General features: G+C 43.4%; 5 protein-coding genes and 1 pseudogene across 6 annotated transcripts; 2 read left to right on the top strand and 4 right to left on the bottom strand.

The window, feature by feature from the left end:
• Nucleotides 1–18,450: 18,450 nt before the first annotated feature.
• LOC107373272 (gastrula zinc finger protein XlCGF57.1-like) lies at nucleotides 18,451–31,517 on the bottom strand. Its single transcript, XM_070548584.1, has 2 exons — nucleotides 29,536–31,517; nucleotides 18,451–20,575 (listed from the first exon to the last, which is right to left on the bottom strand). The coding sequence occupies exon 2, from the start codon at nucleotides 20,352–20,354 to the stop codon at nucleotides 18,873–18,875; it is 1,482 nt and encodes a 493-aa protein (XP_070404685.1). The 5' UTR covers nucleotides 20,355–20,575; nucleotides 29,536–31,517; the 3' UTR covers nucleotides 18,451–18,872.
• Nucleotides 31,518–33,813: 2,296 nt separating this feature from the next.
• Nucleotides 33,814–38,971, bottom strand: LOC129160653 (ESX-1 secretion-associated protein EspI-like). Of its 2 annotated transcripts, none has more exons than XM_054737637.2 (2): nucleotides 37,251–38,971; nucleotides 33,814–34,232 (listed from the first exon to the last, which is right to left on the bottom strand). In XM_054737637.2, the coding sequence occupies exon 1, from the start codon at nucleotides 38,568–38,570 to the stop codon at nucleotides 37,719–37,721; it is 852 nt and encodes a 283-aa protein (XP_054593612.2). In that variant the 5' UTR covers nucleotides 38,571–38,971; the 3' UTR covers nucleotides 33,814–34,232; nucleotides 37,251–37,718. The 2 variants fall into 2 exon arrangements, with proteins under 2 accessions (XP_054593612.2, XP_070404772.1); XM_070548671.1 differs by lacking the exon at nucleotides 33,814–34,232 and adding an exon at nucleotides 34,377–37,170.
• A 7,672-nt stretch (nucleotides 38,972–46,643) lies between these two features.
• Nucleotides 46,644–71,227, bottom strand: LOC129160640 (zinc finger protein 585A-like; annotated as a pseudogene).
• Nucleotides 71,228–101,153: 29,926 nt separating this feature from the next.
• Nucleotides 101,154–113,919, top strand: LOC139062096 (uncharacterized). Its single transcript, XM_070542467.1, has 5 exons — nucleotides 101,154–102,359; nucleotides 102,473–106,910; nucleotides 107,972–108,034; nucleotides 113,540–113,688; nucleotides 113,784–113,919. The coding sequence occupies exons 1-4, from the start codon at nucleotides 101,154–101,156 to the stop codon at nucleotides 113,686–113,688; spliced, it is 5,856 nt and encodes a 1,951-aa protein (XP_070398568.1). The 3' UTR covers nucleotides 113,784–113,919.
• LOC129152266 (gastrula zinc finger protein XlCGF57.1-like) lies at nucleotides 113,765–124,800 on the top strand. The gene is made up of 4 exons (XM_070548656.1): nucleotides 113,765–113,858; nucleotides 115,334–115,434; nucleotides 122,838–122,922; nucleotides 122,991–124,800. Exon 4 carries the CDS (start codon nucleotides 123,059–123,061, stop codon nucleotides 124,511–124,513), a length of 1,455 nt encoding a protein of 484 aa, XP_070404757.1. The 5' UTR covers nucleotides 113,765–113,858; nucleotides 115,334–115,434; nucleotides 122,838–122,922; nucleotides 122,991–123,058; the 3' UTR covers nucleotides 124,514–124,800.
• Nucleotides 124,801–126,424: 1,624 nt separating this feature from the next.
• LOC139062095 (uncharacterized) lies at nucleotides 126,425–129,278 on the bottom strand. The gene is made up of 2 exons (XM_070542454.1): nucleotides 129,183–129,278; nucleotides 126,425–128,808 (listed from the first exon to the last, which is right to left on the bottom strand). Exon 2 carries the CDS (start codon nucleotides 127,382–127,384, stop codon nucleotides 126,425–126,427), a length of 960 nt encoding a protein of 319 aa, XP_070398555.1. The 5' UTR covers nucleotides 127,385–128,808; nucleotides 129,183–129,278.
• Between the last annotated feature and the right edge of the window lie 2,258 nt (nucleotides 129,279–131,536).

The following is a 131,536-nucleotide window of genomic DNA, read 5'->3' as shown; positions in this document are numbered from 1 at the left end:
ACCGTCGCCATCCTTTTCCAGGTGTTCCCTCATCTGGTGGATTAAAAACAAAGTTTGTGCTGGACTGAATCCCTGGTTTGCTGCCAGGCTTGAAGTGGACGTTGAGGCCACGTTCTCTTTGGCTTTAAGGACGGGTAAAAACAATAGTTATGATGCTGCAAGAACATTTCACATTTATTATGTTAATAGTAACGTTTACTTCAGGAGCTTTACCCGACTCGTCACAAACATCCTCCTCAGCCTCTATAAGGCTGGCCTCTATTGTGAGATCCTCATCCATGGAGCACGTGGGACTGCCCTGCCTCTGGAACGAGGGGCCAGGAAAGGGGAAACTCCTCTGTTCGTCTAGGAACATTGCCATGTTTTTGTCCAAATAGACTGCAAAATCAACAAATGAAGATTAAAATGAAATACATTTGATACAATTAAAAATATTTAACGCAAAAATGTGGCCACAGGTAGAAAATAATGTAAACCATGATTAGGACTCTAAAAACAGACAGCCTAAAAATACAAATGTAATCCCTGAAAACTGAAATCTCAGTAGGCAGTTTGGAATCAAAGAGAGAAAAATAAAAAGCTATCTTTACGAGCTGTGTATCTTTTGCTTAGTGGGGGAGTGGGATAGCACACCTCCCAAGTAGCCATTGTTTGTATAACGTAGTTATAAGCTGTATGTTCGACATGCAAACAACCCTGTTAGATTGTTCAGCTTGGAGTTGCAGGCGCTACATATAACACTGATTTTAGACACACTCTCATAAGTGTGTCTTGTAAAATAAACACATTTCAATCAAAACTTACAGTTGTTGATACAGAGAGCTGCCATTTTGGATCTCGAAGTCGGGGTTGTGAAAATTTTCAGAGTTTCCGACTGGGAGGTCTGATGTGGGGGGGCATTTCATTTGAATTTTCCTACTCGGAGGTGGGGATTTCTGAGTTCTGAGGACAAATCGAAAGCACAGTCAGCAGCAACAACCTGACTCCAGGTAGCAGCTGCAGCAGGTCAGCTCCACACTGATGCAGCTGCAGCGGTTCTTCTCCACACTGATGCAGCTGCAGTGGGTCAGCTCCACACTGATGCAGCTGCAGTGGGTCAGCTCCACACTGATGCAGCTGCAGCGGTTCGGCTCCACACTGATGCAGCTGCAGCGGTTCTTCTCTACACTGATGCAGCTGCAGCGGTTCTTCTCCACACTGATGCAGCTGCAGTGGGTGAGCTCCACACTGATGCAGCTGCAGCGGTTCTTCTCCACACTGATGCAGCTGCAGCGGTTCTTGTCCACACTGATGCAGTTGCAGCGATTCTTCTCCACACTGATGCAGCTACGGCGGTTCGGCTCCACACCGATGCAGCTGCAGCGGTTAGGCTCCACACTGATGCAGCTGCAGCAGTTCGGCTCCACACCGATGCAGCTGCAGCGGTTCAGATCCACACTGATGCAGCTGCAGCAGTTCTTCTCCACACTGATGCAGCTGTGGCGGTTCAGCTCCACACTGATGCAGCTGCAGCAGTTCTTCTCCACACTGATGCAGCTGCAGCAGTTCTTCTCCACACTGATGCAGCTGCAGCAGTTCTTCTCCACACTGATGCAGCTACGGCGGTTCGGCTCCACACTGATGCAGCTGCAGCAGTTCTTCTCCACACTGATGCAGCTACGGCGGTTTGGCTCCACACTGATGCAGCTGCAGCGGTTCTTCTCCACACTGATGCAGCTGCAGCGGTTCGGCTCCACACTGATGCAGCTGCAGCGGTTCTTCTCTACACTGATGCAGCTGCAGTGGTTCTTCTCCACACTGATGCAGCTGCAGTGGGTCAGCTCCACACTGATGCAGCTGCAGCGGTTCTTCTCCACACTGATGCAGCTGCAGCGGTTCTTCTCCACACTGATGCAGCTACGGCGGTTCGGCTCCACACTGATGCAGCTGCAGCGGTTCGGCTCCACACCGATGCAGCTGCAGCGGTTCAGATCCACACTGATGCAGCTGCAGCAGTTCTTCTCCACACTGATGCAGCTGTGGCGGTTCAGCTCCACACTGATGCAGCTGCAGCAGTTCTTCTCCACACTGATGCAGCTGCAGCAGTTCTTCTCCACACTGATGCAGCTGCAGCAGTTCTTCTCCACACTGATGCAGCTACGGCGGTTCGGCTCCACACTGATGCAGCTGCAGCAGTTCTTCTCCACACTGATGCAGCTACGGCGGTTTGGCTCCACACTGATGCAGCTGCAGCGGTTCTTCTCCACACTGATGCAGCTGTAGCGGTTCTTCTCCACACTGATGCAGCTGCAGCAGTTCTTCTCCACACTGATGCAACTGCAGCGGTTCTTCTCCACACTGATGCAGCTGCAGTGGTTCTTCTCCACACTGATGCAGCTGCAGCAGTTCTTCTCCACACGGTTGCAGCTGCAGCGGTTCTTCTCCATACTGATGCAACTGCAGCGGTTCTTCTCCACACTGATGCAGCTGCAGCGGTTCTTCTCCATACTGATGCAACTGCAGCGGTTCTTCTCCACACTGATGCAACTGCAGCGGTTCTTCTCCACACTGATGCAGCTGCAGCGGTTCTTCTCCACACTGATGCAGCTGTAGCGGTTCTTCTCCACACTGATGCAGCTGCAGCAGTTCTTCTCCACACTGATGCAGCTGCAGCGGTTCTTCTCCACACTGATGCAGCTGCAGTGGTTCTTCTCCACACTGATGCAGCTGCAGCAGTTCTTCTCCACACGGTTGCAGCTGCAGCGGTTCTTCTCCATACTGATGCAACTGCAGCGGTTCTTCTCCACACTGATGCAGCTGCAGCGGTTCTTCTCCACACTGATGCAACTGCAGCGGTTCTTCTCCACACTGATGCAACTGCAGCGGTTCTTCTCCACACTGATGCAGCTGCAGCGGTTCTTCTCCACACTGATGCAGCTGTAGCGGTTCGGCTCCACACTGATGCAGCTGCAGCGGTTCGGCTCCACACTGATGCAGCTGTAGCGGTTCGGCTCTACACTGATGCAGCTGCAGCGGTTCTTCTCCACACTGATTCCAGGAGAGAGAGCAGCAGCTGTGATCAATCAGCTGATCAGCGGGTGGCCTTCATAAGGAGGACGGAGGACACTGCTAAGCTGCCGGATGATTACGCCTTACTGGTAGAGTTCCAGCCACAGTGTTACCTCGATTTTTGAAACTTTGACTTTGAACTTTAGAAACGTGTTTTTTCGCTAGCGACCTTCGGCTCAGATTATTTGTTCTCGTTTTGTCTCAGGCTCAGTCATCTTTCCATACACCACCTCCTCGCTGTGGGCTTTTGGATTTACAACCCGACCATACGACTTCTGGACTTCACTCCCGGTTCCCGTCCTCCTCACGGTAGGGATGCACCGATGGATCGGCATTTGATCGTAATCGGCCGATAGCGCCCCTATCGGTTTTGATCGGAATTTTCAAAATAGATCAGAGCAAACCGATCAGGTAGGGTTGTCACGGTAACCAGTGTAGCGCTAAACCCCGGTAAAAAAAAAAAAAAAGAAAAAAAGTTGACAATAATAACCGTCTTGTTTTTAAAAAAACTATATTATCTTGGTGGGTTTACCGTGGCTGCGGTGTAGGCGCGGTGACCCTTACCAGCCACCGTATCATCTGCTGAAGTTGCCGGCGGCTCATGCGCGCTTTGTTTACAACAAAACTTTGTTGAAGCTAAAGCTGAAATAATGGTCAAAGGAGGAGACGGCAGCGCTCAGGAGGACATTTATTATCCCTCAAAGAAGACAAAGTCGGAAGTACGGGCATCTTTTAGATATTTGAAGAATGCTGAGGGAGTTTATGGAAGACGGACGGCTATCCTGTTTGCAGCACGAGCAGAAAAAGTGTCTGTGAAAGGCAGCAATGCTTCAAATCTCATGACACATCTGCGTGACCATCACCCACAACTCTACAGTCAACGCAAGGCAAGCTAACGTTAGCGTTTTAGCTAAAATGCGTGATCCGAGGATTTGGGTGGAGGGAGAATGCAACGAGTCGCTATATAAAGCAGCCGCAGCGCCGCTACCTGCATATAAACCGTGTCGCGGACACCGCCATGTTGAAATGACGCTATGCATTACGGGGCTCCCAGGGGCAGATAAGAGTTGGTCTCTCTCCGAGAATAATTATGAATTTAACAGCGATTACTGCCTGATGACATTTTCCCACATCTGCAAAGCTCACTGGAAGGACACAAACAGAGGACAATATTTTCCTGATATAGGGTTTATTACTCAAGTAAGGGTAAAAATCTGATCTAATATTTTTAAAATGATGACATCAAACAGACAAAAAATAAGAAGTTATGGGCAAATATTGGTATTTTAAAGACTGAAGGGGAAAATGTAAACAAATAAACAACTTAATTACAAAATAACACATTTTAGGCAAAATTTAGATACAAACTGAGGACAATATTTTCCTGATATACAGGGTTTATTTAATTGTGTGAAAATGTAGCACGTTTAAAAAAATACCGCGATAATACCGAAAACCGTGGTAATTTTGGTCACAATAACCGTGAGGTTAAATTTTCACACCGTGACAACCCTAACCCCCAAATTCCACTACCTCCGCTCCGCTCCGACACGAACGGCGGAGCAAAATCTGTCCCGTTGTAGTCAATCAGAGCAATTCCACTACTGCGGCCGTGCTCCGGCAGTGCGGCGCCGTGCGCCGCCCTCTGTTCCGGCGTCCGGCAAAAATAGAATCAATCCTATTTTCGCTGGACGCCGGAGCACCTCCGCAGTAAATGGACAGAAATCACAACGGCCCAACAGGAAAAGGAGCGAGCACAATTTCCGTTTTTCACAATAAATCGATAAACAAAAGGCATTTTTTGTTTCATATGTACAGGTTTAACAACTTTTAACAACTATCAATGGCGGCTGAAGTTTAAATGCACAAAAGTAAGCCATAAATACAGTTTCCACTATCAAAGTAGTCACACTTTGTTGATCCAAACACTGCTGATCTCTCAACACAAATGATGGACAGATTAAACAGTTCATGCCGATGCTTCTCCCACACAACGGGTGTTTGGATCTAACTTCCGCGTTTACTAATTGGACGGTATCGCAAGATCTCGAAAATCCCGCGCATGCTTGTTTGTCCCCCTCAGGTCTCCGCACCGGAGCGGAGCCGTTGTAGAGCGGGTACCAGTAAAAATTGAATTCGGAAGCGAGCGGCTGCGGAAGGCGGGGGCGGACCGGAGCGGAGCGGAGGTAGTGGAATTTGGGGGTCATACAGACCATTTTTGATTAGGTTACATTTCCTTTATTCCCAGATTATGTAGTTTGTAGCACTCATTATAATGTTGTAGAAAATTTCTGGCCAATGAACGTGATCGGTATCGGTGATCGGTATCGGTGATCAGCATTCTTTGATATCGGTATCGGTGATCGGCAGCAAAAAACCTGATCGGTGCATCCCTACCTCACGGTACTAACTGCCCCCAGCACTACTGGCTCTCTCTCTCCTCCCCTCCGGTTGGAAAACCCCGCCGCTCATCATCATCCCGGAACACTCCTTCACTCTCCCAGCTCACCCCTTCCTGGAGATCCTCCACCACGCTACGTCTGTAAGTCCTCCTACCAAGCTCATCCTCTACCGTACTATATTATCAATCAAGGACTCACCTCTGCTTCCCTTCCCTCAGACGCTGCTCCCGTTTGTCCATTCACTGGGTTTCCAGTTCACCCTGAGTTCTAATTAACCAATAAATCTTTATTTTACACATCCTGCTCCAGTGTATTGATTCTGCATGTCTTAGGTTAAATCATTACCTCAGAACATGACAGTCGTGGTTGTCTATCTGTCATCGCCTCTCTCTAAGATCCACTCGGATTCATCGCTCCTTTCAGCCTAAGTGGAAAACATATCCTTCAAGAGCTTTGTCACAGAGGCATCGGATGGGATGCCCCACTCCCAGAAGATGTGAAGCCACGGTGGGAGGAATGGATGAACGGTCATCTCAAGTTAAAAGAGGTCTCAGTTCCGAGATGTTACCACCCACATGACATTGTCAGAGTAGAGTTACACCATTTCTCAGATGCCAGCTGCATGGGATATGGTGCATGTTCTTACCTCAGGTACAAAAATGACAAGGATGAAGTCCATTGCAGTCTTGTGATGGTGAAAGCAATGGTCGCACCCTCAAAGGTCACAAGTATCCCGAGGCTAGAACTCGCAGCAGCTCTGATTTTGGCAAAGGTCTGTGTCGTGTTAAAATGTAAACTTGACATGAAAATTGATCAAGAATTCTTCTGGACTGATTCGCAAGTCGTGCTTGGGTACATCAACAATGATGCTCGCAGGTTCCACATATTTGTTGCAAACCGTGTTCAACTGATTAGAGATAACAGTGATCTAATCAATGGCATTATGTGGACACCTCAGAAAACCAGGCCGACCATGCATCTTGAGGTCTTCGTGCTTCAGACATTCACTCAACGAACTGGCTGCGAGGACCAAAGTTTCTCTGGGAGCGTGAATTACATCTAATGCCCAGCACTTCAACAGACTTACTCGTCGGTGATCCTGAAGTCAAAACAATTCAAGTGCTTGCAGCTGAAACCAATAACTGCAATGACATCCTCAGGCATCCAAGTCAGTTTTCATCATGGACAACACTTGTAGAGGTAGTTGCAAGAATCAAGAGACTGAGGTCTAAACAAACACAACATAGTGAACATGTGACTGTAGAGGAGCTTGAGAGAGCTGCTGAGTCAGTATTAAAATCGTACAGCAGTAAGCCTTCTCCCATGAGATAAAAATGCTTCAAGGTGGAAAAGACCTTTCAAACTCAAGCTCTCTCTTCAGTCTTGATCCCTTCTGGTCTGAAGGACTTCTCCGCGTTGGTGGGAGATTAAAACAGTCATCTTTCTGTCACGAAGTCAAGCACCCAGTCATCCTACCAAACAACAGTCATGTTACTAAGCTGATTGTGTCCCACTACCACGCTAAGACACACCATCAGGGTCAAAGTCAGACACAAATGGAGCTTAGGACCAATGGATTTTGGATCATTCGTGGGAACAAGCTGGTTGCTAATCTTAGGTGTGTTCTTGCTGTGTCTTTCTAAATCCATTCTTTCGTTCTTTTTTAAACACAGAAACAGTTTTTGTTTACCTGTTTGTAGCTACAGTTTCGCCGACAGCTGCCGGCTGATACGCACCTGTGTGCTTTGCAGGAAACTTCGACGGCCGACAGAGAACCAGCGGATGGCTGAACTACCTAAAGAACGTCTTGAAGCCTCAGCACCTTTTACGTATAGCGGCATGGACTGTTTTGGCCCATTCATTGTAAAGAAAGCCCACAAAGAATACAAAAGATATGGCCTAATTTTCACATGTCTGCACTCTAGAGCTGTCCATATCGAGATGCTCGAAGATTTGACGACAGACTCATTCATCAATGCATTGAGATGCTTTATCAGCCTCAGAGGAGCTGTTCGACAACTACATTGTGACCAAGGTTCTAACTTCATTGGTGCCAGAAATGAGTTTAAGGAAGCACTTAAACAATGTGACTCCAAACTACTTGAAATCTTCCTGACTGAGAGGCAGTGCGAATTTGTCTTTAACACCCCTTCTGCCAGCCATGCAGGCGGTGTCTGGGAACGGCAGATCAGAACCATTAGAAATGTGCTAAATGCCACCTTTGCACAGTGCCCAGGTCGACTTGATGATGCCTCTCTCAGAACACTGTTATATGAAGCCATGGCCATCGTTAACAGCGGCCCATTAACAGTCGATGGAATCAATGATCCACAAGCGCTGGAACCTTTAACACATAATCACCTCATCATGATGAAATCTAAAGTTGCTCTTCCTCCCCCTGGAGTATTTGTCAAGGAAGATTTGTACGCTACAAAGAGATGGAGGAGAGTTCAGTATATCATTGAACAATTCTGGGGTCGCTGGAAAAGGGATTATCTACTCAACATATCCACAAGACAAAAATGGCACTTACCTCAGCGCAACCTCAGAGTCAAAGATATTGTCATCATTAAAGACGACAACTTCCCAAGAAATCAATGGCCACTAGGACGAGTGGTGGAGACTGTTCAAGACAGCGATGGCTTAGTCCGTTGAGTCAAAGTGCAAGTAGGAGGGCGAAAGCCTCAAAGAAAACAAGATCCCCCCTCCAAACCTTCAGTTATTGAGAGACCAATCCAAAAATTAGTGCTTCTCCTTGAGAACTGAGTAGAACAGACAGTGACAACTGTTTGTGTGCACACGGCTTCATTGTGTATGTTGTACAGTTCAGCTACATACTTCTGATGGTTCAACTTAAGGTTTTCATTTATTAGAGTCAAGAAATCCTACACAATTCACTTGCTCTTTGTGTACTTGTTCATTCATTGTAGTAGGATTTGGTGGGAGTGTAAATGGCAGCAAATTATGTTTGTGGTAAACAAAGCAGTTCTGTCACTTTACGTTTTGTGCTTTTATTTTGAAGAGCACCCCTCTTCTTCTACTACTTCCTGTTGTATACGCTAAACTTCCTGCTCCCGGCTCATCATAACGACATGCACAAGTTGCTCCAGAGTTGGTAAAACATGCAAATATATTATTTATTTGTCATATTCTACATGGAAACTTGTGAAAGGGTATTTTACAGTGGTTCGCTTCATGTTTGTGCCGTTTGTAGGTCATGTTTAAGGGACATCACTGTGAGGTGTGGAAGATAGGCCGCTAGCAGGCTGAGCTCAAACTTAGCGCCCTTGGAAGCAGAAGGAGGTAGGGGGAGACTGATGGTGTATTCAGTGTGAAACGAGTTGTTCATTCAGTGAGTTTGTGGCCGCTGTGCAGGGGGAGGGGGGAGAGGGCTGAAGCAGAAACTACCGTTGTTAAAAGAGATGTGTTAACTTAGAAAATGTGGGCGCAATTTTAATTGTCAAAAACTCCAGCGAACCTACCGACCCCCCCCCCCCCCCCCCCGTGTCGCTTCAGGTGTATGACGTCATCAACGACTAGTCGAAGTCGACTCGATTTTCATTACTTGACTGTCGACTTTAAAAAAAATTAAGTCATGCAGCCCCTGCTACTGCTCCCCAGTGTTCTGCAGCATAATCAGCACATTCTCTTTTCGCCTCGTCTTCGTCTCCGCACGGTTTAAGTTACCCTCACGGTCTGTCACTGGCAAATCAAAAGTCCTAGTAAGTGCAGATGTCCTAGCACTTTTGTTTCCCAAAGCTCGTATTTGGTCTCGTCTCCGTCGAACATAAATCGAGGCAGCCTGCTTGCTCCTCCCTGATCCATGTTGCTGCTTTAGCCGTTAGCCCTTCGTCTCAACGAGGCTTTCTGGATCCTTCAGATAAGAAAAAAAACGGCTCCTAGGCCCATAACCTGTTGAGCGTTGCAGCATCAATCGCGTATGAACTCGAGGAAAGAGAGATGGGATCAAAAGTGCTTTCTTCTTGTGTCTTTTATTTAGAACTGCAACACACACATCTGAACGTCCACACCGGAGACTCCATTCTTCTCAAGTAAGCGTTACGTAATGACGCAGTGTGCGTGCCCCCCTAGTGGTGAACAACTAAAAGCACAACCTTCTCAATAACACTTCAGTTTACACAGCTTAGAACATGAGTGAACAAGTTTGAACATCTCAACACCTGTTTTTATACAATGTTCACAGATTTCAGTTTTTTGCTATTTAGGATGATTTTTCTCCATTCTTCACTTACTTTTTGCTTCAACATCTTTCATGGTGAGGAGACACCGTTAGTTCTAGTAACACCTGGGCTCCCAAGGCCTATACTGATAGGATGGATGTTACGGGACCCTTAAGGATTCCAGTTGGACGATTGGAGGATTATTTAGGAGGATTGGAATGAACAAACTGGTTTCAGTGGTGAAGGGTTAAATGAGTGAGTGAACCCACTACCAAGGATGAACTCTGCTAACTTTAAAACTCAGCTGCTCTAAATAAGCATGAAGGTCAGAGAGGAGCTCTAGGATGGACACGGATAAAGGAACTGTAATGTAGAGGTAAAGCAGGGCAGGGCCAACGTTAGCAGCTGTCATACGGTCCATCTGACATGTCTGACTTTCATTTAGCTTGTTATGTGACAGGTTAGAGCACAGTCTCATGTTAGAGTTTTGTCATGAGAACATTGAGATACCTCACATGCTGATGGTGTCTAAAAATACATTTTTTCTTTCTCAAAATAAAGAATAATTTTAATCACAATCCTAGAAGAACCTCGTCCAATCAATGTGCACGTCCAGTTCTCACTGATTGGATAAAAAGCGTGTTGTGAACTGGCGTTGTGATTTTTCACTACTTAGATGTAGCCATCCTTACACTGACAAAAATGTAACCAAGTATCTTTTACTTTGAGTATATTTTATTTAAGATACTTTTTACTTTTACTTGAGTAAAACTTTAGGCAAGTACTTTTACTTTTACTTGAGTAAAACATTATCAAAGTATTGGTACTCTTATTTAACGGTATAGCAATCAATGTTTTTCTTCCGGGTGGATCACGTCAACCATTGGTCCGCAATAATGTAAATTTCTGGTGAAGCCAACCCTGGGTTAGTTTTCACTTCCTGCGCATGCGTACTCTGTGCACCCCCGCACTCTCATGGAAATCAGGAAGAGGATAACGCGGTCCAGTCTGCTCTCCACAGACGCCGCTGTTGCCGGTTTTCTGCTCGAGAGGTAAGCTAACGTTCTGCATGCTGTTTTTAGAGCCTCCTATTACACATTACGGCCGACAGCTACTTGTAAACAGGTGCTGGGAGAGTGTTGCGCAACGTGGAGAGGGCAGTCCTTTCTTGATATTCAGAAACATCGATTGCTATACCTTTAAGTAGGAAGTTGTAGTACTCTTTCCACCTCAGGTTGCACCTCAGACATTACAAAAACAGAAAGAATGGAAAAAAGAAGCTGGATTAGTTGGTACCATTGCTGGTGGATGAACCTTCCTTGGTTTGGGAGTGAAGCAGCTAGACCGATGGAAGTGGCGGGTTTTGTCCAGTTTGCTGAGCGCCACATGAAGCTAACCTGCTTTTGCTACCTTTCCATCTGATGCTTGCCCTGCTAGCGTTAAACAGCAAAGTAAAACCTTCTAACTTGTACATGAACTTTTTCTATATGTCACAGTGAAACTTGGATTTGTAATTACAGAAAGTAAAACGTTATGTGTAGATGTGCGAGGGAGAGCCGCTACACCGTGCAGTGGAGCTAGATCAGGGGTGGGCAATTATTTTTTCCATGGGGCCACATGAGAAACAGAAAATATTGTGGAGGGCCAGGCCAAAAGGCTGAAGTCAATTATGCATAATATTAATGGTATTTCTTTATAAAAAGCAGTAAATACCATCGTTTTTTCAAGCTGGTAAGAGTAGACTATATGTTATAAATGAGCAAAAAGGAAAAAGTGAAGTTGGCTTACAAAAATGTGATTTATTCAAATTTCCCAAGGCAATGGTAAACAAAGTGTACACATTTGGTTTTTGTTAAACATTTGTGACTTATATTAGTTAACAGTTTCAGTCACATTCACTCCAAAACACATTCTGAGTTTCAAATATTGTTGGAAAGAGGTTCTTAGCATTCTACAGACACGCAGTATTGTCTGTAAAATAAAATCACTGAACTGTGATCTTGAGAAAGAGGTTTTAAAAAAAAGTGTCCCAGTTCACTGCTAGTTGCCTACATTTGTGGTCCAAACACCTTATTTTGTGTTTTTAAGCGATTTTTTTTCTTATTCAGTGAGAGAAATCTAGTCTCTGCTGGGCTTTAACGAGTGCATCAAAGTCAGGATGAATGTCTGAGGTGGAGATGTGAAGCACAGCTGACAAATGATCATCAGTGAGAGAGGATCTATACCTGGATTTTGTAAACTTCATCATTGAAAGTGTTTGTTCACAAATGTAGGTAGAGCTGAAGAGAACCAACATCTTCTGAGCATGTCTCCTCAGGTTTGGGAAGTTTTTTTTTTTTTTTTTTTTATCTTTTATTTCATTCACAATGTATAAAATAAACACAAACAAATACAGGATACATTAACATATTGGAAAAAAAACATTTGAATGAAAAGGAGCAGACAGAAGAAAAAATCTTATGATTTCTGCCCCTTTTTACGAAATAAAATTATCCGCCAAACAAACACAATATAACCTCGGTCACTTTATAATATTTTCACGTCTAATCTTTGACATTATAATTATTCTTTTCATAATTACTAAATACATTAGATTTTATACATTTTTTAAATATTGCAAGTGTAGTTGATTCTTTAAATTCCTTGTTAATGGCGTTCCACAATCTTACACCATTTACAGAAATGTTACATTCCCTAACTTTGGTTCTGAATCTGGTTTCTCAAAGACATCAGTTCCTCTTAACATGTACCCACTTACTCTCTTATGAAACATTTTCTGAATATTAGTTGGTAGATTACTTGTATTCGCTCTGTACATTATTTGCAATATTTTCCACTCTACCAAGTCAGGAAATTTCAGTATTTTGTATCTAATGAATAATTGATTAGTGTGATCTCTATAGTTACTGTTATTAATGATTCTCAATGCTCTTTTTTGCAAAATGAACAATGGTTGTGTAAAAGTTTTGCAAGTGGCTCCCCAAATTTCTAAACAATAAAATAAATATGGTTCAATCAGTGAGTGATAGAATGTTAATAACCCCGATAAATTTAGTAGAAACTTGACTCTATATAATACCCCTATGGCTTTGGCAATTTTCCCCTTTATATAACCTACATGTGATTTCCACGTGAGACTCTCATCGAACATGACTCCAAGAAATTTGGTTTCTTTTACCCTTTGAATTTCCATTCCATCTATCATTAAAGATACATCACAGCTTCTTTTGTTATTAAACAGTATATAGTTTGTTTTGTTCAGGTTCAGTGACAGTCTATTTATATCAAACCATTTTTTAACTTTAATCAATTCACTGTTTATCACTTGAGTTACTTCATGTATATTTAATCCTGAATAAAACAATGTAGTATCATCCGCAAATAAAACTGTGCCAAGTAATTTCGACACATTTACCAGGTCATTAATAAACAATATGAACAGTTTAGGTCCGAGGACTGACCCTTGTGGTACACCATAATAAATATCTTTTAATTCAGATTTAGCATTATTTATTTGAACAAACTGTTTTCTATTGCGTAAATAACTATTAACCCATTGATGCGCCACCCCTCTTATTCCATACCGGTGTAATTTAAGAAGTAACCTTGAATGATCAATGACATCAAATGCCTTTTTTAAGTCAATAAAAACACTAATGAAATGGTTTTTATTGTCAATTGCTGATGAAATTTTATCTACTAAATCCATAACTGCCATTGCTGTTGAATGTTTGGTCCTAAAGCCATACTGTTCATGATTTAAAATTGAATTTTCGTCAATGAATTTGTCCAACCTTAATGCAAACACTTTTTATAATATTTTGGAAAACTGTGGAAGCAGTGACACTGGCCTGTAATTAGTGAAACTCTGTTCATCACCGCTCTTAAATAATGGAACCACCTTGGCAATTTTCATTAAATCAGGGAAGACTCCTGTAGATAGTGACCGATTACAGATGTAAGTGAATGGCTCAATAACAGATTCAATTATAGCTTTTACAGTCACCATGTCCAGATCATCACAATCAGTGGATCTTTTGCTTCCCCAGTTTTTTACAATGTTTCTTATTTCTTGTTGATCTACTTTGTCAAGGAGAATACTATTGACATTTCTAGGTATTGTATTCATTGTATCGTGAATTATTGGTTTGCTTTCCACCAGACTCCTTCCTACATTTATAAAAAAATCATTGAATTCATTAGAAATTTCTTTAACTTCATAAATGTCTTTATTGTCCTTTACAAAGTAGTTTGGGAGTCTCGCATTTGTATTATCTCTGTTAATCACATTATTTATTATTCCCCATATAGTCTTGATGTTGTCTTTGTTCTTATTTAATAGCTCACCATAGTACTCTTTCTTCTGTTTCCTAATTATTGTTACTAATTTATTTTTATATTTTTTATATCTGTCTTCAGCTTCCTTTGTTTGTAACTTTAAGAATCTCATATACAGACTTTTTTTTTGGCACATGCATTTTTAATTCCATTAGTCATCCATGGTTGGTTGTCCCTTTTACCTGTTATTTTAATTAATTTACAACTACTGTTAAACGATTTCAGCAGTATTTTCATGAAGGATGTATATGCATTGTTCACATCACTGACATAGACTTCCGTCCAGTTCTGCATTTTAAGATCTTTATTTAGGTCCTCCAGGGCTTTAACTGATTTATTTCTTTTATAATTAATACAATTATGTTTTATGATATTTTTATTGTTATTGTGATATTTAGACACTACGAAAATAGGTAAATGATCACTAATATCTGTCATCAATATCCCAGTTTTAACAACGTCCTCCTTTCTATTAGTGAATATATGATCAATTATTGTTGCACTTTGGGTTGTGATCCTGGTAGGTTTGTTTATCAAAGGAACCAAACCTAAACTATATATCATATCAAAAAAATCACTTGATGTTCTAAGAGCCACAGGATGTTCTAAGTTAATGTTAAAGTCCCCACACATAAACAATGTTTTGTTTTTAATATGATCCACAAACTCATTTATTTTATCTGTAAATGACCTGATGCAAGAACCGGGTGCTCTATATACACAACTGATTATTATATTTTTTGATGTGTCATTGATAATTTCCACTGTTACCATTTCCATAACATTATCTTCCATCATAGTCATTTTCTTATCTAATTTACATTTTAAATCATTGTTAATGTACAGGGCAACACCACCACCCCTTTTATTTATTCTATTTACAAAATGAAGTTCATACCCTTCTATTTGTACTTCAGTCATCCTTTCATCATAAAGCCAAGTCTCAGTAATGGCAATGACTTTGAATTTACTTTTAAATTTACCTAAATAGTCCTTTATTGTTGACATCTTGGAAACTAAACTTCTACTGTTTATGTGTATGATTGATAATGAATCATTGTTAGTTAACCCACTATTTAGCTGATCTTCTGCATAATAATTACTATTTATATTTAACTCAAATAAACTTTCGTCTATTTTACTGTCAAGTTCATATATTTTCTCATGGGAATCCATTTATTCTTTATGAATTCATTTGTACTTCCATATCCATAGTTAAACTGTTTCCACTATCCACTAAGTTCTCCTCCTTAAGAGAAGAGTAGAAATCCAGCAGAGATCCTGAATCTCTGCTTTCAAGTGCCAAACCCTCTTCAGCACTTTCCCCAGGCTGAGCCATCTGACAGCTGTGTGGAGTCCTCCAAAAGAGCCATAAACTGTCTGTGATTCATTGCCCGTGCCCTGATGAAGTTTATTATTTTAGTAACAACATCAGTAACATGGTTGATTTTTAGCACTGACTTGCACAACACATGTTGGTGTATAATTCAATGCAAAAACACCAATTTTTGATCTGCATCGATTTCTATCACTTTGTCTTGCATGCGTTTCAAAAGTCCGACATTTTTCCCTGTAAGATTTGGACAACCGTCTGTTGTGACACCTGACAGTCTCTCCTATTTCAATCCCAGAGTGTCCATGCACGCATTTACCTCTGTAGAAACATCACTCCCTGTCGTTGTCCCATTCATCGACCGCATTGCTGCCAGCTCCTCTGTGAGGTTGAAGTCCGTTATCCCCCGGACCTTGGGCTTCCTGACAGGGTTGCGGAAGGCGCTTTAGAAATAAAGCTTTGATTGATTGTTATCCCTGGACAAATACGAGCAGCTGGGCTGTGTCCCGGACATCACAGCTCTCGTCTAATGAGAAAAAGTCAAAACTTGCCACTTCACGTTGCAGCTGAAGCTCCAGGTTCCCCACAATGTCCTCGGTCCTCCTGGTCACGGTTCGCCTGGACAGCGGGATTTGCTCAAATGCGCCTTTTTTTCAGGGCATATTAGTGCGGCAGAGTCCACCATGCACTCTTTGACAAACTCTCCCTCCGAAAACGGTTCGCTGTTTTTAGCTGTTTTGTGGGACATCACAAAGCTGGTCCTGGTTGCTGCATCCCTGGATGTGTGAAGCTTAGTAAAACAGCCTTGCTGCTTTTGCAACTTTGCTAGCAAAGCTTCGGATGTCCGTGCCCTCTCAGCATCAGACAAGTTCTTGTATTTTTCAGAGTGTTTCTTGTCGTAATGCCGACTCAAATTGTAGTCCTTAAACACGGCAATCTCCTCCCCGCAAACCAAACACACGGCTTTGCCTCCGACTTCAGTAAAAAAAATACTTAAAAGTCCAATTTTTGTTGAAAATCCTGCATTCGGCATCTTTTTTTTTTTTTTGCATGAGCGGACATTTCTGGGGCTATGTCAACCGCTGGCACTTGTTGCTATACGTATTGCGTCATTGTGCACGTAAAAAACAACTTCAAAATAAAAGCAATGCAGCCTTAGCCCATGCATGAGGTAAAATGAGAAAATACATTTATTTTGTAATTTCCAATTAACCTTACGCGGGCCGGTCAAAGTCAACCAAAGGGCCTTATGTGGCCCGCGGGCCGTAAAATGCCCAGGTCTGAGCTAGATGAACTCTGGAATCGGTGAGCAAATCTTATGCTGTTATTTCAAATAAGTTTGCACTATTTTACCTGAAAAACATTAAAAACAGTTCATTGTACATATTCTGGTTAATAACTGTTGCACAAAAGTCTGATTTTTGAGAAAACCAGATTTATACTTTTGCTAACTGTGAATCAGTTTCCAATTGTATTTGGATGTCAAACAATATGGATAATATAGGTATTAATTTTTGATCAGGTTTATTTGCATGACAGATAATTACATGAGTGGATTAATCTGGTGACTTTGCTGGCGAGCCTTCTCACTTTGCAAAACATCAGCATTTACGTTTAAACTCCAGAAACAGCGAACAACAAACTGAATAGTGAACAAAGACATTTAATAAAACACTTTAGTGGCAAACATTTCATTTTCAACCTTTTCTTCTCCAAAAACAAAACATTTAATAAAACTGCTGCCTTTCATTTTCAAGTGGTGCTCGCCGCAGAACCACAAAGGCGGAGCTGCACCATAAGGTGGAGCTGCACCAGAGTCAGCCCCGCCCATTCCAGAATCAGCCCCGCCCATTTCATCAGAGTCAGTCCAATTCCTTCCAGTTGTCAGACTTGATAGCATTCTGGAACCAAAGAGGGTGTTATAGCTAATATCATCTAAAATGCAAGATTGAGGACAGAGTTGAGAAGTTAATTGAACAGTTTTTGTAAAGGTTCCATATAATTAAAAATCTAACTTTTGGAACTTTTAATCAAGTTATATTGTCATTTCCTCATAAGAAACACACCAAAGCCATTTTTGGCCTCATTCATGCATTTTCCTCCCATCTCAGCTTCAATTTGGTCTCCTCCCCTGAAGTGGGTCTGGTCTTGGTTCTCAAATCTGGATATTCTGTGAATTTTCTGGCAAATTATTTCTGAAATGACTTCTACTGAGACACCGCCAATAAACCATACATCCTATCTGCAAAGACACACTGGATAGGAATTACGTGTAACGCCACTTACTTTTTATCAGATGTGGTGGGGTAGTGGCTATGGATGTAGATTGACATGTAGTTTTGCGCAGGTTCGCCTCCCAGTAGCAGAAATATTAGGTAGTTTACAACCCCTTTTCTTCATTTCTAGCCACACTTGCCAGTACTATGTTTACAACAATTTACTGGTATACCGTTTACAATATAATGACTAATGTGTTTTTTATTTATTTATTCGTTTATTTAGCCAGTGTGAGTCCATTTGTGAGCAGAGTTTCAACTAAAATGCTGTTTAGGAATGACCAAATTCAAAGAACTTGTAGAGACATAAATATTTTGCTGAAAATAAACAATACAACTAAAATATAAACAAATTAAATCTTTCAGCTGGCTAAATAGATAGACGCCGACCCCACCGAGAATCGAACCAGCATCAGCTGAGGGCAAAGCAAAATTTAACTGAGACAATCTTGCCACTGGACTACCACAGCACATTTGATAATCCACATGCTGTTGTATGACAGTTTTGTTAGAGCAGCTGTGGGCAGATAATCGCTAAAAAAAACCTTTTCATTTCGAGATATATTCAGGCTTTGTCATGTAGCAAGTTATATTTATCTTGTTTAATTGGAGCATAGAACATAGCATTAACATTTGTAAAGCAGTAACAGCCGTAATTCATGTGGGTCAGGTTAGTTTGCGATAAAGTTGAAAAACAAAAACGGAAGTCAGTGGGCTAGGCTGAGTTTGCGTGAATGGGCGGGGCTGACCCTGGTGCAGCTCCACCTTATGGTGCAGCTCCGCCTTTGTGGTTCTGCAGCGAGCACCCTCTCTTCATTTTAGTTAAAAGAGCTTCCAGATCAGTAGCACATTTCATTCAACACCCTCAGAAGTCCCAAAATATATATTTTATTTACGTTCATTAATTCTGTCCTGTGTGGACTCTCGTGTGAAAGTTTAAACTTCTCTTTTGAGCAAATCTTTGTCCACAGAGCTCACAAGAAAAAGGCTTCTGTCCTGTATGGACTCTAAAATGAGTGTTTAAATATGTCTTTCGACTAAACCTTTGTCCACAGAGATCACAAGCAAAAGGCTTCTGTCCTGTATGGACTCTCATGTGTGAGTCTAAATTTCCCTTTTGGGTAAATCTTTGTCCACAGAGCTCACAAGCAAAAGGCTTCTGTCCTGTGTGGACTCTCATGTGTGTGTCTAAATTTCCCTTTTGGGTAAATCTTTGTCCACAGAGCTCACAAGTAAAAGGCTTCTCCTCTGTGTGAACTCTCATGTGTCTGTCTAAACTTGACTTTACACTAAATCATTGTCCACAGAGATCACAAGCAAAAGGCTTCTGTCCTGTGTGGACTCTCATGTGACTGTTTAAACTAGACTTTACCCTACACCTTTGTCCACAGAGCTCACAAGCAAAAGGCTTCTGTCCAGTGTGAATTCTCATGTGTCTGTCTAACCTTGACTTTACACTAAATCTTTTTCCACAGAGATCACAAGCAAAAGGCTTCTGTCCTGTGTGGACTCTCATGTGTCTGTCTAATCTAGACTTTACCCTATACCTTTGTCCACAGAGCTCACAAGCAAAAGGCTTCTCCCCTGTGTGACCTCTCATGTGTCTGTCTAAACTTGACTTTACACTAAATCTTTGTCCACAGAGATCACAAGCAAAAGGCTTCTGTCCTGTGTGGACTCTCATGTGTGAGTCTAAATGTCCCTTTAGGGTAAATCTTTGTCCACAGAGCTCACAAGCAAAAGACTTCTGTCCTGTATGGACTCTCATGTGTTTGTCTAAATTTCCCTTTTGGGTAAACCTTTGTCCACAGAGCTCACAAGCAAAAGGCTTCTGTCCTGTATGGACTCTCATGTGTGTGTCTAAATTTCCCTTTTGGGTAAACCTTTGTCCACAGAGCTCACAAGCAAAAGGCTTCTGTCCTGTATGGACTCTCATGTGTCTGTTTAAATGTGACTTATGACTAAATCTTTGTCCACAGAGCTCACAAGTAAAAGGCTTCTCCCCTGTGTGAACTCTCATGTGACTGTTTAAACTAGACTTTACCCTACACCTTTGTCCACAGAGCTCACAAGCAAAAGGCTTCTGTCCAGTGTGAATTCTCATGTGACTGTTTAAATTTGATATGGAGCTGAAACTTTTTCCACAGTTGTCACAACTAAATGATTTTAGTTTTGTCTGAACTTTCCTGCTAGAGTCTACATTTTGCTTCACTCTAACACGTTTCTTATCAACACAACAGCTTGAAGACTTCAGTCCTGAATGACTTGTCACTCTCATGTGTTTCTGGAGAGACCGCTCATGGAGAAACTGTTCACCACACTCTGGGCAGCTGAAAGATTTGACAGCCTTAACATGTGAATTAGAAGACCTGCTCTCCTTCCAGTCTTTGTTATGATCTTTGGTGTTTGGCTCAGAATCTGACAAGAGTTTCAGCTGACAGTCAGAATTGTTGCCATCCTGGTCATCATCTTCATCATTGCTGACTTCAGTCTCTGAAGAGTTAGAATCATATTCATAAAGATTTAGATCTGGATTCCTGGTAGTTTCTGCTCCTCCACAGTCCTCTCTACCACTTTCTGCTTTCATCTGGTCAGTGGTGCTGCTGGTTGGAAGATCTCTGTCTTTAGGTTGGTTCTGATCAAACTGTGACAACAGAACTTCTCTTCCTTCTTCCTTAACCTGATGAGAAACTGCAGAGAATGAAATGTTGGTGGCATCAGCTTTAATCTCATCAAGCTGCTCCTCCTCTTCCTGCTTCATGTTGAGGGGCTCCATGTCCTTCTGGTTCAAAGGAGGCCTCAGTTCTTCAGGAGCTCTTCCTTCTTCCTTAAACTGACACAAAACTACAGAGAATGAATTATCACAGTTTAAAATGAATTTGAATATAACAAAACTTTAAAATGTATTTTACTTTGAAAAACCAGTGCTGCTGTTTTTCCCCGTGTGCGAAGGAGCCGGCTTCTGTGCGGTGCGCTGCTCTCACGAGTTAAAGAAAACTACAGGGAGAGAAAAGGTGGAAGAAAGGAACCTTACGTTAGAAGAAGGCATTTTTAGTTCAGACCTGTGAAAACCAGCTTCATGCTAACGCACGCTGCTACATGTGAACAGTAACGTAGTCAATGTGGTCTGTCGTTAATGCGTAATTCCAGATCGGTAACAGCGTACAGCTTCATGTCGGGTCATGTTCCCACCGAGACTCATTTCTGCTCGCATTTTCAGAAGAAGAGGAAGGAAGCCGAGGAAGATGTTGAGGTAACGTTAGATGAAGATGCTCATTGTTCTTTATCGTGACCCAGTTCCCTCTGAGTGATCTGTACCGTGATACGTGTGATATTCCCAACGTTCCTATTGGTGACTGAAGGGAATCTAACATGTGGCTAATATATTAGACAAGTAGGCTGAAGTGGAGGAGGTGAGTGAAGGAGAGACAAGTGGAGAGGCAGAGCAAGGAGCAGCATGATGATGGAGAGAGCAGCAGGGAAGCAGAGAATCTGGCTGGGACCCAAAATGTTCCTCCCATGGCTGTAGCACAACAGTCAAGCATTACAATTTATGTCAAGTTAAATAAATATTTTATTTAATTTTAATTAAACATGAGCTGTTTTACACACTCCTGCATTAATGTTCACCAAAAACACACAGTCTCATGTCTCAGAACGACCGTCTCCATACGTCTCTACCACCCTGCATTTAGGGGCGTGGTCCTGGTCAACACCATCTCCTGAACTCCAAACTGAAGGTCAGAATGGGAAAGAAAGGTGATTTAAGCTAATCTGAGCGTGGCATGGTTGTTGGTGCCAGACGGGCCGGTCTGAGTAATTCACAATCTGCTCAGTTACTGGGATTTTCACCCACAACCACTTCTAGGGTTTACAAAGAATGGTGTGAAAAGGGAAAAACATCCAGTATGCGGCAGTCCTGTGGGCCAAATGCCTTGTTGATGCTAGCGGTCAGAGGAGAATGGGCCGACTGATTCAAGCTGATAGAAGAGCAACTGATAGAGACTACTCCCTGGTTTAATGACAGCCTTCGCAGCCTGAAGCGCCAATGCAGAAACATTTGAGCGTTTGTGGAAGAAAACCCATCTCCACGTCCATCTGCTGCACCTAAAGGATCTTCTGACATCCTTTAAAGCCGGGCGTACACTGTGCGACTTTTTCACTCGTAGCGTTCAGCTTCAGCTCAAACTGTACGACTTCCTCGCAGAACAGATCTCACGAGTCCTGTGCTCACACTGTACGTCTGGTAGCAACACGTCGGCCCTAAAATATGCTAAAAATAGCAGTTTTTACTCAACACGTCAGACTTTTTTGTCTTGTCTTGCCTGTTGTCCTTCGGGAGTGCTGCAGGAGGACACACAGCGATTTATGGGGGTTGGATGAGTAAAACGAAATAAAGAAAGTAAATCTGTGTTTTGTGATCAGTTTAATTTGACACGAACACGACAAACACGCTTTCTTGACAATCTCTGTGAGTAAAAAAACGTGTAGAAATAAAAACGAACAGCGTGTGTTATTAGGGAAATAGCGAGCGACCGGCGTTGATGCAGGATTGCGCGCGCATGCGCCGTGAGCGGTTCTGATACTTTTTTGGGTCGCAGCTGCTCGCAGCGCCGCTTCAACAGTGCGATACCCTCACGAGGGACGAGCGAAATATTAAACACACCAGAAGTCCCTGCGACCTCACGACTGCTGATCGGCGGCTGGTCACGTGGTGTTAATCACCTCTCGTAACCCCCGGTACACGACACGACGCTCGGCACAAAACTCGCCTCGATGTCGTGGATTCTCGCACGACTGGAAAATCGGCTCAAAAAAGTGAAAAAGTCGCACAGTGTACGCCCGGCTTTACTCTGCAGTCAGAGACGCTAGGGTTTCCTATTTCTCCAACCTGGTGTCCCAGAGCAAAGGGAACCCCAAGGTGCTGTTTAACACCATCAGCAGCACCGTCTCTCCTGCCTCTCCTACAGCCTCCATCCACTCTGTTGCAGACTGTGAGAACTTTCTGTCTTTCTTTGTGGACAAAGTCAATAAGGTTAGATCTAGCATCTCTCCTTCAGCCTCCACCACCTCCCTTACCCATGGTGTCCAGTGTTTCCCCTAGGAATTTTTCCAGCTGTGGCGGTGGGGCCGGTGGGGGGGTGGGGGGGGCCTTGGGGAGAAATTATGACACGTCTCTAAATAAAGTAAAAGTTTCCAGTGCAGAGTGGAGACAACCCATAGAAGCACTGATTTGATCTCATTTCAGAGAAAAATAGAACAGGTCAGATGCACCTAATGAATAAAATTACTAACAAACTCAGGAATCTTTCTTTGCTTCACTGTTCTGGTGCTGAGAATATCACTCATGCGGATCAAAGGAGATACACAGATGAATGCACCTCTTATTTATTATATGGAAACTACATTTACTGCAGCTGGCAGAGGCAGAGATTGTTTCTATTGATACACGGATTTACAGAATCATTTTAAATGTTAATAGGGGAAGACTGCTAGCCTGGAAAGCCAGACTAAATAAATGTATTATTTAGTCTGGCCACGCTCCATTGACGGCTCTCGGTTGTGGGGCGGGTTCTACCGTTGTCTTTCAAATGATCTCCGCATTCCACTGGACAATGAATGTGACATACTCTTGTTTCACTCTGTTGCATCATCCCACCCACCAGGCATATAGAGTGCCCTGATTGGCCCACAAAGCGGATAAAGCTCTGATTTGTTCACTAAGCAGATAGAGCACTATGATTGGCCCACCATTATGGACCAATCACAGCTCTTTATGTGTTTGAAACCCCTCTAGAGAGCTGTGATTGGCTAGCCAGAGTCCTGGTAGGAGCTGCGGAGGCTCTAATGGAGCGTGCCTAGACCAAACTTTGCAAAGCAAGAATTTGGTCTAGTTCACTAAGCTAGAAGACTGCAGGAGGGAGCGGTAAAATACAGGGGGTCCCCAGCAAAAACAAGAAACTTTACGAGTCTGATGAAACCCGCTGGTTTTCCATCAGGCAGTCACGGGGCAGCTCCATCGACCCAGTGGCTGTGCTGGGTCAATGTTATCGAGCTCAGTCCGGCTCGGCAGAGGGTGAACGAGCCGAGGCGGCGTCGTGCTCTGCTTAAGAAGCGGTGTTATTTTCCCGCTTCAGAAGAGCGTCCAACGTGTTTTTACGCTTTCTCCGGGACATGTCACGTCGCTAAGTTGTTAGCGCCGCGCGCTAACACGTCAATAGTGCAGCGTAGCCTGCTGGAGGTTTTAAGGGTTCCGATGAAAACACCCGACCTCTCAGGCTGCTCACACATCGATCTTAAGTTGTCGCTGTTGCGCTCACGCCGTAATACAGTATTAGATGCGGTTAAAGTCAGACATGAAAAAATAAATAAATTTTACATGAATTTTTTTTTTAATTATATTTTTATTGAAAAAAGAAAACAACACTACTTGCAATTACCAAAATACAATTAACCTTTCTTCATTTTTTCTAGGTGAATAACAACAATCAGACAGAACAACAACAACAACAAAAAAAAAGGGGGGACAAGACAATTAGACAAAAAAAAAAACATACCAAACCCCCCCACCCCCCCGTCCCCGTCCCACACAGATCAACACAACCGTCAAACATATTACCGGAATATAACAATAACAGAAGTACAATTAAACAGGTAATACCTCTAAACTAGTAAAATAAGAGATAAAGGGTTGCCACTTATGAAAAAAACTCAGCGTATATTTAATTTTTTCAAGTTTTAAAAAAAACATGACATCTTTAAGCCACTGGGAAACAGTAGGACACTTAGCAGACTTCCAATGTAACAATATCAAACGTCTCGCTAATAGGGATGTGAAGGCAATGATATCCTTTTGTGTGGAGTCCAGTATAAGTGAGCGGTCAGGAATCCCGAATACCGCAATCAGAGGACAAGGATGAAGAGTTACCCCAAGAACAGTTGACATAATAGCAAAATACCCTGTCCAGAAACGTTGTAGCTCAGGACACAAAAAAAACATGTGGCTAAGGTGACAAGGAGAACCCTGGCATTTATCACATTTATTTTCCACTTCCGGATACAGTTCAGAAAGTCTAGACTTAGAGAAATGCACCCTATGAATGACCTTAAATTGGATAAGTCCAAGACGAGCGCAGGAGGTGGAAGATCGTACCCTTGCTATAGCCTGTTCCCAAGACTCCTCATGTATTCCAATTCCTAGTTCTCCTTCCCATATACCCCTAAGCTTAACCTTAGAGTGGTTAGTAAGAGACAGAATAGCATCATAAAGTTTCGAAATGGTTCCTCTGTGATGAGGAATAAAATTTAACATAGTTTCCCACCGCTGTTCTGGAGGTAAAAAGGGGAAATTCGGGAAACACTTGGCAACAAAATTTCGAATTTGAAAATAGCGAAACAAATGGGTAATAGGGAGATTATAACGAGAAGACAAATTGGGAAAACTATCGAACACACCATCCACATATAAATGTTTAAACTGTCCTATACCCTTGTCACACCACACTGAGAATGTCGTGTCCAAAAGTGAAGGGGGAAACAAATGATTGCTGGTTAGAGGACCCGAAGAGGATGGCATTACAAAATTATTGTGTCGTCTAAACTGAAACCAGATTTTGAGTGTGTTAAGAACCACCGGATTATCAGTATACAAAGAGGGTTTTACGGGTAAAGAGGAATAGAGCAAAGCTGGTAAAGAGGAGCCCTTACATGATAATAGCTCCAATTTACACCACGAGGAACCAGAAGATTTTAGCCAGTAGCAGAGTTTTTGAATGTGAGCGGCCCAGTAATAAGCTAGAAAATTAGGTAATGCAAGTCCTCCACTAAATCTGCATTGCTGCAGCAACGTTTTAGAAACCCTAGGCGGCTTCCCTCCCCAAATAAAAGAACCAATAATCTTGTCCAGTGAAGCAAAGAAATGTTTAGGCAAAAATAAGGGAATTGAGTGAAATAAAAATAAAAATTTTGGTAGGATATTCATTTTAACGACATTAATCTTACCGATTAAAGAAAGCGGGAGATTACCCCATCTTTGAATATCAGATGTGATCCTAGATAAAAGAGGAGACAAATTTGCTGATTTAAGGCCAGATAGAGAGCGAGTCACGTTAACCCCTAAGTACTTAAACCCAGAGGGACTAAGACGAAAGGGTAGATCGGACTGTTGGAGTTGACGTGCTGCCGTATTAACAGGAAAACACTCACTTTTCCCTAAATTTAATTTATAACCTGAAAACAAGCTGAAGTTCTCCAGAATACTTAAAACAGCAGGAATGGAGCGAGCAGGGTCAGTCATATATAATAACAAGTCATCCGCATACAATGATACTTTATGTGTAATTCCATTACGGGGGATTCCCTTGAATACAGAAGAAGATCTTAATGTAATGGACAGCGGCTCGATGGCAATGGCAAAGAGTAAAGGTGACAAAGGGCAACCTTGACGGCAACCACGACCCAGCGCAAAATAATCAGAATAAACATCATTAGTGTGAACACTGGCTTTAGGGGATGAATAAAGAAGCTGAATCCAAGAAGTGAATTTATCACCAAAACCAAATTTCTTCAAAACTGCAAAATAAATTTTACATGAATAAGTGATGCTTAGCCTGGTGGGGGGAGGAGAACCTGTCAAGATCGTCAACACTCGTTTATCTCAATGCTGCTGAAACATGTAAACCACAAAGCATTATATCCACTGCTACCTTTCTAATTTTAAACTCAGTAACTTATGCTGTAACTGCACCTTGCCCTGCCTGCTCCTCCTTGCTGCCTGCCGGCTGAGATCACAAGCGACAACATGGTAGTTCCCGCTACTTCTTCGGGAAACAGCACAAAAAATAAAAACTTGGGATCTTGTAGGCGTGGCAGTGGGAATCCAGCCATGGCGGGCCGCCACGGCTACGCCTATGTAAGGGAAACCCTGGTGTCCCACAAGGTTCTGTGCTGGGGCCTCTGCTCTTCCTCCTCTATCTGCTTCCTCTTCAGCACATCCTGAGCTCCTTCAAAGGAATCTCTTACCATCTTTATGCAGATGACATCCAACTGTACATCTCCTTTAAGCCCCATGAGATGTCTAAGCTGCAGCTGTTACACACCTGCTTAGACTCTATCAAAACCTGGATGGTGGAAGCTTTCTTCAGCTGAATGAAGATAAGACTAAGATCCTCATCTGTGCCCCAGACAAGCTGGTTCCCAAAGTCAGAGACTCTATTGGTCAGCTTGCTTCTCACACCAAACCTTCTGTCAGGAATCTTGGCGTGACCTTTGACCCAGCTCTCACCCTGGATTCTCATGCCAGTTCTCTTGTTCGCTCTTCCTTCTTCCATCTCAGGAACGTTGCTAAGCTGAGTCCCATTCTGTCCCGCTCTGAACTTGAGACAGTTCTCCACACCTTCATCTCCTCACGCTTAGACTACTGTAACTCTCTTTTCACGTGTCTGAGCAGAACCTCCCTGAACCGTCTACAGGTGGTTCAGAACGCCTGTGCTCGGCTTCTGACCAAGTCCTCCAAACACACCCACATCACCCCGCTTCTCCTCCAGCTTCACTGGCTGCCAGTCAACTTCAGGGTTCATTTCAAGATCCTGGTTCTGGTCTATAGGGCCTTACATGGACAAGCACCATCTTACATTGGTGATCTTCTTAGTCCCTACACCCCCAGCAGGTGTCTGAGGTCCAGTGATCAAAGCCTACTGGTTGTGCAGCACCAGGCTAAAGGTCAAAGGTGACAGATTGTCTGCTGCTGTGGCCCCGAGACTCTGAAACTCTCTCCCCCTGAGCCTGACATCAGTGGTCTCCTTTAAAAAGCAGCTGAAGACTCACTTGTTCAGGCTGGCTTTTGTATGACCTTCGTGATTTTTATCTTGAGAGGCGCTATAGAAATGATATTTTCTTCTTCTTCTTCCCCGTCCAACAGGGAGGACAATGACCTTCCTCAGACCACGCTGGTCTGCGTTATCAGTTATACTCCCATGGGAAACAGCATGTTGACTGAATGCACCTGGTTTTGTTTGAGGGAGTTGTGGTATTGTTTTTACTCCCTACGTTAAACAGCTTTCCACCTGAATCTCTACGGAGCAGTTTAGGAGTGTGATGTGATGTGTTGTGTGTGCTTGCTAATAAAAACCCTCAGAGAACGGATGTTCCCTGAGAGATCCTGTGAACGATGCTTGGGTGTGTATTCATTTCGTCTCTCTTTTTCTTCCCCGTGTCCTGTCTGGCTGTGAAGCAAACAGAACTGATGTCTGAATGCTGGTAACAAGCCTTACAGATTTACTCTCAGGTGGAGCATCAAAGCGTCTGCTTTTAATGTCACGCCTGATACTTAAAACTTTATTGTTACTGTTGTTGAATGCTTTGTAATTCCGACCAGACACGGAGTCAGAGGTGAAAGAGAAAGGAAAAGACAAGAGGCGGGGAGATGGGGGGAAGGGGGTGGGAGGTTCCACAAAAATAAACAATAATGAACTAGAGTCTGCTTCTAGACCTGCAGAAAGAGAAAAGATTTAAAAAAAAAAAGGGACACCCTGAACAATACATCAGGAGCAAGCTATCACTGCGTCAACCTGATGATGAAATATAAAATCAACATTGTTTAACTGAACAATCACACGATAATAAATCACAGTGCATTTAGTGGCAACGACAGCCTTAAGACCTGTGTTGAACGTGCCCAAGCCCATACTTTTGAGAGCACCTGTGTGTGTACACGCACTTGTTTATGTAAGGTTTCTCTATAGGAGCGTCCAATAGAGAGTGTGAGGGACCACAGATGTGTAGGAGACGGGGGGGGTCGCTGTCCTGAGCCCATAACCCGCTCCGGCTGCTTCTGTCACGTTCAGCCAACCATCGGACACGCCACTCGTCACGGATGAAGCTGAACGTTCAGCTCTCCCGTCAGTAAAACAAGCAGTAAGTGTAGCAACTCAGTGTTGTCCACATATATAATATCTGCAACAATGATTCAAGTGGTTTCACTGTGTTAAGCATCAGTCTAATGTGCTCTGTTATGCTCTGTTATGTTATGCATCTGTGTAAATATGTAGATAAGAATGTGTGTGTATATACATGTATGCTTTTATACTGAAAAGTACCTGTAGAGGAAGTTAAACTTTGACCCCATAAAGTGACCAATAAAAGGGAGCATTGGTGTTTAGTGGCTGCAATCAGTGTGTGCTACCACCAGTGAAGGCCCGTGAAACAGACGCTCTATATATGGATTTATTTCCTCCTTTTTAATCCTGGAGATTCATTTTGGAGTCTTGGACCAACCGCTGGGTAAACGAAACTCTGCTAACACACTGAACATCCTAATCATCTATGAAGCACACGACAGCTCTGGATGCTAAAATTCTCCTAAATCATTCATCACTGAATAAATCTGATCACACGATAGCTTACAGATAACTTCTGCTGACACAAATGTGAGCTCTCTCCCTCTCGGTTACCATGGAGACGCATTTGCTGCACACGCACCACCGGTTCTGTCCTGCTCTCGCTTCATCCCGCCCTTCGTGCTCTTCATGTTGATGCTCATGTTGTGACACATGGTCAGTGATGTCATCATTAATGTTTCGCTCTGGTTCAAAGTGAAAAGGCTGAACAGATGACGTGTTGATGTCGCTCAACAGTCACTACAGGGTCCCAAAGCCGCCGGTGCAACCGAGGTACAACCATATGACGTCACTACCCAGAGTGCAGTGCGACGCTAACAACAATGGCGACCTACGAGTTAAACCATTTTTACTAATTTTATAAAGATTAAGACATCAAGAAGGTTTTTACACCATTTTAATATAACTGATACTAACATTTATCTTTTAAGAAGCACAGAGTTTTGTAACCTGGGTTCCTTTTAAAATGACAACTTTTGTCGCCAATGGCAGTGAATGAGTTAATGATGATGAGGGTGGCTCCTAGAGGCTGAGGTGTAGGGCTAAAGTGTCATCACTCACTTTGGTCTGGTCCAGACGCCGTCTCTTTACTGGTGCTCCTCAGTAGGTGACGTGAAGCTCCAACATCTGAGCGTTCTGTGTTCCTCAGAGGAGAAGAAAAGTAACATTAGCACTGCCTACATTATTTTTACTAGCATCTCAAGGCCTTGGAGAAGCAGATCTTCACTTACCTAAACATCAGACCAGTTTGTCCCAGCTGAGCTCATCAGGGCGTTAGCCTGACAGCCTGTCAGTGAAACACGGCTCCAGCCTTCTGGATGTGGACTCTAAAAAGCAAAGGAGCCTTTTTACTGTTGTTTTCATTATTTTACAGCTGATTTGATCAGATTTCTGACGCTCATGCAGACGAGTGTTGGTGAGAGTTAAAGCTTTAATGTATTTTCCTGTCTTAAATGTTCTTTTTAAGTAATCATGTGTTAAAGTAAGTCTCAGGGCGTTGTCCTTTCAGCCCTGCTCTGGTATGCTGATAAGACATGTAATTTGTCTCTGTGGGGGTTGGTGGAATAATCTGCCCGGCAACAGGAACCCATAGTTTCTGAGTGACTCAGCAGTTTTTGGCTGACCAGCAAGCAACTCCATAAAATGGATCCTTCCCCTTAGGGAAGACCCAGCCTGAGAACAGCTCTGTTATCAAACACACTTCATGCTGATGTTACTGGACTCTTTGCTGCTTTCAAACGTGAACGTGACTCCGCTCGGTGTCGTTAATCATTTTTACCGGGCTGACTCCGACACGTGCCGGTGAACCAACCCACCTTCATGTCGCTAGTGTTAGCCCCAGGCTCCGGTTAGCTTCCAGCTAAAAGGCTACAGCACTCTCCTCCCAGTCCCACCCTGCTAAAGAGGGCCTGGAAAAGTTCCCCCACACATCAAAGTGATTTTTCATTTATGAGCTTTATAACCTTGTTAATCAGGATAGTTGATTTGCTGCTGCACATAAACTGTCAGTCAGAAGCTCTGCTAGCCGCTTATCTTAGAGGAGCTAGTTCACGTTGTTAGCTTGTTATCAGAATCATAGTTGCAGTTTCATCATCTGAGCTGCTTTTTAAATTCAAATTCAATTTTTATGTGTCACATACACATTCATACACAGTACAAAATGCAGTGAAATGCCTTACACAACTGCTCGTGACCTAAGAGTTGAAAATAAAAATAAACTGTACACCACGCATTAAAATGAAGGGTCAGTTTAACTGGGAAAGAGTAAAGTAAATTATATCTGAATTAAAGTTGAATAATAGAATAGCTTTACAACAAAATACACAATACAATACAAATTAGAATAAAAGCTAAATTTAGCTGGGAAGGAATAAGATAAAATATATATAAGTTGTAGTTGAGAATAAAGTAACTGTACAACAAAATACACAGTATGTAAATGTATAAGAATGTATGAAGAAATAAAAATATCTGTACAAAACAGCAGCTGAACAAGTATTAAATGGAAATGAAAAAAATATATAAATAATGATGAATAAGATCTAGGTAAACTTGTTCAATTTGGGGTTAAAAACAAACGTTTTCACATATTTTCCATGTGGTTTTTTGCCAGTTCCTCTTCTGAAAGGTAGACAATTGTTTTTCTCTTTCCCTCAGAAAATCTTAATATTCTCCTAGTTTGGCCCAGCACAGTTCACTTCCCAGTTACAGCAACAGCCTCATATCATAACCACATAAGTGGAGAACATGTTCAGTAGCAATGAGAGAATTTGCTGTTGCATTTAAGTGATGTTAACTATTATTTATCATTTAAACTTATTTTATGATGTTTTTATTTATTCTAAAAACCCTGGTAAGGGATGTTTTTCTGTATTTGGAGCATCAGAGAAAGTTTTATGGTGGAGGTGATGTTTTAAAGTCACTGAGAAACTGCATGCTAGCAGTTTGTTGTTTTGCTGCTAATACAGTAGCAGGTGCAGCTGCTAATACGGTAGCAGGTGTAGCTGCTAATACAGTAGCAGGTGCAGCTGCTAATACGGTAGCAGGTGCAACTGCTAATACGGTAGCAGGTGCAGCTGCTAATACAGTAGCGGGTGCAGCTGCTAATACAGTAGCGGGTGCAGCTGCTAATACAGTAGCGGGTGCAGCTGCTAATACAGTAGCGGGTGCAGCTGCTAATACAGTAGCGGGTGCAGCTGCTAGTACAGTATTAGGTGCAGCTGCTAATACATTAGCAGGCGCAGCTGCTAATACGGTAGCGGGTGCAGCTGCTAATACAGTAGCAGGTGCAGCTGCTAATACAGTAGCAGGTACAGCTGCTAATACAGTAGCAGGTGCAGCTGCTAGTACAGTATTAGGTGCAGCTGCTAATACATTAGCAGGCGCAGCTGCTAATACGGTAGCGGGTGCAGCTGCTAATACAGTAGCAGGTGCAGCTGCTAATACAGTAGCAGGTGCAGCTGCTAATACAGTAGCAGGTGCAGCTGCTAATACGGTAGCAGGTGCAGCTGCTAATACAGTAGCGGGTGCAGCTGCTAATACAGTAGCAGGTACAGCTGCTAATACAGTAGCGGGTGCAGCTGCTAATACAGTAGCGGGTGCAGCTGATAATACAGTAGCAGGTACAGCTGCTAATACAGTAGCAGGTGCAGCTGCTAATACAGTAGCAGGTGCAGCTGCTAATACAGTAGCGGGTGCAGCTGCTAATACAGTAGCAGGTGCAGCTGCTAATACAGTAGCGGGTGCAGCTGCTAATACGGTAGCAGGTGCAGCTGCTAATACAGTAGCGGGTGCAGCTGCTAATACAGTAGCAGGTACAGCTGCTAATACAGTAGCGGGTGCAGCTGCTAATACAGTAGCGGGTGCAGCTGATAATACAGTAGCAGGTACAGCTGCTAATACAGTAGCGGGTGCAGCTGCTAATACAGTAGCAGATGCAGCTGCTAATACAGTAGCAGATGCAGCTGCTAATACAGTAGCAGGTGCAGATGCATGTTTTTGCAATAAAAATGTTATGTTGTAATGGAATTCATGCATTAGTTTTTGTTTGCTTTGAACCCAGAGCAGACGTCACACGCCAGACGACATCAACACTGCATACTTTAGTATTTGTTCATTTATCGTGAGTAATATCGATATCGCAATATTAAGCACTGTTATCGAATATCGCAGGTTTTCCTAATATCGTGCAGCCCTAGTTTCACAAATCCAAAACAGGGTTGTATGCAATCTGCTATTGTAGAATAATCTAGAACAGGTTTAACAGAGTGTCTGTTGTAGTTTTTGAGCTACAGCTGTTCCATCGTTGGCCAGATGCTGAAAACCCCCATAAATCAGGCTTTGTTGAAGTTTCACAAATCAGGGAAAGGACCACAAATCCTATACTGTTTAATTTGATCTGCTTTTATGGTAGAATATTCTAGAACAGGTCTGAATAGTGTGGGTGTTGTAGTTTTTGAGGTAGAGGAGATTAAATAAGGTCAGAGTAGAGAAAATTGTGTGTAATGGCCCTTTAGCCGTTTCCCGAATCGGAGGTTAACTTCAGCCTCGTTTAGTCGCGCTGCTCTTTAGCTGATGTGGGATTTCTTTACTGGATGCTAACATCACATCACACTCACGGAGTAACACACACAGGCGCTCTGCTGCTACAGTCAGTGGAAGGTTATCATCTGGTGTAAAAAGGCGTTCATCACAATTCCCAGATCACGTTTTATTCCACGAAAATCGTCCGAATCCACATTAATCTGGGTGCTAACTTTACTAGCATGTTATGCTAGCGTTAGCAGGTGGGATGCTAATGCTAGCACGCTGCTAATGCCCGTAAATGAACGTGTACAGTAAAGTTAGCCGACATTTTAGAGTGATATGAAGCTTACCGCTCTGCTGCTGTGTCGAGCTGGGTCCAGCCAGCCGCGGGGCCTTTCTGCTGGGCTAAACTAGTTCGTGTCGCACCGCCACGGCTCAACAAAAGCCACCACACCTATAAAACACACTTTTGTTGCCTTTTCTAAGAGATGCTAATGACTCCAACTTGTTGTTTCCGTTTCGGATCTTTATTCCGGGTTACTGTTGGCCGCAGCCCACGTCTTAACTCCAGCAGAAACACCGTTAACGATCTCCGATCACACTAGCTCGTTTTCTTCTAAACAACCGAACCGGAACTCTGCACACAGCCGGCCAAGAACAGCTCTTCAACATAAAAGTCCAACCACAACAAATCGCAACCCGCAGGGCCGGCTCTAGGTAATTTGGCGCCCAAGGCGAGAGTGCCCATGTGCCCCCACCCCCCCCCCCCCACGTGCCTGCACGCCTCTCACCCAAACCCAAGTCCACCCGACCACCACACATTGGAAAAAGCAACTCCACAGTGATTCCTTAGTTACGAATTTTTAATTTTAAATATTCACACAGCAACTCTTTAAAGTCAACAGCCTGAAGAATAAATGTCAGCTTGAAAGATAAGTAACCTGAGAATATTACAATAACCAACAACTCAAAATGTTGAGCAAACATCATTGGAGTGAGGATGAAAAATCAAAAGCAGCATTAAACTGTGCAATCAAAAGCAAAACTCAAATATCAAAGTGTCATCATAAAGAAAGTTCTACTTTCCATTTTGTTCTACTGCTGTGGCCAGTCAGCAGGATCCATGGGGCCAGCAGCTCCTACATGTTCACACACATCTGTTGAAGCTGATGATGGTGTCTCTTCAGGCTGTTGGAGTGGAGCACTGAGTCTGCTGGTGTTGGGTTCTTCTTCTATGAGAAAATACACACACACACACACACACACACACACACACACACACACACACACACACACAGTTTGAAATAATTAAAATATCATGAAATGTTAAATTTTTTTTTACCTTATTTTGAAAAACAACAGGCTTCTTCCTCTCTAGCTGCGGTGCTTCGCGTGCGCTTCTGATGAGAGACAGTAGCAGGGCCGTATCCAGAGTTTCTAAACTAGCGAGGGCCACCATCCGTTATGCCATGCACATTGAGAACAAACTGAAAACTAAAGCTGATTTCAGATTTAATAGTTTGTTTAACCCTCTGGAGGCAGGCGTTGCAGATTAGCAACGTAAAAACCTACCTACCTGGTTACTCCACATACGTACTTCATGAGTATTTTTAACTCAGAAGTTCCCCTGAAGGACTTAGTTGTTCGTCCTTTTATCAAGACTTATTTTGAGCCTGAGAGGGTTAACACTAAAGTGACTTGTTTTAGTATGACGTTGCATTTTTGGTTCTTTTTAAAACACAGAAAAGGTTTTTTTTTAACATTGCTGACAGTTTTGTTCGTGGCTGTAAACTTCCTCAGAGCTGACTCTGATGGTGGCGTCACTTCCTACTCCGTTTATCCGCGGGCAGCAGAGGACGTCGCCCTCTGCTGCCCGCTCTCCCCTCACTGATGACACAGTCCCATGCACGATCCAATGTGTAGACCCCATCGTCTCTGTTCATGGTCCCGCATCCACGTCTCCTTATCTCTATGGCTTCCTTCATCACTCATGACGTTTAGTGAAGGTTTACCATCACTCATCCTAGTCTAAACATATCTAAAGTCACATATAATCAGTACAATTTATGTATTTCAGTCACGTGTTCAGCAGCAAGCTTCTGGAAATTATAACATGTAATAACTACCAGTAACAATGTAATGGTGGCTTATCTATTGTATTATGTACAGGTTGGCAACATAATCCAGACTAAGCTGTATTGAAATATGGAAACATTTGTGAATTACATGCTACAGCTGCTTGCTACAGCCCTGCTGCGGTGTCTGGAGCAGACTCCAGTTGCCGACTCTCAGCAGCAACAACCTGACTCCAGGTAGCAGCTGCACACATCCACACAACAAGCTGGTGGGGATTTTTCTTCCGCTTGTAGAGATATTCACAACCATCACTTTTTTTGGAACTCCACGTAATCGTGAGCGTGCAACACGCTAGCTTAGCATTAGCCAATCTGCCCGTAGTTCAACTCTTGATCCCAAACTTAGGACCATTTTTTCCTTTTTTCCCATCAGCCAAGGCCAACATTAGAAACCTAGGAGTTATTTTTGATCCAGCTTTAAGTTTAGACTCACACGTCAAAACCATCTCCCGCTCTTGTTCTTCCAACTGAGAAACATTTCAAAAGTCCGTAAACTGGTTTCTACTGCAGATCTGGAAAAACTCATCCATGCCTTTGTGTCATCACGCTTAGACTACTGTAACGCTCTTTTTACTGGTCTCAGCAAAACCTCCCTCTCACGCCTTCAAGCCATCCAAAATGCAGCAGCCAGACTCCTAACCAAATCCAGCAGACGAGCTCACATCACTCCAGGTTTACAGTCCCTCCACTGGCTCCCGGTAGAATATAGAATACAGTTTAAAGTTTTAGTCCTGACCTATAGAGCTCTTAACAACCAGGCTCCAAGCTACCTATCTGAGCTTTTATCCCCACACACCACCTCTCAGAACCTTAGATCCACATCTGAAAACCTCCTGGCTGTTCCTCGAACCAGACTGAAAACCAAAGGGGACAGGGCCTTTCAGACTATTGCACCCAGACTTTGGAACAGTCTGCCTTCAAATCTCTCTCTCTAACACTGTAGACGTCTTTAAAAATCATCTAAAAACTCACCTTTTCATCCAGGCGTTCCCTCCCTAAATGTTTCAGAATGATGGCTTTGTTCGGGTTCACACCTTCACTTTGTTTATACTCATGATTTTAGTTTATACTTTATCACTGCTATTGTTTTTCTGATGTTTTTATTGGTTAGAGGAATTTGCCCTGATCTTTATCATGTTGTACAGCGCTTTGTGATTTATATCTGTGAAAGGCGCTCTATAAATAAACCATTTCTTCCATTTCCAGTCGTTTCTGTCTTTGCTGGTTTCTCTTTTTTCCTCCACAGCACCTAGACCATCTCATGGTGCACCAGTAAATGTGTTCAGACTGTGGTGCGCACAATTAACCAACCTTTGAATCAGTGAGAAATGACTCGATGAACTTAATGAATCAAACCATTTGAATCGTTCAATGAATCGTTTCATTCCTAAACTCAACACATGAAAATAGAACATAGTAAAGTGAAATAAAGATCATAAAGATCAAAGAAACACAAGAGCAGCGAAACAAGAAGCAGAAAGTACACAAAAGAAATCAGCTGGAACAGACCACTGCACAAGGGAAAACCATGTACTGGACTACAACCGAACACGGATCGTAAGCACAGAAACACAAATGCTAAAGATGGACCATCCCCATACCCCCTTTAAACAGCCATCACACAATGTTTTGTAAAAAGGACACGACTGTGGTACATTACCACCATGATCTAACCTTATAAACAACCTAAGCCTCCCTGATGCCGGCGTGCTGTTTAAGCTAATTATCAGCATTTATTTCTAAGCAACATTTACATCTTGATGGCCGCAATTTGTGGTTTCCAGGACAGGAAGTGTTGGCTCATGGGCTGGAAGCGACCCCGATCTAGGGTAAAGGACAACAACGTGGGATGCAGCACTTGTATCGAGGATGTACAATCTACAAGGATCATTCCTGCTGTTTTACTTCTGCCCTTTCTTTAATGTTTTTCTTTACGTCAATAAAGAGTTCTGTCACTGATGGCATGAACTCGACTAACTGGTAGTAAATCTTGTGGTTACAGCATCAAGTTCTTCAGTCTTGTGCCACGGTGGAACTAAAACAACACATAAATGCAGTGAGACAGAATACGGTAAGAAGCAACAAAAAATGACACTTATGATACATAAAACATACCTCGTTGGCTGACCCGTGCTTAAAGGCAGAAATAAGTATCTTAAAAGAAAAATCTCTGAACTTCTGTTTAACAGTCCATGCTTGAACCTCTCATGAGCGTGCATCTCTTTTTTGCACCACCGGAACCAACACATTGAAAATGTGTTCCTACATGAGAACCCTTCACAATAAAAGACCAATGTAACAAACAGTGTGCATATTGCAAAATAAAATACACAAACTGAAATTCTGGCAGTAAAGTTCCCACCAAATCACAACCCTACTGTGACTTCACCTCAAAACACATTGCATAATAGGAATATATGTACATTTACTCTGCTTCCTGTTATGTTTTAACTTGCTATGCTTCGCTACTCCCTTTAAGAAGCTAAGAGAAAAAGATAAGAACAGACGAGAAAGAAACCTGGGTATAAAAATGTTTTCCTTATTCAATTAAAACACTCACATTGTTTGTTTGTTACACAGGGTTCACTTGATCTTGGGGCTGGAGGTTCTAACAAATACCACTAGACACACCAGAACCTCGTGGACGGGCGGGACCGGAACCTTGTGGACGGGCAGGACCGGAGGCTCTTGGACAGGCTGAGGTGCGGCCTCTGGGACTGGATACGGTGAAGGCAGGTGGAGCTCAGACTTGGACTGCAGAGCAGGGGCCTCTTGGACAGGCGGCACAGCTCTGGCTTCAGGAGACTGCTGGTGTTGGTGGTGACGTCGACGACGAGTGGATGATCTGCTGGTTAATGGAAGGGGCTCGGGCTGAGGTTGCAGGGGCCTCTTGGATAGGTGGCACAACTCTGGGGACTGCTGGTGATGGTGGTGACGTCTGCGACGAGCACGGCTCCTAGGAGGTGCGGGGATAACGCCGGCAATGCCAACTGGACCTGGTGGAGGTGTGGTGGCTCGGCCCATCGAAGGTTCCGCGATGGTGCCGGCTGAAACAGATGGAGATGAGGATTGACAGCCCACCGGAGATGGAGAGGTGGTGCTGTCCGGACCGGGTGAGGGTAGGGAGGTTTGGTAAATCCGGGTCGTGGAGATACTGACGGAAGGTGGTGGTGGAGTGGAGCCGAAGGTTAATAATAGGTCCTTCGCAAAGCGCCAAAAGGAGACATCTGTTATGGGGTGATGGTCGAAGTAGCTGGTGGCCCACCGCAGAGCTTTGCCTCCCAGGCAAAGCACCATGAAAGACACCTTGTTGAATTCAGAAGAATTTAAGTCCAGGCAGCCAGCACAGTCCTGAATAAAAGTCCAGCAGGTCTCAGGATCACCATCGTATCTGTACATCTGGAGTCTCTGCTGGGTCCTGGATGGTTGGTCCATTCTGTCACGAGTTGGTGTAGGAGGATGTTTTAGGACCCAAGATGCAGATACCAGAGGAACGAGGCAGAGGTGGAGGATAAAGTAAAAATCCTTTATTAAGGTAGTAATCCAAAGGCAGTGAGCCAAAAATCAAAAATCTAAACGGAGTCATCAAAAACACTAGAGAACTAGAAACACTGGAAGCTAGGAACAGGAACGAGACGAGACTGACAAGAACAATGGGCCGACAACACATAGAGACACAGACAGGGTTATATACACTGGGGAGGATGAGAGGGAGATGAATTGCAGGTGTGTGGGGAGAGAGAGACCAGGTGAACTCAATTACTAATCAGGGAGGAAACTGACATGACCTAAGAATAAAACCTGAAGACAATAAGAGCAGGGAACATAACTTAATAATCGGGGGGGGGGGGGGGGGGGGGCTCAAACACTGATGGGAAAAACACACTAGAGAGACTAATAATATGAACAGCTGCAGCTAAAGAAAATGACCTAGGAGAAAAACCTAAAGACCAGAAGGGCAGACAAACATAACTAATATTCAAGGGGGGAATCTGAAACTAAAGGAAAACACTACGGAAAGAAAAACTACAGGGGCGTGACTGCAGGGGGCCACGGGAGCACAGGAGGGGAATATCTGAGGAGGGAAACCTAGAAGGCAGAAGATCTGGGGGCAAATGGGGAACACCAGGAGACACATGAGGGCGCTAGGAGACACAAAAGGAGAACCTAGAGAGGGATGGAGAACACAAGGAGACACATGAGGGGAGATGCAGACCATGACAGTAACCAAAGGAAATGCATCTTTAAATCATTTGGTTTTGGTAGCTAACAAAGTCTTAGAAAAAATGGATCTAATGTTCAACAACCCACATTTAATTTTTCTAGTCTTCTGCTCAGTTGAATTTGTTCTAATATTTATGAGATTTCCATGATTTGCTTTAATAAGCCTGATATTTAATCTGTGTGATTTTGGCCGTGGGCAGGACACTGTCTCTATGGGGTAGTGGGTGGGTAACAGTACAGAAGCTGCAGAGGGGTGTGTTAAACTACGACTCTGCTTCCTGGTCTGGACCCTGGGTAGTCATGGAGGACTAATAAAACTGGCCATGTTCCTAGAAAGAAGAGCTGTACCATCCAAAGAGGGATGGATGCCGTCTCTCCGCATCAGACCAGGTTTTCCCCAAAAAGTTTTCCAATTATCAATGTAGCCCACGTTGTTTTCAGGACACCACCTAGACAGCCAGCGGTTGAAGGACAGCATGCGGCTAAACATGTCGTCACTGGTCCGATCAGGCAGGGGGCCAGAGAAAATTACGGAGTCCTACATTGTTTTGGCAAACTTACACACCGAAGCAACATTAATGTTAGTGACCTCCGATTGGGGTAACCGGGTGTCGTTACCGCCAGCGTGAATAACAATCTTACTGTATTTACGCTTATCCTTAGCCAGCAGTTTCAGATAAGATTTAATGTCGCCCGCTCTGGCCCCAGGTAAACATTTAACTATGGTTGCTGGAGCCTCTAATGCCACGTTTCTGACTATGGAGCTGCCAATGATCAGAGTCGGCTTGTCAGTGGGTCAAGGCCGGATTAACCATACGGGCAACTGGGCAATTGTCCAGGGCCCACGAACTCTAAAGGGCCCAGGGGAGCAAGGGCACGAGCAAAGTACTGTATCTGTAATCTCCCGCTTTATATTAAACTAGGGTGACCATACGTCCTGTTTTCCCCAGACATGTCTACTTTTCACTCTCTATTCGGGCGTCCGGGGGGGGGTTCTTGTATTGATGAAAATGTCCGGTTTTTCATCCAGGAGCAGAGATCGAATTATGGGGGAACTGTATATCCTACACATCCAGGGGAGCCGTTTTCTACCTATATTACATTATTTATGGACTCTTTTGAGCAGAGAGCACAGAGAGCGGCACAGCGTGCTGATCGTTGTTGCGCAGCGATCCAGGCTGCTGCTTCCAGCGCACGGTCCATTCTCAAAGTGGCACAACCAAAAAACTAGAATTAGCACACGATCGTTCATGTCCGCACATGTTCTCTATTTTCTGTCTTATTTGTGCCTGAAGCGCTCTGCTACTGCGGAGCTCATCACCTGTGCTGTGGTGATTTCACCTCACTGATGCAGCATCGAAATGCGCTCTCCGCTTTACGGTCAGGAGATCCCTTTGATCTGCTCAGAAGTAACTGATGAGGTGAAAAAGTAAGAATACAGGCAGCAGATTTTCTGGAGAGTTTAGAGGAGACGCAGGAAGATGAGAGACAGACAGGACAGGAAATAGTTCAATAAAAACAAGAAAACAAAGTGTTGAAAAGTCAAAAGTAGGTAGATTTATCTCCACGACACGTTTTTACCTGTATAAAACAATAAGTTATACACATTTAATATTTATACATCTGATACAGTTCAGATCACCCTCAAAACTCAGTCACACACCCAGGGCCGTTTCAAGACATTTTGGGGGCCAAGGTAAAATGCCCCCCCCCCCCCCCCCCCCATAACTGGACTCCCCAGAAGCCTCTGTGTAATTCATACCCTCTCCAGTAGTGTTAGTTATACAGTGTTTATAAAAGCCCCTCAGACATTACTGACATGTTCTAATATTATCAGATGAAAAACTAAATTATCAGACATGTTGTCTCATCTGCTGCTTTTCTAAACTTGGTAAAAGTAACAAAACCATTTGAAAGCCACTATTTGTGGATTCTCTGAAAGTTTCCATGGAGTGTGTGACAACTTATTTTTTCATTGATCCTATCGTCTAATCTCACAGCTGAAACAAGCATCCTTAATAATCTGTGCACAGGAAGCGTACCGATGCTGTAGTAAAACAAAAGGTATAATAATTTATTATTAATAAAACCTTGTTGCAGCACTAAAGCAGAAAAATGAGATTTTGCATTAAATATGCTAAATATTTACATATGAATAGTTTTAGAGCCATTTTATTGGCAGAATCTGATATTAATTTAGTTCTTACAAAAAAATGGGTCCCAACATGGTTTGTGTGGCGTTGCCATAGTGTGACGTCATAGGCACAGATCCCCTGTCCTCTTGTTTGGAAATGGAAATATGATCACCCTACATTAAACAAACTGTCCACCCGGGCTTTTGCGCTGCACAGAGACGCTTCGCTGCCAATGACTGAACGTCAGTTGAGAATCAGTCTCATGCAGACTGACCAATGAAGAGAGGGCCTCAAGTTAAGACCCTCTCCTCATTGGTCAGTCCACACGAGGTGGGTCAAAGGTTACCCTGAGCGGGTTACGTGATGTCAGGCATTCAAGTATTGAGTATATTTACTGCATATTACAGTAAAATATTCTGTATGTGACCACATTATGGTGATCCTTGGGTCGTGATGATGGGGCCCTTGAATATTGTTGCCCAGGGTACAACAAAGTCTTAATCTGGCCCTGCTAATATACATGCAGCTCTATGCTAAAAGTGTATTTTCAAAGAGGTAATGATGGATTTCTTTGTAAAAGTTGTCCATCTTTCCAACAGAAAGATTTGCCTGGACCAACGTAACGTGATAACAACGTAACGTGATTACGTAATTCCGTAATGTTCAGCCAATCAACTACTTAGACGTCATCGGCAGTCGACGGACCCCGAGCCAATTTTGCACCCGAGCAGATCCTGTACCGACACCGGCTTTGCTGACAGGCGGCCCTCTGGGGCTCCATCTGATGAACAGGGTGCAAAATAAAAAGTTTATTAAGTTTATGTTTGTTATATGAAATGCACTCTGTACACACTAAAAATTCCACTCTGAAATGACATGAAATTAAAACATCGATATTTAAATTCTAATGATCTGGCTGCATGACGAGCTCCCGCTTGGGCCACCGCTCTGAAGCATTTGACCGTTAACGGTGCCATAGATCACGTGTGTGGGTAGCACAGAAGGACATCCTGTTGTCGTCGCGTTTAAACGTTTGATATTTTACGATGAAAAGAACGCCTAAGCCATCGGGATCAGCATGCCGAAAGCGAAGGAAGGAAAAAAAAAAAAAAAAAACGGGCCCAAAGCAGAGGTATGTAGATTTTATAAGTTTTGCAAAGGAACTTTTTGCGTTAGCATTGTAGCTAACTGCCTCTCCTGCCACGCACGGTCCACGGACGGACCCTCGCTAGCTGTTTACACACACAATACAGTATCTGTAACTTTAACCCATTCATTTTACTTTTGAATCGTCGTGTCCAGATGCAGTGAGACAATATCTGCAGCCACACAGGCACCTGTTGACACCACGGGGGCGGGACTGTCTTCTACACCTGTCCAGCCTCACTGTGATGATGAAGAATGTAAGATTTTTTACTGGTTTTTGGAGCTTGATTGCAGCCTTTTATGAACGTTGTTTCAAGTTTTAAGTACGCATACAATATGAATTTAATATTTTCATATCAGAAGAACGTTAGGTGTGGGTGTAGCAAAATTTCAACTTTGTCCTTCACATCGGGCGGGCGGCACCGCCGCGGCCGTGGCGGGGACTCCCCCGCTGCCGCCGGGCCCGGCGGGGAGTGAGAACTGCCTAAACACAGCATGACATCTTATGGCGTCTCTTTCTTGTTTACGCTGCAGCGTCTTCATCCAGGCATCACGCAGCAGCAGCACATTTACTGAGCTACAGTCTCAGCATCTAGAACCAGGTGAGTAAGTTACTTGTTAGGCTATTTGTAATCAGCAGTAGAAACGGGCTTTTTCAAATTAAACGGCTTATCACATATATCGATATGCAAAATTAATTTATTTAAATCCACACCAGACACTTGTTTTTGGCACAATCAGTGCAGCATTGATTTAGCATTGAGAATATTAAATAATCTGAACACACACATCTGAAATTGTCTCCTTAAGATGTTATTGTCAATTAGGCTGTAAATTTGTAAGAAAGGATGGACGTTAGTTTTTGTGACATAGTGAGTCATCTTCAGGGTATAAAGGTTTATGTCCTGAAGAAGGTCGTACCGAAACGCGTCGGTGTTTCCTTGTTTAATAAATGAAATCCTCAGAGTGCCTCAGATCACCGGTTCTTCTTCCTCATGTTCTACATTTATCTGATGCTGAAGAGCACCTGAGAGTGAGACATAAGTTTTTTCAAATATTCCCCACTTCCACCTGTTTTTGATCATTTTATTCATGTTTTCATAGAACAGATGAAAAAAAGATCAATAAAATAAAAAGTCCAGTAACATTAAAAATAATGAAAAGCATCACTGCACATGACCGAGGAATACTGAACATGAAAGTGGCGCTGTTCTTAATTCATGCATCAGAGGGTTAAGTTGCTTTGTGTGTGTGTGTGTGTGTGTGTATTTTCCCACAGAAGTAGAACCCAACACCAGCAGACTCAGTGCTCCACTCCAACAGCCTGAAGAGACACCATCATCAGCTTCAACAGGTGTGTGAACATGTGTGAGCTGCTGGCCCCATGGATCCTGCTGACTGGCCACAGCAGTAGAACAAAATGGAAAGTAGAACTTTCTTTATGATGACACTTTGATGTTTGAGTTTTGCTTTTGATTGCACAGTTTAATGCTGCTTTTGATTTTGCACCCCCCCCCCCCCCCCCATGACATTTGCTCAACATTTTGAGTTGTTGGTTATTGTAATATTCTCAGGTTACTTATCTTTCAAGCTTACATTTATTCTTCAGGCTGTTGACTTTAAAGAGTTGCTGTGTGAATATTTAAAATAAAAAATTAGTAACTAAGGAATCACTGTGGAGTTGCTTTTTCCAATGTGTGGTGCGTGGGTGGACTTGGGTTTGGGTGGGCACGGGGGGGGGGGGGGGTGGCGCACATGGGCACTCTCGCCTTGGGCACCAAATTACCTAGAGCCGGCCCTGTCCATCCAGACACAGGTTTGTTTAATAACAAGTTTTAATATCAAGCTGTTTCAAATTGTCATTTTTAAAAGTGTCAGTAATAAATTCTTAACTTTTAAAAACCTGACTCTTCTTTGAAATCAAACACAGAATGGTGTATATATTTTGGTTATTGAATAAGCAAAGATTCCTAATTTCTGATTCAGTAAATAAACTTTTGCTATTAAATTTAATTATCTTAAATTAAACATTAATCTTTGGATTAAAATATAGACCAAGACAGTTGGTGTATGAACGATTGCATTAATATCCTAGATATTTGTGCATAATGTAAGTTCATATGCTAATGTCCGATCTTTTCTCAGGATCTAACCAAACTGAAGCAAACAGTGTTAAATCCTAGTATGTAGTTAACCACGCTACAGAGGATTATTTAGGAGGATTGGGATGAACAAACTGATTTCAGTGGTGAAGGGTTAAATGAGTGAGTGAACCCACTACCAAGGATGAACTCTGCTAACTTTAAACATCAGCTGCTCTAAATAAGCATGAAGGTCAGAGAGGAGCTCTAGGATGGACACGGATAAAGGAACTGTAATGTAGAGGTAAAGTAGGGCAGGGCCGACGTTAGCAGCTGTCATACGCTCCATCTGACATGTCTGACTTTCATTTAGCTTGTTATGTGACGGGTTAGAGCACAGTCTCATGTTAGAGTTTAGTCATGAGAACATTGAGATACCTCACACACTGATGGTGTCTAAAAATACATTTTTTCTTTCTCAAAATAAAGAATAATTTTAATCACAATCCTAGAAGAACCTCGTCCAATCAATGTGCACGTCCAGTTCTCACTGATTGGATAAAAATCCCTCCATCAAACTGTGTGTGTGTGTGTGTGTGTGTGCATGCACACAAGCGTGTTGTGAACTGGCGTTGTGATTTTTCACTACTTAGATGTAGCCATCCTTACACTGACAAAAATGTAACCAAGTATCTTTTACTTTGAGTATATTTTATTTAAGATACTTTTTACTTTTACTTGAGTAAAACTTTAGGCAAGTACTTATACTTTTACTTGAGTAAAACATTATCAAAGTATTGGTACTCTTATTTAACGGTATAGCAATCAATGTTTTTCTTCCGGGTGGATCACGTCAACCATTGGTCCGCAATAATGTAAATTTCTGGTGAAGCCAACCCTGGGTTAGTTTTCACTTCCTGCGCATGCGTACTCTCTGCACCCCCCGCACTCTCATGGAAATCAGGAAGAGGATAACGCGGTCCAGTCTGCTCTCCACAGACACCCCTGTTGCCGGTTTTCTGCTCGAGAGGTACGCTAACGTTCTGCATGCTGTTTTTAGAGCCTCTTATTACACATTACGGCCGACAGCTACTTGTAAACAGGCGCTGGGAGAGTGTTGCGCAACGTGGAGAGGGCAGTCCTTTCTTGATATTCAGAAACATCGATTGCTATACCTTTAAGTAGGAAGTTGTAGTACTCTTTCCACCTCAGGTTGCACCTCAGACATTACAAAAACAGAAAGAATGGAAAAAAGAAGCTGGATTAGTTGGTACCATTGCCGGTGGATGAACCTTCCTTGGTTTGGGAGTGAAGTGAAGCAGCTAGACCGATGGAAGTGGCGGGTTTTGTCCAGTTTGCTGAGCGCCACATGAAGCTAACCTGCTTTTGCTACCTTTCCATCCAGTGCTTACCCTGTTAGCGTTAAACAGCAAAGTAAAACCTTCTAACTTGTACATGAACTTTTTCTATATGTCAGTGAAACTTGGATTTGTAATTACAGAAAGTAAAATGTTATGTGTAGATGTGCGAGGGAGAGCCGCTACACCGTGCAGTGGAGCTAGATGAACTCTGGAATAGGTGAACAAATCTTATGCTGTTATTTCAAATAAGTTTGCACTATTTTACCTGAAAAACGTTAAAAACTGTTCATTGTACATATTCTGGTTAATAACTGTTGCACAAAAGTCTGATTTTTGAGAAAACCAGATTTATACTTTTGCTAACTGTGAATCAGAGTTTCCAATTGTATTTGGATGCCAAACAATATGGATAATATAGGTATTAATTTTTGATCAGGTTTATTTGCATAACAGATAATTACATGAGTGGATTAATCTGGTGACTTTGATGGCGAGCCTTCTCACTTTGCAAAACATCAGCATTTACGTTTAAACTCCAGAAACAGCGAATAACAAACTGAATAGTGAACAAAGAAATTTAATAAAACACTTTAGTGGCAAACAAACATTTCATTTTCAACCTTTTCTTCTCCAAAAACAAAACATTTAATAAAACTGCTGCCTTTCATTTTAGTTAAAAGAGCTTCCAGATCAGTAGCACATTTTATTCAACACCCTTAGAAGTCCCAAAATGTATATTTTAATAATGTAAATTAATTCTGTCCTGTGTGAACTCTCATGTGTCTGTTTAAACTTGACTTTACACTAAATCGTTGTCCACAGAGCTCACAAGTAAAAGGCTTCTGTCCTGTATGGACTCTCATGTGTGTGTCTAAATGTCCCTTTAGGGTAAACCTTTGTCCACAGAGATCACAAGCAAAAGGCTTCTGTCCTGTGTGAACTCTCATGTGTCTGTTTAAATGTGACTTTACTCTAAATCTTTGTCCACAGAGCTCACAAGCAAAAGGCTTCTGTCCTGTATGGACGCTCATGTGTGGGTCTAATTGTCCCTTTTGGGTAAATCTTTGTCCACAGAGCTCACAAGCAAAAGGCTTCTCCCCTGTGTGAACTCTCATGTGACTGTTTAAATGTGACTTTCGATTAAATCTTTGTCCACAGAGCTCACAAGCAAAAGGCTTCTCCCCTGTGTGAACTCTCATGTGACTGTTTAATTGTGACTTTTGATTAAATCTTTGTCCACAGAGCTCAGAAGATAAAGGCTTCTGTCCTGTGTGGACTCACATGTGACTGTTTACTTGTGACTTTTGATTAAATCTTTGTCCACAGAGCTCACAAACAAAAGGCTTCTGTCCAGTGTGGACTCTCATGTGAGTGTCTACACTTGACTTTACACTAAATCTTTGTCCACAGAGCTTACAAGCAAAAGGCTTCTGTCCTGTATGGACTCTCACGTGTTTGTTTAAACTAGACTTTACACTAAACCTTTGTTCACAGAGCTCACAAACAAAAGGCTTCTGTCCAGTGTGGACTCTCATGTGAGTGTTTAAACTTGTCTTACGACTAAATCTTTGTCCACAGAGCTAACAAGCAAAAGGCTTCTGTCCTGTGTGGATTCTCGTGTGACGGACTAAATGTGCCTTTCGACTAAATCTTTGTCCACAGAGCTCACAAGCAAAAGGCTTCTGTCCTGTATGGACTATAATGTGTTTCTTTAAACTTGACTTATCACTAAATCTTTGTCCACAGAGCTCACAAGCAAAAGGCTTCTGTCCTGTGTGAACTCTCATGTGACTGTTTAAAAGTGACTTTCGATTAAATCTTTGTCCACAGAGCTCACAAGCAAAAGGCTTCTCCCCTGTGTGAACTCTCATGTGACTGTTTAATTGTGACTTTTGATTAAATCTTTGTCCACAGAGCTCACAAACAAAAGGCTTCTGTCCAGTGTGGACTCTCATGTGAGTGTCTACACTTGACTTTACACTAAATCTTTGTCCACAGAGCTTACAAGCAAAAGGCTTCTGTCCTGTATGGACTCTCACGTGTTTGTTTAAACTAGACTTTACACTAAACCTTTGTCCACAGAGCTCACAAACAAAAGGCTTCTGTCCAGTGTGGACTCTCATGTGAGTGTTTAAACTTGTCTTACGACTAAATCTTTGTCCACAGAGCTCACAAGCAAAAGGCTTCTGTCCTGTGTGGATTCTCGTGTGACGGACTAAATGTGCCTTTCGACTAAATCTTTGTCCACAGAGCTCACAAGCAAAAGGCTTCTGTCCTGTATGGACTATAATGTGTTTCTTTAAACTTGACTTATCACTAAATCTTTGTCCACAGAGCTCACAAGCAAAAGGCTTCTGTCCTGTGTGAACTCTCATGTGTATGTTTAAACTTGACTTATCACTAAATCTTTGTCCACATAGCTCACAAGCAAAAGGCTTCTCTCCTGTGTGAACTCTCATGTGTCTGTTTAAACTTTTCTTTTGGGTAAATCTTTGACCACAGAGCTCACAAGTAAAAGGCTTCTGTCCTGTGTGGATTCTCGTGTGACAGATTAAATGTGCCTTTCGACCAAATCTTTGTCCACAGAGCTCACAGGAAAAAGGCTTCTGTCCTGTGTGAATTCTCATGTGAATGTTTAAAGATGATATGCAGCTGAAACTTTTTCCACAGTCGTCACAACTAAATGATTTTAGTTTTGTCTGAACTTTCCTGCTAGAGTCTACATTTTGCTTCACTCTAACACGTTTCTTATCAACACAACAGCTTGAAGACTTCAGTCCTGAAGGACTTGTCACTCTCATGTGTTTCTGGAGAGACCGCTCATGGAGAAACTGTTCACCACACTCTGGGCAGCTGAAAGATTTGACAGCCTTAACATGTGTTTTAGAAGACCTGCTCTCCTTCCAGTCTTTGTTATCATCTTTGGTGTTTGGCTCAGAATCTGACAAGAGTTTCAGTTGACAGTCAGAATTGTTGCCATCCTGGTCATCATCTTCATCATTGCTGACTTCAGTCTCTGAAGAGTTAGAATCATATTCATAAAGATTTAGATCTGGATTCCTGGTAGTTTCTGCTCCTCCACAGTCCTCTCTACCACTTTCTGCTGTCATCTGGTCAGTGGTGCTGCTGGTTGGAAGATCTCTGTCTTTAGGTTGGTTCTGATCAAACTGTGACAACAGAACTTCTCTTCCTTCTTCCTTAACCTGATGAGAAACTGCAGAGAATGAAATGTTGGTGGCATCAGTTTTAATCTCATCAAGCTGCTCCTCCTCTTCCTGCTTCATGTTGAGGGGCTCCATGTCCTTCTGGTTCAAAGGAGGCCTCAGTTCTTCAGGAGCTCTTCCTTCTTCCTTAAACTGACACAAAACTACAGAGAATGAATTATCACCGTTTAAAATGAATTTAAATATAACAAAACTTTTAAATGTATTTTACTTTGAAAAACCAGTGCTGCCGTTTTTCCCCGTGTGCGAAGGAGCCGGCTTCTGTGCGGTGCGCTGCTCTCACGAGTTAAAGAAAACTACAGGGAGAGAAAAGGTGGAAGAAAGGAACCTTACGTTAGAAGAAGGCATTTTTAGGTCAGACCTGTGAAAACCAGCTTCATGCTAACGCACGCTGCTACATGTGAACAGTAACGTAGTCAATGTGGTCTGTCGTTAATGCGTAATTCCAGATCGGTAACAGCGTACAGCTTCATGTCGGGTCATGTTCCCACCGAGACTCATTTCTGCTCGCATTTTCAGAAGAAGAGGAAGGAAGCCGAGGAAGATGTTGAGGTAACGTTAGATGAAGATGCTCATTGTTCTTTATCGTGACCCAGTTCCCTCTGAGTGATCTGTACCGTGATACGTGTGATATTCCCAACGTTCCTATTGGTGATTGAAGGGAATCTAACATGTGGCTAATATATTAGACAAGTAGGCTGAAGTGGAGGAGGTGAGTGAAGGAGAGACAAGTGGAGAGGCAGAGCAAGGAGCAGCATGATGATGGAGAGAGCAGCAGGGAAGCAGAGAATCTGGCTGGGACCCAAAATGTTCCTCCCATGGCTGTAGCACAACAGTCAAGCATTACAATTCATGTCAAGTTAAATAAATATTTTATTTAATTTTAATTAAACATGAGCTGTTTTACACACTCCTGCATTAATGTTCACCAAAAACACACAGTCTCATGTCTCAGAACGACCGTCTCCATACGTCTCTACCACCCTGCATTTAGGGGCGTGGTCCTGGTCAACACCATCTCCTGAACTCCAAACTGAAGGTCAGAATGGGAAAGAAAGGTGATTTAAGCTAATCTGAGCGTGGCATGGTTGTTGGTGCCAGACGGGCCGGTCTGAGTATTTCACAATCTGCTCAGTTACTGGGATTTTCACCCACAACCACTTCTAGGGTTGACAAAGAATGGTGTGAAAAGGGAAAACCATCCAGTATGCGGCAGTCCTGTGGGCCAAATGCCTTGTTGATGCTAGAGGTCAGAGCAGAATGGGCCGACTGATTCAAGCTGATAGAAGAGCAAATGATAGAGACTACTTCCTGGTTTAATGACAGCCTTCGCAGCCTGAAGCGCCAATGCAGAAAAATTGAGCGTTTATGGAAGAAAACCCATCTCCACGTCCATCTGCTGCACCTAAAGGATCTTCTGTCATCCTTTAACTCTGCAGTCAGAGACGCTAGGGTTTCCTATTTCTCCAACCTGGTGTCCCAGAGCAAAGGGAACCCCAAGCTGCTGTTTAACACCATCAGCAGCATCGTCTCTCCTGCCTCTCCTACAGCCTCCATCCACTCTGTTGCAGACTGTGAGAACTTTCTGTCTTTCTGTGTGGACAAAGTCAATAAGGTTAGATCTAGCATCTCTCCTTCAGCCTCCACCACCTCCCTTACCCATGGTGTCCAGTGTTTCCCCTAGGATTTTTCCAGCTGTGGCGGGGGGGCCGGTGGGGGTGGGGGGGTATGACACATCTCTAAATAAAGTAAAATTTTCCAGTGCAGAGTGGAGACAACCCATAGAAGCACTGATTTGATCTCATTTCAGAGAAAAATAGAACAGGTTAGATGCACCTAATAAAATAAAATTACTAACAAACTCAGGAATGTTTCTTTGCTTCACTGTTCTGGTGCTGAGAATATCACTAATGCGGATCAAAGGAGATACACAGATGAATGCACCTCTTATTTATTATTTGGAGACTACATTTACTGCAGCTGGCAGAGGCAGAGATTGTTTCTATTGATACACGGATTTACAGAATCATTTTAAATGTTAATAGGGGAAGACTGCAGGAGGGAGCGGTAAAATACAGGGGGTCCCCAGCAAAAACAAGACACTTTACCAGTCTGATGAAACCCGCTGGTTTTCCATCAGGCAGTCACGGGGCAGCTCCAACGACCCAGTGGCTGTGCTGGGTCAATGTTATCGAGCCCAGTCCGGCCGTGAACGAGCCGAGGCGGCGTCGTGCTCTGCTTAAGAAGAACCGTTATTTTCCCGCTTCAGAAGAAGCGTCCAACGTGTTTTTAAGCTTTCTCCGGGACATGTCACGTTGCTAAGTTGTTAGCGCCGCGCGCTAACACGTCACTAGTGCAGCGTAGCCTGCTGGAGGTTTTAAGGGTTCAGATGAAAACACCCGACCTCTCAGGCTGCTCACACATCGATCTTAAGTTGTCGCTGTTGCGCTCACGCCGTAATACAGTACTAGATGCGGTTAAAGTCAGACATGAAAAAATAAATAAATTTTACATGAATAAGTGATGATTAGCCTGGTGGAGGGAGGAGAACCTGGCCTAATAAGCACTGGAGGAAACCCTGTCAAGATAGTCAACACTCATTTATCTTAATGCTATTGAAACATGTAAACCACAAAGCATTATATCCACTGCTGCCTTTCTAATTTTACACTCAGTAACTTATGCTGTAACTGCACTAGGGCTGCAACAACGAATCGATAAATTCGATGAAAATCGATTACTAAAAGCGTTGGCAACGAATTGCGTCATCGATTCATTGTGTTGCGCAACTCTTCCAAAAGCCCCCTCCCCTCCCGCCCGCCGTTGCGCGCAGACCGGTGGAGAGCCGGCAGGTGTTTGTAGAGGAACATGGCAGAAGCAGCGAGACCCCAAAAAAGTAAAAACTTCTAAAGTTTGGGAGCATTTTCAGTTAAATCAGGCGAAGACATGCAACGTTTGTAGGTCAGACTTAGCATGGCATGGGAGTACTACAGTGATGATTTAGCATCTTAAACGTAAGCATGTCAGAATCATCAGCAATGAGGGAGAGAGCTCGGTGTCCGGGTAAGTTAAAAACTTTTCAAAAGTGATTCACCCGAGCCCCGGATTATTACACAGGCTAGACATGCCCTAAGCTCGTAAAAAAAAAAGTCTATAAAATCGTAAGCGAGACGCCATTAGATAGGTGGGGGGGGGGACTCGCGCCGCTGCGAACCGGTTCCGCCGTCACATTCCTGCAGAAAGTGGTTGTTCACACCGGGGCCAGACTACTAACATGTGGCTTTACAACCACAATGTCCTCGGAAGCAAAAACGCTTTTAAAAGGGAGGGGGGAGTCCTAACTGTTGCTGCAGGCGTGTTGTGTGAGAGTGCAGTTATATACTGGTTAATATATTTTTGGGTTCAGTTGCTTTCATGTGGCCTAATGTGAGTCTATTTGGGATCATTGGAATGATCAGCAGCATCTCTTGATGTGACTTTATGGCAGTTGCCCAGGGCATCATCACAAGGAGGATGGCATTCATTTACTTTTGCTTTATTTGGTATTTTTTCAGTCATTTTTGGAAACAGTGATTAATTTTGATTAATTCACAGCCTATGTTTAATTACATTTAAAAATTAGTTGTTTGACATCCCCAATTATAATAAATGTCAACAGATGAGATCAAACAAAACAGATGAGAATTGCCCTTAAAGAGCAAGTCATTCCCCAAATAAACTTTTTTTTGCTGATAAACTAAATAAACGAGTGTCTAATCGTGCTGCAGACACGTGTCGTCAATAATTTGGCACTTCAGTGCATCTTAGTTCAAATTTAAATATTCTGCCTAAAACTGGCAGTGCTGTGCCGTTGTCAGGTAAAAACTCTGCACTGTATTTTAATTTAAATCTGCCACCGCTATTGGCTAAGAAGTATGCTATGATGTAAACTGGTACATTATGATGTCACAATGCTGTCGTGAGCCTGAGTGTGTGTGTATTTGTTAGCGGCTCCGCCCTCTCGGTCTGCCAGGCAACAGCATGTGTTGCATTTTTCAAACATGAAGTGGGAGTGGAGTTAGACTCTGGTAGGGGTTGACTTGCTCTTTAAGCTGTTTAACTTGGACCAAGCATTTTAGGTCACAGATAGGTGTAGCTTAGTGTCTCTGTCTATACATCTTATAAGACAATTTAGGTGATGGCATGTTGTTTTTCTGCTATTGAACTGTTTTCTAATAATGTTGTGTTTAATAAAGTGAAGGAAGGAGAAAAATAACGTTTCCCTAGCAGTTTTTAAAAATGTCCCCATGTAATCCGATTAATCAATTAATCGTGTCGAGACCCCATCCGATTCATCGATTATCCAAATAATCGTTTGTTGCAGCCCTAAACTGCACCTTGCTCTGCCTGCTCCTTGCTGCCTGCCGGCTGTGATCAAAAGCGACAACATAGTAGTTCCCGCTGCTTCTTCGGGAAACAGCGCAAAAAAATTAATAAATAAAAATTTAAAAAAAAACTTGGGATCTTGTAGGCGTGGCGGTGGGAATCCAGCCGTGGCGGGCCGCCACGGCTACGCCTATGTAAGGGAAACCCTGGTGTCCCACAAGGTTCTCTGCTGGGGACTCTGCTCTTCCTCCTCTATCTGCTTCCTCTTCAGCACATCCTGAGCTCCTTCAAAGGGATCTCCTACCATCTTTATGCAGATGACAACTGTACATCTCCTTTAAGCCCCATGAGATGTCTAAGCTGCAGCTGTTACACACCTGCTAAGACTCTATCAAAACCTGGATGGTGGGAGCTTTCTTCAGCTGAATGAAGATAAGACTGAGATCCTCATCTGTGCCCCAGACAAGCTGGTTCCCAAAGTCAGACTCTCTTGGTCAGCTTGCTTCTCACACCAAACCTTCCGTCAGGAATCTTGGTGTGACCTTTGACCCAGCTCTCACCCTGGATTCTCATGTCAGTTCTCTTGATTGCTCTTCCTTCTTCCATCTCAGGAACGTTGCTAAGCTGAGTCCCATTCTGTCCCGCTATGAACTTGAGACAGTTCTCCACACCTTCATCTCCTCACGCTTAGACTACTGTAACTCTCTTTTCACGTGTCTGAGCAGAACCTCAGACAGAAACATGAAGTCTCCGGAGGATGAAACAGGTGATGAGCGCTCGCTCCGCAGCAGCAGCGAAACGCATCAGACACAAATAAAAGACAGAAAGCATGAAGGATATGAGCCGACATGAACGATAGCGTGTTAAATTTGTTTTTGAGGTGGCGAGACTTTGATAATGTTACTGCGGCCGTGCTCAGGACGCATCTGTCTGGAGCGCGTCAACGATCAGAGCTCTGTGCCTCACAGCCAGGGTCCGAAATTAAATTTTTTACTCACCGGCCAAGTTGGCCGGTAGATGATGAAAATCTACCGGCCAAGCATATTTTTTACCGGCCAAAATTCTAAATGATGTAGATCCACCTAAAGCATGTTATTCTATATTATGTTGATTCCAAACAGAGTGACAAAATAATTAAAACATCAATTAATAAGGAAAACAACTCTTTTGTCATTTTTACTATTTATTTATTTTTAGAGATGTTTTTATGAACTCTTTCATTGAAATCTAGTCAGACTCCTTGTTTTCTCTGTCCATGAAGTCTGGCCTCCTGCTTCTGACACCGTCTTTGTGCCAAAGCATTACAGCCTCATTTGGGTCCTAGTCCTTGATCTCTGGAGAACACAGCTGCACCATGAGAATATCTGAAAGTGTGTCAGGGCTAGGGTTGTCACGGTAACCGGTGTAGCAGTAAACCCCGGTAAAAAAAGTAGACAATAATAATAACCGTCTTGTTTTAAAAATATATATCTATATTATCTCGGTGGATTACCGTGGCTGCGGTGTAGGCGCGGTGACCCTTACCAGCCACCGTATCATCTGCTGAAGTTGCCGGCGGCACATGCGCACTTTGTTGTTTACGACCAAAACTTTCTTTAAGCTAAAGCTGAAATAATGTCAGGAGGAGACGGCACTCGGGACATTTATTATCCCTCAAAGAAGACAAAGTCGGAAGTATGGGCATTTTTTGGATGTTTGAAGAATGCCGAGGGACAGTTGTCTGTGAAAGGCAGCAACGCTACGTGGCCATCATAATGTAGCCTGTCTCAAGACTCCGCCACCTCCAGTTCGCCACTTTTCACAAAATCTTCTGGTTGCCACTGGTCCTGGTGGTTTTTTTTCCAGTTCGACGAGTTTTCATTTGGAAGGCTGGCTGACTCCAGTTAAAAACCGCCACATTTCACCGCTAGTTTTAACACAAAGCTAACTGCTAACTTGATAACCTGAATGAATGGGATAGGTGGAAATGACGTTGGGTGCGGCGTTCACGTTTCGCGTACGTTTGTGTACGTTGCGTGCAGGCGGGAGGAGTATCAGAAATCCATGGAAGATGACTGATAAACATAACTAATTTGGTGCAAATATTTACTCGCCAGGTGGCAGGTAGAGCTCAAAAATTTACTCTCCAAATGGAGCAATTTACTCGCATTTGGCGAGTGGCGAGTGTTAATTTCGGACCCTGCTCACAGCTCTAAATAATTCCCAGAGTCCACATAGATAATTTAATATAAGCAGCAGGGCTGTAGCGAAGCCTCGACGACGACGACGGCTCGATTCTAAAAATTTGTCGACGTCAGATCCGGTAGTCGACGCACTCGCCTCACACACATAAGTGACCAAAACAAAGCAGCATGGAGACACTCCGTCTCCAACCACCTCTCAGGCAGCAGCCTGCACTCCCACGTTCTACACGTCACCAGAACATAACCAACCGCAACGCAATAAAAGCAGTGTTATACAAAATGGAAGGCCTGTAGTGTTTATTCTCTTACAGTAACAATTTATCACTTTTTTGAGGAATATATTAGAGATTTTTTGGTTTTTATTAACTGTGCATTAGAAAAATAATCATTACATTAATTGTCTAAATAGTCATTAGAATAGTCGACTATTCGATAAAATAATCATCAGAATAATCGTTTTAAAAATAAACGTTTACCCATAGCCCTAACAAGCCCTAATAAGGAGTACCAGGATCGTTTTCGGGCTAAAAAATAGTCTACAGTCCATCTTCCCTAATGTGTTTGTGGCCCTGTGGATTTTTTATTTTTTGTACCGTGTCCTGTCTGGCTGTGAAGCAAACAGAATTGATGTCTGAATGCTGGTAACAAGCCTTACAGATTTACTCTCAGGTGGAGCATCAAAGCGTCTGCTTTTAATGTCACGCCTGATACTTAAAACTTTATTGTTATTGTTGTTGAATGCTTTGTAATTCCGACCAGACACGGAGACAGAGGTGAAAGAGAAAGGAAAAGACAAAAGGTGTGTGTGTGTGTGTGTGTGGGGGGGGGGGTTCCACAAAAATAAACAATGAACAAGAGTCTGCTTCTAGACCTGCAGAAAAAGACAAAAAGAAGCAAAAGAACAAAAAAATGGGACACAACAACAATACAACAAGATCAAGCTATCACTGCGTCAACTTGATGAAGAAATATATAATCAACATTGTTTAACTGAAGAATCACGATAATAAATCACAGTGCATTAACTCATTCATTGCCATTGACGACTAAAGTTGTCATTTGCATTTTTTTTACTGTTTGAGCATCGGAACGAGCCCCCGCGCTGAGAGAACAAACATCTCAGCACTGAAGCCGATCTTCTTCCGTTTACGTCACAGATCACATGATCAGGAAGCAACACATCCATGTGTTTGGAGATCGTTTTGGGCCGTTCCTGTAAAAAAAGTGAGGCGCGAACCGGAAAAGCGTCTGCCGATCACAATTCCACAACGGATTATGAAAGAACGGATAACGCTCGAAACGCGCGGCTTCTTACTGATGTAAGAGGTGAGTCTCCTCTTTGTTTTGGTTGTTTTGGCATCGACATCATGCTAACGCGCAACGTTCTGTGACTCTTAAAAAAACAGTAAAAACGGTGAGAAACGCTGGCAGCGAAGGCCGTTAGTGATCAGGAAACGGCTGGCAGTGAATGAGTTAAGTGTCTTAAGTAGAGCCCTGCACGGGCCTAAAATCTGAGCCCGTGTCCGGCCCGGCCCGAGGGGGTGGAGCACCAGCCCGACCCTGTCCGAAAAGGTTTTCAGGATTCTCTGGCCCGACCCGAGCCCGACTTTTTTTTTAACCAACTAAATGAAAACAAAGTGCGTCAATCCTGACCAATGTGTTAAAAGACGTGCAGGATCTGATCAATTTGTTTTTCCCTCATTTACCGTCACGGAGATAATGGCGCACTGGCTCTGGTGGTAGTCAAGTTAAATTTGATCTCTTTCCAACAATTTTCACAAGAAAACAGAACAGTTAAAAGCAGGGCTTGTGTTGACCGGATAGTTCCCGTATTTAACCGTTTATTTTGACGGAGAAAGAATAGAAAGAATTACCCCGACGCATGCAGACGAACTGACATTTTATTTGTTACGCACATCGCAGATGTAGCTAAATCACCCAAGAAAAGATTCCCATCTGAACATCTGAGCTGCTCAGCGCATCTCGCTGTCAGCGCATATGTGCACAGCGAGCTGAAGTTGTGGAGAGGGGCTTGGAGCGCGTCGCAGAACCAGAGCTTACTCCCACTGAAGCGAGCGTTTTCCAAACCCTGTCGGTCAGAGAGACTTGTCACTTAGAAAATGTTCCCTGATTATGAAACTTTGGCTGAATAGCGCTTGTTCCCGTCTCCAATGTGGCGACACATCCAGGAGCCGTCTGAGGAGAAGCCCAGAATCTCACATCCTCTTCAGCTCAGAAAGCGCCTATGATTACGCACAAGCGTGACCCGTCAACCCGGTCTGTTCAGGTTTACGCAGACAATCTTTACATAGAATGGACTTACAGATATAAAATTAATTCAGTAAAATATAAAGCATTTTATTTAGATATCCATTCATTATTTTACAAGCACAGAGAGCCGCATCAGATGGATGGAAGAGCCGCGGGTTGTGACATGTTTTCTCCAGGACCAGAGAGGACAGAAACTCAATACATCTTTTATTGTGAGGTAATAATTTCTCCGAGTTTTGCGGTTGTGGGCGGGAGTAGACATGCACGCTACGGGTGCGGGCGGGAGTGTAACACACACACGTTGCAGTTGCAGGCGGTAATGGTCAAAAATTCAGCGGGAGCGGGATGAAGAAAACAGTCCCGCGCAGGGCTCTATGCTGCGTTTGTTTATCAATTTTTTTAATGAATTAGATTAAAAATAAAGGCACCCGGACCGTGTCCGAGGTAATTACACAGTCGTTGGCCCGAAGCCCGGCCCGACCCGACCCGAGGGCCTAGGGCTTCAGTGCAGGGCTCTCGTCTTAAGACCTGTGTTTAACGTGCCCAAGCCCATACTTTTGAGAGCACCATGTGAGCACCTGTGTGTGTACACGCCCAGGGTCCGAAATAAAATGTTTTACTCACCGGCCAAGTTGGCCGGTAGATGATGAAAATCTACCGGCCAAGCATATTTTTTACCGGCCAAAATTCTAAATGATGTAGATCCACCTAAAGCATGTTATTCTATATTATGTTGATTCCAAACAGAGTGACAAAATAATTAAAACATCAATTAATAAGGAAAACAACTCTTTTGTCATTTTTACTATTTATTTATCTATTTATTTATTTATTTTTAGAGATGTTTTTATGAACTCTTTCATTGAAATCTAGTCAGACTCCTTGTTTTCTCTGTCCATGAAGTCTGGCCTCTTGCTTCTGACACCGTCTTTGTGCCAAAGCATTACAGCCTCATTTGGGTCCTAGTCCTTGATCTCTGGAGAACACAGCTGCACCATGAGAATATCTGAAAGTGTGTCAGGGCTAGGGTTGTCACGGTAACCGGTGTAGCGGTAAACCCCGGTAAAAAAGTTGACAATAAATAATAACAGTCTTGTTTAAAAAAAAATATATATATATATATTATCTCGGTGGATTACCATGGCTGCGGTGTAGGTGCGGTGACCCTTACCAGCCACCGTATCATCTGGAAGTTGCCGGCGGCACATGCGCACTTTGTTGTTTACGACCAAAACTTTCTTTAAGCTAAAGCTGAAATAATGGCAGGAGGAGACGGCAGCACTCGGGACATTTATTATCCCTCAAAGAAGACAAAGTGGGAAGTATGGGCATTTTTTGGATATTTGAAGAATGCCGAGGGCCAGTTGTCTGTGAAAGGCAGCAACGCTACGCGGCCATCATAATGTAGCCATTGTCTCACGACTCCGCCGTCTCCAGTTCGCCACTTTTCACAAAATCTTCTGGTTGCCACTGGTCCTGGTGGTTTTTCTTCCAGTTCGACGAGTTTTCTTTTGGAAGGCTGGCTGACTCCAGTTAAAAACCGCCACATTTCACCGCTAGTTTTAACACGAAGCTAACTGCTAACTTGATAAACTGATTGAATGGGATAGGTGGAAATGACGTTGGATGCGGCGTTCACGTTTCGCGTACGTTTGTGTACGTAGCATGCAGGCGGGAGGAGTATCAGACATCCATGGAAGATGACTGATAAACATAACTAATTTGGTGCAAACATTTACTCGCCAGGTGGCAGGTAGAGCTCAAAAATTTACTCTCCAAATGGAGCAATTTACTCACATTTGGCGAGTGGCGAGTGTTAATTTCGGACCCTGTACACGCGCTTGTTTATGTAAGGTTTATCTATAGGAGCGTCCAACAGAGAGTGTGAGGGACCACAGATCTGCCCCCCAAAGATGCGCAGGAGACGGGGGGAGCTCCAAGTCCCAGAGATCCAGGCGCTGCCCCAGAACACAGGAACCCCAAGGAGACTGCAACCAGAAAGGCCTCCGCAACCCTCAAGAGCCACAGAGGACCGCCGTGGGGGGCCACAACCAGCAGCCGGCAGAGTCCCCGGAGATATCAGCGGCAAGCCCACAGGCCCGCCCGCAGCCTCCCACCCCCTAGCCGGCCGAGCCCGGGACCCAGCGACCCAGGGGTGACCACCCCAGCTGGGGACCTAGCAAAGCCCAGGGACCCAGACCCCACCAGGCAGCCACCGGGATCTATCCGGCAGATGCCAAAAATCTTAAACCCCCAGACCCGGTTGCCACGAACACTCAGGCAGACCAAGGCACAACCCCTCACACCAGGTGTGGCAGGGGGAGGGGGGACAAAGATCTATATCATCAAAAGAAGTTCCAGGAGAGGGGAGGAGTCAAAGGCCCCACCTGACATATACAGTCATACACAAACACAGTCACACACTCCCTCCCTCACGCTCACACATGCACATACAACCCAAGACTTACAAAAATGCACGCCGGACACCCACTCATGCTACCCATACACACCCTATTCACTCTGGTCCTGGTACTGCTGCACATTGGGTACAACCATCACCGGTAACCAGATTTTGACCCTTTCTGCTGGGGTACTGATGAGCAGGCTCCCCTGCCCAACGCTGAGCACAGCAATCAACCACCCCAGACCCCAACCAGACGGCCAGATCTCCCTCCTAGCCTCCAGCCCCAAGAAGCCAAGCAACAACAAAGGTGTGCTAAGACCCCTAGTCTCCCTCTGCCTGCTCCAATATAGTGTTGTGTGTTCATGGGGTGTATTCCATGGCTGTGGTGAGCGGGCAGTGCGGGCATCATCCGGCCTATGCCAGCTGATGCCACATCACCACCCCACTGACACCTTCAGCCCTCGTTGTCTAAGTGTGGTTTAAAATTGGAAGTGGGCACCGGCACCCGGGAGGAGGTTGCGATATCCCCCTGCCAAATGCCGTTGAATGTGCTCACTCCCAAGGCCCTAAGTGTGTGTTTGTGTGGAATGTCGTCAGTGGAAGTGTATAAGGTGCAAATAAAATTGGGGGGCAGGTTGCCACAGGAATGCGGAAATGGGGTCCATACCCACACTCCCTGACTTGCCCACCCCGCAAGGTCCTATGTGTATGTTTGTGTGATGATGTGAGGGAGCAGGAGGAGAGAAATATGCGGGGATGGGGAGGAATGGCTGGTTGGGCTTAGCCCTCCAGGGAGCCAGCTCCCCTACTGGCCCCAATAGGCACCTCTGTTGTCAAACCGCCACCCAGCGCATGGAGACCCCAGCCCATCCTGCCAGGGCCCAAAGCAGCAGCATCGCAGAGCCCCACGGAGCCTGAGGGCACCAACCCAGCCCCACCCCAGCAGAATATCTATGCCTATTCCTGCATTTGCACAACTTCCAGAATATATAAGACACGGGACATCCAGGTAAGGTTGGGTCCTCCCCCTCCTGGACCTCCCCCTCCCCTGTGATGGAACAGCAGAGGAGCCAAGGTCTACCTGAGGCCCCCAAACTCAGGCCAGGCACTGCTGCATGTTCCTGCCTTCTTCCCGGCAGCATACATGTCAGGACCCGACCCCCAAGGCCCCGTACAGATCCCCACACGGGGCCGGCCACCCCCAAACACCGAGCCCCCAGGCCCCCACCCAGACCCACCATGGGGCATTGCAGCTGTCAGGCAGTGACCCATGGTGGCCACCAAGATCCCCAAGGGGCCCCACTCACAACCGCCAGTAGTTCACCCCCCGAGGCAACCCAAGCACCTCCAGAGGGGGGCAACGGCCCCCCAGTCCCAGGCCCTGTGGATTTTTCTAACTCTACTGGTTACAAATTGTGAAGGGGAACGATCATTTTCACAAATGGCAAGAATAAAAAATGATCTGAGAACAACACAAACTCAATAGTGCCTCAGTGCACTGTCACTGCTGGCTATTGAATCTCAGCCTGTCAGGAATCTGGACTTTGATGACATTGTAAATGAATTTACTAATAGAAAGGCCAGAAAGCAGTTTTACTGAAGGCAAGAGGAGATAAAAAGAGGAGTAAGGAGTCAAGAGGAGGAAGGAGACAGGAGTCAAACAAAAAACATGCAGATATTTCATCTTTGCAAACTTTTCAATAACTGTATAAACTTTTAAATAATTCTGCATTACTTTCTGTTGTAGTGTGACAATGGGATCTCTTTTACAGCAGACTCTTGCCCCCACTGTCCCACAGATTGACAACATTTTTGTTATTACAGACAGAAGAGAAGACAGGTGCGCTGTGAGGAAGAGAGAGAGAGAAAAAGAGGAGAAAAGAGACGACAGAGGAAGAATGACATATGAGTGAGGCACAATAGGAAAATCATCAGGTATGAGTGTTTGTGATTAGGTTATAAAACTATTTTGACCGGTTATAAAACTATTTTGACCTGGAGGTAAATGCTTTTGTATCAACATAAGTAAGTGATTTTTAATATTGACTGTGTTATGAAATGTCTAAAAAGTGCTACTGGGTGACAGCATCGACATATATATTGGACAATGGGTTTCCATAGACACCAATAACACGCTTTTGAGGAGAATGGGAGGTGGCCACCACCGCCATTTTGACCGTGTCACAGGTTCAGTCAAGCCCAGACAATTCCACAAAAGCGAAGAGAGGTGGTGCTGAGGGTGGGGCTTGTAAGGCTGGGATCAACTGACGACACCTGGTCAAACTAGCTACAAGCTAACCCAAAGCTAACGCGGAGGTGGGAGCTAAGCTAACCTAGCTACAACCGGAGTTAACTGTGCACAACACCAGAGCTTCTGAGTCAGAGACTATGTTTACATGCAGCCAATATCCGGGTTATGATCGGGTTAAGGTCGGTATTCGGGTTTCTGAGTTGATCAGAATAACCCGTTTGTAGCTGCCCCTGGCACCATGAAGAAAAGAACGGAGAGCCTCGACGGGTACATAAACTTTTATTCGTTGCTCTGGTCCAATGCCTTGGACTTCACTCCACGAGTTGCACCGTGAAAACTGTTTAGAGATATACAAAGCATAAATAAAAGGTGAACACAACTTCCATGTCATAACAGAAATGGATTATATTCTCACATTTACCTTGCTCCGCTGGCCAAGGGTGCTAAATAAAACAATAATTCCTTAAAGCTGCTTTACCTGTAGATTTGAGTGGGGATGGACAAGAAAAACAAACAATGACTATAGAGTGTCGAACTAATAACCCAAACAAAAGCGTCAATACAGCAAAACTTACGTGGGGATGCAGTCGGCACTGTGCAGCTGAGGTGAATTTAGGCTAAAGACATCATTTCAACACTTCAACAGTGTTATCTTCTCTACAAACAACTTAACCCAAGCCATTTTCTCTGGAAGGGTGTGGCTTATATAAATTCTGTGAGCCAATTAAGAGTCATTGCCATCAGCTGCTCAGCTGGCAGCTACACCGTTTACAAGCATAAATAGAAAGAGTTACCCCTAACTTGCATAACCTGATTTAAATGCGGATGTTGGGGTAGCATCAGGACGTATTAGGGCTGGGCGATATATCGATATTCTTTAAATATCGGTATAATTTTTAAACAAGATATAAGATGACTTTATATCTTTATATCGATATAACTGGCCAAACTGCTATGCTAGCGATTAGCCGCTATGCTAGCGACATGTTGCTCCGTCTCTAAGCGGCTATTACGTGTATTCTCACAAGTTTGCTCAGTCTGAGAGCCTCTGGGTAAATGTGCTGCTCTAAACTTTGCATTTGGCCTCCTGGTTTTTAATTATTTGGGGACGTTCAATGCCAACGGAGTTCTGTTTTCCATCCTGCTTGTGCGGAGAGACGAGCCAAACCCCTCCCTCCCCTGTGTAATGAGGAAACGGCTACGGAAAGCCGGAGTGGCCAAATGACCTGAAACATATTTAAAGATTTGAATAGTAAACTATAGGGTTACCGTTTTATTTTGAAGGCGAGCTCAACGGGTGAGAAATGTTGTTCCGGTTCGGTTTTTTTCCGCTCTGGTTTGCTATGCTAGTAAATACTCCGTTACGAGTGATTCTGATGAAAAAGTTGAGTTTGTAAGGTTATGGCGACAGTAGCCCGAAAATAACACTCATAAAAGAGCAACCAGAGACTCTGAATCATTACAGCATAATTGCTGATATGAGCCAACACTGCTAACTAATAACTAACAACTAGTTAATAACTAGTTTTTCTAATAACTAATAACTCCATGGTGCATGACCCTTGTGATCTTCAGTAGATGCAATTACATCATCGTACATTTAGCTTAACATGATGGATTTTTTTTCTCTGGACAAGACCTATACAATATGGGCCACCTCTAGATGAAATTTAAATAATTTTACATTAATTATAAATATATTATTAAAAAGTGCCTGTGGGACATTTGATACACCTCTGGCTCTCAACTGTGTGTGTGTGTGTGTGTGTGTGTGTGTGTGTGTGTGTGTGTGTGTGTGTGTGTGTGTGTGTGTGTGTGTGTGTGTGTGTGTGTGTGTGTGTGTGTGTGTGTGTGTGTGTTAGTTAGCAGACAGCTGTACCTGTGTTACTAAAGCTCAGACTGGTAGAGAATAGGCACTACGGTTTAAGTTTGACAAGAATCAATACATTTTTATGCATTTAACCTACTGATTTATGTATATAATTTCTCAAGAGCTTGAAGTGAGTTAAGTTGTCAACAGTTTACAGGAGGAAAAATATCGAGATATATATCGTATATCGGAATTCAGCTTAAAGATATCGAGATATAAGTTTTGGTCCATATCGCCCAGCCCTAGGACGGATGGACTACGTCAAGACGCAATATGCGTCATTTCGGGTTCTTCTCGTTCCGGTATCCGTAACTTTTCGGTTACCTTCTTGTATATTTCGCTGTCTCTGTACTTTCGGCCATCAACAAAAGACATTGTAACTGCCGTTGCTGTTTATTTCTTCATTTATTTTGTCGCATGCTCCCGAAGACCAGAGCCACAGACAGAAGTGGCAAAGGAAGAGGACACAACGGGAGGGGCCCAGGGTTTCCCTTACATAGGCTTAGCCGTGGCGGCCCGCCACTGTTGAAATCCCACCACCACGCCTACAAGATCCCAAGTTTTATTTATTTGTTTTTTTTTTTGGCGCTGTTTCCTGAAGAAGCAGCGGGAACTACTATGTTGTCGCTTGTGATCACAGCCGGCAGGCAGCAAGGAGGAGCAGGCAGGGCAAGGTGCAGTTACAGCATAAGTTACTGAGTTTAAAATTAGAAAGGTAGCAGTGGATATAATGCTTTTTGATTTACATGTCTCAATAGCATTAAGATAAACGAGTGTTGACGATCTTGACAGGTTCTCCTCCCCCCACCAGGCTAATCATCACTTATTCATGTAAAATGTATTTATTTTTTCATGTCTGACTTTAACCGCAGCTAGTACTGTATTACGGCGTGAGCGCAACAGCGACAACTTAAGATCGATGTGTGAGCAGCCTGAGAGGTCGGGTGTTTTCATCTGAACCCTGAAAACCTCCAGCAGGCTACGCTGCACTATCGACGTGTTAGCGCGCAGCGCTAACAACTTAGCAACGTGACATGTCTCGGAGAAAGCGTAAAAACACGTTGGACGCTTCTTCTGAAGCGGGAAAATAACACCTCTTCTTAAGCAGAGCACGAAGCCGCCTCGGCTCGTTCACGGCCGAGCCGGTACCGGACTGGGCTCGAGAACATTGACCCAGCACAGCCACTGGGTCGTTGGAGCTGCCCCGTGACTGCCTGATGGAAAACCAGCGGGTTTCATCAGACTCGTAGTTTCTTGTTTTTGCTGGGGACCCCCTGTATTTTACCGCTCCCTCCTGCAGTCTTCCCCTATTAACATTTAAAATGATTCTGTAAATCCGTGTATCAATAGAAACAATCTCTGCCTCTGCCAGCTGCAGTAAATGTAGTCTCCAAATAATAAATAAGAGGTGCATTCATCTGTGTATCTCCTTAGATCCGCATGAGTGATGTTCTCTGCACCAGAACAGTGAAGCAAAGAAACATTCCTGAGTTTGTTAATAATTTTATTTATTAGGTGCATCTGACCTGTTCTATTTTTCATTGAAATGAGATCAAATCAGTGCTTCTATGGGTTGTCTCCACTCTGCACTGGAAAATTTTACTTTATTTAGTGTCATAATTTCTCCCCAAGCCCCCCCCTGAGTAACCTCCCTGAGTAAGCAGCGTAACTCGAGGGTCTAACGGAACCTCTTAAAGGGCACGCTCGCATCAATTTTCCCATTTTGTAAGACACTGGGTCGGTTGTGTTTCCTGTAATTTTATTTTGAAAAGCTACATGAGCTGCTCTGCCAGCCACACCCTTAATGGATGAATACAAGCCAGGTGTGAGGAACACACAGAACCTGGATGAAGTGCTGACAAGCAGCTAGCTGAGAATGGACTGAGGTTCAATTCATTGCCAAAGGAATAAATAATGAAAGGACTTAAAGGAAGACAGATGGACTCCCTTTGTGTTTAAGCAAAACAGCCAACGAGGTATTTATTTGTCTTTATTTTGTTGCACATTATTGTACATGTTTTAATTGTAATATCCTGTATATTTAGTTTCTCGGTTTAAGGGAGGTCTAAGGAAAGGAGGACAGAAGAGGTCCACAAAGAAAGGACGTCCAATAAACCCGTAAAAGAAATCACTTGCGTCTGTGTTGCTTGGAGGGAATCACAGACATAATGTTCATACTCATCACCAGACCGATGAAGACAGAGGTTTCCTCGTCACTCCAAAAGTGTGGTGCTGTGCCGCGACTCGCCATGTTGCTCCCAACTTGTTGTTTACTTCCGGAGTTCTGGCGCATACAAGACGTCTCGCTACTCAAAAGACCAAGATTCCTTGCGAACAGAGCATGTGCAGAACACACGCTTTGATGGGGATATCCCGGTATGCGTTTACACGACCAAACATTCGGGTTAGAAAAGGGTTACCCCAGGTGTAGTAACCGGGGTTTAAAAACCCGGTTATGAGCATATCCGGGTTTTTGGCGGTGTTTACATGGCCGTGCAGAACCGGGTTATTGTGAATATTCCGGTTTTAAAAGGGTTACTGGCTGCATGTAAACACACTCAATGACACACCGGGCTGACCGCTGGGTAAAACCGGGTGGAACACAGAGGTCTCCGAGACCTCCACAGGCCGGCAGCCGCACAGCAGACAAGCGCCGCTGCGATCTGAGATGCGCAGAGCTGCCGCTGGGGAGAACCGGGTGGAAAGGTTTCCATCCTGGAGCTCCACAAGCCGTCAGCTGCGCAGCAGACAGGAGCCGCAATCAGACAGAGATGCTCCGAGCTGTGGGGAGGGGACAACGGGTGGAACACAGAGGTCTCCCGAGAGCTCCACAAGCCGATAGTGGGAACCCAGCTCCACCAACATGTTATATTTCAACCCATTTTCTAAAGTGCAGCATTATGTTAAATGCACTGGGTTTTACCCTATTACATTTAAATTTGATGGTTAAACAGTACATGTTAAAATCTAAGCTCAGCTCAGCAGTGAGCTAAAATACATAAATATAATTTTACTTACCGAAAAAATGAAGTGGAGACTCCTTGGACGCTCTATTAGTGCAATTAATGCCACAGCAAGTCATTTTGTCCAACATTTGCACAAATAATATCCAAACAAGAATACACACACACACAGAGACTCAAAATCCCGGAGCAGTTTCCAGGCCAGACCGAGGCTCTACTGAGGCCTTTCCACGGAGCTAGCTCTGTGGTCACGTGGGTCTGATGCTCATTAATTATACAGAATTTTAGGCTTTTAATACACTTAAACAGAAGAGTGAGAAAAACATTCACCCCCCTCAGAGTTGTCATGAGTGTAAACTAGATCATTTAAACCAAAAACATGTTTTGGTACCAGGCTGTAAACATGTTTATTTCTGCTGTGAAATTGGTATTTTTAACATGGGAGTCAATGAGGATTTGCTCGCTTCTGACACCAGCCCCTAGTGGATGAGGGTGGAACTGCAATTTTTGGTACTTCCGGGATTGCTTCAATTTTTGAGCCGCATTGTGGGGGCGTGGGTGACAGTAATGTTGGGGGAGGCCGGGTGGGGTGGGGGCGCCTAAACACATTGTGCCCAGGGGCCCCTGCACTGATAATCCGGTGTTCCGGGAATTTCTCCTACCCCGTAAACCGTCCTACCCGTCGTTCCTGCGCATGTGCGCGCACGCGCACAACACAAAAAGGGAAGCAAAGCGCATCCGGCTGTGATTTCATGCTACTCCGTTGTCAGATTTGCAGGAAAATGGGTAAGTAGTTAAGTATTAGTACTTTTTATTGATTTAATTAAGCCTTTGTGATTGTTTGTCAATGTTAAAGTAAAGTCGCTATCTGCTTTCTGCACAAAACTGTGGAATTTGCAGCTTTGGTTAAGTCTGCTGTGGTTACTGGACATGTGGTATTTGGACAACACTTCTGAATCCGCAGCTTCGGTGTTTTAAGGCTGTTTCGGTAATGTCGCTATTTAATAAGTTAAATTATTTGCATTGTTAACTGCACATATTGAAGCTCAGAAGAAAATGTCTACTTACATTCATAGATATGGAGAAGAAGTGGGAAGAGATGTACACATTCATTTCTGCGGGCTCCTACCCTTCAGGATATGAAGAGGCAAAACCTCAGAAGATATGCCTCAAAATTCAAACAAAAGGGTCAGTAATTTATTGTTCATCCTAACAACTCATATATGTGGTTACATTAAATTCTAAATATATATTGTTTTACTGCAGATGGAGAACTCTTTGTTGGAACCAGAAGAGTAGTAAAAACCATGGATGATGCCAGGAAGATTTTTCATGAGTTTCATTCATCTCCAGTCGGAGGACACACTGGCACACACAAAACGCTAAATGCAGTGTGTTCCAGATTTTACTGGTTTGGTATGACAGTTGACATTAAATTTCCTTTTCAGTTCTTTGTCCCTGTGTTCTGTTGGGTCTATAAATGTCAAATATATGTATCTGTAAATATATTCAGTAAATATATACTGTAACTATAATGGAGTGAGTTCATTGTCAAAGTTTATATAGTCAGGTGTTCCAATCACTTCAATGGTGACAGCTGTATAACTTAAGCACCTTGGCATGCAGACTGCTTCTACAAACAAGTGCCAAAACATGCTACCTTTGTTATTGTAAACTACAAGCATAAGAATTATGGACCAAAGCATGCTACCTTTGTTATTATAAACTACAAGCATAAAAATTATGTGCCAAAGCATGCTACCTTTGTTATTATAAACTACAAGCATAAAAATTATGTGCCAAAGCATGCTACCTTTGTTATTATAAACTACAAGCATAAAAATTACGTGCCAAACCATGCTACCTTCGTTATTATAAACTACAAGCATAAAAATAACGTGCCAAAGCATGCTACCTTCGTTATTATAAACTAGAAGCATAAAAAATACGTGCCAAAACATGCTACCTTCGTTATTATAAACTACAAGCATAAAAATTACGTGCCAAAACATGCTACCTTCGTTATTATAAACTACAAGCATAAAAATTACGCGCCAAACCATGCTACCTTTGTTATTATAAACTAGAAGCATAAAAAATACGTGCCAAAACATGCTACCTTCGTTATTATAAACTAGAAGCATAAAAATAACGTGCCAAAACATGCTACCTTTGTTATTATAAACTACAAGCATAAAAATTACGTGCCAAAGCATGCTACCTTTGTTATTATAAACTACAAGCATAAAAATTACGTGCCAAAGCATGCTACCTTCGTTATTATAAACTACAAGCATAAAAAATACGTGCCAAAACATGCTACCTTCGTTATTATAAACTACAAGCATAAAAATTACGTGCCAAAACATGCTACCTTCGTTATTATAAACTACAAGCATAAAAATTACGTGCCAAAACATGCTACCTTTGTTATTATAAACTAGAAGCATAAAAAATACGTGCCAAAGCATGCTACCTTCGTTATTATAAACTAGAAGCATAAAAATTACGTGCCAAAGCATGCTACCTTTGTTATTATAAACTACAAGCATAAAAATTACGTGCCAAAACATGCTACCTTTGTGAATATGACCTACAAGCACACTTTAAAAGGTAAAAAGAAGTGTCAAACCGTACTGGCTTCATGAATATCAACTACAAACATACTCTGATTGGCAAAGTTAAGTGGTAAACTGTCATATCTACTTAAATTTGTGCTGGAATTATTGTTTGGCAGCAGGAATGTGCATAAATTACGTACAGTAGGACATTTGGCCAAAGTAGGGCAGTTTGTCATGAGGCAGCGTAAAATTATCCTAGGGTAGGACGTTTTGTCAGAACACCGGCCATGCCCAACGGTGAGCTTAGCTGCGTGTGACTGATGCAGAGTTGGTTTTTATATCTGCAGAGAGACAAAAACTAGCCTCACTTCACTCAGAGATTGTTCTTTAAAACTCGTATTAAATCCGCTGTGCTGACGCACTTTAACCACTTAGTCGCGGTGCTCTTTAGCTGATGTGGGATTTATTTACTGGATGCTAACATCACATCACACTCACGGAGTAACACACACAGGCGCTCTGCTGCTACAGTCAGTGGAAGGTTATCATCTGGTGTAAAAAGGCGTTCATCACAATTCCCAGATCACGTTTTATTCCACGAAAATCGTCCGAATCCACATTAATCTGGGTGCTAACTTTACTAGCATGTTGTGCTAGCGTTAGCAGGTGGGATGCTAATGCTAGCACGCTGCTAATGCCCGTAAATGAACGTGTACAGTAAAGTTAGCCGACATTTTAGAGTGATATGAAGCTTACCGCTCTGCTGCTGTGTCGAGCTGGGTCCAGCCAGCCGCGGGGCCTTTCTGCTGGGCTAAACTAGTTCGTGTCGCACCGCCACGGCTCAACAAAAGCCACCACACCTATAAAACACACTTTTGTTGCCTTTTCTAAGAGATGCTAATGACTCCAACTTGTTGTTTCCGTTTCGGATCTTTATTCCGGGTTACTGTTGGCCGCAGCCCACGTCTTAACTCCAGCAGAAACACCGTTAACGATCTCCGATCACACTAGCTCGTTTTCTTCTAAACACCCGAACCGGAACTCTGCACACAGCCGGCCAAGAACAGCCCTTCAACATAAAAGCACAACCACAACAAATCGTAACCCGTTACACTTCTGTACAACAACGTAAGAAGTGACACATATAGCCTATATTTGCGCACTTATGCTAACCATAATCGTAGTTTGAAATAATTTAAATATTATGAAAAATTCAAATTTTTACCTTATTTTGAAAAACCACAGGCTTTTTCCTCTCTAGCTGCGGTGCTTCGCGTGCGCTTCTGATGAGACAGTAGCAGGGCCGTATCCAGAGTTTCTAAACTACCGAGGGACACCATCCGTTATGCCATGCACATTGAGAACAAACTGAAGACTAAAGCTGAATTCAGATTTAATAATTTGTTTAACCCTCTAGAGGCAGGCGTTGCAGATTAGCAACGTAAAAACCTACCCACCTGGTTACTCCACATACGTACTTCATGAGCATTTTTTAACTCAGAAGTTCCCCTGAAGGACTTAGTTGTTCGTCCTTTTAGCAATACTTATTTTGAGCCTGAGAGGGTTAACACTAAAGTGACTTGTTTTAGTATGACGTTGCATTTTTGGTTTTTTTTAAAACACAGAAAAGTTTTTCTTACCTTGCTGACAGTTTTGTTCGTGGCTGTAAACTTCCTCAGAGCTGACTCTGATGGTGGCGTCACTTCCTACTCAGTTTATCCGCGGGCAGCAGAGGACGTTGTCGCCCTCTGCTGCCCGCTCTCCCCTCACTGATGACACAGTCCCATGCACGATCCAATGTGTAGACCCCATCGTCTCTGTTCATGGTCCCGCATCCACGTCTCCTTATCTCTATGGCTTCCTTCATCACTCATGACGTTTAGTGAAGGTTTACCATCACTCATCCTAGTCTAAACATGTCTAAAGTCACATATAATCAGTACAATTTATGTATTTCAGTCACGTGTTCAGCAGCAAGCTTCTGGAAATTATAATACCATGTAATAACTACTAGTAACAATGTAATGGTGGCTTATCTATTGCAGTGGTTCCCAAACTTATTTAGCCGCGCACCCCCCAGCCCCACATCAGGGCATGGCTATGTGTATTAATATATATGTACATATATATATATATATATATATATATATATATATATATATATATATATATATATATATATATATATATATATATATATATATATATATATATATCAATCAGACGTCAAGCTAAACCAGGGGTCGGCAATCTGTTCCCATCAAAGAGCCATTATTACCCGTTTCCCACAGTAAAAAAAAACACAGCAGCAGCCGTGGCGTTGTGGGCGGGGCCTACCCTCAGACAGCAGAGCGCTGCTCACAACAGGTGACAGCAGCCGGTACCGGTCGCTCGTGTACGTCAAATTTATCTTTCATAAGAAGATAATCAATAAAACCATTAATATAAAGTGGATCCAGAAGTTGTAGCCCGTCTCTGCCTACAATATTTTGATATTTTTCACCCTGTTGGTGGTTTTACTCGTGTACGTAAGGTACAGAGCGAGCTGAAGATGTGGAGAGGGGCTTGGAGCGCATCGCAGAACCAGAGCGCATGCAGGAAGATTCCTTCCACCGAAGCGAGAGTTTTCCAAACCCGGTCTCTCAGAGGGACTGGTCACTTAGAAAATGTTCCCTGATGATGAAACTTTGGCTGAATTCTGCTTGTTCCTGTCTCCAATGTGGCGTCTGAGGAGAGTCCCAGAATCTCACATCGTCTTCAGCTCAGAAAGCGCCTGTTACGTTCCCCCCCAGTCTAGGGTGTGGGGGAAGCAACATGACAGTCACAATAATGGAGGAGGCCGTTCTGCTAAAGAGCAAAAAAGTTTATTTGCTGAAGATAATAAAAAAGAAATGTGGGGGAAAAGAAGGGACCTGTGGGTAGACCAAATAAATGAAATAAATAAAACAAAACACACCCTAACTGAACTCTTAATCTTGAGAAAAAAAAAGAGAAAGAAAAACCTAACTTACTTGTCTACAAAAATGGCGTTCTAAAACCAGTACAAGGGAGGTACTACCCACGCTTACCTAGTGTTTTTAGACATCCAGATACTACGTGTGCAGATGTACAGGGTACCCCATCTTACCTGGTCCACAACCTTCCCACCACATACCTGGCAACCAGCTTTAAAAGGACTTCAGCTTCAACCGCACAACTAAAGAGCAGGGACAAAAAAGCTCTGAGCTCAAAGGCTGTGTCCGAATCCAGAGGAAGGATGCTTGTGAGTACGGGTCCTCGCCGGTCTAAAACCGGAAGTCAGCGGCTCTGAATTCGGACAGTACTAGCCTCGTTTTTATTCCCGCCCCCAGGTCAAGTTGCCTAGCTACCGTGACGCGGCAAACAGGCTAACAAGCTAACAAGCTAGTAGCGACGTTGAAAATGGATCCACAGCAATATTTCATTTTATTTGTGGTTTCTGAGGAGCTGCAACGGCTCAGTAAACGTCACCGGCCTTTGTATTTAAAGTTTAAAAATCATTGAGTCCTGTTATCTGCTAGAGTTACAAGTATTATACTCATGATCTCCTTTTTTGCATATATCTGAATGTTAGTGATGTGACAGCCGTCGATTGAGCCAGCCCAGCAAACCCTTTTGATGGACGATGCAGTGGTCAGTGAGATGAGGCATCCAGAAGCACCCTCTGCAGACCACTCTGTCTGATGTTCCACTTGCCAACCAGAAACGTTCAGCCACGGATCTCGGTTCCTGCACTCCATCCACCTCGATGATCCATGTTCAGTAGATTTAGCAACACCACCAAAGACTCCCTGCTTTCCAAGTTTACTGTATATATTTTACTTTTATCTTTACTTTTATTCCTTACAGTGTTCCCTTACCATTTATTTACTATGTTGTTACTTGTTAAAAACTGAATAATAAAACTGTTAATGATCAAAAAAGAGTTATCAATTAATAGAAATTTTATTACATTTAAACAAATAACAAAAACATTCAAACACATATATAGAACCTGAACAAGAAGAAACTAAAAGAAAAAAAACCCATTTCTCTGCCATCCTTTCCATCAATGCTAAAAATCTGTCCATCCTTCTTTCTCTCCTCTCCTCCGCTTCCCTCTGTTGTCTCATGTCCTCCCTGATCAGGTCAAGGAGCTCATCAGCCCTTCTCCTTTTCCTCCCTGATGAGGAGTCCGGCTTCCTTCCACCACTCTCCCTGTCCTCTGTCTCACGCACTGCTGCACTTGGCCCTGGAGTGTCCTCGGGAATGGAAGCAATAAGGACAGGAGGCATAGTGGAAGGCCTCTGTCCCAACACCTCGTCCATGGGGACAAACCAGGGCCAGGTTTCAGCAGTGGGCTTTCCGCTGACTCCCTCTCCTGACCCTGGATACTTGCAGTCCTACAGACAAAGGGAATTAGAATTAGCAGGCTTTATTGTCGTTTAACAACAGAGAACACTGTGGGCATAATGAAATTACAGATAAAGGTACTGGTTCTGGATGAGAATAGAGAGGAACAGAAGAACAAAGTCAGATTATAAATCATAGTTGATAAAACATGCAATAAACAATATTTTAATTTATCAACATGGGAGATGAAAATTGTGTTCTGTGTTTTTTTCCGCCTAAAATGAAAATTAAAAACATTAAATCAGTAATGTGGTTTCTTAGAAATTAACTTAAATAAACATTAAACTTAGTTTTCGTTGTTTTTGGCGTTCGTTACATGATTACATAAGATGCAAGCTCTTTTACGGTGAGTTTTTTCCTATTAGACTTTCAAGCAAGTTTACGGTGGGGTGTTAACCTTAAAACAAATGATGAGAAGCTTTATTCGCTAAATAAACACACACACACGGGACTTATGACGGGACCACCATACAAGCTCGTTCTCGCTGATTTCTGCTGAAAATGCACCTATACAAACGAAAAATGTCTATAAACAGAACCGCTTTCAGCTTAGTTTTCTACCGCTATTCTCTTTTAAAAAGCCTGCTGGGATCAAGCTAGTTTACGGTGGGTTTTTTCCTATTAAACATTCAAGCTGGTTTTCGGTGGGGCATGTTTTAGCCTTAAATTACATGAAAAAGAACAATTTGTGGTATTAGATCTTATATAAAACACAAACCAAAAGTGCCCTAACACGTATTTTATTTTTTGACCGCTATTTTTTTTAACTAACTTACATTTTAAGCTGTACTGCTGTCCCGCTCCGTCCCCCGTTGTTGCGAGTGTCGAGTCCAGCGGCCGGCGCGTAAAGCATGCTGGGATACCCTTGCTCCTGTGAGGATCCATCAGACCCATCCTCGAAATGTGGGTGGAGCGAGGACGTGTTTGAGGACGCGAGAATGAGGATTCTTGGAATTCGGACAGTACTCGTCTCTGCGCTGTGACGTCATCGACCTCAAAATGCGCTCTTACAAGCATCCTTCCTCTGGATTCGGACCATAGACTGTACATATACTGGACAAAACGATTCCATAGGCTCCAATAACACGTTTTTTGTCTATAATGGGAGGTGGCCACCACCGCCATTTTGACCGTGTCACAGGTTCCGTCCAGCCCAGACAATTCCACAAAAGGGAAGCGAGGAGGAGCTGAGGGTGGGGCTGTAAGGCTGGGATCGACTGACGACACCCGGGCAAACTACCTACGAGCTAACCCTGGCTAACCCAAAGCTAACGCGGAGGTGGGAGCCGAGCTAACGGATGTAGCCACCTAGCTTCAACCCTACCGGAGCTAACTGTGGAACACCCATGGACCTGAACCTAACACGAAGTTTAGGTGGAGGTTTTCAGCGCCTGTTCGTGACAAGTACCTGGATTAAAAAAGTATTAAATCGGTAAGTTTATAATTTATTTTACGTAATGAAAACATTTAGCTTTGAGCAAGTTTTCAGTACCGTATTCTCCGGGCTATCGCTCCTGAGTCGCACCAGCCATTAAATGTATCATGAAGAAGAGAAGATATATTTAAGTCGTATTTTGGGGGGACATTTTATTATCTTTCTTACAAAATCTGAGACCAAGCGTTTCACATTGCAACACAAGCACCGGTAACCATAACAGAATGAACAACAGCGTGTAAGTAACTCTGGAAAGGCTCTGTTAATAAGTGATTGTTCTTGCATGGTTTTAATTTGATTTTATAGTTTTGTACTGCATGCTTTTATTTTGACGGACCAGCAGAGGAAATAAGGGAGAGCAGAGAAGGCCAATTGACTTTTGCTTGGAAACTGACAGCATGCTGTAAGACCAAACAGACAGGACTGGGCCTCTATACCCTTCCTTTTGACAATTAAGCGCCTAGCTGGAATTGGGAACAAGGTATTGTTTGATGCATGTGTTTAATGTGGATTGATGTGATTTTCTATGTATGTTGTTGTGTTTAAAGTGGTTAAATGCAGAACAATGGTAACAGCCATCTCAATCATAGAGCCAGGTGGACACCCATGCTAATATTAGCCTTTGTGTGGTTCAAATGCTTGGACTTAGTTTTAATATTGGTTTTAGCTTTCAACATGTTCATGCACATTTTTGATCTCACTCAACCTACTATTAATGTAGATTCAATAATATTGTGAATGGTTGTATGGCATAAAGGTCATCTTTGTAAGAGCTCATTATAATTTCATTTATCTGTTTTTTTTAGCTCTTACGGTGTTTCAAGAAAGGAAAGGTGGATTTATGTTCAAAATAAGGATGCCAGCTGAACATGAATAAAAATTCCTTGAGAAACATCAGTACGCTTAGCCATTGTCTGGCTGGGTTCGCCACACAGCGCGCCATGGTCTCCAGCCAGCAGAGGAGAGGATGGCGGTGTTTCAAACCCTCCCGGCCGGCGAGGAGAGCTCATTCCTGGGCTGGAGCCGGCCCTCAGCACCCCGCCACAGGCTCCAACAGATGCTGGTGGTGTTTGAAACCCTCCCAGCGGGACAGGGGAAGTCATTCTTGGGTAGGGTTAGGTAGGGAATTATCATGAGAACCAGGACAAGACAGCCTGATAACAGTCATGTGAAAATAACAGTTAAAAAGTATGTATGTGTAATAGAAATAAAAATATATTAGAATTAGTGTAACTCACTGTGATCCAAACAATAAATCAGCCATAGCTGATTAGTAAATATGACATGAGGTCTGGGAGTTTTTAAGTTTTTTTCTTTTATTACATTTTTTTCTTAGATCTGTTAAAAGGTCACCATGGCAACCTGTGTGTCTCCAACATCAGCTACACAACGCAGCAAGTGTAAGTTCCTGTCTTGACCACTTCATGTATGGTTTTGTACTTTAAACAATTATGACAAACCTGTTATTTTTTCTCCATAGCCATTTGGATAATCGGAGACAGCTGAGTGAGGCGTGGTGCCCAGAGAGCTGCAGAGACCGTCGGATTTTTTTTAATGGGTCGACACTTTGTGCCCTGTTGTTTTATAAAATGTAGTGTTAAAAATAAATGTTTTTGCTCAATTACTGGAATTTCTTTGGTTACGACTAGAAAGTGAGGAATAATCATTTACAAGTTATTTGTACAACAGGCCCATTTTAAATCCCAACAGTTTCTTAGCAGACAATAGAAATGTGTTCTTTACTAACTTTACTTGGTTTAAAAATCTTACTAAAATAAACTTGAGTGCTGTATTTCAAAACCCAATCATACTTGTTATGTAAACATTAGCTTTGTAGATATTTGTGTGCAACAAAAACCAAACTTAAATAATTTGTCATTCTTTATTGAAACACAACAAAATACAGGTAAACAGAAAGTGTGGGAAAATAATAACGTGAAAGTATTGCTCTTTAAATGAAACACTTCTTATTTTTAAATAGAAAAACTATAAATGTCCTGTACAGCAACATGACAGAAGAATGGTGGTCTGTCAGAACGTGCTGAACAGATTTGCTTTGGAGAGGCTGTCTAGATTGTGACAAATCCTTTGAAGGGATTAAGGAACGTTAACCCTTAACAAATCTATAGCATCCCTGTGGAAACACCTTGTGTTTACATGCTCTGAGCCTCCAGTCTGGATGATTTAACCAGTGTTGGGAGTAACGCTGTTTAAGTATAACGGCGTTTCTAACGGCGTTCTTTTATAGGTAACGGAATAATCTAATTAATTACTTTTCCCGCCGTTGCAACGCCGTTACTGGGGACGGAAGGTTGTGCGTTACTGTGTGCCTGTCGAACGTTGAGCAACAGTGTGAGGCTTTCTGACCGCCACACTTCAGCTGCAGCCGGGGAGAGAGAGGTGTCGGTAACGCACTTACAAACACCATGATGATTGGCCGGGTGGGCGGAGACCCTCACGGTCTCAGTCGCTGCTGCTGGAGACACAACAGAGTAGTGATGGGAATAACTCCGTCTAAAATAACCACGTTAATAAAAAATATTTCTTTCTGTAACGAGCAAACTAATTAATTACGTCTTCTTTTAACAAAACATCGTTTCTGTCACTGATGAGAAAATGCGTGCATTAAGCAGCGCGGTGTGTTGAAGCTGTCATCAGCTGATCAGGAGCTAAAGAGGCAGATGTTTTCATCCAAGAGCATCACGGCCGTGAAGAACGAGGAAGACGTGATGAATATCTACGGCTTCAGACCCGCGGATTCGCTGCTGCAGGTGGGAATCTGCAGCAGCGAATCCGCGGGTCTGCAGCCGTGCCCTTCATGGCGTGACAGCGGAACGTCCCGAAGGTCCGCTCACCTGTTCACCGCGCAGACGTCCTGATCTTCTACCTTCCTAGATCATCCAGCTGTAACCTGTTTCTGATCATGTCTTTAGTCCCGCTGTAACACTGATGCATCAGTCTCAAACGTCATGGAGCTCAGGTGTTATCAGAACTACCTGTGTGTGTTTACCACCCAGCTTCAGCTCTTCTGTGGTCGGGTCTGACCCAAGTTAGTAAATGTGAGTCCTCCATCAGGCTTGTGCCTCTTCTAGTGTCATTTTAAAGGATTTTATTTATTTATTTAACCGTTACTAGATTAGCAGCAACAGAAATGCTGCTAAAAACACACATTTATGTGAAGCTGGAAAAATTAGAATACTGTGCAAAATTACATTCATTTCTGTAATTTAACTAGACTGAGAGACCATTTAAAGGCTCGGGAACCTTTACAGGTGTTTCTATTTGCAATTTTAAATGTTAGCTGATTGGGGTCTTGTTAAATATCACACAGTGACCTTTTAATAGTCTAGATAAGTGTAATGCTCCTGTTAGTAGTTCCTCCTGTTAAGTGCTTATTTATTTAAATTATTCAGGTTTATATAAAACATTTGGACATACATTTTATTATGTTCAGTCATTTATATTTCACTATTGTAGTAATTCTTGCATGCTTTAATGAAAAAAGAAACTAAGTAGTTACTTTTGTTGGTAATTAGTTACTTTTATGATCTTGTAACTCAGTTAGTAACTGAGTTACTTATTTGACAAAGTAATCAGTAACTATAACTATTTACTTTTTTAAAGTAACGTTCCCAACACTGGATTTAACCTCCTTAAGTTAAGTGAGTTTATATTTGATGAATAACGGATTGGATGGATCTCTAGTGATTGTTATTGAAGTGTAGCGCCAGTGCCCTATACACTGGCACTACCTGGTGCTGTTGCGGGTGGTCTTTACGTGTGCTTTAAGAAATGCAGCTTGAGTTTATTTCTGATGATGTTTATTATGATATCTTGTTCCAGAATGTCCAGGATCCATTTACAGCAGTTAAATTGGTTTCAGTGAATGCGTTACTTGCCCCAATGACAGTCCGCAGAGTCCTTTACATACAGCCACAGTCCTCGCCACACAGTAAAAAACTGTTTGTCCCATCCAGCCACACCTGAGTCCTATCTGTGTTGGCTTAAGTAGGCTGGTGCTTCCACAAGCAATTAACCAATAACATGAGGCCAAGCCTCCTCTCAAGTGCACAAAAAGAAATGACACATCTGGCTCCTACACGCCGGCCCCTAATTGCGCATGGCAGAAGACAAAGCAGTTACAATAACTTAAATTACAGGAGCCATTATAAAACACAAAAAACACCAATACACAATAAAAAGATAAACCAAAAGGCCCGTAATACCTTTCTGAAACCTAATCTTCCTCTTCACACACTAAACATAGATTAGTTATTCGTCTTTCGATAATGTTAGTCTTGGTTTGAAGGCGAACCACTCAAACCAAGCCCTTCTTGTCAGGAAACGTTTTAAGGAGTTTCCCTAACACCCATGATCCTCTAGGAGTGGTGTAGTCCATAACCATAACTACGTCTCCCACTTCTAACCCTTTTTTCCTTTTGATCCATTTTGTTTTTCCTGCATTAGTGGCAAGTACTCCCTGAGCCATCCTCTTTTTCTTTTCATTTTTTTTCTTGTTTTTCTTCTTTTCTTTTTTCTCTAACAGGTTTCAATGGGGCTACTCTAGTCTTGCCAAATAGAAATGAAACATGTATCTCTTCCTTGTCATTTTTGAGTCTGAGGTAAGTAGCTGTACCAAACCCCTTTTGGCTTGCATCAGAGAAGTGATGCATTTGTGCGCCGATTACCCTTTTGAACCCTTCTGGCTTAAGGCACCTGCCGATTTGGAAATCTGTTAAATTTTCCACTGAGCTGATTACTGACAGCATCCCTCTTTTGGTAGCAGGCTTTTCTTTCACCTTTGGTCGTAAGAACAGACCATATTTCTTTAGAGCTGCGGAGTCTTCTGCCTTGATGTTTGGCCAGTCAGACACCTTGTCCATGTAAGATGCAGTTACCTTGTGCTCGTTCCCAAAATGCTCTTTAAGTAGCTTTCTGGCTAACACGTACCCTCTGTCTGCTGTTAAATGAAGACAACTACGAACCAAGTCCCTAGGTTGCCCCCTAGTGTATTGTTCCAAATAATACAAACAGTCCCCTTTGTTTCTTGTTTTTGATTCTACACAACGTTCAAAAGCCTTGATAAAGGAATTGAACTGCAGTGGATTACCTTCGTAGACTGGGATTTCTCTACACCAGGGATTCCCAAAGTGTGGTGTGCGCACCCCCGGGGGTGCGCGAGCTGCCGCTAGGGGGTGCGCGAGGTGAAAAGTGTAATGGCTGCGGAGCTCAGAGAAGTCTGTCAGGTGTCACCGTTAGCGTAGCCAGAAACTCATTTGTGGGCGGGCCAAAGAAAAAGTAAGTGGGCCCAATAAATGTAATTGAAAACAAGTATATTTTACTTGTGTGTGTGTGTGTGTGTGTGTGTGTGTGTGTGTGTGTGTCCTCCACATGTGCCCTAGCTTCATAATAACAATGCACCGAGCTTCAGCACTCTGGCCTGCGCACGCCGATATGTTCCGTATTTGATCATTTTTAACGGTGTTGGAGGAATCTGAAGGTGGTGAGTCATTCTGGCAGATTGTAATTAACACCTGTCTCATGCAGGTGTTCCGATATTGTAAACCTCACACGCGCTGAAGATCTGAAGTTTAGAGTGCGTCTGTCAGAGGTCAGACGCGTTCCGGAACCACGGCTCACGGGTGCACATGTGAACACATCTGGGCTGGGCAGAAGTCATTTTACAGCATTGGTTTAAATAGCGCCGATAACGAGACGCAGTGACTTAAACGCTGCAAGTTGTGAAGCGCGTTCCATCCGCGAGACGCATCACCAAGCGGAAAGTGAATGCGTCAAGCATAAACCAAGCTTCGTGGAGCTGTGCCGCGCGCGCGCACACACACACATACACACACACACACACACACACACACACACACAGATTCAATAAGTGCACGCTGCGCAAACTCCGGCGCGCCAGACTGATACCGTCAGACTGAAGGCAGAAATGAGAGCTGCCTCCTCTGTGATAAAAACTTTTAAGAGGTTTTATAACAACATTTTTCATTCCAGGTCAAATTAAGATATTAGCTTCTATTTTGGGATGACGTATGAAAGTCGGGTCCGCTCCAGCCAGTGACTCCGAACCTGCAGCATTTGTTATTCCAGTCCGCGTGGCAGCGGATCGCAGATTCAGCCACACCATAAAACAGCAATAAGTCGGTCTGAGGCAAAAGTGAACCTCATGGCTAAAGCTTTTTCCTTTTCCCCTATAGACATTTGATTACGCACCAGTAGGTGGCCATTTCAGGTTTACGCAGAGCAGAAGGAAGGAGAGCGCTCTGGCCGCACAGATTAAACGTTCCTACTTTAAGAAAACCGTTAAATTGCATTGTTTATGTGCTACCTGGGCACTCTAAATATTTATTTAAAATTAAATCAAAGGAAATTGTAATGGTATCGAATGTTTATTAATTACTATTTAAAAAATGAAAGTGATGGGGTAAAAGGTCGATCATATTTTTTAACCCTGTCTGTTTAGCTTGACGTCTGATATATATATATATATATATATATATATATATATATATATATATACATAGAAGGGGGTGCGCGGCTAAATAAGTTTGGGAACCACTGCTCTACACGGCAGTAATTGAGCTGTTAATGATTCTCAATGCTCTTTTCTGTAGAATAAACAGTGGTTGTGTATGAGTTTTACATGTGGATCCCCATATTTCTACACAGTAAGTCAAGTATGGAACAATTAGTGAGTTATACAATGTCAGCAATCCAGAACTATTCAGTAAAAACCTAACTTTAGTTAGTACTGCAATGGCTTTGGCAATTTTACCTCTGATATAACCTGTGTGTGACTTCCAGGTAATAGCTTCATCAAACTTACTCCTAAAAATTCAGTTTCTTTCACCCTTCGAATGTCCATTCCATTTATTTTTATTGTTACATCTTTGTTGTCTCTGTCATTAAACAACATAAAATTTGTTTTATTAAGATTCAGTGAAAGTCTGTTTATGTCAAACCAGTTGATAACTTTTATCAGTTAGTCATTTATCACTCTAGTAACTTCATTAATATCTGACCCTGAATAGAACAATGTTGTGTCATCAGCAAATAAAACAGTACCGAGTAGCTTAGATACACTTACAAGATCATTAATAAATAGTATGAACAGTTTAGGTCCAAGGACCGACCCTTGTGGGACACCATAATTAATCTCCTGCAGTTCTGATTTAGTGTTGTTTAGGTGGACAAATTGTTTTCTATTCTTTAAATAACTTCTAACCCATTGGTGTGCTCTTATTCCATACTGATGTAATTTCTGAAGTAACCTCGAGTGATCGATAACATCAAAAGCTTTCTTCAAGTCAACAGTTTTTATTGTCCGGGTCTGTTTTTAACAAACACTGGGTGTACACTACAAGATTTTTACAGTCACAGACTAAAAACTTGAAAGGTAGCACCAGGGCTCTTCCCAGTAGTCTTGCTGCCCCACCCTTAGTCATGACACAACCTCTGTTGTTATTTGACAGTATAATGAATACAAACTGATTGCTTGATTGATCGAGATAGCTGTCAATTTTAGGCCTTGAGTTAATTTACATTCTTTATTTGTTAACTATCACAGAATATGACTATCCTTTGCAGTATACAGAGAGGAGACGCTGAAAAATTTGCCGACTTCTACGAAGTGTCCGCGCCTAATGTAGTGGGCTGGTCTGAAGAGAAAATTCCAGGGCTGAATTTTGATCCCAGTCCACCCCTGGGTGGCGCTATACTGTGGTATTTAGGCAGAATTTTTAATTTTTAAAGAAAATGCACCAAAATGCTAAAATAATGAATACACACATTTAAAACACTAGAAAGTCGTTTATACAGTTCATCAGCAAAAACAGTTAATTTAGACGTTACTTGCTCTTTAACGATTTCATGATATTTAAGTAATTTTAAACTACGATTATGGTTAGCATAAGTGCGCAAATATAGGCTATATGTGTCACTTCTTACATTGTTGTACAGAAGTGTAACGGGTTACGATTTGTTGTGGTTGGACTTTTATGTTGAAGGGATGTTCTTGGCCGGCTGTGTGCAGAGTTCCGGTTCGGTTGTTTAGAAGAAAACGAGCTAGTGTGATCGGAGATCGTTAACGGTGTTTCTGCTGGAGTTAAGACGTGGGCTGCGGCCAACAGTAACCCGGAATAAAGATCCGAAACGGAAACAACAAGTTGGAGTCATTAGCATCTCTTAGAAAAGGCAACAAAAGTGTGTTTTATAGGTGTGGTGGCTTTTGTTGAGCCGTGGCGGTGCGACACGAACTAGTTTAGCCCAGCAGAAAGGCCCCGCGGCTGGCTGGACCCAGCTCGACACAGCAGCAGAGCGGTAAGCTTCATATCACTCTAAAATGTCGGCTAACTTTACTGTACACGTTCATTTACGGGCATTAGCAGCGTGCTAGCATTAGCATCCCACCTGCTAACGCTAGCACAACATGCTAGTAATGTTAGCTCCCAGATTAATGTGGATTCGGACGATTTTCGTGGAATAAAACGTGATCTGGGAATTGTGATGAACGCCTTTTTACACCAGATGATAACCTTCCACTGACTGTAGCAGCAGAGCGCCTGTGTGTGTTACTCCGTGAGTGTGATGTGATGTTAGCATCCAGTAAATAAATCCCACATCAGCTAAAGAGCAGCGCGACTAAAGGTTAAAGTGCGTCAGTGTAGCATGGAAGAAAAGAAATATATAATGCATTCCACCAAAATCCCTCAATTTATTCTATTTATTTGGTAATCTAGGGTTTTCTTTTGTTTCTTTACTCTAAATAATTTTATTTGTTCACCTGTTCCTCGTTCTCTTCGTGAGATCTTTATTTTAAGAGCATATTTTGTGATATTTTCAGGGAATTTAGTTTGATGCTTTTATTTTTGTTGTCGCATTCTGTGACGTCACTTCCTTTCTTCCCTTCGCTCAGAGCTGTAATGGAGGAAGGTACGTTTTTCATGGAGCTCCGGCTGTTTGCTGTCAGAATGTCGTTATAAAGTTCGGAGTGTTGCATGTTCTCTTAGTTAAAACATTGGTAAGATGTTTGACTGTGTTATTGTGTAGTATGACGGAGGATGGAATAGATTTGCCAAAGTTAAGGTCTTATTGTTGCAGCGAATGTGAGAGTGAGCCGACTCGGGTTTTCCCGCGCTGTGCGCCTGGTTAACATGTAGCGTTTTTCTCATGGACAGATGAGCCGAGATTGGTTGGATGTTTGTCACTACTGCTGAACTGTTCTATTCCATTCTGTGCAGGTATGCTATTGTTTTCTGTTACTTTTGGGAGAATTTGTACATTTTATTTTCACTTCATGTGAATTGTTAGATATTTTAAATATCATTCATAGGTTAGCTGGTGGTATCCGTGAATGTCCTAGTTCTTTTGTTGTGGCAAGATGTAAAAAATTACGGATCAAAAGAAACATATATTTTTCGTTTTTCATTTTGTTTAAATAAAAATAAAAAAAGCCCTTCGCTCAGAGCTGTAATGGAGGAAGATGAGCCGAGATTGGTTGGATGTTTGTCACTACTGCTGAACTGTTCTATTCCATTCTGTGCAGAGCTGTAATGGAGGAAGAATAAATGTGTCACCAGTTGGATTGAATCCGAACCTTGGAATCATTCGTCTTTTCCACAACGCAGAGATCGTGATTAGGGTGAAGCAGTGTGGCTAAGCCCGGTTACATTGGTGCCGTGACCCGGATTCATCGTAGATCAACGTCAGCTTGGTCGCCGGAACTGCAGTTTATCAACACAAGGTTCTCTTAAAGAAGTTAGCATTAAAGTTATTTTACACGCTGTTGAAAGGACACCAAAAACAAGAAGGTTATATTTCTGTCAGTTTTATTCATTTATTCGTTGTTGGGTTTTTTTTTTCCGCTTGGTGTGAAACAAGTTTTCTACAGTTACTATTGGTTAAGATTGTTAATTTCTCTGTAATACAGAGTTACGTTTGTCAAGATGGCTTCCAAATTTGGTGAAGAAGATAACGGTTCTGCTATAGGTAATGCCCTGGGTTTAGGCAGAGGAAGGTTTTTGAGAGAGCTTTGCAATACCCCTGTCCGAAATTTAGGCGATGTTGGTTCACCAGCTTTTAGCTCCACACGGATACCTGGTCATCCAGCACATTCGGAAAAAGTCACTGATCAGGTACCCGTCACTTCAGATGTTAGTGATCCAGCTTTAAGCCATCTCATCACACACATTGCCCAGCAAGTGGGGCAAGCTATATCAGTTCAGTTAAAGGGAGATAGTAAGGCAGATGAGGTCAAAGATTCATATGTTCAGAACTCAGGTTCTGATCAGACTGCTATGAATTTTACACATAATCTGGCTGGTATGAAGTTGGTCTTACAGGCTGATGTGAGAGAACCCCCTAGTTTTAGAGGAGATGCATCAGACAGGGTGTCTGTATATGAGTGGGAGGAGCTTATGGATACATACCTGAGAAAGAGAGGCGTACCACAGGCAGAGCAACAACATGAAATCGTATCCAAGCTAATGGGCAAAGCCAGAGACATAGTGAAGGTTACACTACGCAGCAACCCTACATTGAAGCCTCAGGAGAATCCCAAAGTCATCATTGACATACTGAAACAACATTTTGGTGAAGCCACATGTTCCAGCATGCCTCTCGCAGACTTCTACGGCACTGTGCCTATGCCAGGAGAGAATCCAGTTGAATATTGGCTCCGCCTCAACAAGGCCATTGATGTAGCTGAAGAGGGCCTGCGCAGGCAAGGGCGGCATATTGATGAGCCAAGCCGAGAGGTAACAATGATGTTTGTTAAGTATTGTCCAGATCCTTCTCTTGCTGCAGTATTGCGGTTTAAAGCACCAGACAAATGGACTGCTATGGAGATACAGGAACATGTCGACCGTTATCAGATCGAGATGAAAGAGCGAGTGGTCTCCAAGCCAAACCATCCAAACTCAGCAAGACGCTTAACATCACATGTTCAAGCACCTGCAGCTGAGGAGCCTACTCCATCTGGTTCTCCTGTTTCATCCTCTGTTCAGGCTGAGGTGAGTGTTTGTCCCACCCCTCAGTTAGAAGACAACTGCATAAAGACCCTCATTAGTCTGCTTGACCGCACACTTGCTCAGAGCAACCAATCAGTGTCCAGACGACCTTCATATAGTCAGTCCCAAAGAAAGTCCTGTAGGGTTTGCCAGACCGGAGACCATTCAACTTTGGCGCATTGTAGACGGGACCGTTTGTGTTTGTCCTGTTTTAAACCTGGTCATATCAGGAGGAACTGCCCAACTGATGATTTCAGGCAAAATGCCCAACTTATGCCTCCAACCGAAGAGCAGCAGCATTTAAACTGATTAACCCGCATTTGGAGAGGGGATGTGTGGGTAAAGAGTTACAAACCCTCAACTGTGACAGTGAAATTGAACAGTGCTATGTGAATGCCTGTGGGGTAGCTGCAGAGAAAGCTAAAGTGATCATGCAACACACCCATACAGTGCAGCCTTATGATGAACTGTTTTACGCCCCAGTTATTGTGAACCACAAATGTCATTTGCAAGGGATGTTAGACTCTGGCTCCATGGCCTGTACATTTAGTGAAGAAGCAGAGAAAAAACTGGTTGAAGAAAAAGTTTTGTCAGAACCAAAAACCTTGACACAGGAGGTGGTCTTGGTTGGATGCGGTGGGAAGCTCACTAAACCTAAAAACATGTACGAAGTTGAACTCCAGATTTATGGACAAAGTTGCTTGGTTCCAGTGCTCGTCGTTCCAGGTCAAAGAGATGACTTAATCATTGGTACAAACGTGATCAAGTTTCTCATGCATCAGCTAAAAACAAGTGATGATTACTGGCGTCTCATTTCCAGCAGTAATCAGGCAGCATCACCTGGGTGTGAACAGTTTTTGGATCTCATGGCGAGCACAGCCCGTTGGCAGGGTGGACAATTGCCTGGAAAAATCGGCACTGTCACACTCAGACAATCCGTCACACTCTTAGCAAGACAAGAGCACCTTGTTTGGGGCAGGTTACCCAATGATTCCCCCATGTCACCTGGGAGCACGATTATTGTAGAACCTACCTCATCAAAGTCCATGCCTCGAAACATCATGGTTGGTCGCATCATTACACCCTTGTGGGGTGACCGATGGGTCCCGATGAAAGTCACAAACCTGTCCGAAAAACCTGTTACGCTCAGGAAAAATTGCAAATTGGCTGATGTGTCACCTTGCATTGCTGTAGAAGATGTGGAGATTTTCCAAGGATCTTTACAGACCGAAACACCTGTCTCAGAGGAGAGTGTTGGGCTTGACCGGCCGCTGGACTTGGAAAAGAGGCTAAGGGATGTTGGTCTTGCAGACCTCGACATAAGCGCTTGTCATACCAATCATGCAGGGAAAGAAAAACTGGTTCAGCTACTTGAGCGCTACGATGATGTCTTTTCCAAGCATGCGTTGGATTGTGGTGAGGCAAAGGGCTTCGTCCATCGCATACGATTAACCGATGACCGTCCATTTCGTCTTCCTTATCGGAGAGTCCCACCTGCTCACTACCACAAGTTAAGGCAAGTCCTGACAGAAATGGAGGAGCAGGGGATTATTCGGAAGTCTGTGAGCGAATACGCGTCACCGTTGGTGATGGTATGGAAGAAGGATGGAGGCTTGAGGATCTGCACGGATTTTCGGTGGTTGAATGCCAGGACTCTCAAAGATGCCCACCCTCTTCCCCATCAGTCTGACTGCCTGGCCGCCTTGGGAGGAAATGTGTATTTCAGCACAATGGATCTGACGTCCGGCTTTTACAATATTCCCATGGCCGAAGAGGACAAGAAGTATACAGCTTTTACCACACCACTGGGCCTCCACGAATACAACAGAATGCCACAGGGGCTCTGCAATAGCCCAGCTTCTTTCATGCGCATGATGTTGAGCATATTTGGCGACTTGAACTTCAGTAGCCTGTTATGCTATCTAGACGACTTGCTCGTCTTTGCCCCAACTGAAGAGGGGGCTCTGAAGAGACTAGAGGTCGTTTTCCAGCGGCTGAGAGAGCATAACCTAAAGTTGAGTCCGAAGAAGTGCCATTTTATGCGAGCATCTGTAAAGTTTTTGGGTCATATTATCGATGGCAATGGAGTAGCTGTGGACCCATCAAAGGTCGAAGTTATATCTAAAATGTCAAAGTCCGATCTGATGGAAGATGACGGATGTACGCCCTCAGTCCGACGGATCAAATCTTTTCTGGGGATGGTATTTTACTACCAACACTTCCTTCCAAATTGTTCCTCTATCTCTAAACCACTCTTTGCTCTCACTGCCGGACAGAAACGACGAGGGAAGTCGAAGGCAAATGCAGGCACTTACCGGAAGCTCAAACCTGACGACTGGACTCCGGAATGTGATGTTGCTCTGGACAGGTTGAAGGAGAGTTTGATGGATTGTGTGGTCCTTGCTCATCCTGACTTCTCACGTCCCTTGATTTTGTCCATTGATGCATCCTTAGATGGACTTGGTGCTGTGTTGTCACAGATAACAGAGGGCGAAAGCAAAGCAAGACCCATAGCCTTTGCTAGTAAGACCTTGAGTGGCTCTCAGAAGAGGTACCCCGCCCACAGACTTGAATTTCTGGCCCTGAAATGGAGTGTGTGTGAGAAATTTAGCCATTGGCTAAAGGGTAACTCTTTCACAGTATGGACGGATAATAATCCATTGACGTATATCATGACAAAACCAAAACTAGACGCCTGTGAACAGCGCTGGGTCGCCAAACTTGCTCCCTACACGTTTGACCTCAAGCATATCGCAGGAAGCAAAAATGTTGTGGCAGACACTCTCAGCAGAGACCCTTTCTCTAAAACAGTTGGTCACAGGCTCATTACTGAGCCTTATGATAGTCTGCTTGGTGAGTGCGATGGATTTGGTGAAAATGCAATCCAAGATGTTCTCCGCCTTAAAGTTCAGTGTCACCGGGCAAGAGGGCCAGCGCGAAGTAATGCAGCTGAGTCTAGCACATCTCACCTGTCAAGTCACACAGTTGTGAAAGCCCTCATTGATGTGCATGACCAGTGGAGTGAGTCTATGGAGTCTAGGGCAACGCAGTTGATTCAGACCATTCAACAAGTTGGATCAGTAGGACTAGATCCATTACCAGCTTTTTCCCTGGAAGAACTTCGACAGAGTCAAGAACAAGACCCCATCATCTCTAAAATATTCCCTTTTCTGGACCGTAAAAGGAGGCCCTCAAGGAGAGAAAGAGAGATGTTTGATTCAGGGGCTCTTGCCCTTGTAAAACAATGGGAGAAGCTCAGAATTCTTGATGGTGTCCTCTACAGAGTTATAAAGGATCCTTTAAGTAAGCAAAAGAGGCACCAGTTTGTCTTACCCAGGAGTTTGGAGAAAAAGGCCTTGTGTGGAGTGCATGACTTAGCTGGACATCAAGGGCAGGCCAGGACAATCGATCTTGCCAAGCAACGGTTCTTTTGGCCAAAAATGGAGCATCAGATCAGAAACTACGTAAAGTACTGTCAGAGATGTATATTGGCTAAGACCCCAGAGCCTTCAGCAAGAGCTCCGCTTGAAAGTATTAGGACTTCAGCTCCCATGGAGTTGGTGTGCCTGGATTTTTGGAGTGCAGAGGACAACAAACAACACTCTGTGGATGTACTTGTGGTAACAGACCATTTCACCAAGCTGGCTCATGCCTTTCCATGTGCGAACCAAACAGCAAAGCAGGTTGCCAGGAAGCTGTGGGACCATGTCTTCTGTGTTTATGGTTTTCCAGAGCGGATCCACACGGATCAAGGTGCCAATTTCGAGAGCGAGCTTGTCACAGAATTACTCAAACTGTCTGGAGTATCGAAGTCGCACACCACTGCCTATCATCCGATGGGAAACGGAGGGACCGAACGATTTAATCGGACTTTGGGGAATATGCTACGTTCACTGCCACTGAGGGACAAGGCAAGATGGCCCCAACAAATCCAAACTCTGACATTTGCATATAATGCGACAATACATGAGACAACTGGATACGCTCCTTTCCACTTAATGTTTGGTCGTGTTCCAAGACTGCCAGTCGATATCATGTTCCAACAGGTGCTGCATGACCCAGTGGTAACTGACTACAGCAGTTATGCCAAGACATTGATGTGTTATCTGAAAGAGGCTGCAGACATTGCTCAAAAGCATGCCATAAAGGAGCAGGATAAGCAGGCCAAAGACTACAACAGGAAGGTCAAAGGGTTTGAGTTGAATGTGGGAGATAGGGTCCTCCTTGCTAATAAAGGTGAGAGAGGAAAAAAAAAGCTGGCCGACAAGTGGGACTCAAAAATCTACACAGTCATAGACAAATCGCCCAAGATGCACATATACAAGCTGGAGGATGATGAAGGCAACGTCAGAGTAGTGCACCGAAACCTCATTTTGGACATCAGCTTTCTGCCCATTGAGGCTGCAGGGGACGAGTTGAATGAAATTGCATGCAGCTTTGACGAGTCTGAGACTAGATCTTCTACGGGGGATACGATCCATTCGGTGGATGAAGTGGATTCAGGAGACGGTACCTGTGTGTGGGTGCACAGTGACATGCCAGATCTCAGTGTTGATGAATCAGAAGAACAGTCATGTCACGTAGGGACTGAGAGCGGTGGCACAGGGCCTCCTGAGGCTTTTCGTCTGTCAGATTATGATGATCCAGTTGCAGCACCATCAGCTGAGACGGATAACTACTTGACAGATGTGACAGGTACGTTGGTTGCCGCTAGAGATCAGGGTCCATCCAGCAAAGTTCTTGGGCAAGCAGATGCATCGGGTGTAGTCAGGACACGTGTTGGTAGGGTGGTTAAGAGAGTTGACCGCTTAGTAGAGTCTATGGCGCAGAAGTCACTTCACTTGAAACAGTTTACCAGTTCACTCAGCAGAAAGTCACAGTCTTTACTCACAATGTTTTAGTGGGGTTATTTAGAAAATAAATCTTTGGGCTCACTCAGCTTATTTTTGAAGATTTCAATTTTTCTTTATGGTTGTATGGTCGACTTTAACATGAGGCACTAGTAGGTGGGTGGTTTGGTGTATTCGGCATCATACTGCTCCGTGAGAAGTTTAGGTTTGATCACCCTTTAAATTTCTCTGGACCTGTTCACACAGGTAGCTTATACAGCTGAGTATGAAGATGGTATTCTTTAGGTCAATCCCACTCTAAATCTGTCAGGATGTTATGTTTCTGGGTTAGATGTGCAACAGCCAGTATGGCAGGTGAACAGGATTTTGTTGTCATTTTGGGGGGGGTGAATGTAGCATGGAAGAAAAGAAATATATAATGCATTCCACCAAAATCCCTCAATTTATTCTATTTATTTGGTAATCTAGGGTTTTCTTTTGTTTCTTTACTCTAAATAATTTTATTTGTTCACCTGTTCCTCGTTCTCTTCGTGAGATCTTTATTTTAAGAGCATATTTTGTGATATTTTCAGGGAATTTAGTTTGATGCTTTTATTTTTGTTGTCGCATTCTGTGACGTCACTTCCTTTCTTCCCTTCGCTCAGAGCTGTAATGGAGGAAGGTACGTTTTTCATGGAGCTCCGGCTGTTTGCTGTCAGAATGTCGTTATAAAGTTCGGAGTGTTGCATGTTCTCTTAGTTAAAACATTGGTAAGATGTTTGACTGTGTTATTGTGTAGTATGACGGAGGATGGAATAGATTTGCCAAAGTTAAGGTCTTATTGTTGCAGCGAATGTGAGAGTGAGCCGACTCGGGTTTTCCCGCGCTGTGCGCCTGGTTAACATGTAGCGTTTTTCTCATGGACAGATGAGCCGAGATTGGTTGGATGTTTGTCACTACTGCTGAACTGTTCTATTCCATTCTGTGCAGGTATGCTATTGTTTTCTGTTACTTTTGGGAGAATTTGTACATTTTATTTTCACTTCATGTGAATTGTTAGATATTTTAAATATCATTCATAGGTTAGCTGGTGGTATCCGTGAATGTCCTAGTTCTTTTGTTGTGGCAAGATGTAAAAAATTACGGATCAAAAGAAACATATATTTTTCGTTTTTCATTTTGTTTAAATAAAAATAAAAAAAGCCCTTCGCTCAGAGCTGTAATGGAGGAAGATGAGCCGAGATTGGTTGGATGTTTGTCACTACTGCTGAACTGTTCTATTCCATTCTGTGCAGAGCTGTAATGGAGGAAGAATAAATGTGTCACCAGTTGGATTGAATCCGAACCTTGGAATCATTCGTCTTTTCCACAACGCAGAGATCGTGATTAGGGTGAAGCAGTGTGGCTAAGCCCGGTTACATTGGTGCCGTGACCCGGATTCATCGTAGATCAACGTCAGCTTGGTCGCCGGAACTGCAGTTTATCAACACAAGGTTCTCTTAAAGAAGTTAGCATTAAAGTTATTTTACACGCTGTTGAAAGGACACCAAAAACAAGAAGGTTATATTTCTGTCAGTTTTATTCATTTATTCGTTGTTGGGTTTTTTTTTTCCGCTTGGTGTGAAACAAGTTTTCTACAGTTACTATTGGTTAAGATTGTTAATTTCTCTGTAATACAGAGTTACGTTTGTCAAGATGGCTTCCAAATTTGGTGAAGAAGATAACGGTTCTGCTATAGGTAATGCCCTGGGTTTAGGCAGAGGAAGGTTTTTGAGAGAGCTTTGCAATACCCCTGTCCGAAATTTAGGCGATGTTGGTTCACCAGCTTTTAGCTCCACACGGATACCTGGTCATCCAGCACATTCGGAAAAAGTCACTGATCAGGTACCCGTCACTTCAGATGTTAGTGATCCAGCTTTAAGCCATCTCATCACACACATTGCCCAGCAAGTGGGGCAAGCTATATCAGTTCAGTTAAAGGGAGATAGTAAGGCAGATGAGGTCAAAGATTCATATGTTCAGAACTCAGGTTCTGATCAGACTGCTATGAATTTTACACATAATCTGGCTGGTATGAAGTTGGTCTTACAGGCTGATGTGAGAGAACCCCCTAGTTTTAGAGGAGATGCATCAGACAGGGTGTCTGTATATGAGTGGGAGGAGCTTATGGATACATACCTGAGAAAGAGAGGCGTACCACAGGCAGAGCAACAACATGAAATCGTATCCAAGCTAATGGGCAAAGCCAGAGACATAGTGAAGGTTACACTACGCAGCAACCCTACATTGAAGCCTCAGGAGAATCCCAAAGTCATCATTGACATACTGAAACAACATTTTGGTGAAGCCACATGTTCCAGCATGCCTCTCGCAGACTTCTACGGCACTGTGCCTATGCCAGGAGAGAATCCAGTTGAATATTGGCTCCGCCTCAACAAGGCCATTGATGTAGCTGAAGAGGGCCTGCGCAGGCAAGGGCGGCATATTGATGAGCCAAGCCGAGAGGTAACAATGATGTTTGTTAAGTATTGTCCAGATCCTTCTCTTGCTGCAGTATTGCGGTTTAAAGCACCAGACAAATGGACTGCTATGGAGATACAGGAACATGTCGACCGTTATCAGATCGAGATGAAAGAGCGAGTGGTCTCCAAGCCAAACCATCCAAACTCAGCAAGACGCTTAACATCACATGTTCAAGCACCTGCAGCTGAGGAGCCTACTCCATCTGGTTCTCCTGTTTCATCCTCTGTTCAGGCTGAGGTGAGTGTTTGTCCCACCCCTCAGTTAGAAGACAACTGCATAAAGACCCTCATTAGTCTGCTTGACCGCACACTTGCTCAGAGCAACCAATCAGTGTCCAGACGACCTTCATATAGTCAGTCCCAAAGAAAGTCCTGTAGGGTTTGCCAGACCGGAGACCATTCAACTTTGGCGCATTGTAGACGGGACCGTTTGTGTTTGTCCTGTTTTAAACCTGGTCATATCAGGAGGAACTGCCCAACTGATGATTTCAGGCAAAATGCCCAACTTATGCCTCCAACCGAAGAGCAGCAGCATTTAAACTGATTAACCCGCATTTGGAGAGGGGATGTGTGGGTAAAGAGTTACAAACCCTCAACTGTGACAGTGAAATTGAACAGTGCTATGTGAATGCCTGTGGGGTAGCTGCAGAGAAAGCTAAAGTGATCATGCAACACACCCATACAGTGCAGCCTTATGATGAACTGTTTTACGCCCCAGTTATTGTGAACCACAAATGTCATTTGCAAGGGATGTTAGACTCTGGCTCCATGGCCTGTACATTTAGTGAAGAAGCAGAGAAAAAACTGGTTGAAGAAAAAGTTTTGTCAGAACCAAAAACCTTGACACAGGAGGTGGTCTTGGTTGGATGCGGTGGGAAGCTCACTAAACCTAAAAACATGTACGAAGTTGAACTCCAGATTTATGGACAAAGTTGCTTGGTTCCAGTGCTCGTCGTTCCAGGTCAAAGAGATGACTTAATCATTGGTACAAACGTGATCAAGTTTCTCATGCATCAGCTAAAAACAAGTGATGATTACTGGCGTCTCATTTCCAGCAGTAATCAGGCAGCATCACCTGGGTGTGAACAGTTTTTGGATCTCATGGCGAGCACAGCCCGTTGGCAGGGTGGACAATTGCCTGGAAAAATCGGCACTGTCACACTCAGACAATCCGTCACACTCTTAGCAAGACAAGAGCACCTTGTTTGGGGCAGGTTACCCAATGATTCCCCCATGTCACCTGGGAGCACGATTATTGTAGAACCTACCTCATCAAAGTCCATGCCTCGAAACATCATGGTTGGTCGCATCATTACACCCTTGTGGGGTGACCGATGGGTCCCGATGAAAGTCACAAACCTGTCCGAAAAACCTGTTACGCTCAGGAAAAATTGCAAATTGGCTGATGTGTCACCTTGCATTGCTGTAGAAGATGTGGAGATTTTCCAAGGATCTTTACAGACCGAAACACCTGTCTCAGAGGAGAGTGTTGGGCTTGACCGGCCGCTGGACTTGGAAAAGAGGCTAAGGGATGTTGGTCTTGCAGACCTCGACATAAGCGCTTGTCATACCAATCATGCAGGGAAAGAAAAACTGGTTCAGCTACTTGAGCGCTACGATGATGTCTTTTCCAAGCATGCGTTGGATTGTGGTGAGGCAAAGGGCTTCGTCCATCGCATACGATTAACCGATGACCGTCCATTTCGTCTTCCTTATCGGAGAGTCCCACCTGCTCACTACCACAAGTTAAGGCAAGTCCTGACAGAAATGGAGGAGCAGGGGATTATTCGGAAGTCTGTGAGCGAATACGCGTCACCGTTGGTGATGGTATGGAAGAAGGATGGAGGCTTGAGGATCTGCACGGATTTTCGGTGGTTGAATGCCAGGACTCTCAAAGATGCCCACCCTCTTCCCCATCAGTCTGACTGCCTGGCCGCCTTGGGAGGAAATGTGTATTTCAGCACAATGGATCTGACGTCCGGCTTTTACAATATTCCCATGGCCGAAGAGGACAAGAAGTATACAGCTTTTACCACACCACTGGGCCTCCACGAATACAACAGAATGCCACAGGGGCTCTGCAATAGCCCAGCTTCTTTCATGCGCATGATGTTGAGCATATTTGGCGACTTGAACTTCAGTAGCCTGTTATGCTATCTAGACGACTTGCTCGTCTTTGCCCCAACTGAAGAGGGGGCTCTGAAGAGACTAGAGGTCGTTTTCCAGCGGCTGAGAGAGCATAACCTAAAGTTGAGTCCGAAGAAGTGCCATTTTATGCGAGCATCTGTAAAGTTTTTGGGTCATATTATCGATGGCAATGGAGTAGCTGTGGACCCATCAAAGGTCGAAGTTATATCTAAAATGTCAAAGTCCGATCTGATGGAAGATGACGGATGTACGCCCTCAGTCCGACGGATCAAATCTTTTCTGGGGATGGTATTTTACTACCAACACTTCCTTCCAAATTGTTCCTCTATCTCTAAACCACTCTTTGCTCTCACTGCCGGACAGAAACGACGAGGGAAGTCGAAGGCAAATGCAGGCACTTACCGGAAGCTCAAACCTGACGACTGGACTCCGGAATGTGATGTTGCTCTGGACAGGTTGAAGGAGAGTTTGATGGATTGTGTGGTCCTTGCTCATCCTGACTTCTCACGTCCCTTGATTTTGTCCATTGATGCATCCTTAGATGGACTTGGTGCTGTGTTGTCACAGATAACAGAGGGCGAAAGCAAAGCAAGACCCATAGCCTTTGCTAGTAAGACCTTGAGTGGCTCTCAGAAGAGGTACCCCGCCCACAGACTTGAATTTCTGGCCCTGAAATGGAGTGTGTGTGAGAAATTTAGCCATTGGCTAAAGGGTAACTCTTTCACAGTATGGACGGATAATAATCCATTGACGTATATCATGACAAAACCAAAACTAGACGCCTGTGAACAGCGCTGGGTCGCCAAACTTGCTCCCTACACGTTTGACCTCAAGCATATCGCAGGAAGCAAAAATGTTGTGGCAGACACTCTCAGCAGAGACCCTTTCTCTAAAACAGTTGGTCACAGGCTCATTACTGAGCCTTATGATAGTCTGCTTGGTGAGTGCGATGGATTTGGTGAAAATGCAATCCAAGATGTTCTCCGCCTTAAAGTTCAGTGTCACCGGGCAAGAGGGCCAGCGCGAAGTAATGCAGCTGAGTCTAGCACATCTCACCTGTCAAGTCACACAGTTGTGAAAGCCCTCATTGATGTGCATGACCAGTGGAGTGAGTCTATGGAGTCTAGGGCAACGCAGTTGATTCAGACCATTCAACAAGTTGGATCAGTAGGACTAGATCCATTACCAGCTTTTTCCCTGGAAGAACTTCGACAGAGTCAAGAACAAGACCCCATCATCTCTAAAATATTCCCTTTTCTGGACCGTAAAAGGAGGCCCTCAAGGAGAGAAAGAGAGATGTTTGATTCAGGGGCTCTTGCCCTTGTAAAACAATGGGAGAAGCTCAGAATTCTTGATGGTGTCCTCTACAGAGTTATAAAGGATCCTTTAAGTAAGCAAAAGAGGCACCAGTTTGTCTTACCCAGGAGTTTGGAGAAAAAGGCCTTGTGTGGAGTGCATGACTTAGCTGGACATCAAGGGCAGGCCAGGACAATCGATCTTGCCAAGCAACGGTTCTTTTGGCCAAAAATGGAGCATCAGATCAGAAACTACGTAAAGTACTGTCAGAGATGTATATTGGCTAAGACCCCAGAGCCTTCAGCAAGAGCTCCGCTTGAAAGTATTAGGACTTCAGCTCCCATGGAGTTGGTGTGCCTGGATTTTTGGAGTGCAGAGGACAACAAACAACACTCTGTGGATGTACTTGTGGTAACAGACCATTTCACCAAGCTGGCTCATGCCTTTCCATGTGCGAACCAAACAGCAAAGCAGGTTGCCAGGAAGCTGTGGGACCATGTCTTCTGTGTTTATGGTTTTCCAGAGCGGATCCACACGGATCAAGGTGCCAATTTCGAGAGCGAGCTTGTCACAGAATTACTCAAACTGTCTGGAGTATCGAAGTCGCACACCACTGCCTATCATCCGATGGGAAACGGAGGGACCGAACGATTTAATCGGACTTTGGGGAATATGCTACGTTCACTGCCACTGAGGGACAAGGCAAGATGGCCCCAACAAATCCAAACTCTGACATTTGCATATAATGCGACAATACATGAGACAACTGGATACGCTCCTTTCCACTTAATGTTTGGTCGTGTTCCAAGACTGCCAGTCGATATCATGTTCCAACAGGTGCTGCATGACCCAGTGGTAACTGACTACAGCAGTTATGCCAAGACATTGATGTGTTATCTGAAAGAGGCTGCAGACATTGCTCAAAAGCATGCCATAAAGGAGCAGGATAAGCAGGCCAAAGACTACAACAGGAAGGTCAAAGGGTTTGAGTTGAATGTGGGAGATAGGGTCCTCCTTGCTAATAAAGGTGAGAGAGGAAAAAAAAAGCTGGCCGACAAGTGGGACTCAAAAATCTACACAGTCATAGACAAATCGCCCAAGATGCACATATACAAGCTGGAGGATGATGAAGGCAACGTCAGAGTAGTGCACCGAAACCTCATTTTGGACATCAGCTTTCTGCCCATTGAGGCTGCAGGGGACGAGTTGAATGAAATTGCATGCAGCTTTGACGAGTCTGAGACTAGATCTTCTACGGGGGATACGATCCATTCGGTGGATGAAGTGGATTCAGGAGACGGTACCTGTGTGTGGGTGCACAGTGACATGCCAGATCTCAGTGTTGATGAATCAGAAGAACAGTCATGTCACGTAGGGACTGAGAGCGGTGGCACAGGGCCTCCTGAGGCTTTTCGTCTGTCAGATTATGATGATCCAGTTGCAGCACCATCAGCTGAGACGGATAACTACTTGACAGATGTGACAGGTACGTTGGTTGCCGCTAGAGATCAGGGTCCATCCAGCAAAGTTCTTGGGCAAGCAGATGCATCGGGTGTAGTCAGGACACGTGTTGGTAGGGTGGTTAAGAGAGTTGACCGCTTAGTAGAGTCTATGGCGCAGAAGTCACTTCACTTGAAACAGTTTACCAGTTCACTCAGCAGAAAGTCACAGTCTTTACTCACAATGTTTTAGTGGGGTTATTTAGAAAATAAATCTTTGGGCTCACTCAGCTTATTTTTGAAGATTTCAATTTTTCTTTATGGTTGTATGGTCGACTTTAACATGAGGCACTAGTAGGTGGGTGGTTTGGTGTATTCGGCATCATACTGCTCCGTGAGAAGTTTAGGTTTGATCACCCTTTAAATTTCTCTGGACCTGTTCACACAGGTAGCTTATACAGCTGAGTATGAAGATGGTATTCTTTAGGTCAATCCCACTCTAAATCTGTCAGGATGTTATGTTTCTGGGTTAGATGTGCAACAGCCAGTATGGCAGGTGAACAGGATTTTGTTGTCATTTTGGGGGGGGTGAATGTAGCATGGAAGAAAAGAAATATATAATGCATTCCACCAAAATCCCTCAATTTATTCTATTTATTTGGTAATCTAGGGTTTTCTTTTGTTTCTTTACTCTAAATAATTTTATTTGTTCACCTGTTCCTCGTTCTCTTCGTGAGATCTTTATTTTAAGAGCATATTTTGTGATATTTTCAGGGAATTTAGTTTGATGCTTTTATTTTTGTTGTCGCATTCTGTGACGTCACTTCCTTTCTTCCCTTCGCTCAGAGCTGTAATGGAGGAAGGTACGTTTTTCATGGAGCTCCGGCTGTTTGCTGTCAGAATGTCGTTATAAAGTTCGGAGTGTTGCATGTTCTCTTAGTTAAAACATTGGTAAGATGTTTGACTGTGTTATTGTGTAGTATGACGGAGGATGGAATAGATTTGCCAAAGTTAAGGTCTTATTGTTGCAGCGAATGTGAGAGTGAGCCGACTCGGGTTTTCCCGCGCTGTGCGCCTGGTTAACATGTAGCGTTTTTCTCATGGACAGATGAGCCGAGATTGGTTGGATGTTTGTCACTACTGCTGAACTGTTCTATTCCATTCTGTGCAGGTATGCTATTGTTTTCTGTTACTTTTGGGAGAATTTGTACATTTTATTTTCACTTCATGTGAATTGTTAGATATTTTAAATATCATTCATAGGTTAGCTGGTGGTATCCGTGAATGTCCTAGTTCTTTTGTTGTGGCAAGATGTAAAAAATTACGGATCAAAAGAAACATATATTTTTCGTTTTTCATTTTGTTTAAATAAAAATAAAAAAAGCCCTTCGCTCAGAGCTGTAATGGAGGAAGATGAGCCGAGATTGGTTGGATGTTTGTCACTACTGCTGAACTGTTCTATTCCATTCTGTGCAGAGCTGTAATGGAGGAAGAATAAATGTGTCACCAGTTGGATTGAATCCGAACCTTGGAATCATTCGTCTTTTCCACAACGCAGAGATCGTGATTAGGGTGAAGCAGTGTGGCTAAGCCCGGTTACATTGGTGCCGTGACCCGGATTCATCGTAGATCAACGTCAGCTTGGTCGCCGGAACTGCAGTTTATCAACACAAGGTTCTCTTAAAGAAGTTAGCATTAAAGTTATTTTACACGCTGTTGAAAGGACACCAAAAACAAGAAGGTTATATTTCTGTCAGTTTTATTCATTTATTCGTTGTTGGGTTTTTTTTTTCCGCTTGGTGTGAAACAAGTTTTCTACAGTTACTATTGGTTAAGATTGTTAATTTCTCTGTAATACAGAGTTACGTTTGTCAAGATGGCTTCCAAATTTGGTGAAGAAGATAACGGTTCTGCTATAGGTAATGCCCTGGGTTTAGGCAGAGGAAGGTTTTTGAGAGAGCTTTGCAATACCCCTGTCCGAAATTTAGGCGATGTTGGTTCACCAGCTTTTAGCTCCACACGGATACCTGGTCATCCAGCACATTCGGAAAAAGTCACTGATCAGGTACCCGTCACTTCAGATGTTAGTGATCCAGCTTTAAGCCATCTCATCACACACATTGCCCAGCAAGTGGGGCAAGCTATATCAGTTCAGTTAAAGGGAGATAGTAAGGCAGATGAGGTCAAAGATTCATATGTTCAGAACTCAGGTTCTGATCAGACTGCTATGAATTTTACACATAATCTGGCTGGTATGAAGTTGGTCTTACAGGCTGATGTGAGAGAACCCCCTAGTTTTAGAGGAGATGCATCAGACAGGGTGTCTGTATATGAGTGGGAGGAGCTTATGGATACATACCTGAGAAAGAGAGGCGTACCACAGGCAGAGCAACAACATGAAATCGTATCCAAGCTAATGGGCAAAGCCAGAGACATAGTGAAGGTTACACTACGCAGCAACCCTACATTGAAGCCTCAGGAGAATCCCAAAGTCATCATTGACATACTGAAACAACATTTTGGTGAAGCCACATGTTCCAGCATGCCTCTCGCAGACTTCTACGGCACTGTGCCTATGCCAGGAGAGAATCCAGTTGAATATTGGCTCCGCCTCAACAAGGCCATTGATGTAGCTGAAGAGGGCCTGCGCAGGCAAGGGCGGCATATTGATGAGCCAAGCCGAGAGGTAACAATGATGTTTGTTAAGTATTGTCCAGATCCTTCTCTTGCTGCAGTATTGCGGTTTAAAGCACCAGACAAATGGACTGCTATGGAGATACAGGAACATGTCGACCGTTATCAGATCGAGATGAAAGAGCGAGTGGTCTCCAAGCCAAACCATCCAAACTCAGCAAGACGCTTAACATCACATGTTCAAGCACCTGCAGCTGAGGAGCCTACTCCATCTGGTTCTCCTGTTTCATCCTCTGTTCAGGCTGAGGTGAGTGTTTGTCCCACCCCTCAGTTAGAAGACAACTGCATAAAGACCCTCATTAGTCTGCTTGACCGCACACTTGCTCAGAGCAACCAATCAGTGTCCAGACGACCTTCATATAGTCAGTCCCAAAGAAAGTCCTGTAGGGTTTGCCAGACCGGAGACCATTCAACTTTGGCGCATTGTAGACGGGACCGTTTGTGTTTGTCCTGTTTTAAACCTGGTCATATCAGGAGGAACTGCCCAACTGATGATTTCAGGCAAAATGCCCAACTTATGCCTCCAACCGAAGAGCAGCAGCATTTAAACTGATTAACCCGCATTTGGAGAGGGGATGTGTGGGTAAAGAGTTACAAACCCTCAACTGTGACAGTGAAATTGAACAGTGCTATGTGAATGCCTGTGGGGTAGCTGCAGAGAAAGCTAAAGTGATCATGCAACACACCCATACAGTGCAGCCTTATGATGAACTGTTTTACGCCCCAGTTATTGTGAACCACAAATGTCATTTGCAAGGGATGTTAGACTCTGGCTCCATGGCCTGTACATTTAGTGAAGAAGCAGAGAAAAAACTGGTTGAAGAAAAAGTTTTGTCAGAACCAAAAACCTTGACACAGGAGGTGGTCTTGGTTGGATGCGGTGGGAAGCTCACTAAACCTAAAAACATGTACGAAGTTGAACTCCAGATTTATGGACAAAGTTGCTTGGTTCCAGTGCTCGTCGTTCCAGGTCAAAGAGATGACTTAATCATTGGTACAAACGTGATCAAGTTTCTCATGCATCAGCTAAAAACAAGTGATGATTACTGGCGTCTCATTTCCAGCAGTAATCAGGCAGCATCACCTGGGTGTGAACAGTTTTTGGATCTCATGGCGAGCACAGCCCGTTGGCAGGGTGGACAATTGCCTGGAAAAATCGGCACTGTCACACTCAGACAATCCGTCACACTCTTAGCAAGACAAGAGCACCTTGTTTGGGGCAGGTTACCCAATGATTCCCCCATGTCACCTGGGAGCACGATTATTGTAGAACCTACCTCATCAAAGTCCATGCCTCGAAACATCATGGTTGGTCGCATCATTACACCCTTGTGGGGTGACCGATGGGTCCCGATGAAAGTCACAAACCTGTCCGAAAAACCTGTTACGCTCAGGAAAAATTGCAAATTGGCTGATGTGTCACCTTGCATTGCTGTAGAAGATGTGGAGATTTTCCAAGGATCTTTACAGACCGAAACACCTGTCTCAGAGGAGAGTGTTGGGCTTGACCGGCCGCTGGACTTGGAAAAGAGGCTAAGGGATGTTGGTCTTGCAGACCTCGACATAAGCGCTTGTCATACCAATCATGCAGGGAAAGAAAAACTGGTTCAGCTACTTGAGCGCTACGATGATGTCTTTTCCAAGCATGCGTTGGATTGTGGTGAGGCAAAGGGCTTCGTCCATCGCATACGATTAACCGATGACCGTCCATTTCGTCTTCCTTATCGGAGAGTCCCACCTGCTCACTACCACAAGTTAAGGCAAGTCCTGACAGAAATGGAGGAGCAGGGGATTATTCGGAAGTCTGTGAGCGAATACGCGTCACCGTTGGTGATGGTATGGAAGAAGGATGGAGGCTTGAGGATCTGCACGGATTTTCGGTGGTTGAATGCCAGGACTCTCAAAGATGCCCACCCTCTTCCCCATCAGTCTGACTGCCTGGCCGCCTTGGGAGGAAATGTGTATTTCAGCACAATGGATCTGACGTCCGGCTTTTACAATATTCCCATGGCCGAAGAGGACAAGAAGTATACAGCTTTTACCACACCACTGGGCCTCCACGAATACAACAGAATGCCACAGGGGCTCTGCAATAGCCCAGCTTCTTTCATGCGCATGATGTTGAGCATATTTGGCGACTTGAACTTCAGTAGCCTGTTATGCTATCTAGACGACTTGCTCGTCTTTGCCCCAACTGAAGAGGGGGCTCTGAAGAGACTAGAGGTCGTTTTCCAGCGGCTGAGAGAGCATAACCTAAAGTTGAGTCCGAAGAAGTGCCATTTTATGCGAGCATCTGTAAAGTTTTTGGGTCATATTATCGATGGCAATGGAGTAGCTGTGGACCCATCAAAGGTCGAAGTTATATCTAAAATGTCAAAGTCCGATCTGATGGAAGATGACGGATGTACGCCCTCAGTCCGACGGATCAAATCTTTTCTGGGGATGGTATTTTACTACCAACACTTCCTTCCAAATTGTTCCTCTATCTCTAAACCACTCTTTGCTCTCACTGCCGGACAGAAACGACGAGGGAAGTCGAAGGCAAATGCAGGCACTTACCGGAAGCTCAAACCTGACGACTGGACTCCGGAATGTGATGTTGCTCTGGACAGGTTGAAGGAGAGTTTGATGGATTGTGTGGTCCTTGCTCATCCTGACTTCTCACGTCCCTTGATTTTGTCCATTGATGCATCCTTAGATGGACTTGGTGCTGTGTTGTCACAGATAACAGAGGGCGAAAGCAAAGCAAGACCCATAGCCTTTGCTAGTAAGACCTTGAGTGGCTCTCAGAAGAGGTACCCCGCCCACAGACTTGAATTTCTGGCCCTGAAATGGAGTGTGTGTGAGAAATTTAGCCATTGGCTAAAGGGTAACTCTTTCACAGTATGGACGGATAATAATCCATTGACGTATATCATGACAAAACCAAAACTAGACGCCTGTGAACAGCGCTGGGTCGCCAAACTTGCTCCCTACACGTTTGACCTCAAGCATATCGCAGGAAGCAAAAATGTTGTGGCAGACACTCTCAGCAGAGACCCTTTCTCTAAAACAGTTGGTCACAGGCTCATTACTGAGCCTTATGATAGTCTGCTTGGTGAGTGCGATGGATTTGGTGAAAATGCAATCCAAGATGTTCTCCGCCTTAAAGTTCAGTGTCACCGGGCAAGAGGGCCAGCGCGAAGTAATGCAGCTGAGTCTAGCACATCTCACCTGTCAAGTCACACAGTTGTGAAAGCCCTCATTGATGTGCATGACCAGTGGAGTGAGTCTATGGAGTCTAGGGCAACGCAGTTGATTCAGACCATTCAACAAGTTGGATCAGTAGGACTAGATCCATTACCAGCTTTTTCCCTGGAAGAACTTCGACAGAGTCAAGAACAAGACCCCATCATCTCTAAAATATTCCCTTTTCTGGACCGTAAAAGGAGGCCCTCAAGGAGAGAAAGAGAGATGTTTGATTCAGGGGCTCTTGCCCTTGTAAAACAATGGGAGAAGCTCAGAATTCTTGATGGTGTCCTCTACAGAGTTATAAAGGATCCTTTAAGTAAGCAAAAGAGGCACCAGTTTGTCTTACCCAGGAGTTTGGAGAAAAAGGCCTTGTGTGGAGTGCATGACTTAGCTGGACATCAAGGGCAGGCCAGGACAATCGATCTTGCCAAGCAACGGTTCTTTTGGCCAAAAATGGAGCATCAGATCAGAAACTACGTAAAGTACTGTCAGAGATGTATATTGGCTAAGACCCCAGAGCCTTCAGCAAGAGCTCCGCTTGAAAGTATTAGGACTTCAGCTCCCATGGAGTTGGTGTGCCTGGATTTTTGGAGTGCAGAGGACAACAAACAACACTCTGTGGATGTACTTGTGGTAACAGACCATTTCACCAAGCTGGCTCATGCCTTTCCATGTGCGAACCAAACAGCAAAGCAGGTTGCCAGGAAGCTGTGGGACCATGTCTTCTGTGTTTATGGTTTTCCAGAGCGGATCCACACGGATCAAGGTGCCAATTTCGAGAGCGAGCTTGTCACAGAATTACTCAAACTGTCTGGAGTATCGAAGTCGCACACCACTGCCTATCATCCGATGGGAAACGGAGGGACCGAACGATTTAATCGGACTTTGGGGAATATGCTACGTTCACTGCCACTGAGGGACAAGGCAAGATGGCCCCAACAAATCCAAACTCTGACATTTGCATATAATGCGACAATACATGAGACAACTGGATACGCTCCTTTCCACTTAATGTTTGGTCGTGTTCCAAGACTGCCAGTCGATATCATGTTCCAACAGGTGCTGCATGACCCAGTGGTAACTGACTACAGCAGTTATGCCAAGACATTGATGTGTTATCTGAAAGAGGCTGCAGACATTGCTCAAAAGCATGCCATAAAGGAGCAGGATAAGCAGGCCAAAGACTACAACAGGAAGGTCAAAGGGTTTGAGTTGAATGTGGGAGATAGGGTCCTCCTTGCTAATAAAGGTGAGAGAGGAAAAAAAAAGCTGGCCGACAAGTGGGACTCAAAAATCTACACAGTCATAGACAAATCGCCCAAGATGCACATATACAAGCTGGAGGATGATGAAGGCAACGTCAGAGTAGTGCACCGAAACCTCATTTTGGACATCAGCTTTCTGCCCATTGAGGCTGCAGGGGACGAGTTGAATGAAATTGCATGCAGCTTTGACGAGTCTGAGACTAGATCTTCTACGGGGGATACGATCCATTCGGTGGATGAAGTGGATTCAGGAGACGGTACCTGTGTGTGGGTGCACAGTGACATGCCAGATCTCAGTGTTGATGAATCAGAAGAACAGTCATGTCACGTAGGGACTGAGAGCGGTGGCACAGGGCCTCCTGAGGCTTTTCGTCTGTCAGATTATGATGATCCAGTTGCAGCACCATCAGCTGAGACGGATAACTACTTGACAGATGTGACAGGTACGTTGGTTGCCGCTAGAGATCAGGGTCCATCCAGCAAAGTTCTTGGGCAAGCAGATGCATCGGGTGTAGTCAGGACACGTGTTGGTAGGGTGGTTAAGAGAGTTGACCGCTTAGTAGAGTCTATGGCGCAGAAGTCACTTCACTTGAAACAGTTTACCAGTTCACTCAGCAGAAAGTCACAGTCTTTACTCACAATGTTTTAGTGGGGTTATTTAGAAAATAAATCTTTGGGCTCACTCAGCTTATTTTTGAAGATTTCAATTTTTCTTTATGGTTGTATGGTCGACTTTAACATGAGGCACTAGTAGGTGGGTGGTTTGGTGTATTCGGCATCATACTGCTCCGTGAGAAGTTTAGGTTTGATCACCCTTTAAATTTCTCTGGACCTGTTCACACAGGTAGCTTATACAGCTGAGTATGAAGATGGTATTCTTTAGGTCAATCCCACTCTAAATCTGTCAGGATGTTATGTTTCTGGGTTAGATGTGCAACAGCCAGTATGGCAGGTGAACAGGATTTTGTTGTCATTTTGGGGGGGGTGAATGTAGCATGGAAGAAAAGAAATATATAATGCATTCCACCAAAATCCCTCAATTTATTCTATTTATTTGGTAATCTAGGGTTTTCTTTTGTTTCTTTACTCTAAATAATTTTATTTGTTCACCTGTTCCTCGTTCTCTTCGTGAGATCTTTATTTTAAGAGCATATTTTGTGATATTTTCAGGGAATTTAGTTTGATGCTTTTATTTTTGTTGTCGCATTCTGTGACGTCACTTCCTTTCTTCCCTTCGCTCAGAGCTGTAATGGAGGAAGGTACGTTTTTCATGGAGCTCCGGCTGTTTGCTGTCAGAATGTCGTTATAAAGTTCGGAGTGTTGCATGTTCTCTTAGTTAAAACATTGGTAAGATGTTTGACTGTGTTATTGTGTAGTATGACGGAGGATGGAATAGATTTGCCAAAGTTAAGGTCTTATTGTTGCAGCGAATGTGAGAGTGAGCCGACTCGGGTTTTCCCGCGCTGTGCGCCTGGTTAACATGTAGCGTTTTTCTCATGGACAGATGAGCCGAGATTGGTTGGATGTTTGTCACTACTGCTGAACTGTTCTATTCCATTCTGTGCAGGTATGCTATTGTTTTCTGTTACTTTTGGGAGAATTTGTACATTTTATTTTCACTTCATGTGAATTGTTAGATATTTTAAATATCATTCATAGGTTAGCTGGTGGTATCCGTGAATGTCCTAGTTCTTTTGTTGTGGCAAGATGTAAAAAATTACGGATCAAAAGAAACATATATTTTTCGTTTTTCATTTTGTTTAAATAAAAATAAAAAAAGCCCTTCGCTCAGAGCTGTAATGGAGGAAGATGAGCCGAGATTGGTTGGATGTTTGTCACTACTGCTGAACTGTTCTATTCCATTCTGTGCAGAGCTGTAATGGAGGAAGAATAAATGTGTCACCAGTTGGATTGAATCCGAACCTTGGAATCATTCGTCTTTTCCACAACGCAGAGATCGTGATTAGGGTGAAGCAGTGTGGCTAAGCCCGGTTACATCAGCACAGCGGATTTAATACGAGTTTTAAAGAACAATCTCTGAGTGAAGTGAGGCTAGTTTTTGTCTCTCTGCAGTTATAAAAACCAACTCTGCATCAGTCACACGCAGCTAAGCTCACTGTTGGGCAGGGCCGGATTATCAGTGCAGGGGCCCCTGGGCACAATGTGCTTAGCTTAGACATTTCATAACACAGTCAATATTAAAAATCACTTACTTATGTTGATACAAAAGCATTTACCTCCAGGTCAAAATAGTTTTATAACCTAATCACAAACACTCATACCTGATGATTTTCCTATTGTGCCTCACTCATATGTCATTCTTCCTCTGTCGTCTCTTTTCTCCTCTTTTTCTCTCTCTCTCTTCCTCACAGCGCTCCTGTCTTCTCTTCTGTCTGTAATAACAAAAATGTTGTCAGTCTGTGGGACAGTGGGGGCGAGAGTCTGCTGTAAAAGAGATCCCACTGTCACACTACAACAGAAAGTAATGCAGAATTATTTAAAAGATTATACAGTTATTGAAAAGTTTGCAAAGATGAAACATCTGCATGTTTTTTGTTTGTCTCCTGTCTCCTTCCTCCTCTTGACTCCTGTCTCCTTCCTCCTCTTGACTCCTGTTAGAGCCCTGCACGGGCCTAAATTCTGAGCCCGTGTCCGGTCCGGCCCGAGGGGGTGGAGCCCCAGCCTGACTTTTTTTTTTAACCTTTCATAATGTTTTAGCGTGACAGAATGCTCAGCATTCTAATTATCTGTGGGAAGCGTTCTGCAGTAAAAAATAAAATAAAAAAAACAGCATCAATGCAGCTTTTTTTTTCTAACAGAGCGTGTTTTTGGAGCAGCAGATGAAATTTACGAACGCTGTATTAATTGGATGCGTTTGTAAATTTAATCTGCTCTGAAAACGCGCTCTTGTGCAATTAGACAAAAAAGCAGCGTTCTAATTTTCTAACTGCAGAGCGCATTTTCTGAGCGGCAGATTAAATAAACGCCCCCAATTAGCGTTGTAAATTTAAACCGCCGCTCTGAAAATGCGCTCTGCAGTTGGAAAAAAAAGCAGCAATGAATGCTGTATTTTTTTTAACTGCAGAGCGAATTTATTCACAGAAAAATAGAACGCTGCCGTTTTCATGAGAATAAACGAATGGTTTCTGACATCAAAGTGGACATAAAATGGCATATGAGATTAGGGGCACATGTTTCAATCAGCGGTTTGAGAATTAGTTTATGTAGGCGCATTTATAAACCACACACACCTTAACTGAGCTAACGGTGCGTGACAGACAGGCAGGTGCTGCTGCGTTCAAGCGTTTCAGTTGTTTTTATGAATTCGATTAAAAACAAAGGCGCCCGTGTCCGAGGTAATTACTCATTCGTCGGACCGACCCGAGGGCCTAGGGCTTCAGTGCAGGGCTCTATGTCTCCTTACTCCTCTTTTTGTCTCCTCTTGCCTTCAGTAAAACTGCTTTCTGGCCTTTCTGTTAGTAAATTCATTTACAATGTCATCAAAGTCCAGACTCCTGACAAGCTGAGATTCAATAGTCGTCAGTGACTGAGGCGCTGTTGAGTTTGTGTTGCTCTCAGATCATTTTTTATTCTTGCCATTTGTGAAAATGATCGTTCCCCTTCACAATTAGTAACCGGTAGAGTTAGAAAAACCCGCAGGGCCACAAACACATTAGGGAAGATGGACTGTAGACAATTTTTTAGCCGAAAAACGATCCTGGTACTGCTTATATTAAATTATCTATGTGGACTCTGGCGATTATTTAGAGCTGTGAGGCACAGAGCTCTGATCGTTGACGCGCTCCAGACAGATGCGTCCTGAGCACGGCCGCAGTAACATTATCAAAGTCTCGCCACCTCAAAAACAAATTTAACACGCTATTGTTCATGGCGGCTCATATCCTTCATGCTTTCTGTCTTTTATTTGTGTCTGATGCGTTTCACTGCTGCTGCGGAGCGAGCGCCCATCACCTGTTTCATCCTCCGGAGACTTCTCTGCACCGCGAGCGCTCCGCTGTTTTTGCGGTCGGTAGATCTTTTAGAACTGCAGTTCAAAGGTAACTCATGAGGTGAATATATATGAACCCAGGTAGCAGTTTTTCTTTAGGACTGAGAGGAGATGCAGGAAGATAATAAACAGGCAGGACAGAAAAATAGTCAAATAAAAACAAGTTAGTTTTGAACTGCAGTTCTAAAAGATCCACCGACCGCTAAAACAGCGGAGTGCTCGCTGCTTGGTGGCCGCATCAGTGAGGTGCGTCACCGGATGACAAGGTGATGCGCCCCGCTCCACAGCAGTGAATCGCATCAGGCACAAATAGGGCTGGGCGATATGGCAAAAATAGAATATCACGATTTTTCCAATATTTTATCACGATTTCGATTTTAATCACAATTTTTTATCCACGAATAGCATAACTTCAATTGCGTATTAAAGAAGAGAAACATTGAATAAACAAACATTTATTCATATTAGGGATAATCAGCACAGTGCTAACACTCTTATATTTTAAACTCACAGCAGAGATGATAAAAGCCCTGAGAGAAACAATTACAAAAATCAGTTTTTCTCGTTTTTCAAGTAACTTAACATGAATTAAAATCGTAAACATATTTAAAGTGCAAACATGTCAATTGCAAACGTATTGTGCAAACATGAACTTGTTCAAAATACTATGTAGCTCCCAGTTGCTCATGTAGTGGATAGTTAAGCTCAAATACGGCTCTGATGTGCGGCTGGACCAGAGATCGCTTGTGGTAGCAAATAACTGCACATTCTGAATATTTTCTGCAACTCTCACTTTACATTCAGCGTACATGCGTGGAACGGCGGTGTTCGAAAAATACTTGCGGCTGGAAAACTCGTAGAGCGGATCCAATGTTATCATCATTTTCTTAAATCCCGCTCCTACTGTTCGCACGGGACACAAACCTTTAACCAAGTGGTACGTCACTGCATCGGTCACGCTGTTCCATCGTCTGCTGTCTCTGTCGTAGGGAGTGAGTTTTGTGTGTTTCTGTTAGCGTTTGCTGCCTGGAAGAAGCGCTAGCCGCTGCAGCCGCAGGCTTTTTAGCTTTAGCTGCCAGCTGGCTCTCATTGTATTGTTTGGGATGCCTTCTTTTCAAGTGATTAAACAAGTTTGTGGTGTTGCCATCACTCGCCTTGACGCTCTCCTTGTAAACTTTGTAAATGACGTTTCGCTGCTCTTTGTCATCTGGAGAAAAATGATTCTGTGAGAGAGAGCAAAGAGATCTGATCATGACAAATCAAGTCATTAACTAACAAAGTCTTAGAAAAAATGGATCTAATGTTCAACAACCCACATTTAATTTTTCTAGTTTGCTGCTCAGTTGAATTTGTTCTAATATTTATGAGATTTCCATGATTTGCTTTATTAAGCCTGATATTTAATCTGTGTGGTTTTGGCCGTGGGCAGGACACTGTCTCTATGGGGTAGTGGGTGGGTAACAGTACAGAAGCTGCAGAGGGGTGGGTTAAACTACGACTCTGCTTCCTGGTCTGGACCCTGGGTAGTCATGGAGGACTAATAAAACTGGCCATGTTCCTAGAAAGAAGAGCTGCACCATCCAAAGAGGGATGGATGCCGTCTCTCCGCATCAGACAAGGTTTTCCCCAAAAAGTTTTCCAATTATCAATGTAGCCCACGTTGTTTTCAGGACACCACCAAGACAACCAGCGGTTGAAGGACAGCATGCGGCTAAACATGTCGTCACTGGTCCGATCAGGCAGGGGGCCAGAGAATATTAGGGAGTCCGACATTGTTTTGGCAAACTTACACACCGAAGCAACATTAATTTTAGTGACCTCCGATTGGCGTACATTAAAGCTTTAACTCTCACCGACACTCGTCTGCATGAGCGTCAGAAATCTGATCAAATCAGCTGTAAAATAATGAAAACAACAGTAAAAATGCTCCTTTGCTTTTTAGAGTCCACATCCAGAAGGCTGGAGCCGTGTTTCACTGTGTAGTGATCTGTAGTTTGTATATTTATACACTGTAATTAGATCTAAATATTATAATCAGAAGAGGTTGTTTTTATCATCAGGGAGTTTACTTAAACACTCTGTATTGACTGAGAGACAAGAAAAGAGAGAGTTGGGATCGTTTAAGAATCTTTAATTTCTATCATTATAAATTCTTACAATCTACCAGGACTAACTCTATGATGAATGCATATGGATCTGAATGTTCTCGTGTTGGTGTGTGTGTGTGTGTGTGTGTGTTGTTCAGAATCTCTAGGCTGACGTAGCGAATCTGGTTGTTATGACTAGGCTACCACGAGGCTTCAGAAGCTGATGACATGAGCGCCATTTTGCCGTAACTACGTACCATGTGGAGCCTCCCGTGTAGATCAGGAATTGTCAGGTCCCCGGACCTTCAGGTGTACTGGAGCTGGTGGAACAGCGGTCGCAGCACTACAAAGCCCGTCTGAGGGTCGACTCCGGTAGCAGCGGCAGGCGTCAGCGAGTTCAACTCTTATTTTGAAGGGACATCGTCTTGTTGTTCAAACGACGGAAATCTCCAGCTTGACAGTTCTCAGCTTAAAGTAGAAAGTGCATCTGGCCAGGCTGCACCTCTCCTTTGCGGTGATGGATCGAGAGCTGGTTGAAAACTACGTTGAGAGTATGATGTAACTCCTTTGAAGCTCAGATCGAACAGAGCTAAGGTTAAAATGGAACTGAGTTTAAAATGGCGTTGCCTTGTTTTATATCCCCTAGTTGTTTACAAATCTTAGTAAACCGGATTGGACAACTTCATTAAACAGCCCAGATTCTGCCCTACGACAGACGAAAGTTCTGATTGGTTGAGAACAATGTGTCATGCGTTTCCATGGTAATGTAGATCAGTCTGTCTGGTGCAGCCCTGTTTATTCATTAAGCACATAACTCATGACATCTTTATTTCACAGATCATTCACCTGATTATTAATGATTAACATATGCTCTGATTAGCTTTATCACAAATAAAGTACTTTGATTAATTAATGGAAAGCGTTCTTCTTCTCTTCTTCTGTCTCTTCTCCTGGAATGTAAACATCCTGAAACCAGCATCCGACCTTGGCGATTCCTACACGTTGTTACTGTGTGAAGGGGCAGCTGTTAAGGCAGACAATAGGATCTTAATAACGCTACAACTGACAGGCTGTCAGACTAACGCCCTGATGAGCTCAGCTGGGACAAACTGGTCTGATGTTTAGGTAAGTGAAGATCTGCTTCTCCAAGGCCTTGAGATGCTAGTAAAAATAATGTAGGCAGTGCTAATGTTACTTTTCTTCTCCTCTGAGGAACACAGAACGCTCAGATGTTGGAGCTTCACGTCACCTACTGAGGAGCACCAGTAAAGAGACGGCGTCTGGACCAGACCAAAGTGAGTGATGACACTTTAGCCCTACACCTCAGCCTCTAGGAGCCACCCTCATCATCATTAACTCATTCACTGCCATTGGCGACAAAAGTTGTCATTTTAAAAGGAACCCAGGTTACAAAACTCTGTGCTTCTTAAAAGATAAATGTTAGTATCAGTTATATTAAAATGGTGTAAAAACCTTCTTGATGTCTTAATCTTTATAAAATTAGTAAAAATGGTTTAACTCGTAGGTCGCCATTGTTGTTAGCATCGCACTGCACTCTGGGTAGTGACGTCATATGGTTGTACCTCGGTTGCACCGGCGGCTTTGGGACCCTGTAGTGACTGTTGAGCGACATCAACACGTCATCTGTTCAGCCTTTTCACTTTGAACCAGAGCGAAACATTAATGATGACATCACTGACCATGTGTCACAACACGAGCATCAACATGAAGAGCAAGAAGGGCGGGATGAAGCGAGAGCAGGACAGAACCGGTGGTGCGTGTGCGGCAAATGCGTCTCCATGGTAACCGAGAGGGAGAGAGCTCACATTTGTGTCAGCAGAAGTTATCTGTAAGCTATCGTGTGATCAGATTTATTCAATGATGAATGATTTAGGAGAATTTTAGCATCCAGAGCTGTCGTGTGCTTCATAGATGATTAGGATGTTCAGTGAAACCACTTTAATCATTGTTGCAGATATTCTATATGTGGACAACACTGTGTTGCTACACTTACTGCTTGTTTTACTGACGGGAGAGGTGAACGTTCAGCTTCATCCGTGATGAGTGGCGTGTCCGATGGTTGGCTGAACGTGACAGAAGCAGCCGGAGCGGGTTATGGGCTCAGGACAGCGTCTCTCGTCCCTCCGAGGGCGTTTAGGCTCCTTGTGTGGGAAAATGGTCGCTAAAGCATTTAGTTTCAGCCTTCTCTTATACCCAGCCGCTCTGGTGAGCTCTTTAAGTAGTCGTGGTCGACTTTAAGCCTCAAACGCATCAGGAGAAGAATGTTGGGAACACAGCCGTGGATCTTTGGGAAGTTGTGTCCGTCCACAGGCATCTTCCCTCTGCTGTCTCCTCTTGTTGCCAGTGGGAAGAAGAGGAGACAGCAGTGTTATATTAGTAATTAAACGCTTTAATTTAGAATTTGATTTTCTTCATTTGAGCCAAATACAGCGGTGATCGTATTTTACTTTAGTACCTCCTCAGCACCTTAAACATATTTAATAATCAACAGCAACAGTGTGATTTCTGTATTATGCCAACACACGGCTGCCAGCCGGCGTTGCGCCTATATAGTGGCCGCGTTAAAGCGGCGCTTTTTATGTAGTGCCCACGTTAGTGTGGCTTTTCCCTTTGATCTGCTATTCTGTATTATTACCGCCACACCTGTGACCGCTGGGGGTTGGACTGAATGCGTCCATTCAGCTCTGTTTACAACCTTTTCCGGTAGCGTCCGGTGACTGTTTTTTTCTTTCATGTTTGTTTCACACAGTTTTTAACCGGACAGCCGGACCTAGGGCAATACCCGACTCCCGTCGGGGCTCAAAGCGTCCTTTGACGTACTCACACTGGCAAACAGCTGTTTATGAAAAGGTGCGTATCAAAAAGGTACTTACTCCCCCCTGTGCGTTCAATTCGCCCCGAATCCGAACGCACGAGAGCCGTATGCGGGAGACGTTCTGCGGAGCTAGAACAGCCGGCCAGCGGAGCAAGTCAGCCCCCTGGGCTTTGATGAAAGCGGCGCCTCGTCGGCTCCCCGGAGAAAGCCTCCCACGGCTGGGTCTGAGCGCACGGTCACGGTACCAAAAATGTTGGGTTATTATTTAATAAACCAGGTCACCTTGAGAGAAGTCAAACGCACAGAGGCTTAGAGCAATATTACTGTTCCATTTTACTTTGTAAAGTGGAGAGACGAAATGAATACACACCCAAGCTTCGTTCACAGGATCTCTCGGGGAACGTCCGTTCTCTGAGGGTTTTTATTAGCAAGCACACACAACACATCACATCACACTCCTAAACTGCTCCGTAGAGATTCAGGTGGAAAGCTGTTTAACGTAGGGAGTAAAAACAATACCACAACTCCCTCAACAGGGTATCCGTGGGTCCTTAAAAAGTCTTAAATTAGCTTTTCCAAATTTAATGCCCTAAAAATCCTTAAAAATGACAAATAATCCTTAAATACAGTTTCCAAATGTCTTAAATGTCCAAAACCCAATAAACAAGATTCTTTTATTTCTATAAAATTTTCATAAATGTCTAGTTAGTGTTCAGCATTTTTTGTGTACGATGTTGCCGTAAGCGGAACCGTACACATTCAGTTAGTTGTGAAAGGGGGCTATTTTAAATGAGCACATTAGCTGGTTAAGCTAGTGGGAGCGTGCGCCATGGGGAAGTGTAAGCTTAATGGTAGCTGGATGGCTAATCCCACGTTGGCGACGTGGTTAGCACCGGTTCCAGGCAATAGCTGGAAATTATTGCTTAAATTAAATTTTTAAAATAGCTTAAATTTGGTCAAAGTGGCCTTAAAAAAGGTCTTAAAAAGTCTTAAATTTGGCTCCCTTAAACCTGCAGATACCTGCTCAAACAAAACCAGGTGCATTCAGTCAACATGCTGTTTCCCATGGGAGTATAACTGATAACGCAGACCAGCGTGGTCTGAGGAAGGTCGTTGTCCTCCCTGTTGGGCGGGGAGGCTGGCACAGGATAACACTTGTATTTTAATGAAGCAACAGATGTTTTACTTATAAGGCAGTTATGATTTTAAGCAATAATGTCAGCGATCAGCAGTTTTTCTCTATCAGTTGCTCTTCTATCAGCTTGAATCAGTCGGCCCATTCTCCTCTGACCTCTAGCATCAACAAGGCATTTGGCCCACAGGACTGCCGCATACTGGATGTTTTTCCCTTTTCACACCATTCTTTGTAAACCCTAGAAATGGTTGTGGGTGAAAATCCCAGTAACTGAGCAGATTGTGAAATACTCAGACCGGCCCGTCTGGCACCAACAACCATGCCACGCTCAGATTAGCTTAAATCACCTTTCTTTCCCATTCGGACCTTCAGTTTGGAGTTCAGGAGATGGTGTTGACCAGGACCACGCCCCTAAATGCAGGGTGGTAGAGACGTATGGAGACGGTCGTTCTGAGACATGAGACTGTGTGTTTTTGGTGAACATTAATGCAGGAGTGTGTAAAACAGCTCATGTTTAATTAAAATTAAATAAAATATTAATTTAACTTGACATAAATTGTAATGCTTGACTGTTGTGCTACAGCCATGGGAGGAACATTTTGGGTCCCAGCCAGATTCTCTGCTTCCCTGCTGCTCTCTCCATCATCATGCTGCTCCTTGCTCTGCCTCTCCACTTGTCTCTCATTTCATTTCATTTATTCATAAAGCCCCTTCTGCGACCAATGCAGATGCCCAAGGTGCTGAACACAACACAATAAAAACATAAAACCATCAGAATAAAATATAACAATCGTAAAACCAGCATAAAATCAATTAAAAGAGGAGAGTAAAAGCAAAAAATAAAATCCAGAAAAAGATAAAGAGGCCGGGGCATTGAAACCGAGTAAAATTTGCTAATCCTGAAAAGCCTTCACAAAAAAATGGGTCTTAAGGCGAGTCTTAAAAACCCCCAATGAGGGTGACTGACGCACCACCAAAGGCAACTGGTTCCAAAGTGCAGGCGCCAACACAGAGAACGCACGGTCCCACCGTGACCTGCACTTAGTGCGTGGAACGATCAACAGCTCCCTGCTGGCTGAGTGAAGGGAGGGGGCATCCTATGCAAAAGGTTGCCAAGATATGCTGTAGCAGTTCCGTAAGGCCTTGTATGCCAGCACCAAGACCTTGAATTTTGCCGTGTTTTGTACAGGCAGCCAATGAAGGGATGCCAACACAGGGGTGATATGTTCCCTGCGCCTAGTGCCTGTCACGAACCTAGCGGCTGAGTTTTGAACTAACTGCAAGCGTGCTACCGCACCCTGACTAAGGCCGACATACAGTGCATTGCAGTAGTCGAGCCTTGAAAGAACAAAAGCATGTGTGACAGTCTCTAGATGTACTCTGGACAGCAGGGGCTTAGTTCTGGCTAGTCGGCGTAAGTTAAAAAAACACGATCGCACAACCTGGTTGATTTGCGCGTCGAATTTAAGGGCTGAGTCCAGTTGCACTCCCAAATTTCGGATGGTGGTCTTCATGTTGGATGCTAAAGGGCCCAGATTCACAGCATCGCATGGGCATGTAGACATGCCAGGGCTAAGTACAATTACTTCAGTCTTAGCGTCATTCAGATGTAAAAAGTTTGTATTCATCCAGGAGCGCACATCCTCTAAGGCATCTACAAGCTTTGATATTGACCCATCGACCCCCCGCTGAAGGGGGAGGTAGATCTGACAGTCGTCAGCATACAAAATGAAAACTCATGCCGAACCGCCGAAGAAGATTCCCCAACTACCGTTAAGTAGATGGCAAAAAGAAGCAGATCCAGTACAGACCCCTGTGGCACACCCCACTTGAGTCTCTTCCAGGTTGAGGAGGTTTCACCTACACTGACACAAAAACTTCTGTCGGATAAGTAGGAGTGTAGCCATTGTAGGGCTGTACCGGTAATTCCCGCCTAGTGTTGTAGCCGATCCAAAAGTATGTCATGATCGACTGTGTCAAAGGCCGCAGACAAGGCCGCAGACAAATCTAACACACCCCCCCCCCCCCCCCCCCGTCACAAGCTAAAAAAAACATCATTAAGAACCATTAAAAGTGCAGTCTCGGTACTGTGACCTGCTCTGAACCCTGACTGACAGATCTCCCAGAGTTTGTGTGTCTAAAAATGCAACCAGCTGTAAATATACAACCCTCTCAAGCAGCTTGGATAAGTAAGGTAGATGTGAGATAGGTCTGTAATTGGCTAACACAGCCTCCTCCAACCCCTTCTTTTTCAGCAGCGGTCGTACAACAGCCCTCTTAAAGGTAAGGGGAACCACACAAGAGGCCAGACTGGTATTTAAGATAACCAGTATATAAGGGGCCAGAACAGAAGAAGCCTCCTTAAGCATCCTTGGGGGAAGAGCATCATAAGGGGAACCAGAAGGTTGTTGCTTAGAAATGAGTTCCTCTAGCGCTGTCATAGATATATTCTGGAAGGCTGGCAGGTTTGCCCTAAGTGGCATAGGCATAATATCTGATCCTAGCCTGTCGTACCACTTCCTGGTTATCAAAAAGTGACTTTTTATAAATTTCATAGGACACGTGAAGTTTGTCTTGCTTCCACTTTCGCTCAGCTCTCCTGGAGGCCTGCCTGGAGGCCTGGGTCTCATCAGACATCCACGGCTCTGCCCTATGCCCTCCTTTCCTAATTTTAAAGGGAGCAACATCATCCAAAACAGATGTGCATAGTGTATCAAAACGAGTAATAAGCTCTTCAACAGGCAGGTGGGCTAAGAGAAGATCCTGTCCTGCTAGACCAAAGCACTCACTGAATCTCCCCACCTTAGCAGGATTAATGGCTCGACTGCACCTCTCAGGAAGAGAAGCTGGGACCTGCCGAGACGGAACACTAAAATTACATAAAATCGGAGAGTGGTCTGAGAAAACAGGCCTCAGCGTGTCCACATTAATGGACTGAAGCAAGAGGAAAGAACCAGTTCAAGAGTGTGTCCCTTCGTATGTGTAGGACCCTGAACCCACTGAGAAAGATTCAGTGAACTTAACAGGTGCAAAAAGTCCTCGACCATCGGCTTATCAGGGCAACAAATATGGATGTTAAAATCTCCTGCAATCAAAATCTGATCATATTTCAACACATTCATAGCCAAGAAATCAGCAAACTCTTAGAAATTCCACGTTCAGTCCAGGCGGGCGATAAATCAACGCCACAAAAAGTTGAGGAAAAGGTCCAAGTTCAAAGAGCAAACCTCAAAACTATAAAAAGGACTTAAAGGGATAATCTGTTTGCAGCTGAAACCTGATTTATAAACAATGAGGAGCCCCCCGCCCCTGCCCGCAGTTCTTGACGCATTAAAACAACTGCAGGTAATAATTCCAACAGGGCACTCGTGTCTCCCATCGGCATCCAGGTTTCACAAATACCCAAAAAATCGAGCCCTTGTTTCTCAAAGAAGTCTTTCAGAATAAAAGTTTTGTTCATTACAGACCTTGCATTAACCAGGCCGAGGCGAGCCGACGATGATGTGTTTAGTCCAGTAGCAGCAGAATCCAGAGACACAGGCGCAGTTGACACGTAGTCCACATGACGCAGATTAGCAAGGTTGGCACCCTTCCAGCAGTAGCAAAACCCCCGGAATACACGTTGCGATGGAGCATCCAAGTCGAAGCCCACCAATGGCACCAAGCAGAACGGTGGAGGATCCAACAAACGCGACGGTGCCACGAGAAGACGTCCAGGCCCACACAGACCGGCGAGCTCCTTCCAGGACGGGGGCGGTTTTGCACGTAGGTGCACATGTCTTCCCACCTTGACAGCCACGTCTCCTTCACTCACCTCCTCCACTTAAGCCTACTTGTCTAATATATTAGCCACATCAAATCAACTTTATTTATATAGCACTTTTCATACAAAAAATGCAACTCAAAGTGCTTTACAGATTAAAATGGCCCCATAGATCCCACATTCCCATCCCAGCCCCCCTCCCCACGTATAAAACAATTAAAAATTACAGTTCCCCTCCCGCACCCAACTTCCAAAGGGGACACACAATCACCCGCACTCTCGTCCATGCACACACACACACGCTCACACACACACACACACTCGTGAACACCAGAGGAAACAATAGGCTGAGATCAGATGGGTCAGGTAATGAACGGCACATCAGCGGAGCCATCTGCCTTGGCAGCAACAGATCCACGGCAGCAGCCAAGACACCGGCCCATGACGCCCAGTGGCGTAGGGCAGAAGCCCCCACCAGTGCCCGGGCACTACCCGAGGAGCGCCCCGGCCGCCGCCGCCCCTGACCACCGGCCCCAAGGCAGAGGGCTCCACAGGGGAAACACTGGAGGATTTAAGATATATAAGAATTAAAATAATAAAAGCTAATAATGATAAAAAGTAACTGATAAAAAGTGATTATAAAGATAGTAAAAGAAAACATAATCATGTAAAAACACTAAGATGTAGATAAAATGATAAAATTAATTAAAAGAGATAAATATGTGGATATAGATAAATAGAGATCAGTTAAAAGCTAAGCTAAAAAGGTGGGTCTTGAGCCTATTCTTAAAAGCCTGGACGTTCCCTTCGGCCCTGAGGTCCTCCGGCAGCCCGTTCCAAAGGCGAGGGCCGTAGTACTTGAAGGACGCCTCGCCGTGGGTGTGAGTCTTAACTTTAGGGATAACTTGGAGATGGCTGCCAGAAGAGCGCAGAGACCGCAATGGTTTATATGGTAAAAGCATTTCTGAAAGATAAGAAGGCCCAAGACCATTAAGACACTTAAAAACCATTAAAAGAACCTTAAAATCGATCCTGAAACATACGGGGAGCCAGTGCAGTGATTTTAAAACCGGAGTGATTTGGCCCCTGTTCCTGGTCTTCATCAGGACACGTGCTGCTGAGTTTTGTAAAAGTTGTAAACCTGAGATGTTCTTTTTGGGAAGACCAGAAAGCAGGGCATGTTGGATTCCTAGCGATGGGTACCGAATTCGGTACTTTTTAAGGTACCGACCGAATTCCATAGTACCGACTGAGCACTGATTCACGTAATTTGAAACGGTGCCTCATTTCGGTACCCGTCCTTCATAATGTGAACTTGCCTAGACTGCTGCGCATGCGCAACAGCGTTATATCGGTCCCTGCGAGCCAGTTGTAAACAGAGCAGCATGGTAGACAGAACGAACGCTAAAGCTTAGGTCCACTTCACTAAATGTGATGGGTAACTGGGTGATGATGAAACCAGCGACAACGATCTAAGTGAGACATCCTCATCTTAATCTGCTCCGGTAGGTAACTAAAATGATTAAGATAACGTTAGCTTGATATGTTAGCTTCCGTTTTACTAATGGTGCGTTCGCTTTCTCTTCGGAACTCCGAATTTCTGACTAGAAGAACATGAACGCGCTCTAAAGTTTGGTTTCACTTTACTAAATGCGACGGGTGATTGGGTGAAGATGAAACCAGCGACAACGATCTAATTGTGAGGCATCATCGTTTTAATCTGCTCCAGCAGCTAAATAAACTGTTTAAGATAACGTTAGCTTGGTATGTTAGCTTCCATTGCCACCATTGTTATCAGCTAATGGTGCGTTCGCTTTCTCCTCGGAAATTCTAACTTCCCAGTAGGAAAAATCAAATGAAAAAAGATGGCAAAAGGAATGAAGATACACAGTAAATTTAGTTCACAGTAAAGATGTTTGCTTCAGTTTAATTATCAGCTTATAAAACTACAAGGACGATGTTAAAATACAAACAGTTGTGTGTTATTTATCGTGATATTTATCAAATATGGTTAAATATTGAGAAAAATATATATTTCATTATAAAAGAGAATTAAAATATTAAACACTCAAAAGTATTTAAAATTGGTACCGTTAAGTACCGGTATCGATTCCTAGGTACCGGGAATTAGTACCGAATCGATTCAAATGTCAAAGGTACCCATCCCTACATTCCCTTCAATCACCAATAGGAACGTTGGGAATATCACACGTATCACGGTACAGATCACTCAGAGGGAACTGGGTCACGATAAAGAACAATGAGCATCTTCATCTAACGTTACCTCAACATCTTCCTCGGCTTCCTTCCTCTTCTTCTGAAAATGCGAGCAGAAATGAGTCTCGGTGGGAACATGACCCGACATGAAGCTGTACGCTGTTACCGATCTGGAATTACGCATTAACGACAGACCACATTGACTACGTTACTGTTCACATGTAGCAGCGTGCGTTAGCATGAAGCTGGTTTTCACAGGTCTGAACTAAAAATGCCTTCTTCTAACGTAAGGTTCCTTTCTTCCACCTTTTCTCTCCCTGTAGTTTTCTTTAACTCGTGAGAGCAGCGCACCGCACAGAAGCCGGCTCCTTCGCACACGGGGAAAAACGGCAGCACTGGTTTTTCAAAGTAAAATACATTTAAAAGTTTTGTTATATTTAAATTCATTTTAAACGGTGATAATTCATTCTCTGTAGTTTTGTGTCAGTTTAAGGAAGAAGGAAGAGCTCCTGAAGAACTGAGGCCTCCTTTGAACCAGAAGGACATGGAGCCCCTCAACATGAAGCAGGAAGAGGAGGAGCAGCTTGATGAGATTAAAACTGATGCCACCAACATTTCATTCTCTGCAGTTTCTCATCAGGTTAAGGAAGAAGGAAGAGAAGTTCTGTTGTCACAGTTTGATCAGAACCAACCTAAAGACAGAGATCTTCCAACCAGCAGCACCACTGACCAGATGAAAGCAGAAAGTGGTAGAGAGGACTGTGGAGGAGCAGAAACTACCAGGAATCCAGATGTAAATCTTTATGAATATGATTCTAACTCTTCAGAGACTGAAGTCAGCAATGATGAAGATGATGACCAGGATGGCAGCAATTCTGACTGTCAGCTGAAACTCTTGTCAGATTCTGAGCCAAACACCAAAGATCATAACAAAGACTGGAAGGAGAGCAGGTCTTCTAAATCACATGTTAAGGCTGTCAAATCTTTCAGCTGCCCAGAGTGTGGTGAACAGTTTCTCCATGAGCGGTCTCTCCAGAAACACATGAGAGTGACAAGTCATTCAGGACTGAAGTCTTCAAGCTGTTGTGTTGATAAGAAACGTGTTAGAGTGAAGCAAAATGTAGACTCTAGCAGGAAAGTTCAGACAAAACTAAAATCATTTAGTTGTGACGACTGTGGAAAAAGTTTCAGCTGCATATCATATTTAAACATTCACATGAGAGTTCACACAGGACAGAAGCCTTTTGCTTGTGAGCTCTGTGAAAAAAGATTTAGCCAAAAAACAAGTTTAAACAGTCACATGAGAATCCACACAGGACAGAAGCCTTTTGCTTGTGAGCTCTGTGGACAAAGATTTACCCAAAAGGGAAATTTAGACACTCACATGATAGTCCATACAGGACAGAAGCCTTTTGCTTGTGAGCTCTGTGGACAAAAGTTTAGCCAAAAAACAAGTTTAAACAGTCACATAATAGTCCATACAGGACAGAAGCCTTTTGCTTGTGAGCTCTGTGGACTAAGATTTAGTGTAAAGTCAAGTTTAAACAGTCACATGAGTGTCCATACAAGACGGAAGCCTTTTGCTTGTGAGCTCTGTGGACAAAGATTCACACTCAAGGGAAATTTAGACAGACACATGAGAGTCCATACAGGACAGAAGCCTTTTTCTTGTGAGCTTTGTGGACAAAGATTTACCCAAAAGGGAAATTTAGACACTCACATGAGAGTCCATACAGGAGAAAGGCCTTTTGCTTGTGAGCTTTGTGGAAAAATGTTTAGTCATAAGACACATTTTAACAGACACACTAGTGTCCACACAGGACAGAAGCCTTTTGCTTGTGAGCTCTGCGGACAAAGATTTAGTGTAAAGTCAAGTTTAAACAGACACACGAGAGTCCACACAGGACAGAAGCCTTTTGCCTGTGAGCTTTGTGGACAAAGGTTTACCCAAAAGGGACATTTAAACAGACACACGAGAGTCCACACAGGACAGAATTAATAAACATAATTAAAATATACATTTTGGGACTTCTAAGGGTGTTGCATGAAATGTGCTACTGATCTGGAAGCTCTTTAAACTAAAATGAATGGCAGCAGTTTTATTAAATGTTGTGTTTTTGGAGAAGAAAAGGTTGAAAATGAAATGTTTGTTTGCCACTAAAGTGTTTTACTAAATCTCTTTGTTCACTATTCAGTTTGTTGTTCGCTGTTTCTGGAGTTTAAACGTAAATGCTGATGTTTTGCAAAGTGAGAAGGCTCGCCAATAAAGTCACCAGATTAATCGAACCCATTGTTTATTAAATACAAATTACTGAAATTTCATGATTTAAAAGACTAGAAAATCTTACAAACCATGTATAAACTCTATTTAGGTACTCTGCCAACAAACATTCAGGGGACATTTGAAAAGAGAACTAGTAATTACATGCTGAAAGAAACTTATGTGTTTACAAAACCTAGATTTAGAACTAAAATTAAGGAGTGGAATATATCTGTACATGGTGTTAAATTATGGAATAACCTTAAAAGGGAAATTAAAATTTTTTTATTTATGTTATTTAATAAATTTTAAAAAAGTACCAAATTGAGTGTACTAAATTATGAAAATGTAAATTAAATCAATGATCATGATAGCTCTGGAATTTAGAACAGGAAAAAGTTTAAAATTAATCTGTGTGTGTGTGTGTGTGTGCGTGTGTGTGTGTGTGCGTGTGTGTGTGTGCATGTGTCTGACTAATGGAACTTGTATATAAATTGATTATTTCTTCTGGAAAAGAGGCAGAAATTATAAGATGTTTTTCTTCATTCTGCTCCTTTTCGTTCAAATTTGATTTTTTATGTATTTCTTATTGTTTATATGTTTTATTTGTTGTTATTTTGAATGAAATAAAGGAAGAAAAATAATATATATATATATATATAAATATTTTTATAGAGTGGTAAAAAACATGTTAAAAATGAGAAGAAAATAGTAAATTGTGAGTTAAAAATAGAGAGAGAGAGAGAGAGAGAGAGAGAGAGAGAGAGAGAGAGAGAGAGAGAGAGAGAGAACAGGAAAGAGTAAAACCCCAGAATAAATACTTAAGTGCGAAGCAGAGAAAACACTAATAAAATAAAGCCACTGAAATACAGGCACACTGCAATTAACAACATATTTCAATATCTGACAAGAACAAGAAGAAATGCTAAATACTTTGTTACGTCCTGGCTATGCTAGGAAGGTAAGGAGGTAACATAAACCCGTGACCAGATGGAATGGGAGGAGGACATGCATTTAATAAAGAAAAACAGCGGATAAATAAACTTACAATATACAGATAAATACTAAAGGAGACAAACCTTACCAAACAAACAGGGCATTCACAATATTAACTTAAAGCTCTCATAGCTGTGAATATACCAGACAAAAAACTCAGGCTCAGAAGGACTTCAACTGGAAAAGGCAATAGCATTTACTATCCTTAAATCCAACCAGAGGAGCTTTAACTCTACACAAACCTTTAGGTCTAACCAAGCTTCTAAACAACAATATCTCACTAGTAATCCTTCACAGTAGTTTAACAGCACAAAGTTCCAACAAAGCTGACCAAGTGGGGGAAACAGCACACCATCAGCTGCTTCCCCAACTGCAGGCAGATCAGGAAGTCTCTAATAATATAAGAGACTTATAAGACTTATATGCCACCCAGCAGCTGATTTCTGGATGATTCCCAGGTGATGGGCGGTGGAACCAGGAACAAAGCCAATTGAATCCCCTGGGCCGCAGGCTGAAGAATATTGAGAGCTGGGCTGTACACTCAGATAAAACAAAAACAAAATTAAGTACAGCAACTTTTCTAGAGGCATGAAACCAGGGATCGTAACATACGTGTAAAAGCAGAACAAGCGTCTTGCAACTTGGACAGCACTACTAGTTGTCATCATCCTCTCTTGGGCAGCCCTGGGGGTGCAGCTGGCACAAGTCAGCAATAGTCATGTTGTGCAACAAACAGGCTGCCATTATCATCATCACCACAGTTTTGATGTTGGTGTTCTGAAGATCACGGAGACGCCTCCACATGCACTTTATTCGTCCAAAAGCTTGTTCAACAACCACCCTACCACGACTGGTCTTGTTGTTCTGAAGTTGTTCCTCACAAGTCAGGGCTCCGTTGTCGCGTCGAGGGGTTACAACAAATGGAAAATCTCGCCCGATGTACGCACGGTCTCCAAGTACGCTGTAAGCAGCCATTTTCTCCTGCCATGGTTCAAAGAAGGGAGAAGCCCTCAACATCCTTGCATCATGCTCCCTTCCAGGTGGTCCAGCACAAATGTCCAAGAATCTCCCTCTGTCATCTACAATCCCCTGGAGAAGGACAGAGAAGAAAGACTTTCTGTTCATGTAGTCTACACCTCGCACTGGTAGCTTCTGCACCCTTATATGACACCCATCGATGGCACCAGTGACACCAGGGATGCCACAGAGTCGCTGAAGAGCAAGAGCAGGTGTTGCTTTCTCACAGGCATTTGGCCAGGAGACAAAGTTTGAGCCAAGTGTGCAAAGTATTTGAAGCACATCCACAATGATTTGGTGTGCCGCAGACTGGGACACATCCAATTTGTCAGACATCTCTCTAAAGCTGTTTTGGTTCGCCATGCACCACAGAAGCATCAGCACCTTCTTTGTCCCAGGAACTGGTGGCAGGCCTTGATGGTGCTCCCTGCCTACTCCTTTCTCCTGCAGCTTCATTGTCAGGTATTCAAACTGTGGCCTGGTGACCCTAAAATGGCGAGCAAAGGTGTGCTCATCCATGTGCAGCAAGACCTCCCACTCTGTTCCAGTCTTCAGGATAAGCCTCTTCGTTCTCTGCAGCAGGAGATGACAGCACATCCTAAGAAGAAGAAGAAACCAGTTTTTTATTGTGCCTTTCAAGATAAAAACCACAAAGCACTTCACAGTAAGAAGAGAAAATAATAGTTTTAACTTCAATTAAATCATCACTAAATCATTATCTTATTACTCCTAAATACACATAAATAAACACTTAATTACAAATCCGACAACATGTTTGTCTCTTTTTTGTTTGCGTCTCACATTACAACAATATGATTTCTATCCCTTTAAAAAAAGATTGGAGAATGGCACAACACACAATGAAGGTTGAAAATCCTGACCAAAGACTCAACCAACAGCAATGTGCTGAAAGAGGAACACCTACCTTCTTCGTCGTCGTCTCTCTTCCAATATTCTTTGAAGATGAGCTTTATGTGTGTTTATGAGTCGTCGGTAGGGTTGCCAACTCCCTGAAAAATAAATAAGGGACACCTCGCGGGCAGGGCCGGCCGCTCCAGGCCACCCTTCCCAGCGTGGTGATTTTTTTGCTCTTTTTTTGTGTGTGGGTGTGAAAGGATTTTTTTTTTTACTATTTGACTTGAAGTTGGTTTAAGAAGATGCATATTCTTTGTGATATGAAAACATGGGAAACAAATGATCATTTAGCCATTTATTTATGGCGTGAAATTACAAAATTATTATAAGTAACAAAGGTATTTTTCTTAAACAGAAAACTGTTATGCTCAACTTTTTGTGCAAAATGACAAAAAAAATAAAGTAGGTCTCTTTCTTAAACGGTAGCCTGTTATGCTTTACTTTTTAGAATATAAATAGCTCTCTTTAAAACAACTCTGTTCTGCTTAACTTAAAATTGTATAAATTAATAGAAAACAACAGAAAGAGCAACGCTGTAACAGTGCACATTTAGTGCAATTAGAAAAGTGCAAACAGAAAGTCTGTGGAGAAGCTGTAAACATATTTGTGCCTCAAAGGCCTTGACTGTAGCCTACGGTTGAAGTAAAAAAAAAAGTCCAAACTCATGAACTCAAAAGCTCAATGCTACATTATGTGAAAACAGACTATTTTCTCCATTTGTATTTCTTTTGAGATCTTGCTGCATTTAGGAGTTGTCTTTCAGTACTGCAGAGTAAAACTCTGAGCAAAACATGTCACAATTTAGAGTGACAATGAGCTCACATCTAATTATTTCAGTAGAACATTTGTTCCGCACATCAGTCCACTTATTCTTCATGAGAGAGAAAATCCTCTCTGCAAACCCAGTGGAAGATGGGATGCTGAGTACAAACGATACAACAGGCTGGATGTTGGAGAGGTCAGCTGCCTGAAGAATTTCTATACACTTCTCTGCTGTTCCCTTGGACTGCCACTTTTCCTTCTCCTGAGGTCCTTTGGTGAGGGGCTCCAGAAGGCTGGTTGCAGCGACACACTCGTCATAAAGCTCATCCATAGAGATGTTTAACCTGCCAATGGAGATAAGAAGTAAACCTGGGTTATAAGCACCACATAGAACACTTACAGTGGTAAATAAATGGAAAACATTTATTGTATATTTATTGCATTGTATAGCTTTTATACAATACAATAGTTCACTTTATTTATTATGTATTTATCCATCCTTTTAGTTTAAAATTATCCAAACAACATATAAACCAAGACAAGGCTACATCGAAACTAAACACCCAAGTTGAAAAAAAAAATAGAAAAACTAATGACAAAACAAGACAACAAAAACAATAAAAATAATAGTAAACAAGCCCCAACACAGTGTTTTTTTTTCTTCATATAAATACCTTCACTTTAACCAGAGGGGTTAAAAAAAGCAATGTTTACTTACCATATCTGCTTCTGCCGTGGCCTTGTGGACGACAAACTGATCGAGGGTTCCCCGTAATTTCACGTCCTTTATGTTTTTCATGTGGCTACTACTAGAAGCATGTTGCTTGAGGTCAGTGAGTCCACCATGCCCTTTGGAAAAACTGCGCCGGTACACGGTGCAGTGCGCTTTATAGGTGTTATCGCGCAGTTTTTCCAGCCAGGAATTTTCCTTTTCCCATTCCTCCCTGTATTTTTGAAGCCTTTTTTCGTCTTTCTCGGAGGGGTACCGTCGTCCGAGACTTGTACAGCAGTGTCGGCGTTAGTTTCCCGGTTGGCCGTGCTGTTTGCTGTCGTCTGGACGAGCTCGGCAAGATGGCTGTCGGGGCAGGCAACCTTTATTAAGCCGTCGTGCACTAATCCCGGTGAACTTGTTTGGACCTCTACTTTTGAATACCAAATAGGTTGCCTTTTTTGCCTATACATTTTAAGGACTAGATTCACCTTTTAAAACTTTTTGAACGGACCCAATCTGCCATTTAAAGGAGAAGAAGATGACGCGGGAAAAAGCAGAAACTTCAGCTAAGTCAGCGGTAGCCTCCAAGAGCTCCGCATCCTCTGACCACGAATATGCAATGGAGACTTCAACACCGTCAGTCAACAGAAAAACTCCACCTACGCCCACCAAAGCACCCCCACCACCTAGCAAAGGTACTGTATCCCAAAGCGTGGAAACCAGCAGCTCCATAATAGAAGCCATTAACAAGCTAACAAACAAGATTGATGACTTCGGTGTGCAGCTAAATAACAACATGATAATGGTGGCTAACATTGCCAAGCTAGCTGAAATGAACGCAGCCGATATAAAAGACTGTAAGGCTAAACTGGCTGGGTTGGAAAAAGATATTCCTGCTCTTAACAAAGAAAACGCAGAGCTGAAAGAGAGAATGTTGGAGCTGGAACGATATATGCGTCGCTGGAACTTGAAAATCCAAGGCTGGAAAGAAAAAAATGACGAAGATACCCGCAAAGAAGTTATTGACATCTTGGCTAAGATCGCGCCACATTGGGCCTCCTCTCTGGGCAACGCTGTGGATACCGTCCATCGTCTAGGGAACAAAGAAGCGGGTAGACACCGACAAATAATAGTTCAGTTCACCATGAGGCACTACCGAGACGCTTTCTGGAAAATGACCAAGGATTCCCAGGTGTGCAAGGAGCTGGGCGTCTACTTCAAGCAAGATTTCTGCAAAATAGACCGGGAGGCAAGAGCTGCAGTTTGGCCCAAAATGGAGCGAGCCAGAGCTGAAGGGAAGAACGTCTACTACCGAGGGCACACCGGTTACATCAACGGAGTTCGGGTATTCCCTGGGTGACTGTCGAGCTATTCAAAATAACCAGTCATTACATCACTCCATGAGTATGTTATGTTTTGCTACCAATCCTATTTAGGCCATGTTCCTTAACCAAATTATAAGATTGCCAAAGTTTAAATAGGCAGGTTCAATACTTACTGTTTATATTACCTATTTGGTACGTTACTGAGAAGGTTTTTTCATAGAGGTCGTTTGCACTTTGTGAATTCAATTTTAAGGGATTAAGTGCTCCCAATTTTATAGATTTCTACTTTTATCTGGGTACTTGAAGTACAGTCAACCTTTCTATTTTGCTTTCTCACTTCCCTTTTATGTCATTCCTTAGTTCAAATTTTAACTGTGTGTCTTTAAATACCAGGGGCTTAAGAGACAGTGTTAAAAGAAAATCTATATTTTTGTTCTGTAAAAATGTAAATGCGAGCTGTATACTGCTACAAGAAACACACTCTGTGGAGGCAGATGAAAATTTTTGGTCTAGTCAGTGGGGGGAAAGAATAATTCTTTGTCATGGTACTAACAAATCAGCTGGGGTAGCCTTACTATTTAAAAACTTTCGTAATAAAATTGAAACTCATAGGAAAGACAGTCTGGGCCATTGGCTAATTTGTGTGCTAAAAGTGGATAATAGCTTTTTGATTCTATGTAATGTTTATGGTTACAACAATGTAGCTCAGAACAAACTTTTATTTACTGAAATTACCAATCACCTAAAAGAACTATCACACAAATACTCCACAAACAATCTTATATTAGGTGGAGATTTCAATATGGTTTATGACGAATGGCTTGATAGATCACCCTCTAAATTCCATTCCCATCATATAAATTCATTTTTACACAACTTCTGCCTAAATCTCAACCTAACAGATCCTTGGAGATTAGCAAACCCACTTGTTCAGTCCTTTTCGTGGTTCAAGCCTGATGGTTCGGCTAAATCGCGTATCGACTTCTGGCTAATCTCAAACAGCTTAATGCAGAATAGTGTAGATGTGGGTGTCTC

The sequence above is a fragment of the Nothobranchius furzeri genome, chromosome 2 (assembly GCF_043380555.1).
Source record: "Nothobranchius furzeri strain GRZ-AD chromosome 2, NfurGRZ-RIMD1, whole genome shotgun sequence".
NCBI classification, from domain to species: domain Eukaryota; kingdom Metazoa; phylum Chordata; class Actinopteri; order Cyprinodontiformes; family Nothobranchiidae; genus Nothobranchius; species Nothobranchius furzeri.
This window is presented reverse-complemented; position numbering and strand designations above follow the sequence as displayed.

Bases quoted from the DNA above. Each gene is read 5' to 3' on its own strand.
- LOC107373272 (XM_070548584.1), bottom strand. From the start codon at position 20,354: ATGGAGCCCCTCAACATGAAGCAGGAAGAGGAGGAGCAGCTTGATGAG.
- LOC129160653 (XM_054737637.2), bottom strand. From the start codon at position 38,570: ATGGACCAACCATCCAGGACCCAGCAGAGACTCCAGATGTACAGATAC.
- LOC139062096 (XM_070542467.1), top strand. From the start codon at position 101,154: ATGGCTTCCAAATTTGGTGAAGAAGATAACGGTTCTGCTATAGGTAAT. The intron at 102,360-102,472 runs GTTTGCCAGACC...TGATGATTTCAG, and splicing joins CCCAAAGAAAGTCCTGTAGG to GCAAAATGCCCAACTTATGC. The intron at 108,035-113,539 runs GTATGCTATTGT...TCCTGAAACCAG, and splicing joins TTCTATTCCATTCTGTGCAG to CATCCGACCTTGGCGATTCC.
- LOC129152266 (XM_070548656.1), top strand. From the start codon at position 123,059: ATGGAGCCCCTCAACATGAAGCAGGAAGAGGAGGAGCAGCTTGATGAG.
- LOC139062095 (XM_070542454.1), bottom strand. From the start codon at position 127,384: ATGTGCTGTCATCTCCTGCTGCAGAGAACGAAGAGGCTTATCCTGAAG.